At 46.6% G+C, this 142,782-nt stretch overlaps 5 protein-coding genes and 1 pseudogene across 10 annotated transcripts in view; 2 read left to right on the forward strand and 4 right to left on the reverse strand.

Moving 5' to 3' along the window:
- LOC309831245 (hypoxanthine-guanine phosphoribosyltransferase-like) overlaps positions 1-3,189 on the reverse strand; it is a 6,446-nt pseudogene extending 3,257 nt beyond the window's left edge. The window contains exon 1 of the transcript XR_014298548.1: positions 3,027-3,189. The product of XR_014298548.1 is annotated as a hypoxanthine-guanine phosphoribosyltransferase-like (transcript). The remainder of the gene's footprint in view (positions 1-3,026) is intronic.
- An 11-nt stretch (positions 3,190-3,200) lies between these two features.
- On the forward strand, positions 3,201-7,287 carry LOC309831252 (type III endosome membrane protein TEMP). 4 transcript variants are annotated; one of them, XM_082668293.1, is made up of 4 exons: positions 3,201-3,406; positions 4,884-4,961; positions 5,810-5,926; positions 6,073-7,287. In XM_082668293.1, exons 3-4 carry the CDS (start codon positions 5,908-5,910, stop codon positions 6,393-6,395), a joined length of 342 nt encoding a protein of 113 aa, XP_082524419.1. In that variant the 5' UTR covers positions 3,201-3,406; positions 4,884-4,961; positions 5,810-5,907; the 3' UTR covers positions 6,396-7,287. The 4 variants fall into 4 exon arrangements, with proteins under 4 accessions (XP_082524419.1, XP_082524416.1, XP_082524417.1 ...); XM_082668290.1 differs by having other exon boundaries at positions 3,393-3,499; XM_082668291.1 differs by lacking the exon at positions 3,201-3,406 and adding an exon at positions 3,497-3,601.
- A 6,987-nt stretch (positions 7,288-14,274) lies between these two features.
- On the reverse strand, positions 14,275-17,492 carry TMEM125 (transmembrane protein 125). The gene is made up of 3 exons (XM_082672519.1): positions 17,375-17,492; positions 15,941-16,090; positions 14,275-15,700 (listed from the first exon to the last, which is right to left on the reverse strand). Exon 3 carries the CDS (start codon positions 15,556-15,558, stop codon positions 14,899-14,901), a length of 660 nt encoding a protein of 219 aa, XP_082528645.1. The 5' UTR covers positions 15,559-15,700; positions 15,941-16,090; positions 17,375-17,492; the 3' UTR covers positions 14,275-14,898.
- Positions 17,493-22,727: 5,235 nt separating this feature from the next.
- CFAP57 (cilia and flagella associated protein 57) lies at positions 22,728-99,388 on the reverse strand (the record flags this gene model as incomplete). The annotated part of the gene is made up of 22 exons (XM_082677042.1): positions 22,728-23,020; positions 28,966-29,098; positions 36,589-36,732; positions 36,814-36,948; positions 38,278-38,394; positions 44,837-44,980; positions 48,037-48,195; positions 49,222-49,395; positions 52,971-53,161; positions 53,791-53,884; positions 55,370-55,525; positions 58,966-59,127; positions 61,845-62,018; positions 63,304-63,516; positions 72,386-72,499; positions 73,200-73,365; positions 74,154-74,293; positions 84,295-84,447; positions 87,505-87,712; positions 89,662-89,948; positions 91,337-91,653; positions 99,232-99,388. The coding sequence occupies 22 exons, from the start codon at positions 99,386-99,388 to the stop codon at positions 22,806-22,808; spliced, it is 3,753 nt and encodes a 1,250-aa protein (XP_082533168.1). The 3' UTR covers positions 22,728-22,805.
- Positions 99,389-99,826: 438 nt separating this feature from the next.
- Positions 99,827-106,557, forward strand: EBNA1BP2 (EBNA1 binding protein 2). Its single transcript, XM_082660898.1, has 9 exons — positions 99,827-100,037; positions 100,121-100,204; positions 100,408-100,577; positions 101,187-101,310; positions 102,384-102,473; positions 104,113-104,188; positions 104,422-104,515; positions 106,085-106,247; positions 106,386-106,557. The coding sequence occupies exons 1-9, from the start codon at positions 99,972-99,974 to the stop codon at positions 106,434-106,436; spliced, it is 918 nt and encodes a 305-aa protein (XP_082517024.1). The 5' UTR covers positions 99,827-99,971; the 3' UTR covers positions 106,437-106,557.
- Positions 106,558-110,119: 3,562 nt separating this feature from the next.
- CFAP144 (cilia and flagella associated protein 144) lies at positions 110,120-118,637 on the reverse strand (the record flags this gene model as incomplete). Of its 2 annotated transcripts, XM_082660912.1 has the most annotated exons (4): positions 110,120-110,230; positions 113,600-113,703; positions 115,698-115,757; positions 118,505-118,637. In XM_082660912.1, 4 exons carry the CDS (start codon positions 118,635-118,637, stop codon positions 110,120-110,122), a joined length of 408 nt encoding a protein of 135 aa, XP_082517038.1. The 2 variants fall into 2 exon arrangements, with proteins under 2 accessions (XP_082517038.1, XP_082517039.1); XM_082660913.1 differs by lacking the exon at positions 115,698-115,757.
- Between the last annotated feature and the right edge of the window lie 24,145 nt (positions 118,638-142,782).

Genomic DNA, 142,782 nt, shown 5'->3' on the forward strand with positions numbered 1-142,782 from the left:
GTTGCTCAGGTCAAAACTTTGGAGTTATTCTTACTCCCTTTCTTTTTCTCAAACCCCATATCCAGTCAGCAAATCGTGTTGACTTCACCTTCAAGTACATCCAGAATCTGAGCACTTCTCCCCGTTTCTGCCTGACCACCCGGATGCCATATTCCCCTTCTCCGGGATGATAGCAACGGCTCCCTGACTGGCCGCCCCGCTTCTGCTTTGGCCTCTTCTAGTCCATTCTTCACACAGAAGCCGAAGAAGGCCAGTCCTTTGGTCCCCCAATCATCAGTGGCTTCCCGTCATCTCACGGAGGGAAGGACCCAGTGCAGCACCACCTGAGCTGGCTCTGGACAGGCCTGTCATGGAGCTCCTCCCATCTCTCCCCACTTACTGAACCCCATCCAGCCGGCCTCCTTTCTGTTGCTTGAACAAGCCACGATCTTGCTTCTCCAACTTTGTTCTGGCTGTTCCCTCTTTCTAGAATGTTCTTTTCCCAGATATTGGCATGGTTGCTCACTCACTCTTGTTCAGATCTCAGCTCAAACATCCCCCCTTCAGCGAGTCCCCCCCTTTTCTGACCACCTAATATAAAATAGCAGCCCTGGGTCTTCCCTGGTGCTCCAGTGGATAAGACTCTGCACTCCCAATGCAGGAGTCCCGGGTTCGATCCCTGGTCGGGGAACTAGATCCCGCATGCATGCTGCAACTAAGAGCCCACATGCTGCAACTAAGAAGTCCGCATGCCGCAACTAAAGATCCTGCATGTCACAATGAAGATCCCGGGTGCTGCAGCTAAGACCCAGCACAGCCAAAATAAATAGTAAATAAATAAATATTTTTTTAAAAAGACTGTCACCCATAGAAGTCACAGCTATTAAAAAAGAAAAACGATAGCAGCCCCTTCCACAACTCCATCACTCGAAGCTATTTCACTTTCTTCATAGCACTAACCATTATCTGAAATGATCGTATTTATTTTCTTACTTGTATATTGTCACTCTTCACCACCAGAATGAAAGCTGTATGGTGGCAGGAACTCTCCCCAGCAGGTGGCACAGAGCCTACCACGTGGTTGCCAGGGCTGCCACGGAAGGTTGTTCACTGCACCAGAGCTCCTGGCTGATGGGCCGGTGGGTGCCAGTATCCAGCCTGCTCTCTGCTCTCCATGCTGTGGGGCATCTAGCAGGTGGCCTTTTGCTATTTTGCAATGCTTGCCATATGGACTGGCTGTGGCTCTGTGGTGGGCATTTAGTAAGTATTCATTGAATAAATGGTTGACTAATGAATGGGTAGACCTTTACTTGTTTTCTTCTGTGGGACTTAACGCAAATTACCATCTCATGGCCTCATTTTATTCATCTGTTAAGGAACTAATTAACATCTATCTCATAGTACAGTCAGGAGGATCAAATGAAATAATTCATTAAAAAGCTGGCCCAAATCTGATTACATTTGTAGGACATATCCAGCATAGGCAAATCCATAGAGACAGAGCAGATTAGACGCTGCTGGAGGCTGGGGAGGGGGAAATGAGGAGTGATTGCTGAATGAGTGGGGAGAATCCTTTTGGTGTGAAGAAAATGTTTTAGAACTACATAGAGTGATGGTTGCACAACATTCTGCATGTACTAAATGCTACTAAATTGTGCACTGAAATTGACTGATATGGTGAATTTTTTGTTATGTGAACTAGGTTATGCTATGTGAATACCTCAATTAAAACAACAACAACAACAAAACCACCTGGCACAGTGCCCAGGACATGGTAGGTGTTCAACGAATATCTTTTGAATCCTGTGATTTCCTTGCTTCAAAATCAAACCAAAACCCTAAAACTTCCTTGGCTCTTCACTGCCCCATCCAGGATAATCTCCGCTTTTGTCTCATTTATTTCAAGAGTATTTATTGTTGTCATTTTAGATATTAGGGATTTGAAGGGGAACAAGACAGACACAGACCCTACCTCCAGAGTTTACAGGCTCATAGGGCACTCTGACAAGTAAAGAGAAAATCACAATGCTGTGTGGTCAGGGCTATGGGGGAGAAGGACCAGGGTCTTCAGGGGGCACAGAGCGGGGAGGAGGGATCCAGGCTATGGTGCATCTAGATAAAGAGGACCTAAGCTGGGGCCCATGTGATGGGAGGAACAGTCAGCCAGGTGGGAGGTGGACATGTGGTGGGGAGAGGATGAAGGTTAAGGTTGGAGGAAAGCAGGGGTCCCAGGAAGAGCGCATGCAAAACCTGGGAGATGAGAGCATGGTGGGTTCTAGGAATAGGGAACAGTTTGGTTGTAACTGCAGCAGAGAGTGTGAGGTGTAGGTGGGAGAGTTAGGAAGGGGCCATTCGCGGTAGGAGCTCAGACTTGGAGCCAAGATCTTCAAGGTCCTGCATGAACTGGCCTCCACTTTCCAGCCACAGTTCTACCGTGCCCCAGTTGCAAGCTGGCAGCAGCCCTTGCTCCGCTGTGCCCTGCGGGTTCCTGTGAACTCCTGTGCCAGCATGGCCTTAGCTCATGGAACCCTTCCCCCCTTAGATATTTACTGAGAGCCTGCCCTGTGGCAGGTGCTGGGAACCCAGAGACTGTCAAACTTGGCTCCACCCTGGGAGAGCTCCCCTGCTAGTCCAGGTGGGGAGGCAGCACAGGAAGAAACAATTACAAGATCGTGAAAGCAATGCTGTGACAGACGGTGCTCTGAGCATGGAGGAGGCGGGGCTTGCCAAGTGGAGGCGGGGCTTGCCAGGGTGGAGGCGGGGCTTACTGGCCTAGACGGAGGGCTCTGGGAACGTGACTCCATGAGGGTCTGAAAGGACAAGGAGGCACTCGGCCTGGGGAAGAGGAGTAAGGCAAAAGGTAGAGGTTCAGAGCCTAGCTTTGTGGGGTCACAGGATCCTTGAGATCCAGATAGAGGCTTGTACCCTGTCCAGGTAAACACACATACACACAATAACCCCCCCAGGGGCACATACACACTCCTCAAAAGGCCTCTGAACTCACACTCCCCATTGACCTACACACACACACAGACTCGCTTACATACTCTTGCAGGCAGTTTTGCGTCTTCTTGGTCCCTCTGGCTTTGCCTGGAGAATGCCTACCCCCCTCCCGTCTGGTTCCGGCCGGCCGCCTACACAGGCGGTCCCTCTTCAACTCTGGACTTCGTACCTGTCACCGGAAATTCACTTGTTTATCAGGGCCGCCAGCTTGAGCGGCTGCCTGCTGAAGACTGCCCCCTCTCTGGATCCCAGCGGCACTAAACCCCCAACCGCCCCCGCCCCCGGCACTGGGGGTGGGGGTGAGGCCTGCGCCAGGAGGTTCTCCGCAGTTCTTGGGAAGGTGTAGCATAAGTCCTCCCTATTGGAGGCTCTGCTCTCCGCCCTCATCTGCGGCTTCGGCCCCGCCTGGCTGCTGCGTCCAGAGGTGAGTCAAGCTGCAGTTCTGGCCCGCCCACCTGGCCGGGTCCTGCCGGCTCTAACTGGAAGCTCCTCCGCGGACTGTGCACAGTTCCTACAGGTGGGCAGCAGAGGGAAAGACACTGGGGGGGGCCTGGGATGGGGAACCCACAGATCCCCGAGGGCTCCTGGGAGCAGGAAAGGAGCTACAAATCAGGGTGGGGTGAGTGTTTGTCGGTGGAAGAAATGTGACCAGAAGGGGTGGGGTGACAGCCTGAGGGTGTGTGTGTGTGTGTGTGTGTGTGTGTGTGTGTGTCCTTGGGAAGAATTCACCGGGACAGGGCAGGAAGGAAAGGAGTAGGAGTAAAATCTTAAAAACGTCAGGTTGAATTCAACTCATATCAATTTAACAAAATCCTTCTTTTTTTTTTTGAGGACCCAGTGCCTAGTGCCGGGCTCGTGGTAGGCACCCAATGAATGTTTGCTGATGAATGGATGAGTGAATGATTTACTCCTCCTTTCTAATGACCCCCCACCCTACCCCCATGTCCACTCATCTCACAAACATGTACAGAGCAGCTGACTACTAAGCTCTCTGCCAGCGCCAGGATGCACGTTATTCAGCCCAGTCCCTGACCAGGGAGCTGCCCATCTAGTAACTGGCCAGTTCTGACTGGTGGCTGACTGGGCAGGGCAGTGAAGGGGGTGATGAGAGGGGCCCTGGGACAACCTCACAGTCAGGTATGGTCTGATTTGACCTTGAGGGATGGGGGACTCAAAAAACAGGAGGGGGTGGCTGGGAAACAAGAGGGCAAGGCAGGGTGTGTGTGTGTGTGTGTGTGTGTGCGCGTGTAGGTGTGTGTGCGTGCCTGCGTGTAGGTGTGTGTGTGTGCGTGTAGGGGTGTGTGTGTGTGCGTGTAGGTGTGTGTGCGTGCCTGCGTGTAGGTGTGTGCGTGCGTGTAGGTGTGTGTGTGTGTGCATGTGTAGGTGTGTGTGTGTGTAGGTGTGTGTGCGTGCCTGCGTGTAGGTGTGTGCGTGCGTGTAGGGGTGTGTGTGCACGCGCGCGTGTAGGGGTGTGTGTGTAGCACGGGGAGGGAACGGGAGGCTGTGTGCTGGATTGCGTGCTGGATTGCGAGGACTTGAAGGATGTGCTGAGGAACCTGCGCTCAGCCTTGCGGGCCTGGGGAGCTTGTGCAGGATTTTTAAGCAGGGGAGTAATGGGGCCAGATTTGAGCCATAGGCCCATCACTCTGAGGAATGGATGAGAGGTGAGGAGAGACCAGTTCGGAGGTTATTGCAAGAATTGAGGTACAAGATGAAGGTGGCTTGGACTGGGGCAGCGGCGGTGGGGTGCAGAGGAGGGGCATGGGCATTCTAGGGATATTGAGAGCAAGAACTCATGGGACTTGGTGGCAATGTGGAGTTGAGGAGGGAGGGCATCCTTACAGTATTGATATTAAAGAGTACGGCCGGGTACTCCCCTGAACTAGGTGCTTCTCTCCTAGGTGCTTTCCTAGCCTGGACACGCCTCCCAGGTCCTCCTCTGATTCAGATACCTCCAGCCCCAGCTGTTCCTCCTCCAGGTACTTCTGTAACCCAGATGCGCTTCCTGTAGGTGCTCCCCAGAATCAGGTGCTGCTCCCCCAGACGCTCCTCTGGCCCAGATGCTCTTCCTCCTCTAGATCCTTCCCCGCCCCTAGTGATTCTCAGCCAGATATTCTCCTGGTCCAGTTGATGCACATTTGGCTACTCCTAGAATACAGCTCACCACCCCCTGGGGCAGAAGTGAAAGGACAAGGAATGTGCCTGAAGGGCTGAGGGTAGCAGTGGTGGGTGTGGACGCAGGGCTTCTGACTCAGGAGCAGAGGGGCCAGGCTGTGTCTGGAGCTTCCTGTCCTGGGTGGAGCCCAGCACCGTCCTCCATGCGTGGTCTCCACTTTGCCCATTAGCTCCCAGCAGTTGCTGTTGCCCAACCTCTGGAAGCCAGGACTGCCTCTGCCCCACCTGCCATCCTCAGCTTACCAAGCAGGGGAGCAGCCTGGGTCTGGGCCCTGGCATCAGAGACCTGGGTTCAAGTCCTGGGACTCTGGCTGAGTGAATTCACCTTTCTGGGCCTCAGAGTCCTCAGCTGGAGAGTGGGGTAACGTTTATGCCCTCATTACAAGGTTCTATAAGCACGTTGCCTGGTGACTGAATCATAAGTTGTGCTCAGTAAATTCCAGCATTGAGTTATTTTTCCAGCCGCTTCCGGGTGTTCCCTTACAAACAGCCAATTTCCGTGGCTCGGCTTGTTTTTCTCCTGCGGGCAGCTGGTTATGGTCAATCGTCCAGTCTCCGGAGTCTGTGCAGTGCCCTCTCACAGCTGTGAGTGTGGCCTGGAACATGCGCCCTGTGGCCATCCCTGACATCCACACGTGTGTGTATGTTCCAGGACTCTGTGCCCTGGGGCTGCCTGGCGTCTGGGAGTCTCCTTAGAGCCAGGGCCCTTCTGGCAGAGGCTGAGGCTCCCCAGTGTCTTCCGGCCCCTCAATGAGTGAGGCAAACCGAAGTGAGTGACAGTGGGAGGGAGGCTGGGGAGGGGATTGGGTACCCCTCAGATGCTGAGGTTGCGGGGAGGAACTTGCCCCACTCCTCTCAGTTTCCCCAGGGAGCCAATCGGGGGCCCCATCCCTAACACTTTCCCTTTCTCTGCAGCCACTGTGGAGCCCTCGGAGCTCCCCACAGCATCGGCCGTATCCCCTGGACTGGGCAGCGGGGCCCGGGCATGGCCTGTGCTGGTAGGGGTCGTGCTGGGGGCTGTGGTCCTTTCTCTCCTCATCGCACTTGCTGCTAAATGCCACCTCTGCCGCAAATACCGTGCCAGCTACCAGCACCGCCCACTGTCTGGGACAGTGAAAGGGGTCCGCCCCGAGGTGGGTGAAGATGAGGATGATGATGGTTTCATCGAGGACAATTACATTCACCCTGGGGTTGGTGGGCTGGGGACGGAGGGCAGTAGGGACCACTTCTCCCTCTGAGCCCTCATCTTCGGACCCCCCCACCCCTATGCCCGACAGCTTAAGGACAGCAGATACTTTGTGGGAACCACAGGCCTCAGGAACTTGGTGGCTAGGGCTTAAGGACGGAGCAGGGGTAGATCAGTCCCCCCTTCCTTGACACTAGCCACCAAAGTGAAACACCCTCTCTTGCTCAGTAACCCTCAATGGCTCCCTCCTGTTCTTGGGATAAAGCCTACCAAGGCCCTGGCTGTGAAATCAGGCCTCCGTCAGCCTTTGGCTTCCTTTCCTGCCTTTCCCGACTTTACTCCCTGCTTAACCAATTATTTGTTATTCCTCCCCCACCTACCATGCTGCTTCTCCAGGGACCTTTGCTCACACTCTTCCCTTGTCTCCCTGCCCTTCTCTTCTCCCAAGTCCTTTATGACAGTGATGAGAATCCCTGGCCAGTAGACCCCATGTGGGCTGCCTACCTGCCAGCATTTCACATGTGCCCAGGTGATAACGTCTTAGCAGGTGAAAATCATTGTGCCAAGTTTCTCAGGGAGATTTTTTTCCTATCAATCAAGTGGTAATCTAAATAGTTATAATATATTATGTTTTTCACAGATACTAATAAATCTATTTTCATTTTAAATAAAAATAGGAAGAAGTCACTCATTTTTTATTTTCCTGAACTGAAACTTGTGCACAAACATGTCCCTTGTCACTCAAAGCCATGACAGTGCTCGGACATCCCCTCCCTGGGACACCTTCCTGGAGCCCCTCCCTTCCATAACACCTGTGAGTTTCCCTACCAGTCTCTTACCACGTTTAAATTTAATCTTTATTACAATTTGCACTAACCCCTTACCGGGCTAGACTGTGAATTCTCTGAGGCCACAGTCTGTGCCTTGTTCTGTGTCCTCAGAGTCTCTCACACGGAAGATGCTAAATAAATATTTGTTGACTTTGTAGAATTCCCGTGGGCTGACAGGCGAGTGGATGAAAGGTGAGGGTGTGGAGTCTACTGTGGAAGACTTTATCAAGAACCTTGGCAGAGAGAAGGACAGAGTCATGGTTGCTGGGGGGGAGTTTTGGGCAAGGGAGGCGGTTTCAAGACGGCAGAGGCTTGAGTTAAGCTTCTTTGGTTGCAAGCAATGGAAAGGAGTTTTGGGGGTGAATGAAAGGGACAGCTGACTCAGGAGGGCAGGAAGCAGGTGGTCCCAGCCGCCTGAGGTCAGGCATGGGACCTCTAGTGCTTTGTCATTTATCGGCACTTATGAGGCTCCATGCCTGGGACTTCCAAACTCTTGATTCTGGGTCTCAAGTATTCAGGTGCTAGAATCTGATTGGTCCAGCTTGAGTCAAGTATCTACTACTGTGGGGCTTCCCTGGTGGCGCAGTGGTTGAGAATCCACCTGCCAATGCAGGGGACACGGGTTCGAGCCTTGGTCCAGGAAGATCCCACATGCCGCGGGGCAACTAAGCCCGTGCGCCACAACTACTGAGCCTGCGTGCCGCGGCTGCTGAAGCCCGCATGCCTGGAGCCCGTGCTCCACAAGAGAGGCCACCGCAATGAGAAGCCCACGCACCGCAACCAGAGACAAACCCACGCACAGCAACAAAGACCCAACAAAGCCAAAAAAAAAAAAAAAAGTATCTACTACTGGTGCAACCAGTTCTGACCGGTGGGGGCAGGCTCCTGTAGTCCACTTGTGATTTGGGGAGCCCACCTGTTTGTTCCAGGTCAGTCCCAGCCAGAAAAGGGGAAGTCATCGGGAACCAGGCAGCCACTCACATGTGTCCACCGGATGCAGTGTTAGCCTTTGAGGAAAGAGCCAGTGGAGAGAGAAAGTGATGGCTGACTAATATAGGGGGGTGCTTGAGGAAGAGGCAGAGGGTCCAGGAGGGTTGCAGTGTAGGGTCCAGGGTGCCCGCGCCAGGGATGAAGCTGAAGAGGGGGATGCCGTGCGTGGGGATGGATTGCAGTGGAGAGACCCAGACATGACTAAGGTGTGGTACAGGGAACAGAGAGATTCCAGAGGTGTGACAGAGGCAGGGTCACATCTGGAAGGGATGGGGGCGGATGGCAGGGGTGGTTGGCAGAACTTTCGGCTGCTGGACGTGGGGAGTAGGGAATCAACGAAGCCACCCTGGTTTCTGACTGGCTGGCTGGGCACTTGAGGAAGAGCAGGTTTTGGGGGAGTGAGGGTTCAATGCCGGACACGGGATTTCCAGGGGAGAGATGCCTGGGGCAGCTGGATTCACAGGGCGAAGGCTGGTCTGTAGATGTGGGCTTGGGAATCATTGACAGTAGGTTCCCTGAGTCCCCGGGAGTGAATCAGATCACCAGGGAGGGGTTGGGGTAGCGGAGGCGCTGAAGACTGAGCAGGGAAACACTGGCGGAGGAGGGTTCATCTGCAGAGGAGCACGTGGCAGGAGGGCTTGGCGAGAAGCCGCCAGGGAGGAGGGGAGCCCAACCCCAGCCATTGTTCCTCAGTCCCAAGACAGCTGACACCCTCGCAGGCCCGGGAAGGCCCTGTGTGGGCCCCAGCCCGAGACCCCGCAGGGGAGGCTGAGTAGCAGAGTGTGTCCTGGCCTCCGGGGGAGGAGCTGCTGGGAACCCAGGTGGGTCTGTCCCCTGCCCTCATGTGTTCCCAAGGTCCACCTGGAGGGGCTGCCCTGCCTGAAGTTCGGGGCTAGGAAAGAGCTCGGCCGTCCCCATTTTCACATCTTCTAGGGGACTTGAGTCAGAACCTCTGAGGGATGCAGGAGGAGGTAAGGGCCCAACCCCAGATTAGAAGTCACTTTTCTGAGCCCAGAACCAAGAAGGGTTGGCAGGGAAGGCTTCCTCTCAGAACCAGCTGTGGGTGGCAGGAAACTTGGACCCTGAGAGCGGCCCTGCTGGATTCCCCTGAGGAATGGTTCCCACTGAGCTCCGCATGGCCGGCCCCAGGCACGAAGAGGGAGCACCACCTGGGTCCACAGGTTCAAAGGCCCGGGGATGCTGGAACTGCTGGGAGGCCTGGCTCTCCTCTGGCTTCACACCCTGATCCCAGCCCATCTCTGCCCCCGGCCCTGCACCCTGTCCTTACCCCTCAGCGGATGGCATCACCTTCTCTTCCCAGGGAGCCCCAACCCAGACCTGACTGCAGAGGACAGCCTAGCTTCCTGGCTGCCTCATCCTGCTGCCCCCAGAGTAAGGCCACATCCATGGTCCTTGTGTGGAGGCCAAAGACAGGGGTCACACAAGCCACGGACATGAAATTGAAGAAGCCCAGCGGAGCAGTAAACTGAGTTCAGAGCACAGACTATCTGGATTCAAATCCCAGTTCTGCCATCTACCTGCTGTGTGACCTTGGGCAAGTTACTTACCTCCTCAGCGCTCCAATTTCTTCTCAGTAAAATGAGGATGATAATAGTCCTTGCCTCGCATCGTTTTAGAAGGATTGAATGAGTGCCGTGTGAAGTAGAGCCGAGCAAGCATCTGCAGGTATCAGCCGTGTCTGTATGGGCACCGCCGGCGCAACTGCTTCCCGGGACAGGTGACCAGTCTTAATCCTGAAGGAGGAGCTTGCCGTGCCTCCTCCTCCTCATCCTCTCCAGGCTGGGATTTGAACTTCTCTGTTTCCCAGGACTCAGGTCAGAAGATCCAGTTCAGAACAGCAAAGGACTTGAATTGGAAGTTCTGATGCCATAGAATACAAAAATCACGACAGCAATAACAATAATAATACTGATGTGTTAGCACTTCCTGACAACCTCCCTGCTGGGCAGGCATCCCATTTTATAGACTGAGAAGTTGAGGCTCAAACATGTTAACTGCAACTTGCCTGCTTCACTCAGCAATAATGCCCTCATCTCACCTCTAAGTCATGATCAAACAGACCCAGCGAAGGAATCTCCTGGTAGCTGGACTTGTTCCCACCCTGCCTGGGCTGGAGCCCCTCTGCCCCGTGTGAATGGGGGCCAGGCAGTTCCAGGTTTGGGAGAGCAGGCTGTGAGGGTAGAAGTGGTATGTCCCATCCCTGGCTGGGGAGGGGACCAGAGTGGGCCGGTCTCTGCCATGCCCAGGGCAGTCTCACATGTCCCGGGGAGCAGTCCAGAAGGCAACCCAGTCAGTGTGCAAGAGCTGAGCTTGTGTTGGTCCCCCGAGGCCCGGAGGAAGCTCCTCGAGGGGGGCCTGAGGTCTCAGGTGGGGTGTGACTGGATATGATGGAAGGACCGCCTGGACTGGAACACATTTGGAAATTTCAGGAACATGTTCTTCCAGGATCCAGCATCCAGGTGGCCCAGGAGGAACATGTGGCAGGTGTCTCTCCCTCCACCTCGCCTGCCGCCCAGTGGGAGCTTCTAGGAGATCCAGACCTCTCTGTGCCGTCTCCAACAGCTCCTCTTGTCTTTTCCCCCAACATCAGTTTAGATTACAGGGCCCTTTATGTCAGCCTCCCTCTTGCTAGTATCCTCAGCTTACCTGCCCTGTCATGTCACCATCACACACTCCAGGTGACACTCCAACCTGAGGCCTGCATCCCGCCCTCCGCGTGCTGTGGAGGAATGCCCCCCTCGCCGCCCCCCTTGCCCAGGCCGTGCTTGTGCTTCCGTTCCTGCCTGTTCTCCAGCCTCCTGCGGGCTCTCAAAGCCTTCAGCAACCTCGCTGTTTTCTTGGTCATTCTCCGCAGCAGCTCCTTAAAATGGCCTCTGCCTCACAGAGAGAGTAGTTGTCAGTTTCCTGCTACAAAACCCACAAACCTTCCTGTCCACATTCTTCCTTCTCTCCTATCAAAATAGCATTGTGAGCCCAACCCTCCACTGTGGGCTCGATCCACCCTCCCCGCCTCCCCGCTCAGGGACTTGAAGACTGGCCTCTTCTCTGCCTTGTGTCTTCCACTTCTCTTTCAGTCATCATGGACCCATCACATCGGTCCCATCCTAAAACTCCTGCAGGTAGTTAGTCACAAAGACCTGTCGGTCCCACCTTTTGAGCATCCGTCGAACCTGTCCTGTCTGACTCTGTCCCAGCAGCCACCCCCACCCTTGTCCGAGCCGCGTCATCTCGCATCTGGAGGTGGCATCAATCCACCAACTGATTTCCCTGCCTCCATTTTTACCCCTTCCAATTAATTCTAATTGTCTTAAAATACAATTCCGGCCAGGCCATCCCTCTCCTTACAATCCTTCACTGGATTCCTCTTGGCCTTAAGAAACTGTACTACCTGCTAGGGAGCCTCTGAAACCCGGGAGGGGCCCAGGGATCCCCCCAGCTTCACCCTTGCCTCTGGCCAGCTGATACTCCATGTTCCCACCACCCAAACCTTCTGTGGTTCCTCGAAGGAACCAATTCTTTTGTCTCTGGGCCCTTCTGCGATTCCTTCTTTCTGGGATTCTCTTCCCAACCTTCTTGACCAGCTGCTTCTCATCCCTCAGGGGCCAGCTGAGATGGCATTTCTGGGGCTGTTTGGTCATTTTTTTTTTTTTTCCTGCGAAGACCAATCCCAGCTTCACACTGCAGCCAGCGAGTCCCCAATCCTATTCTGCTCAGAGTACCCCCCTAATTAAAATCTTTCCATGTTTCTCAGTGTCCCGAGGACAAAGTCCAAATTCCTCAGCTGGGCTGACAAGACCGTTTGACAGACAGGAGTAAAGGAGGCGTGATTTCGCAGGAGCAAGGTGGAGGCTTCCCACCCCACGACCCTTATTTTCTCATGGCGAGCGAGGGAGGCCAAGTCGTCTGCAGAGAGCAGTGTTGGGGGCTGTGAGGGGGTGATGTGGTGGTGTGAAGGGAATGGAGAGAACGTGAGGGCGCTGTGGGAGCAGCAGCTGGCCAGGGAAACAGTGTAACTGGTAAGCTGAGTTTCAGACCTGGTTGAGGTTGGTGACGGGGAATCACGGTGACACCAGGCTGCCCGGCCGTGCAGATCTCTCTCGTAGCTGGTCGGTGTGAGGGTTTATCCACGGAGGGGATTTTGCTGGGAAGGTGGGACCAAAGGTCAGGGGGCTAAGTTGTTGAGGACTCTGTCAAGGAGTGGGTGACATGATGGGCACAGGATCTGAGCCAGATGGGAGATGAAAACAGAACGGGCTGCTTTAGAGGGACAGAGAGAGAGCAGAGGGGCCAGCGGATGACTGGTTGCCATGGGGACCAAGATGGGGTTTAGTGCACAGCTTTGAGCACACAGGCTGGAGGTGGGAGGTTGTGGGGGTCAGCTTTAGTGAATCAGGAAGTATTAGCATTTCCGCCCCACCTGGGCCTCCACCCAGCTCCTACCATCCTTCTCATGTTGTAGTTGGGTGTGTACATGCCGACTTCCACTGCCCTTTGGAATAGGTCCACAGTGTCCTCTGTGGGCACTAACCATGCTCTTCATCTGGCATCCTTCCCAGGAGAGCCTGACATGGGCCTGGCCTACAGTAGCTGCTCATCTAGACATTTTCCTGTGTAACTCTTCCCCCCCCCCAATTTTCTGTGTTTCTGTTTTCCTTTAGTTTCTTAAAAGAAATATCGTGAAAGAGTCTAACCCTGTCTTAGCTGAAAAGAAACAGGATTTATCCCTGTTTAACAGGAGGAAGAGGCATTCTGTGGTCCTCTAATGGCCCAGGAATTGGGTGATAGTGAGAGCTCCCTCTTGGGAGCCTGGGAAGAATGAGAATTTCTAGAGAAGACAGTGCGGGGCCTCAGGAGGGAAAGATTCAGGGCCAAGAGCGGACAATGGGCTAACTTCCCTACCCTTCCCAGTTATAGGTGGGTCTCACCAAGCCGAGTCCTTCATCCGCCCATCCACACCTTACTATGTGCCCAGGCCCGTGCCAGGACCCCCCGTGGTGGAGTCACGACAATGGTGCAGCGTGGCTGGCTCGTGGGTGTGTTGAGGAAAGAGGGAGACCTGTCGTGTTGGGGAGTCTGCACACTAGCCTCCAAAAGCAAGGCGGAACCTCGGCACCTGAGGTCTCTAACCTGGATGCTGGGTGGAGGGTGAGACGGGGACCTAGTTCAGGGTAGAGAGGAGAGGGGCTCACGTTTGGATATGTGGAGTCTGAGGTGCACGGAATTCCCGGCCTGGGAATTCTCCCTCCCAGGCCTGGCAACACTCTTTCCCTCATCCATTGGCTTAGTGTTTTCTCCAGGAAACTGCCTTGATCTTGGCAAGCCGAAAGCAATTTTCTCCTGTCAGAGCCTCTGTAGCTCCACATTGAACACCTGTTAGGCAACACGTTTGTCTGGCTTCCCGGCCTCTCTTGGTGTCCCCCGTGGGGCTTCCTATAATCTTCATTTTGTGAAGCAGCCAGTGATGAAACAGTAACTGGCGCTCTTGGGCGTTCCTCCAGTGGACCTCTGTCCTTGTCACACAGGAAGTGCCCCTGCATCCAGAAAGGGAGAGCGCTTCCAGGGCTGACCCCAAGCAGGCAGGTACTCTCATGCCGAAGCGGGCGTCCAACACCCCTCCCGTGCCTGGAAACCCAGAGGCAGGTCAGCCGGTGCTGCAACTACACAGAACAGGATGTTCTGGTTTCAGAGGTGGGGTTAGGAGCTGCAGCCTCCAGAGAAACCAGGCGATAAAACCCCAATACTTCAGGCTTCATCTGGAGCCAGCACATAAGCAAATGAGGACTCACCACCCTCCCTGCCCACAACACCCTCTCCCTGGGACCAGAGACGCACTACCTTCCTGAGGTTAAGCATCGCCTCATCCCGTCTCCCCTCCGGCTTCCTAGTACCTATGAGGAGAGACCACAGGTCTGGCTGAGGATACCTTCAAGGCACCTTAGGTCAGCCTGAGGTAGGCGCGATGTGTTCCCTTTGGGAGGGTGGCCGGGGGTGGGGAAGCAGGGGGAGGGGAGGGGAGGTCTCTTGGCGAGATGGTGAGATAAAGACAACACCACTAAGAGCAGTCACCACTTTTATTGCACATCTGCCGTGTGCCCGGTCCTTCTATACGTAAATAATATCATTTGATCCTAACAGTTGACGACCGTGACCATGACGCTCAAGAAACCAGGGCTCAGAGAGGTTAAGCCACTTGCCCAAGGCCCCCACCTGGTGAGTGGTAGAGGGGGGGACTGCAGCCCAGGCCTGTCATGCCGGAGCCTGTGTTCTGTCCACTCCATCACCATTCAGTCTCCCTGATAAAAGGGCTCACTGGCGCAGTCTCTGGGGCAGGCAGCCGCCTCTCCTGGGGAGATCCCTGACAGGTGTTACAGGGCAGAGTTGCCTTTGAGGGGTGTTAGGGATGGGGGCCAGGGATCTTCAGGGATCCCAGACCCTTCTCTGCCTAGAGGCCCCGGACACAGACAGGCAGACTGACGGTTCCACGAGCTCCAAGGAGAAGCAGTTCCCTCCTTGTGACGTGGGTGTGTGGGTGCAAATCGGCCCCTCATCACAGTCACACAGTCACTCAGAGGGCTGAGCAGTCCTGGGGACACCCATGCAGTCACTCTCCCCTTGGTGCGTGTGCACACACGTGTGTGCACACACCCTCACTCGCGCCCGGGCACGGCTCTGTGGAGGCTGAGGCAGGTCACGGGAAGGAGGGCCCGGGCTCCGTCAGATGAGGCTGGCGATGCTGGACGTGGTCTCACGATGCTGGCCAGCGGACAACCGTCCTGAGATGCTGAAGACGCTGCCATTCCCACTGTGGTCACTGCGGGCGGAGGGGGCGGCCGCACGGGTAGGGGGACAGTGTCCGCTCACGGCCACCTGATACAGCAGCAGGCCCAGCAGCAAGAGCGCACCTGAGGCAGCCAGGGTGACGCCCACGAACAGCATGGCGGCCAGCGGCCGGGCGGGGGCAGGGGCAGCGGCCAGCCCTGCCAGCGTCAAGCCAGTGACCAGCAGCGCCAGGCCGCTGAGCAGCACCACCAGGGCGTCGGCCCCGCCGCCGCTGCGGAGCAGAGCCACGTGGCGGGGCTGGCGGATGCAGTTCATGTCCTGCACGGCCGAGCTCATCAGCTGCTTAACCAGGACCAGCAGGGCCAGCAGGCAGAGCACTGTGCCCACCGCCAGACGCCACTCGCCCGAGCGGCTGCTGGTGGAGGACAGCAGGGCCACGCCACCCGCCCCACAGCCCGCCACGAGGCCCACAGCCACGGCGAAGCAGAGCGCTGAGCGCCGCGGCTGCTGGGACCACCACAGCTCCACCTGCTCCGCCAGCACATCCGGTGGCAGCCCCCGGCCCGGCGGGGCCCGAGCCTCTCCCTCAGACATGGCTGATCCGGCACGAGTAAGGGCAGAGGGCCGCGTCAGGGGGCAGAGGTACGGATCATGGCCTGGAGCCCCCACTACCTGCGCGGCGGCCGGAGGCCCAGAGTCCTGTTCCTCGCACGGTCCAGGGGATGGTCACCATCACCTGCAGGGGGGAGAATCACACTTGCCATCTCCCTGGCCCATCTGCCCCTTATGGTCTCTCCTGGGAGCCTTGGGGGTGGTCCCTGGGAATCTTCCCATGTCCCCTGCAACCAACACCCCCCCAGGGAAACCTCCTCCCTAGCACTGCCCCCTCGGGAATGCCTCTCCAGAGATCTCAGGAGAGCTCCCTCCACCCAAAGCATCCTCACCCACCCAGGGAACCCCCTGCCCAGCCCCTGACCTCTCTGGCTCGGGCTGTCTCAGTTGCCTGTCCCATCCCGGCTGGCCGAGGGAGCTGGTGCCACGGTGGACGATGGGACTGGATGGAGACCCAGAGATAAAGCCTCATTCAGGATCCGACTCACATGGCCTCAGCTGTCACCGCTGGCTCCTGCGGGGAGGGTTGTGGGGAGGGAGGGGGCTTATGACTTAACCCTTCTGCAACCAGCTGCCTGACCCTGAATCTTCTCTCTTTGGGCTGCGACTCCTCCGCGAGTCAGGATCTGACCCCCAATACCCCATCCCACCTCACAGGCATGGCTGCTGGTTCCCAAATCCCTCTCTCTCTCAAACCCAGATCTCCCTCCCAAGCTCCAAGACCCATAGGCAATTGTCACCTTGATGTCCCACAGGCACCTCTGATGCAACGGCTTCCAACCCAAACTCGTCATCTTACCGCAAACCCACTCCTCCTCTTGTGTCCCTCCCTTGTACGTGTCACCTCTAAACATGTCTCCGTCCCACTCCCTGCCCTCGTCCTCCTGCTTCTGCATTTCAACCTCCCTCCCCCCAACTTCCTCACCGGTCTTCCTGCTTCCCCCACTCTTCTCCCTCTCACCGCACTCCCATGCCATCCTCCTCCACGATTTCTCTAAAGTGGTACAAAGGGAAGGAGGGCTTTGTGGACCCCCAGCTGCAGTCCCTGCCACGGTGGGTATGTGGACGAGGGACCTCGCAGTGGTTCCTCATTGAATACATCCTCCAGAGGCCAGTCAGCATGACTCCCACTGGGCAAAGTATAGCAGCCCGGCCCCTGCCCTCAGGGAGCCCCAGTTTATAGCAGGTGTGTTCCTGTGATGAGTGCTGGCTGTGGGTTAGTCAGAAGAGGGGCTTGGGGGAGGTCAGAGAAGCCCCCAGCAAGTTCACCTCTTGGAGCTCAGGACCCTTATCTGAAAAGTGAGGATGATAACTTTTATCTTGAGAGGTGGGGGCATTAACATCTCCAGGTCAGAATTCCAATGGGAATAGATGCCCAGAGCATGCTTTCTGAATAAAAGAACACAACATTCTCTCCTCCCGTTTAGGACGGGACTCCTGCTTTATATATAGGACGCAGGTCCTGGATCATTCGGGACTATGACTTCATGGCTGTACGTGGGTTACACCTCTGATGAGGTATCCGTCCTCCACGATCCCTCAGCAGGGGTTGCCCCGCACACGAGGTAGGAGGGGCAGCTGCAGGTGCCCCCAAGGGAGGTGGGGGAGGGGCCGAGGGAGGGGCCCTGGAATCAGTCCCAGCATTCCCCAGGGCTGTGACTTCACGGATCTGAAAGTGCTTGCACAGGTGTGCCGGGACCATGGAGCCAGGCTGGGGGTGGGGTGGAGGCTTCTCTCAGGGGAAAAGCCAGTGGGAGACGGTGAATGGTGGGGGTAGGGGGGACCACGGGGCACTCACAAGAAGCCTGGAGGTGCTGGATCCGATCTGAGCAGGCAGGGCGGGCAGGTGGGGCGCTCCAGCTCTGTTTCCGGGGAGGCGCTTCACCTGCCTGACCTGCACCTGGGTAAGCTCAGGCAGGGATGGGGGGTGGGGGGGAGGATCAACAGGTGTTTCCAAGGCAGGGCCTGAGACGATTGGCTGACGTGGCGCTGCTCCTTCTGCTGGGCTGAGGCATTCCTGGGAAGGGAGGGGCTTCTGTCCCTTGCTGTTAGGGCACGAAGACAATTTCCAGACCCGGGCAGCAGTAGGAATGTTGTCCATCTGCCCCAGAGCCCGGACCCGAGTCCATCCCCCAGCTCCAACCCAATTTAGCTTTAGTTCCAGCCTTAAACCCAACCCCAGCCCCAGCTGCAGTTTCAAACCCTAACTAGAACTCCTAGCTCCAACCGAGGCCCCTATCCCACATCTCAGCCCCAACCCTGAATCTCAAATCCCAACCCTGACCCCCCAGCCCCATTTCTAAATCCAATTCCAGTCCCAGCCCGAGATCCCAACCCCACATCTGGCTTGAAACCTCAGCTCCAAATGCTGGAATTAGATCTTAGATGGCAGCCTCATCCTTGGCCCCAACCTTGACCCGTGTTCCTGAGTCCAGCCCCCAAATCCCGACTCCAAGCTCAAATCCTGCCTCAGCCCCACACTCAAACACCAGCTGGCCCCCAAACCCAGCCCCAGTACCTCCATCCCTTGGCGCTTTCCCCTGGGCCGGAGCCCCACAAGCCCCTTGCCCATTCTCCTTCAGAGCCTCAAGGGCCTGACCAAGGGAGGTTTGCCCCACGTTTTGGCCCCCCTGAGGAGGCAGGATTTGAGTGCACAGGGAGGAAGGGGTAAAGGCTTTTCAGGTGGGAAACAGGAGCTCCCTAGCTTAAAACACTTGCAGAATAAACACTTTGGGATAAATGCCATATTCCTTCACAAGGCTCACAGAACCCCTGCTATCCACCGCAGGCCAGTCATTTGCCCCTGGCCCCTGCCCTCCAGCCGGAATGCCTGTCTTTCAGTTATGTATGCTCAGCACTGCTCTGCCCTTCCGCTTGGTTTTTGAACTCAAGAGTTCTCTCTCCCTGGGATACTTACCATGCCCCACCCCCAGCCTTGGTCTGGCTAACTCAACTTCTTCAACTGAGATGTCACCTCCTCCAGGAAGCCCTCTTTAACCTCTAGGCTGGTTCAGGTTCCTCTTTGGGGCACCTATGGCCCCCATGCTTCCCCCACAACTGCTCTTACTGCATGTGCTGTGATTGCCCTATTTATTCACCTGTCATCCCCCACTAGATGTGTGGTTCCCAGTGGGTGCAGGTTTAGTGCCTGTTCTGCTAACCCTCGTGACCTCAGCAGCCAGCACTGTGCCTGGCACATGGGAGGTATGCAGTAAACATGTGTTGAATGAATGAACTGTGAACTGCCAGATGTGGGGCTACGCAGGGAGCTTGTGAGATGTAGCTGGAAAGGCAAGTTTGGCTCAGGTGGCTCAGGGCCTTGAATGCCTTGGTGAGGCATTCGGACTCATCTGAGGTACTCATGGAGGGTTCCAGAGTATAATGGGGACACGGCCAGGGCTCTGCTTCTAACAAGTGAATCTGGCACCACACACTACACGATGGGCGGCGGCGGGGCGGGGGGGGCTAGTTGGAGGTAATTGTCGGCTGGATTGAACCGCTTGTAATGCCTCCTGCTGTCTCTCCTTTTGGTGTGTATGAAATAGACAAGAAAAACAAAATCAAAGTTATCTTTCCATTATCAGCTCACAAAATAATTTTGCTGGACCTGTCCATGCTTCTCTTTGCTTTGCTCGGTGGAGATGATTGGGGGCCTGGTCATAACTCTAGAGCAGCACGGTCCAGTAGGAATATAATACGAGCCACATATGTAATTTAAAATGTAAAATCGTCTAATAATCATGTGAAAAAAGTAAAGAGAAACAGGTGAAATTAATACAGTGAAATTTTAATTTAAGCCCCAAATATTTTCATTTTAATACACAAGTGATTGAGCTCTTTCAGTCTTTTATTTCGTCTTGAAAATTCGCTGTGTATTTTATGCTTACGGTGTGACTCAGCTCAGACTAGCCACATGTCTAAATCTCGCCACGTGTGGCTTGCAGGTCCCTTGCTAGATGGTTCTTCCCCTCAAGGAAAGGTTAGGGCAGGCTGGATCTTGGGGACAAACATGTGGGTTTGCCACTTTGCAAAGCATTATAAAGGAGTTCCCTGCCCTGGGGTGAGCAGGGAAGAAGGGGCCTGGCAGGGCTCAGTGGCTTTGTATTCCTCTTGCCCCTCTGACATTTATTTTCCTCCTGGTCCCAAGGAGGGGCTGGTCCCAGCCAGACCCATCCATGTCCAGCTGTCCTGGATAGAGCTGGGCAGGGGAAGTCATGAGATCCACGCCCCCCTGCCCTCCACCGGCTTCCCTTGGGGGTTTGAAGGGAATTTTTTGGATGGAGGGAACAAAGCCTAAAAGCTTCCAGTTTAAACATTGATTGGGTGAGACTTTGTTCTCATTCTGTGTCTTATCGAATAACTTGGAGTTAAAGTGGACAGGCAGGCTCCTCGCAGGGCTGTTGAACTCTGTCCCCAAAGCAGAGGCTGTTGAGGCAGCTCAGATGGGCGGTACTGAAGGCGGGGGAGGAGGTGGCAGTGGGCAGAGAGCCTGAGGTGTGGATTCTAACTGATCCCTTAGACCAGCAGTCCCCAACCTTTTTGGCCCCAGGGACTGCTTTCGTGGAAGACAATTTTCCCACGGATTGAGGGGTGGGGGGGGGGGATGGTTCCGGCGGTAATGCAAGCGATGGGGAGCGATGGGGAGTGGTGGGGAGCGGTGAGGAGCAATGGAGAGCGGTGGGGAGCAGTGGGGAGCAGTGGGGGGCGGTGGGGAGAGGTGGGGGGCGGTGGGGAGCAATGGGGAGCAGTGGGGAGCGGTGGGGAGTGGTGGGGGTCGGTGGGGAGCGATGGGGAGCGGTGGGGGGCGGTGGGGGGCAGTGGGGGGTGGTGGGGAGCGATGGGGAGCGGTGGGGGGCGGTGGGGGGTGGTGGGGGGTGGTGGGGAGCGACGGGGAGCAGTGGGGAGCGGTGGGGAGCAGCAGATGAGGCTTCGCTCACTCTCCCACTGCTCACCTCCTGCTGTGCGGCCGGTTCCTAACAGGCCTTGGATGTGGCCTGGGGGTTGGGGACCCCTGTGTTAGACGGTGGGAGGACCCAGGAGAAGGGAGAGCTGTAGCCCAGCCTGTAGCCCAGCCTCCCTGCTTCGGCCAAGTTCCCACCTCAGGCTGTTCTCCACCCGGTAGCTAGAGTGATCCTGTTATAAGGTAGAGCAGGTAAAGTCCTCCAATGGCCTGTCTTACCCAGAGAAACAGCCAGAGTCCTCCCACCATCTCGAAGGCCTTCTCTGACTTCACCCCCGCCTCGCTGTCCCTCTTCTGCTTGTGCTTGCTCAGAGCCTTTGCGCTGGCTGTTCCCTCTGCCTGGAGCTCTTTCCTCCCACGTGGCTCCCTCCCTCACCTTTTTTCAGGAAGGTGCTCAAATGTCACCGCCTCAGTGAGGCTTCCTTCCTGTGTCTAAAATCACAGCCTGCCCCCTACATCCTACCTCTCTGCCCTTCATTCTTTGATTCCCTTTATTCTCTCATGTTTCTCCTTAGCACTTGTTGCTGTCAAATATGCTATATATTCTTATCTGTCTGGAATATTGTCTGTCTACCGCCCTGGAAGATAAGCTTCATGAACGGAGTGGTTTATGCATCCTAGCTCCTAGAACAGGCCTGGCGTGTAATAGGTATTCAAGGAAGGCTTGTGAATGAAAGCATGAACAGTGGAGAGAATATTGGTTATGGAACTAGATTGAACTTGAAGGTCCCAGTCCCAGCTCTAGCTCTGCAACCTTAGAAAAATGGCTTAAACTCCGTGTGTCCCAGTCTATTCATCTGTAAAATGGGTACAATAATACTTAGTCTAAATAGTTGGGGGGGGCGATAAATAATATAATTCATCCAGCAAACATTTACTGTTTCCCTTCTCTGGACCAGGGAGTGTGCAGGTGCTGGAGATGGTGGTGGGCGAAAGAGGTCCCATCCTTGCCACCCTGAAAGGCAGTTGGAGAATAAAGGGCTTAAAGCACAGGTGCAACATCAGGTCTTCAATGGCTCCAGGTCCCCTGCCCCCACCCCATGTTCCATGACTGACAGCTGCCCCAGACAGACATCTTTTGGAATATCTGCTCCACTCACAATGACCAACTTCACTACAGGGATGAATGAACCCCAGTAACCAGCATTCTATCCTGTGACCCACCCCTCTGGGTACAGTTGATTGGATAGTGGTGAGCTCCAGACTCAAGCTAGGCCCCAAATATTCTCCTTGGGCAATTTAAAGTTAGACTAGAGACTCCATGTCAGCCTTGGGGCATCTACTCATGGGATGCTAAGGGTCCCCTTCTGCCAACTTACTGGCAATGGGAGGCTGGTCTATAGAGAGGCAAGAATAAGAGAGGGAGAGGGGGTTCCAGCCATGTCCCAGGTCTTAGTTCAAGTCCTTCTCGAGCTCTGGTTGTATCTCAGCCCTGAGATTCCATGACGCACCAGGAGAGATCGGGGGCTTAATATTTGTTATTTGGGTATTAGAAGGGTGTCTGGCTTCTGCAAGTGGGAGAAGACAGGGACATCTGGGTTCTTAGTGCATAAAAAACCACCTCTCCTGGTATGTGTGGCTGGGCCACCCAGTGTGGGGTCTAGAGGAAGAGGTGGCCCCCAGAAATGGAGGAGCAGGGCAGGGCCCTGCAGACCGAGGATGACAAGTCTAGAGAGGCGTGGAGGTAAGAGAAAGAAGGGCAGAGTTCTGCTTATAGTGCTGACACCAGGGTCTGCAGCTAATGGAAGATGTGGGGGAACTCTACCAACTTTGCCATGTTCTTGATTTTACTCTCACCTTCACACAGCTGTGAAAATTCTCAGAAAACCTCATTATGTTTCATAAGTAAGAAGAAAACGTAGGAGGCTTTGTCTGGTCCTGACGTGGCTGGCAGAGGAGAAGGCAGGTCAGAAGCGACAGGCAGCCCTGCCCTTGAGGTCCAGAAAAGAGCGGGGAGGGGCGTGGGATCTCTGCAGTGACAGGCAGCCCTGTGCCTGGACAGGGACTAGCAGTGGTGGCTTTGGGTGAGCAGGAGCCCCCCGGGCCTCAGGGTCCCTCTTCCCTTCCTCCCTCCCCAGCTCCCTGGCTAAGCAGAGAGTTGGACGTGATTGTGGGAGAACACCTTTATTCTGCCCATGTCCCAGGTTCCCCAGGGCAGGAGGGAGAGGCTGGTGTGGTCAGGGCTGCAGGGGCTGCAGCCCAGAGTCAGGCTGGGGACGAGAGCACCGTGCTTCTTCCGGCGTGGCTGGAGATGGCTCACCAGAGTGGGTCACTTGGTCTGCAGCTTTAAGTCTGCTTCTGCCCCCAGGAGGGAAGGCAGCCGCATCCCAGTGAAGGGGTGGAAGCCTGGGACCTGCTCTTGCTCTTGGATCTGGTCTCTGAGGCGCTGGATCTCCAGGCGCTGCATCTCAATGATTCTCCCGGTTTCTTCTTGCTCATTCAGTCTCATGGTGGGAGGCAAGCCTGGTAAGTCTTTGCCGGACACTGTAGGGGACAGAGCAGGACTAGTGTGGGCCTGTTACTGGGCTGCTGCAAAGCTTATCCTCCCTTCCCCCTCTAACCTCCATCCCCGCACACATTTACGGAGCACCTGCTATGGGGTAGACACTCCAATCCAGATGCTAGGGAGATGGAGATGAGCCATTTCACTGTCTAGCAGAGAAGGAGAAACGAAGAGACATGCTTTGGAGCGATAAGGCAAATGCTAAACCTGACCTCAGCCCGGCCCCTCTCCTGAGCCCGGCAGTGTACCTGCCCCAAGCCCCCTCCATTGGGGGCTGCTCAGTCCCCACACCCCAAGCAGAGTGGCACTCTCCTATTGACCCGGGTTGGCCTCCAAGCTGCCAGTCCTCCTCCTCACGTAAACCTGCTCCCGGAGACCCCTCTCTAGCCCTCCTGCTGTGGCCACTCACTCATGTTCCCTGAGGACGTCCCTCGAGACTCTCAGCCATCCTCCTGTCTCAGTGCTGTCCTGGGTGATGCTGGTGTCCACGAGGGTCCACGGCTCACACCACTCCCCGGCCTCACGAGGCTAAACTCTCAGCATTAATTGTTTGGCCTGCACGTCAGCTTCACACCCACTCTGTGGCTTCCCCTCCCTTGCCACGCCCAGGATCTTTCACTCTAGTGTTCCATTCACCACTTCTTAGACTGAATTTAGACCTCATCTTCCTGGACAACTCCATTTTTTACCTACTAAATGGGTTCCTCTTAGATTCACTCCTTTTCTGACCAGGTAGACCCACAGTGAGTTTCTTCTCCCATCTAGATGCCTCATCCCTCTGCCCCAGGTACCCTGCCCAGCCTACATCCAAGATAATCTGAGCATCCAGGGTCGCCACTTTCACATCTGGCCTGCTGTGCGTTACCGATAAAGGTAACACACGAGATTCAAGTTCTTGGTTTCCAACCCCAGACGGACTTTATGTCCATAGTCAGCAAACTCTCATTCCCCACAGAAGCACTTAGGAACTTCAATCTTTACTCCAACTCCTCTGCCCTACTTAGAAAAAAAACTTGTGGTAAAATCTATATAGCATTTACTAACTTAACCATTAAAAAAAATTTATGTACTTATTTATTTATTTGGCCGCACGGGTCTTAGTTGCAGCACTCGGATCTTCGTTGCTGCGTGTGGGATCTTTTAGTTGTGGCATGCGAACTCTTAGTTGCGGCATGTGGGATCTTTAGTTGCGGCATGAGAACTCCTAGTTGCGGCATGTGGGATCTAGTTCCCTGACCAGGGATCGAACCTGGGCCCCCTGCATTGGGAGCACATAGTCTTAGCGACTGGACCACCAGGGAAGTCCCTTAACCATTTTTAAGTGTATGGTTTAGTAGTGTTAAGTACATTCACATTGTTGTGCAACTAATCTCCAGAACTCTTCTCATCTCAAAAAACTCAAACCGCATCCCCATTAAACAGCTCCCCAGTCCCCCCACCCCCAGCCCCTCGTAGCCACCATTCTGCGTTCTGTCTTTATGAATTTGATGACTCTAGGTATCTCATATAAGTGGAATCATACGGTATTTGTCCTTTTGTGTCTGGCTTAGCATAATGTCTTTAAGGCTCATCTATGTTGTATCGTATGTCAGAATTTCCTTCCTTTTTAAGGTTGAATAATATTTCATTGCATATATAGACCACATTTTGTTTATCCATTCATCTATTGTTGGAAATTTGGGTTGCTTCCACCTTTTGGCTACTGTGAATAATGTTGCTATGAACATGAGTGTACAAATATCCTCTTTGAGACCCTGCTTTCACTTCTTTTGGGTATAAACCCAGAAGTGCAATTTCTGGTTCATATGGTAACTCTGTTATTAATTTTTTGAGGAAACACCTTACTGTTTTCCTGTTTTACATTCCAATCAGCAGTGCACCAGGGTTCCAATTTCTCCAGACCCTTGTCAACACTCGTTATTTTCTGGGTTTTTTGTTTGTTTTTTCTTTTTGGTTTGGTTTATTTTGACAGTAGCCATCCTAATGAGTGTGACACAGTATCTCATTGTGGCTTTGATTTCATTTCCCTAATTGTTAGTAATACTGAGCATTTTTCATGTGCTTCTTGGCCATCTGTGTATCTTCTTGGAGAAGTGTCTATAGTCCTTTGCCCATTTTTAAATCAGGTTTGTTTGTTTGTTTTGGAGTTGTAGGAGTTCTTTATATATTCTGGACATTGACCCCTTATTAGCTGTATGATTTCTCTCATTCCCTAGGTTGACTTTTCACTCTGTTGATTGTGTTCTTTGATGCACAGAAGTTTTAAATTTTGACAGTCTAATTTATTATATATTTTCTTTTGTTGCCTGTGCTTTTGATATCATATCCAAGAAGTTATTGCCAAATCCATCCTCTCCTCTTCTCTTAATGGATGACATTGCCACCGTCTTCACTGAGGAACGGTGTCCCCAACTCCCTCACCACAGTCAATCTTCTCTCAGTGGAAGAGGGTTCTCTTTCCTATCTGCTGCCAACCCCTTCCCTGGAGGAAAAACTAGAAAAGAACAGACGATGGTGGCCAAGGAAGAGAGTATTTTAAAGAGGAAGTGGTCAGCAGTGGCCAGTGGCCAGCTTGCCTTGGCCTCTAATTGACCTGATGGGGCCAGCATTCAGAGTACTCAACTTATCCCATCCTTCCCAGGAGAAGTCTGGATCCTTCTCTGTCTGCCTTTGCTCCTTGCCTCTTCTCCTTTACTGCAATTTCTAGACTCTTGATCTTTCTAGGCTCTTGATTTCTTCTCTTTTCTAGGTCTTGACCCTTCATCCACCTTCTGCTACTGGTTGTCCCTGGTAACCATCTCCTCAGTCAAGCTGTGGCCTAGCCATGGAGCCCTGGGAAAAGTAGCACCCCTGGGAAGGTATAGCACACAAAAGCCTACCAGCCCATCCACCTACCAGCCCCTCCACCTTCTTGGGCCTGCGTCACTCGCCTCTGCCTAGTTTCTGTTTACGTCCCTGCCTGCTTTTTTCATATACTTATTATAGGCATCTGTATATTTTCTTTGGAGAAATGTCTATTCAAGTCCTTTGCTTATTAAAAAAATTTTTTTTGTCGTTGTTCTAGTTAAGTTGTAAGAGTTCCTTATATATTCTGGATGTCAACACTTTATCAGATATGTGATTTTCAAATATCTTCTCCCATACCATAGGTTGCCTTTTCACACTTTTCGATTGTGTTCTTTGATGCACAAAAGCTTTAAATTTGGATGTAGTCCAATTTATCTACTTTCTTTTTGTTGTCTGTACTTTTGATGTCCTATCTAAGAAATCATTGCAAAATCTAATATAATGAAGTTTCCCCCTATATTTTCTTCTATGAGTTTTATAGTTTTAGCTCTTATGTTGAAGTCTTTCGTCCACTTTGAGTTAAATTTTGTATATGATGTAAGGTAAGGGTCCAACTTCATTCCTTTGCATGTGGGTATCCAGTTTTCCCAGCACCATTTGTTGAAAAGATTGTCCTTTCCTCATTGAATAGTCTTGACACCCACATTGAAAATCATTTGACCATATATGTGAGTGTTTATTTCTGGGCTCTGTATTCTATTCCATTGGTCTATATGTCTATATTTATGCCAGTACCATACTGTTTTGATTACTATAGCTTTGCCGTAAATTTTGAAATAGGAAGTGTGAGGCCTTCAACTTTGTTCTTTTTCAAGAGTTTTGGCTATTTGGGGTACCTTGAAACTCCCAATGAATTTTAGAATGGATGTTCTATTTCTGCAAAAAAATGTCATTGGGATTTTGATAGGGATTACATTGAATGTGTAGATCACTTTAGATAGTATTGACATCTTAATAAATCTTCCAGTCCATGAACAAAAGATGTCTTTCCATTTGCTGGTCCTAAGCCAGACTTAGGTTCTTCATGATCAAGGCAGACAATTGGTAATACCTGTCTTCAGCCACTACTGATGAAACCTCCCTTGAGTAAAGCTCTATGACACAAGTGGCATGATATTTGGTTTGCTTCAGAATAATCTACTATGGGTGTGGGAGGGAATAATTGGGGGGGTGTGGCGATAGCGATGAAACAAGAGCGACCGTTGTTCAAGTCAGGGAATGAATTCATGGGGATTCATTAGAATTTCTCTCAATTTTTGTCTATGCCTGATAGTTTCCAACACAGCAATAAGAAGAACCTGGCTATATCATACAGCATCCTGAGGAGGTCTCAACTGGTTATTTGCTAGGCCGCTGGGGCATATTTGAAATAATTTTTTAAAAGAGAAGTTTTGTGATTGTTCACAGACACATCTATGCTTCACCTCCAACTGAAAATGGTTTCACCTCCAAGAAGTCAAGTTCTGTCTTTTTTTTTAACAGATTGATTAATTAAATTCAATTAATTTATTTATTTGGCTGTGCCACGCGTCTTGTGGGATCTTAGTTCCCCAACCAGGGATTGAACCCTGGCCCTCGGCAGTGAAAGCGCAGAGTCCTAACCACTGGGCCACCAGGGTAGCCCCCAAGTTCTCAGTCTTTTTAACACATGCTGTGCTCTTATGTCAGTTCTTCAGAGTTAATATTGTTCTTCAGGTACTACTCACAGAGTTTACCCTCTCAACTTCAACTCTAACGACAATGGCGTATGAGACAACAATTATATATATATATATATAAATAATTTGTAACAGTTCAAGACTCACAAACAGTTATGAAAATAGTGCAGAGAGTTCCTGTGTATCCTTCAGCTACCCTCCGCCAATGATAATACCTTGTGTAACCACAGTACCTGAGGTGGTGATATTTGAACGACCCAGTCCACAGCTGTGGAATGTTTCAGTTCATTAGGGTTTCTAAGCTTTATTCCTGAAGGTAAACCACCAGAAAACAATATACTTGAACTATGTTGGCTTAATTTTCCACAATAATACCTTATACTCTTGCTTTTTATTGACTGTCCAGATAAGAAATGGACACCTGAAGAATGTTTTTTTATTGTCTGAAAACCTACCGTTAAAGACTGTCAATTACGTTGCTCAATATCCCTTTTTTCTTTTTCTTTCTTTTTTTTTTTTTTTGCGGTATGCGGGCCTCTCACTGTTGTGGCCTCTCCCGTGGAGGAGCACAGGCTCTGGACGCGCAGGCCCAGCAGCCATGGCTCACGGGCCCAACCGCTCCGCGGCATGTGGGATCCTCCCGGACCGGGGCACGAACCCGCGTCCCCTGCGCCGGCAGGCGGACTCCCAACCACTGCGCCACCAGGGAAGCCCCCAATATCCCTTTTATAAGGCTCCATGTATTTAGTTTCTCACAGAACTTAGTACCAGGGAAAGGTTTGTTCCTCCAGAAAAAAAACTTCCTTTCCATATGAGAGCTATGTAAACCATCATATTTTTTCCCTTTTTGTCTTGGCTATCAGAAATTCAGAGGAATTTTATAACTGCAATAACTAACTCATTTAATATTTTTAATGTAATTCTTTCCCCTCTCCCTTTAAATTGTTTCTGGTCCTTATTTTTGCCTTTATTTTAATCGTACAGGCCCACAATCCTTGATCCACAATTGTAAAATGCAAAAACCTTTAAAAATGGAAAGCATTTTTAAATTCATGAAGTTTAGTGCGAATATTCATATATTTCACTACAGAAATACTAATGTGTTTGATTTCAGGGCACTGCCCCAGGCAGTACATATAGTATGTTCTTCCTAAGATCTGAAAGATTCTGAATTCTGAAACCTTTGCTAACCCCAAGAATTCTGGATTTGCGAGTGTTTGAATGTGGTAGGGTCCTCACAAATCCTTTGAAGAGCAGGCGCGTGGCATGCAGAGGTGCCCAGGAGGCCATGGGCTGGATGTGAGCTGATACAGGAGGAAACTCAGGAGAGGCAGCTTTGAAAGCCACAAGGAGACCTGCTCGCGGCTGCCATTGGTCCCTCGATCCCAGTGCCCATCTTTCTTGACCACTGGTGACATTACCTGTCTCTGGAACGTCTTGTGGTTGAATTTTCTTGGTCAGTTTCAGGGCTGCTTCAAGGTCATAGACTTGGGAGCGGGTGAACTTCAGCTCTCTGCGGAGCTCATTAATCTCCTTGATCAGGGAGACATTTTCCTATAGAGAAGGAGGAGGAGAGAGTGAGTGTAGATGGATAAGTGGTCAGTGGGCACAGGACCTGCTCTGGCCTCTGGGGCTAAGGGTGTGGGGAAGAGTCAGGGTTGGTCCTGGACCCAGATTGCGTCTCTGGTGCCTCTACTGTGGCATGAGTCTTTATCCTGGCTCATGGATCAACCTCTTGAGGTACCAGCTGACTTACCTTCAGGTGGACTCTGGCAAAGTTAGCTACAGGCAGTGTGCGCCATTCCTATCCATCCAGGCTCTTCCCATCCGTAGCAACAACAATGCTTTTCTAAGCACTTTTCATGAACTTAATGCATTGAAGTTTCATAATAACCCTATGCATAGATTCTATTACAACCACAGTTTTAAAGTAGAGAAAACTGAGGCACAGATAGGTGATGTAACTTACCCAAATTACATAGATAGCAAGTGGCAGAGCCAGGATTCTGACCCAGTCTGGCTCCAGAGCTCTGAGCTCTTAAGTACTGCGCTACACTTTGGTTTTTTTCCATTCATTTGTTGAACCTACATTTATGTGGTATCTGCTGCATCCCCCGGATGCAGACAGAAATAAGACATGGTTTCTGCTCTCAGCAGCATACAGTTTACTGAGGAATAAAGAAAAGTAAATGGATAATTAACATTCGCTACATCCACTGGAAGTTCACTTCTCTCGTTACTGTTTGATAAATATTCATCCATCCAATATTTATTGAGTACTTATTATGTGCCAGGCACTGTGCTGATCCTGAGGTGTATACATAGAGAAAGTAAGACTTGGCCTCTGTCCTTGAGGAGTTTAGGGTTTAGTGAGGGGTCTGGGCACACTTTAGTGAGGTGGCCACCTTGCTGGGATGGAGGAGTGGGACACAGAGGAAAGGCACTTAGCTCTGCCCGAATGACCAGGGTGGATTCCTAGGCACTGACCCCTGGGCTGAGGCTTGACAGAGTTAGCAAGGAGAGGGTAAAGGGGGTCCCAGATAACTGGAATGGCAGGAGAAAGGCACAGAATGACACGGCAGGTGTGTGGGGTGACCTGCAGCAGTTCTGTGTCACGGGAATATGAGGTGAGAGGAGTAGAGAGGCATGCAGGGCAGAGCCGGCTGCAGGCCAGGTGGAGGGGCTCTGCACTCTGGGACCAAGCAGTCTCTTCTCTCTTGCCTTGCCTTCCTTTGCACACTCAGCACAGGAGCCCCAGTGGAGCGTCCCTCTCACCATGGACCGCTCTGCTCTCGGAGCCCACGGCCTCAGTACTCAGCACGTCCGCCACAGCACCTCTCATAGGACTGTGCAGGAATCGCCTGAGGATCCTGTTTAAATGTGGCTTCTGACTCAGCGGGCCTGGAGCTGCTCCTGAGATTCTGCATTTCTAACCAGGTCCCAGGAGATGCTGCTGTGGGTAGTAGCAAGGCCCTCAAAGGTCTGAGTACCAACAAAGGCAAACACTGACCAAATCTACATAAGACGAACCTGTGCCGGAAACAAACTGTGCTTCCCCTTGGGACACTGGCTCTGGAGTGGTGAGTGTGGAGTCTGAGCCCAGAGCACAGGGTGATCCCAAGCACTGCTGTCAGCGAGCAGGACAAGCCTTCTCTGTCATGGGAATGTGAACTGCAGACACCCCGATAATCCTTCCCTCCAGAGCCTTTTTAATTAGGCAGATCAGATCTACCTTCAGATTTTCAGTATTTCACTTAATTTCACTCTTCCTCATTAAAAAAAAATGTTCTCCGGATGAAATGCCCAATTATTACCAGTCCCTCATCCGCAGGCTCGGCTTTGTGCCTGTTTTTCTATAAAGTCAGCAGGTTTTCTCCTTCTGATTTCTTACCCTTTTAACCAGCCCAGGCCTTGGTGAGGCATAGCCCACATTTTCTTTCCAGATGCTCTGTTTCCTCCCCCTGGAATTTCTCCATGCTGACTTTATATCATGACATAATCACTTAAGTGCGTATTTATTGGATTCTAAGACCTTGGACTCTGCCTGGCCTGTAAGAGGTGCTCAATAAATATTTGTGGAAGGGATAAGCAAATGAATAACTAGCACAGTGGATACCAAGTTGAATAAGATTGAATCCTGTAAACCAGCAAATCACAAACCAGGGGGTAAATGTTGAGCAGGGGAGACCAGACAGAAGGGAGTCTTAGGAGAGCCACAGGGAACTCCTGGGCACACCAGCCCACTCAGGGGCTCTCTCCACTCCTCCTCTTAGCTGGCATCACTTAGCTTCACTTCCCCTGCTTCATTCAATAAAATAATCGTAATCAGAATAAAGATTAGAGACTGAAAGTGCCATTTCCCCAGTTCTCTCCAGAAACTTCTTCCCGGTCAACCTCCATTCATTTTGTCACTCAATCCTGTCGACTTTGTGTCTGAACTGAATCTCATGTTCATTCATAACCAGCTCTCAGCATCTTTCACCTCTGCTACTGTAATGGCCCCACGTGGAGCCCCCGCCATTCTCTCCACCCTGACAGCCCTGTCGCCGTGACTGGGACTTCAGGCTCCTGGTACCTTTTGATATGCATGTTTCTGACGCCGCTGCCAGCCCTGGACACCTTCACGAGGCTGGTCACCTAAGACAGGTCTGCAGAACACGACTCAGGCCTCACTAGAGTGTGATTGAGGCCCAGGACTCAATGCAGCCCGATTCCTCTGCTCCGTTGGTTCATTCATAAAACAGAAAGCCTGTTAGGTGCTTATTGTGCCAGACGTGGGAGGCCAGCTTGGATCCAGTGCAGAGAGATGGCCCGCAGGGCGGTCACGGGTGTGAGGAAGCCTCCCTGTGGAGCCTGGGGGAGGGGCGGAGCAGGGAAGAGTGTTTCAGGCCCGAGCCAAGAGGGAGCCAGCAGGGTCTGAGCCGCCAAATGCTTGATGACGAGGATAAGAACAAGATAACAACTCCAAGGGTGGACTGGATTCCTGCACTGTGTCAGACACTCTGCATACACAGCCTCGTTTAATCCCTACAACCACCTCAGCAGGAAGGTATTATGGGATTCAGCTGCCTATGAGGAAGCCGAGGCTGTGCATGGGTGGCAGAGCTGGGATTCGAACCTGGTGGCGTCCGCCCCCAGGTGCCTTGATGCCTCTGACTGCTGCCTCCCAGACTCCACTCTCACCTCTGCTGTACGTCACCTCCGTCAACACCTCACATGGTATGGAGGCCGAGGGAGCCCCTGAAATGTACAAGTGGGGCTGCCTTAAGAGGGCTTTCCGGGGTGGTCCGTGCTCTGAGGAGTCCAGAGGCCACACTGAGGTCGACTGTAAGCGCCTTGGGTCGTTTTGTGAAGTCAAAACGTGAAGGCAGCAGGTTTGCTGAGCTTCTCTGTTCTTGATCCCCCCTTGGTCAGAACGGTCTACCAAGGCCCCTCTGATCCTCCAGACCCCCAGCCAGCTCCTCTGCAGGGAAGATCTGACCTGGGTCCATCGAGCGCCAGGACTTGGGGCATGTGAGAGAGGCTGGCTCGGGGATGCTAAGGTCTGTTTATATAGAAAGGCTTCTGAACAAAGAGGCTACGCCAAGCTGTCCAGCACTGCCTTTGGCTGAGGGGCAATGCCAGAGAGCCTCACACGGGAACCCGCTGACAGAACTTCGACTCCGAGGGAGAAGGGCGCAGAAAGGAAATGCCTAGAGCACCCCCTGCTGGCCTACCTTGAGTTGACACCTTTAAGAATACAGCAGGGTCTGGTTAGTGTGGAAAAAGCAGGCAATGGATTTAGTCCGAAAACTTGGGAGCCCCACTCAGTGGCGTCTTTCCGGAGCCCGCAGTTGGTGGGATCGCCATCTGCCTAACTGCACAAATGAACCATTTCTCCACTCCTCTTTCAGCCTTCCTCTCACATCTAACCACCCACTTCTATTCATCACCTCTACTCTGAAACATCTTCTGACATCACAGCTTTCCCCTCCCAAGGCCTGTCATCTCCCTTTAACATGGGAGTCATCTTCGAAGGGGTTTTCCTGCCACTTGCCTTTCCCCACTGGTCTTTCCCCCCTGCCCACTGAAGTAACCTTTCCGGAACAGGTAACACCCCTACCTACATAAGAAACCTGAGGGGGCACCAGCTTATAAAATAAACTTCATGCTTCTTGTGTGACACGGAAAGCCCTTTCAACGTGACCCTAAGCTACCTACCGTTCCAAAGGGCCCTTCCTCCTTGCCCCCATGCTCTGCAATAAAGTTACGTCGGGGGAATTTCTGGGTCCCCAAACACCCCACAGGCCTCTCTCTTCTCTGACTGTTCTCAGGTTGTGTCCTCGGCCTGGAAGGCTCTTCCCCCATTGCTCCCTGACCCCCTCTACTCACCCTTCAAGGCCCAGCTCAAGTGCCATGCCCCCTAGCTGAAGCCCCCCTCTCCGGTGAGCTTACCACCCTGGATGCGCTGCACGGAGCAGTGCTTATCTGTGTCTGGCTCAAGTTCCCTAGGTGAGCTCGCTGAGAGTAGGCAAGCCATCACATTAATCTGGGAATCCTCCACGGCCAGCTCGCAGCTTGGCATGTAAGAAGCCCGCAAAATACGCGTCCTGAATGAATAAAGTACGTGTCCTAGATGTTTGTATTCCATTGCAACTCTTATTTTAGTATCGGCAGTCATGCTGGAGAATGAATGAGGAGGCCCCGTGCTCCTATCTGAACATATAAATGAGACAGTGACCTCATTTTCTGTGTTTTCTAACAAGTTTCTCTCAGATGCCATGTCTGCCCCAGCCTTCCTCAGCCTTTTGAGACTTAAGTGTCAGGGCCTCGGTACCTGCAGATGCAGCTCCTTACAAACGCATACCAAAGCAATGGGCACCCCGGGCCACCAGCTGGGGGGCCTGGGATCATCTGTACTGTCCCGTCTTCTGTGCCTCAAGCCCATAGGCACTCCCAGTCTGTGCTGTGATGGCCTTTCAGGCTCTCCTACTAGATTTTGCCTTGGTTCTTTTTTTTTTTTTTTTAAATTTTATTTATTTATTTTTGGCTGCATTGGGTCTTCGTTTCTGTGCGAGGGCTTTCTCTAGTTGTGGCGAGCGGGGGCCACTCTTCATCGCGGTGCGCGGGCCTCTCACTGTCGCGGCCTCTCTTGTTGTGGAGCACAAGCTCCAGACGCACAGGCTCAGTAGTTGTGGCTCACGGGCCTAGTTGCTCCGCGGCACGTGGGATCTTCCCAGACCAGGGCTCAAACCCCTGTCCCCTGCATTGGCAGGCAGACTCTCAACCACTGCGCCACCAGGGAAGCCCTGCCTTGGTTCCTGAGTAAGTCTTTTGCTCGGAAGAAGGGAAGGAAAATAGCATTTTTGGAGCACCTTTTCTGTACAGGGCCAGTGGCCAATGCTTGACGTTAGTTAGCTCACTCAATCCTTGCAGTAACTGGCTGAGGTTGATGTTTTCTTCCTCTCTTACAGATAGGAAGGCAGCTCCTGGAGAAGTTCAGGACCCGCCCCCGCCCCTCCCCCAGCAAGACTGGCCAGCAGGAGGGGAAACTGGGTCTGTACAAAGACAGGGCTGTGTTCTTTTCTCCAGGCCTGCCACCTTGCCTGGCCCTTAAGACCAAAGAAGGAAACAACTTTTATCATCCAGAACAGTAGTTTTGAAAGTTTTTCTTTTTTTAAGTCTTCCAAACAAAATCTTACACAGAGCCCACCGCAGTAAGCAAGGACTCTCCCTGGTTGAGCAGGTGATGGGAACCCAGAGCCCTGCGTCCTGACCCCGTCTGGCCCCCTGCAGGTGCCTGTGGCGCTTCTGTGCATCCACAGGGCTCCGCAGCACACAGGTTTACAATGCTGCTTGAGCAAACACTCTCCGGGCTTCTCCCTGTTGATGGCTCCCTCTGCCAGCCACCAGGGAGTGGTAGCGTTGGGCAGAAGCCCTGCTTGGGTCTCCTCTGCTCCCGCTACCCCAACTCTCACCCTGGCCCAGCAGGAGTGGGCATGTGGCCCCTGGGGAAGGGGGGAGCAAACGAGGCCCTTCTGCCTGTCCTGAGCAGCCTCATGCTGACGCTTACACCCTCACCTAGGCTGTGGTCTTTACTCTCTTTCCTTTTCCTTCTTCTCCTAGGATTGACGTTTGCTTTGGGAGTCTGGTTGTCATGGAGAGAGGGACTCAGCCCTTGGAGGACCCCTCAGGCCTGTGCCCTGGTGGCAAGTCACAGATGAGAGCTCAGCAATGTCGCCAGTTGACAACCACTCCTACAGTCTCCCTGGTCCCCCTGCCCCGCGGGCTGCACTGCAGCGCCCCCGGGGACTCTCCATGCTCGGAGCACTCGTGACCCTTAGCAATGGCTCTGTGTATCAGCTGCTGGTGCCTAAGGGTCCCAGCAATGGAATCTACTCCTATCTCTGGGCCTCCGACTGCTTTCATGGCTCAGGAGCTGGGCAGTGGGCTGCTTAATGGTGTGGGCTGCTTTTAAGCAGGGGCTGGTTGTAAGGTGGCATGAGACCTGCCGTGCCTGGGGCTGGCCTGAATTGCAGTGTGCTCTGCCCAGCTGTGTTCGGAACTGATTTGTTTCAATCCAACTGCAGCCCATCCCCATTCCAGCATTTTAATTACAGCATTCAAGAAATAGGAACATAAAAAGGTACATGCCTTATAAATGCGATTCTGATGTTCTCTTTTGATATTAATTCACATTAACTGCCTTAGGTGAGACCGATACCCGAAGAGAAATTGGCGGCAGAATCCTGCATGGCAGTCCGATAGCGTGTGTAAGTGGAGGTGGCAGTAATGGGGTTAGGCTCTCTGAACGGCCCTAGGAAGAGTCCGGGGAGGTGGGCGTGGAGAGCTCATTAAAGCGAGGGGAGGCCAACACTTAGGGTGGGTGTGGTTGGCTCTGGACCCGAGAGATAAGAGTAGGGACCTGAGGCACCAGAAAAGCCGGAGGAGGTGGGAGGAGATGGGCATGTTCCCAGGAGAGAACTTGGCCAGCAGGGACCATGTGATAACAGGTAGCAGAATAAAAAGCAGCAAAACAAAGTAAGGTGAAACAAGAGCTGGAAACAGAAAAGAGGAGAAGGAAGAGAGTAACTGGGAGAGCTAAAGTCACGTGGCCAAAGTCCAGAGGGGTGGAAAAATTCCATCTGATTCTACCAACGTTATGAGGTGCTCTGTGCCAGGGGGTGAGGGTGTAGCCAAGTCCTGGCCCAAGGAGAGGAGTGAGGCAGGATGCAGGAGTGCTTTGGATAAAGATGGGAGTAGAAAAAAGAAACGGGTGGCTGGTGAAGTGAGATGGGGCAGAAATGAACGAATCTTGGAGGGGCAGGAGTGGGCATGGAAGTGCCTAGAAAACCTCCTTGGCGGGGCTCTGGGCCATGGTCACCGCCAGGATGAGCTCTGGGGGGGTCAGAGGAGACAGGTCAAAGAAGGAGCTTTGGAGAAAGCTAGTGGGTCCCTTGGACATTTGGGGAACTCTGAGGACAGTGGTCTTGGAGGGGCCCTTGACAGGCTCTCTTGTCTCTGACGGCCCAGCCTCGAGGGAGCTGAGGGGCGCGTGCAGGTACCTGCATGATGCGGACGTAATCCGCGCGGTGCAGCTCACTCTCCTTGACCACCTTCTTCTTGAGGGTGGCCAGGCTCCTCTCCAGGTGCTCCCGCTGACGGCTGTACTCCTGCTGCAGGTCCGAGTTCAGCCCTGTGATCTCCACCTGATGGGGCAGGAGGAGCTCACCGTGAGGGAGGGGAGAGCCTGGAGGGCAGGGGAGGGCGGAAAGGGAGGCAGAGCTCACCATGTCTGCCCGCTGCACGTACTTCTCAAAGAGAGCGCGGAACTTCTCCTTCAGCTGCCGGGGTTCTTGGATGTACGCCACACAGTTGTGAAGGTCCGTCTTAAACTGTTTGACCAGCGCCTCCAAGTTCCGCTCCTGCAAGCAGAGGCATTTACTTCTCGCCCTATAGGGACTCTCCAGGGTCAGGGGCTGCAGCCTTGTGACTGCTTAAAGGGACAAGAGACACCTCATCTAGGACTTCACCGTTGACCACCAGGGGCCACACAGGGCCCAGAGGCCTAGATGGGCACCTCGCCCAGAGGGAGAGGCCCTAAAACTCCTGTGTCCCTGGCCTGAACAGTTGCATTTTTAGGAGGCAGCACACACTGATTCCTTTATTGGCTCTAGATTCCTTCCAGGACCACAGGCCTTAAAAGGCTAAAAGAGGTGCAAGTGGTCACCTACTCCTTTCGGAGCCAAGATGCAGAGCATCGATTCTCTCTTGCAGACCCCTGCGCCAGGGCTTCCCTGCCCCTTTGTTAGCTCACCCAGTGTTTCTCCCTCCTGAGGGCTGCTGTGAGTGGGTAGGGAAGATAATGACAAAATTGAGCAGACTGGTTCATCTGCAAACTTGGGCTACGTCCTCCCTCTTCCATCATGCTTTCTCAGATACCCATCTTCCCCTACCCCTGACCTAGAGAGACTCTCCTTTTTCTTCACTCTCACAGCTCTTTATTCACGTTCCATAATGTTCAGCCTTGGCTGGCTGCTAATTACTATGCACATGCCACAGATCACCTGTCAACCTCTTCAGTTTGTGAAGGGCAGGATCTGTATCCGTTCACGTTGATAGCTCTGCAGCTTCTAGTATTACCCAGTACAGAGTCAATTCTTAATGTGAGGGGTGGAAAAATTCAATCTGATTCTACCGACATTACGAGGTGCTCTGTGCCAGGGGGTGAGGGTGCAGCCAAGTCCTGGCCCAGGACCAGAGACTGGGTTCCCAGCCCTGGCTCTGTATGTGCTCACTAGCTGTGGGTGCTGGGTGAGGTTTCTAACTTCCTAATCTCTCTGACCTTGCTTTCCTTGTTTATTACATAGAGAGACCAGAATAGGCGATTTCTGAGGTCCTCTTAGCTCAGTATTGTTTTGGCAGCCAAGCCTTTAACCACCGACTACAGATGATCTCTCTGAACAGGTTCCTTCCCAGGCCACACAAGCCAATGTTGTGAGCATTCCTATAACACTGGCTTCCCACCTCCTTGATCACTATACTCAAAGTCATTTTATAGTCTCAGATGGATTCAGTTACGTAAATTTACATGAGCCTGAAATAGGGCAGGGCTGTGAACAAGTAAAGAATGCGAGTTAAAATGGGTGTATCTTAGCTACGGGCTGGCTCTGTCTCTTGAAAGCCAGCTGCCCGTTGCAGACAGGCGCCAGCTCCTGAATCCAAGAGCTGCCGGACTCTGAAAATCCTCACACCTTTTGTCTCTCTCTGTGCATCTCCTGATCAGTAGCTCTTAATTTCTGCCACAATTCTGTGATGTTCAGCTCCAGCTGTGTGTTCTGCTTATGGAAACGCTCCAGTTCAGTTTCCATCTACAGACAACAGGGGAAAAAGAGTCAAGAATAAGAAAGTAAGCCAAGGAAGACATGCAGATGGCCAATGGGCACATGAAAAATGTTCAACATCACTAATTATTAGGGAAAGGGAAATCAAAACCACAATGAGATATCACCTCCTGCCTGTTAGAATGGCTATTATCAAAAAGGCAAGAAATAATAAGGGTTAGAGAAGATGTGGAGAAAAGGAAATTCTTGTGCACTGTTGGTTGGAATGTAAATTGGTGCAGCCACTATGGAGAACAGTACGGAGAGTCCTCAAAAAATTAAGAATAGCTGTATAACAGAGGATCCAGCTATCCCACTTCTGGGTATTTATCCAAAGAATGCAAAAACACTAATTTGAAAAGATATATGCACCCCTATGTTTATCGCAGCATTATTTACAATAGCCAAGATATGGAAGCAACCTAAGTGCCCATCAATGGAGGAATGGATAAAGAAACTTTGGTACACACACACACACACACACACACACACACACACACACAAATGGAATACTATTCAACCATAAAAAAGAATGAAATCTTGCCATTTGCAACAATATGGATGGGTTCCTTTAGGGTATTATGCTAAGTGAAATAAGCCCAACAGAGAAACACAAATACTGTATGATTTCATTCACCTTTGGGATATGAAAGACATGGAAGGAACTTAAATGTCCATCGACAGATGATGGATAAAGATGTGGTACATATATACAAAGGAATATTACTCAGCCATAAAAAAGAATGAAATAATGCCATTTGCAGCAACATGGATGGACCTAGAGATTATCATATTAAGTGAAGTAAGTCAGATAAAGACAAATATCATGATATTGCTTATATGTGGAATCTAAAAAAAATGATACAAATGAACTTATTTACAAAACAGAAATAAGACTCAGAGACATAGAAAACAAACTTATGGTTACCAAAGGGGATAGCGGGGGTGGAGTGGGGGGAGATAAATTAGGAGTTTGGGATTAACATCTACACACTACTATTTATAAAACAGGTAAATAAGGATAGCACAGGGAACTATATTCAATATCTTACAATAACCTATAATGGAAAATAACCTGAAAGTTATATGTATAACTGAATCACTTTGCTGTACACTTGAAACGAACACAACATTGTAAATTAACTGTACTTCAATTAGAAAAACAACAAAAAACAAACAAAATAAATGAACAAACCAAACAAACCAAGCACACAGATACAGAGAACAGAGTAGTGGCTACCAGAGGGAAAAGGGCAGGGCAAGGGCAACATGGGTAAAGGGGAGCAACTGTACGGCGACGGATGGAAACTGTACACGCTGTAGTACATATGGAAGTAGAAGTATAATGCTGTTGGGTGGGATGGAGGGAGACGCAAGAGGGAAGAGATATGGGAACATATGTATATGTATAACTGATTCACTTTGTTATGAAGCAGAAACTAACACACCATGGTAAAGCAATTATACCCCAATAAAGTAGTAAATAAATAAATAAATAAAAGAACAACAACAACAACAAAAGAAATATAATGCTGCACACATGAAACTTACATAACATCATAAACCAGTGGTACCTCAATGAAGAAAGTCAGAGAATGAAAATTATATTTGAGAACTGAAGTCTTTCAGTGGGAATGTTTCCCCTGCTACCAGGGCACTTCCCTTCTAGTTCCCACACTGGAAGGAACCTTTCTTCTTACGCCTCGCCGTCCCCAAAGCTCCCCACCCCTTGGCTGATAATGTTAACCCAGATCATGTGTTTCTATAGCCCGGCTATGAATTTTTTGCCCTTAGTTTCCCTGTTCCTTCCTTCTTTTCTTGAATTCCTTATAAATTGACTGGAACCTGTAACCTGAGGCAAGGTTCTGCAGAAAAGCAGCTTCCTTGTCCTACTTTGTGAAGTTGTATGAGTGAATCTTGACCCTCTGGGGCCACAAATCATCAGGGCCGACCCTCAAGCAGAAAGTTTTGAGGGACCAGCATGTAGGTGTCCCCAGTCTAAGGCATAAAACAGAAAAGAGGAGGCTGAGAAGGAATCTTTGCCTCATCATTCTGTTGAAAAGGTCTGAAAAATACAACTTCAGAGGGCCTCATCTTCAAAAGAAAAAAAAAAAGAAGCTACCCATGAGCTTCTGACTCTTTATTCATTGTTACATGGGTATCAACCAAGGACAGGTGAGTAACAATCAGAGCTTCTGATTAGAATGAGATCAGCTGTAGGTGAGCTCGTCTTTGATTTAACTCCTGCCAAAAGCAAAGGAGTGCAGTCTGACTGACACGCCAGATCTGGTGGATCTGGTGGATCGAGAGGTTTGCTGACTATTTTGAGGGGGATGGGGAGTTCACGGGGTTTTTTCCTGGCTGGATGGAGTAACCCCTCTAGCTTAACGCAGGCCCTTCGGCCAGATTTCAAGGCTCCCGGCCAGCTTCTCGGGTACCAGGAGGCCCTAGGGAGCCGCATCCTGGACAGGAAGGGGCAGCGTTTGGAAGAATGTTAGCCTAATTACAGGAAGCATTTTGCACGAACAGAGTAGCCCTTTGACCCAACGCCTGGCATAAAAGCGGCTCTCAATAAATATTCATATGAATAACATATGAATAAATGAATGCATCGCGGGTATAGAAGGCCATGGGAAGCAAGACTGAGGGAAGGGAGGAGAGCCTGAAACAACCTGCCTCTGGAAGAATGATAAGATAAACATGCAATGTTGGCAGAGCTATGTGGAGCCGCCTGGTAGAGGACACAGAGCAAGTGTGGATGTTTACATAGCTAACGAAAGAATGTATCCCTTAGAAAGGACTGGCAGGCTGTCACAGGCATAGGGATACAGACCTGACTGAGAGGCAGTTTCCTTCAAGAAGCCTCGGGTCTAGAGGGATTAGAGGGAAGTAAATGAGAAGTTCACGTGCAGTAGGATCAACACCATCAGCAGTCAGGGCGGAAAGGGCCCTGTGTGTGCACAGTGCAGCTGAGGGGTGGCACCCAGGGAAGGGACGCTCCGTCGGGTTTTGTAGGAGGCATAGGGTTTAAGGACAAGTTGGGAAGGAGAATCTCAGGCAGAGAGAACAGCCATGCACAGAAAGGACCAGAGGCATGGGCAGCCTGGCACATCTCTGCAGGCTGCAAGTGGTCCAGCCACCCCTGGACCTTGGAGGGGTGCGTGTGAGGAAGTGGGAGAGGAGCTAGAGAGGTCAGCTGAGCTGGGTCATGCAGGAGCCTGGGGCTGAGGCTCGAATGGTGTGAAGCTCGGACTTTACCCTGCCCAGAAGTTTAAATAGGTCAGAAGTTTGGCCCTTATCCTGAAAGTTCAGGGAGCCACTGACAGGTCTTACCCAAGGAGTGGCATGATCTGATCTGCACCTTAGGAGGCCTGATGCAGAGGCTGTACTGGAGAGAGTAAGACTGGAGCCAGGTAGCCTGGTCAGGAGGCTGACGCCGTGGCCCAGGTGAGATGCTGGTGCCCCAGACCAAGGAAACGGCCGCTGCAAGAGAGAAAGGGGCTTCTCCAAGGCCTGGGTGCCTGCAGCTGGCTGTGCCTCTTTCTCTACAATCTTAAAGTCAGCAATGACCGGATTAGGTTAGAAAGGAAGTGATATGAGCAAAGCGTCAAACCATGCCGAGAGTAAAAATAATCTATTTCATAGAAAGATTGACATAGAAATATGTCAACTTTGAGTAGTTGGCTGGTCAGCCAGGAGACTAGCCAGTGAATGGGAACAAGCATCCTTTTCCTGGAGTGGAAATTCCATCTACTCGTCCAGGTGGTACTCATCACATTCAGAGATTCTTAGTGGGGAGCGGGGGCTGGGGAGAGGCATCTTGACCCCCGCCCCACCAGGGGACATGTGGCCACATTTAGAGACATTTTTGGTTGCATATCTGGGGGAGGGGGAGGACAACCCCCTGGGGGAGGACTGTCTCTACCTCTAGTGGGTAGAGACCAGGGGTGCTGCTAAATATCTCACAATGTGCAGGACTGCCCCCTGACAACAAGGAATTATCCACCCCAAAGTGCCAATAGTGTCGAAGCGGAGAAAACCTGCATTAGATGAAGAAATAAAAGAGTGTGAAGTAAAATGATGAGGTTCTGGAAACTCCTGCCCTAGGAAGGAGATAGTCACGTTTCATCAAAGAGAAGCTGGAAGAGTGTCTGTGAGGGGAGGCACTCGAGTCAGGGAAGTTTTCTGTTTTCGGGCACGGATGTCTCAGTCCTACAAAGGAGCCAAGGGCTTGCAGCTTCCTTCTTGCAGGGAAAGGAACTTCACAGGAGGTCCACAGCAGGTGGGCCTAATGTGTCTGACCCACAGAGGGAAGCCACCAGGTCACAGGCCCCTGGGGAAGGAACTGGGCCCAGACATCAGCCCTGGCAGCAACTGGCACCTGGGGTGGGGCAGGAGGGGTCCTATTTGACTCTTTCCCAAGGGGGTGGCATATTCCCTGCTGAGGATCAAAGCCGTGGTTGGTCCAGTTACTGAAGGGAACGTGAATAATCTCTCAGGTGTGTTGCTGCAGTGGAAGGCAACCAACCCAACTTTAAGTGCAGTTGACAAATATGTCAGATGAGGTGGGAGAAGTGGGGCCGTGACTGCCAGGGGCCTGCGGTGCATCCGCTTTCCAGGCAGGTAGGGCCCCTGCTCTTTCTCATCTTCTCAGGCTGCCATTCTTGGGCCCTGAGGTCACTCAAGAATGGCAGGAGGGCCAGAGGAGGCAGCTCTGTGGTCAGCTGGGAACATCCTTCCTTATCCCAGAGGCCAGGGAGAAAGTCATCGTCACAGGACATATCCTCTCTGGATGTCCCAGCCCTGGACTGATCCCACCACGTGGCCTCTTTTCTGGGCCTCCTGGAGAAAAGGCTTTGCTTTTCTCCACGATAGCCCTTGTGGAGCCAATTCTAGTTGGGCCATCGGTACACCCTGCTACCCTTTTAGCTTTGCTTTTCTCCACGATAGCCCTTGTGGAGCCAATTCTAGTTGGGCCATCGGTACACTCTGCTACCCTTTTAGCTTTGCTCAGCACAGTTAGAGAAGATGGAGGGGGAGTAGGAGGCTGTTTTGGATAGGGTGGCAGGGAAGACCTCCTTGGAGAGGTGACACATGAGCTGAGACGTGAAAGACGCAAAGAAGCCAGTCGTGTGAAGATCTGAGAGCCTTCTGGGCGGGGGGAGCAGCGCAGCAAAGGTGCTTGTCCTTGGAACTGTCAGAAAGCCTGCAGGCTGGAGCCGGGGAAGGAGCCTGGAGATATGGCTAGAGAGGCTGGTTGAGGTGGGATCACGCAGGGCCTCTGTAAGGAGTCTGGGCTTCATTCTAGGTGGGAGGAGATACCACTGGGGGTTTGCTGTGGTCTCTATGTGGAGACCAGACTGGAGGCTGGAGTCAGGACCAGAAGAGAGATGATGTAGGCTTGGACTGGAGTGATGGCAGCAGAGGGCAAGGAGGGTTGGATCTGAGATATGTTTGGAAATGGATCAGATAGGCATCGGTGACTTGGATATAGGAGTTAAGAGAAGGGAAGAACCGAGATGGCTTCCACACTTCTACGTTAAGCACCTGGGTGGATCGTGGTGCCACTGACTGAGAAACGGGGAAACTGGACGAGGGGGAGGTCAGGACCACGCTCGTTTAGATGAACCGTGGACCCCACTGTCAGCTGCTCACTGCCCAGCGTGGGGAGGCTGACAGGTAAACACGTCATAAGGAAATGCCCTGCGTACTGGGCAGAGGGGCCGAAGGGGAACACTTGTACCCCACTGGGCTCTCAGAAGCCCTCGTCCCTTGCTTCTGATCTCTCTCCTCTCTGCGTCCATCCTGTTTGCTTCCCAGAACACACTCTTAATTTTGCCACTCTCCTGCTCAAGAGCCTTTGATGACTTTCTACACTCCTTATCAGATGAAGTCCAAACACCATGGCCTTGCATAGGGCCCCCACCAGCATGTTTAGTCTGAGAAAAAAGTGTTGAATCCGGAGGGGTGTACTTTCTGGTGGACAGGCTGGTGGCTGAGTACACATCGCCCCCTGGTGGCTGAAGGCCCAGCAACCGTGGTCCAAATAGGTCCAAAGCCCACCCCAAGGCCCCGGGGGAAGCCAAATCCCAAAGCACTTTGCTTTTGCACCACCGAAACCCTGTTGGGCCTTCCCGTGGCTTCTTCTGCGGAGTGGATGCTGTCCACACCTTGGGAGCAGGGAGGGGCTGTGAGGAGAGCTTCCTTTCTTTTTTCTTTTCTTTTAAAAAAAATTTTTTTTTGCTGTGCTGAACGGCATACGGGATCTCAGTTCCCTGACCAAGGATCAAACCCACAGCCCCTGCAGTGGAAGCATGGGAGTCTTAACCACTGGACCGCCAGGGAAGTCCCAGGAGAGCTTTCTTTCATTCCCTCCTGGCCAGCCAGGAATGGTTGGGAAGGAGGCCAGGGGGTCCAGATGGCTTCTCACCTTTTGAATCTGTTCCTTCATCACCTTGATCTCATTCTCTCGAGGTTCTATTTGCTTCTTCAGCTCCTTTATTTTGTAGTCAAGCACAAACTTGAATTTCTCTAGTTCTTGATTTTTCTTTTTCAGATCATAGATTCGCTTCTCCTGTGCGTGAGAGGAGAGAGAAGTTGAGAGAGCTACCAGGAGGTCCTGGTACGGAATCCCTTTAGACAAAGTGCACAAATCCTGTGACCTCCTGATTGAGGAGGCCACAGACTGCTCCCCTTGCTGGGGACACAAAGGCCGGATCCCCCACCAGAGGGAACCATTGACTTCTTGGCTTCGGTGCCAGGACTACATTCCTTCACTCACCCATTCAGACATAGGTTTTGGTCAACTGTGTTTTCCAAAGCTCACCTGGGCAGCATCTCCTGTCGTACATGCTCTTCTACAAGAGAAGAGCGTGCTTCTTCTGCTTCTCCATCAGGAGGTGGTGTCTAATTCCCTCCCCTTGCATCTGGCTGGACTTATGGTTTGCTTGTATCCAACGAATGAAACTCAAGTGATGCTGCATAGCTTCCCAGGCTAGCTTGGAAAAGGCGGAGCAGATTCCACCTGGTTCTCTTGGAACACGTGCTCTGGGAGGCCATCTGCTATGTGAAAAGTCCTCCTACACTGAGACCTCCAGGCTGCAGAGCATGTTTGGTGCTCTGTCAACAGTCCCAGCTAAGCTCAGCCTCCCAGCCATGCTGGTCAAGGGGCTGGACATGGGGATGAAGAAGCCACCTTGGAGGCTGGTCTTCCAGCCCCCTGCTGTGGGAGTCACCCAACTGAGGCCCCACTAGGACCCAGACATCGGGGACACAGACAAGCCATCCCGTTGTACCCTGTCCAAATTCCAGACCCACAAAATCTGCAAGCATAATAAAACAGTTGTTTTCCACCACTACGTTTTGGGGTAATTTGTTGCAAGGCAACTGTAGTTGGAATGTAGGTCTATCCATTACCACACATTTACTGCACAAAGATCTTTTGCCAAGGTCGGAGATTCCACATAGAAATACGCCACAGTCCCTAGCCTTACAGAGAAACACACTAGCTGGGAAAGCAGATGTGTCAACAAATGTAAACCTACACTGTGACAGGTATTGTGGAAGAGGGAGGCACATGGAAGGCGTGGTGTGTATTGAGGGTGCTGAGAACAACTTGTGTGAGTCAGGGTGGTGGTTCATGGGGACAGTGAGAGGTGAGCCTGGAGGGGAGGAGGGGAGAGAGGCAAGGGTCTTCCATGTTGGGTTAAAGAGTTGAGAATTTATCCCAGAGGCCAGAAGTTGGTAAGCTATAGCGCTCGGGCCAAATCTGACCTGCTGCCTGTTCTCATAAAGTTTTTTTTTTATACTTAAAAAAAATTATTTATTTTCGCTGCGTTGGGTCTTTGTTGCTGCGCGCAGGCTGTTCTCTAGTTGCAGCGAGCAGGGGCTACTCTTCGTTGTGGTGGGTGGGCTTCTCATTGCGGTGGCTTCTCTTGTTGCAGAGCACGGGCTCTAGGTGCGCGGGCTTCAGTAGTTGTGGCACGCGGGCTCAGTAGTTGTGGCTCATGGGCTCTAGAGTGCAGGCTCAGTAGTTGTGGCGCAGGGGCTTAGTTGCTCCACGGCATGTGGGATCTTCCTGGCCCAGGCCTTGAATCTGTGTCCCCTGCATTGGCAGGCAGATTCTTAACCACTGCGCCACTAGGGAAGCCCATGTTTTCATGAAGTTTGATTGGAATGTAGCCAAGCCCATTCGTCGATGTCTTGTCTATGGCTGATTTTATGCTACTGCGGCAGAACTGAGCAACTGTGGCAGAGACCACACTGCTTGAAAATATTTACTACCTTGCCCTTTAGAGAAAAAAAAATTTTGCTGCCCCTTGCCACAGGCAGTTGGGACGTGTGAAAGAATTTTAAGTGGAAGAGTGACAATAATTACAGAGTGTGGTGGCAGGGAGCCCGGATGGGAAGTGGGAAGGAAGGCCGTTAGACCCGTTAGGAGGCTGGTGCAATTTTCTAGAGGTCTTAACCTCTTTCTTGTCAAAAACCCACTTTGAGTTGGGGGGAGCAGTAAATTGGGAGATTGGGGTTGACATAAACACACTACTATATATAAAATAGATAACTAATAAGGACCTACTGTATAGCACAGGGAACTGCACTCAGTACTCTGTAGTGACCTATATGGGAAAAGAATCTAAAGAAGAGTGGATGTAGGTATATGTATAAGTGATTCACTTTGCGGTACACCTGAAACTAATACAACTTTGTAAACTAACTCTACTCCAATAAAATTTAAATTAAAAAAAAAAACCCTTTGAGAATCTGTGGAGAGCTTTGACTCCTCCCTAAAAAACGCCCAGATACAAATGTCAACGCTCACTTGCAGAAATGATATGTGCGCACTGTCTCATTTCATCCTTATCAGAGCCCCTGAGGGCCGCATCCACAAGTGGGGAAACAAGGCTTGGATTAGTTGCCTGAGGTCCTGTGGCCAATTGCAGAGGCTGCCCTGGAACCTAGCTCACTAGGCTGAAACCTGCGTTCTCAACCACCCAGCAGTTGTGTCCAACTAAGGCAGCAATGGCAGAGGGACTGGAGAGGAGGGTGCGGAGCCTGGATTTGCTCAGGAGGAGGATATGAGATTTTGGATACGGAGGTGGTGTGCCTCACAAAATGTGATGTGTTTCTTTTAGTGTTTTGTGAGAAAGCCATCCAGAAAAATGATACCACTTTCTGGGGTATCCAGTGGTTACAGGGCCAACCACGGGGGAGTTCCTCTCTGACCAGGGGGACCACATGGGCGATGGGGTGAGTGAGTCCATGGGATGGTCACCCTGGGATGCCTGGCGCAGTGGCGAGCAGGGGCCTGGCAGTCAGCACTCAGGTTGTTATCCCAAGTCCGTCACCTATGAACTGTACGAGCCTGGGCAAGATACTTACCCCTCGGAACCAGTTTCCTGAGCTATACAACTGGGTGGCTCATGGTCCCTGGGGTTGTTGGGGGAATTGAATGGTATGTGTTTACAGCGGTTAGCCCAGTGCCAAGCACACAGTAGGCACTTCACCCCACCCCCATCAAGTTCAATAAATGGGTTCCAGGAAGGCAGGGACCCTGTCTCTTGAGCTGTGTCCTCATTGCCTGGGTCCGTCTAGGCGGGAGTTGAGGCGGGACACAGGATGTACCTTTACCTTATCCTGAATCGTCTCGTCTCTTTCCTGGATCTCCTGCTTGAGACCCAGGATGTCCTTCTCCAGGGACTTGATGACTCCTTGCAGCTTCACCTGCTCTCCCTTCAGAATCTCAGTGTCATTGGTTCGCTCTTCAATCTCTTTCTGCAGGTTGCTGAACTAGAGGAACAAACAGCAACGACAGAGACCACCAGAGCCTGTGAACTCATCTCCATTCCTCCTGACTGCCTGTAGACTTTAAGAGCTCCCCATCAGAATTTGGGACAGTCAAGAACTTCCCAGGGGACAATTCTGTCCGACAAGATCCAGTCCCATCCCCTTATGTGAAGAAGGGCTGTCTGCCTTAAGAGGCTCCAGAGAGACCAGTTCCCCCAGCAGATCCAGAGTCTTCCATGACCACACTGACCCTGAAAGGCTGGGATCCATGCCCCATCGAGGTTGCAGAGGTTGGGCCCTAACTGATGAGCCATCTTAGTCATGTCCAAGAAGGGAAGATGTGATTGTCCCCTGGATTGACTAGTAGTGTGATTTCTAATAGGAAAGAACATGAGCTTGCTTTGAACTTGGCTTCTCTTAGGCTAAACGTTTCGGGGCAACTGGTAATTCTATAAGGATCTATGAATTGAATGCCTCCTCACCCAGCCATCAGTGACTACAAACATCTCCCCTGCCTTATAACCTAAGCATCCTATACTCCCAATCTTTCTCCCGCCCACAGAGTCTGAACAGGAGCACCCCTGAATCCCTGCACTGAGAGCCTGAGGACACCTCCAGGTGAAAACTTTATCTATCTCACCTCCAAAGACCGCATTTCCACTTTAAATATTTAGCTCTGAAAACTCTAAATCCCACTTGCCAATAAATGAAAGCCCAGGGCGTCCACCAGTGTCGTGGCGAACCTCACCGTCCCTGCAAACAGGAAAGAGGAGGGGGAGCCCCGATGGTTATCCCGTCAGACGATGTGGTAAGGATCTGTCTGCCTGTCTGGGCAGGGGGGACCCTCACATCAGCCAGTGCTGTTTTCCTAACCCGCTTGCTGGAGATGAGGACATTCAGATGGGATCTTGCCAGGTCATCCCGGGGCAGAGCCGCCATCAGCCGGCTCCGTGTCTGTCTACCCACCCCATGCTTTCTCTGTAGTGAGGCCCTGGTCTGCCCCCAGGCCTCTCGGGAACAGCCTGGTACCTTCTTCCTCATGATGCCCGTTTCTCCTTTGAGCCGCAGGTTTGACTCCTTTTCATCCCGAAGCTTCTTCTCATACTTGGTTTTGATATCTTGGATCTCACGGTCTTCATCTTCTTCAATCTGCTTCTTGGTCTCTTCAAACTCGCGCAGCTGCTGCCTGACATCTTCCTGTGCCTGGCTCGGAGAGAGGGAGAGTGTGTGCCCAGGGAAGAGGGGACACGCGGCACCCTTGTGCTCAGAGGGCCTGGGACGAGGTGAACATACAAGGCCTATCATGGGGATGGGAGACCGAGTGTTAGTACAGGAGTGGAAACCAAGGCCATGGGTCCCTTGACCCTTCCACTTTCTTTCTGTCCTTCTGTTTGTCCCCCTTTCCCTACCAGATCAGGCCTTGGGCTCTATCACTTCAACCACTGTCCCACCAACATCCCCCAACCCTGTTCCACCTCTGGTCTTCTTCACACTGACACCAGCCCCCTTCTATCTTTCCCTCATTAAACTTGTGACGCTTGTAACTTTATATTTATTTGTGGAATTACTTGATTGTCTCTCCCATTAGATGTAAGCTCCTCGAGGGCAAAAACCCAGTCTATCACGCCCACCAGGAGTTCCCAGTGTACAACGCACACTGACACACAGTAGGTACTCAATAAATATCTGAATGAATGAGTGAAGCTTTAATTCCACCCTCCCCCTCCTTAATCCAACCAATCCCGTCCTTTTCACCTCTTGAATCCATCCACTTTATGCCTCTGCCACTGCCCAGGCCCCTGTCATCTCTTGCCTGGACTGTTGTCAGCCTCCTAGCCAGCCTCCTGCCTCTGGTCATGCTTCCCTCCAGTCGGATCTCATTCTCTAGTCGAGGGGAGCTTTCTAAACCACACACCTGGTCATGCCAACCCCCACTTGCAAGCCTTCTCTGGCTCACCCTTGCCCTCATGGTAGAGTCCAGACTCTTGAAACGGGTCCACAGGCTCTCAGGAGGCAGTTCCAGTGCATCTCCCTGGCCTCAGCCATCACTCCCACCCCAGGCTCTCTCCAGTGTGAACTAACTTCAGTTCCCGCAGTGTGCATGGTCCTCAGCTGCTGAGCCTGGATACCCGCTGTCCCTCTGACTCCAGCGTCTTCCCGTGGCTCTCTCCTATTCTTCCTCCGGCTCTCGGTTCAGCTATCATTTCCCGTGTGAATACTGTACGTCCCCCATCACTTTACATTATATTGTAACTGCCTGTTTGACACAGAGGCTCCTTGACGGCAGGGCCACATCTCCACCCACTGCAGTGAACACCCAGCACATATCTGGTACATGTCGGTGCTGAATGAGGAAAAGCCTAGAGCCCAGATGCTGGGAAAACGAGCTCTGCCTGGTGGAGTTTGGGGAGTGACTGGGGCAGGGCTCCTCCTTGCTCACTGCTGCCCAGGGGTGGACATTTACATCACGGTAGAGTCAATGGCTTTCTTCTCACACTGACCCTGGTATTCTCCCAGGCTGCATGTACCATCCCTGGACTGAGTGTTTTGGAGGTTGAGTGAGACAAGGTGGTTTTAAAACTGGGCTCAGTGGCCTCCTGAGAAAGGCTTCTCTTTGCCCATCGCGTCACCAGACCCTTGCTGGACAGAAGCCTGGCCAGGGCGGCTCCGACTGCAGCCTAGAGGGGCCCGCAAGCCCCTGCTCTTGGTCTGGGAGATGTTGCTAAAAAGTAGAAGCAGCCTAGCCGGTAGTAAGATGGCACTCGGGACGAATCTCCCTAGGAAGGTTCTGAGTTGAAATCTTACTGACTCAAAAGAAGAAAAGCCTTGTCATCACTGTGGGAGGAAGGCTGGCCTCTCTCCCCTCTGGGAGGATCGATCCATTCACCCTAAAATCAGAGCCCAGCAAACCACGATGTTGCTGTGTAAGCCACATGGGCGAAAGGGGCCCGGCGGTCCTGAGAACGCAGAGGAGGGATGCTTAGCCCTGTGGGAGGGAAGGGTTAGGGAGGAATCGTCAAGGAGTTAGCTCTTGTCCTGAGTCCCTGAGGGGGCAAACAAGTGCCTAGATGAAGAGGCATCATCCTGAGCAGGGGCTCAGAGGTTGTGCAGGAAACTCCCAGAGGCTCCACATCACTGGACAGGGGCAGCTGGAAATGGGGCTGGGGAGGTGGGCAGGGCAGCGAAGGAACATTCCTCACGCCGTGGAACTGGAAGCAGGCCGGGCTCAGGTGCGGGTGGAATCTCTTAGCTCCCCCTCTGCTATCAGAGCTCAGCCTCTACCAGGTCTGCGGGACCTCCACCCTCTGCTTCTCATCACCTATATATCCCCCACTGCCTGGTCACCCACCCTGTTCACCGAAGACTTCTGGATGTCAACTCACCGTCTTCCCTGCCATCACCAGGCTGGTTACAGAGGATCCTAGAATGTCTCCTGGTGCTTTGCCCCTTATCTTCCCGCACCCACTCTCAGGTCCACCCCCTGGAATGGTGCCGCCTCTGAAGTCTTAAAATACAGGCCCTGCTCTCCGAGCACAGGTGACTTCTCTGTTGGGTCCCAGGTGCACCATCCCAGCTCTCAACCTCATCACGTCCCCTCGCCTGGTCGTGGTTCCTCCACTGACTCTTGGTGCCTTGCTGACCCTCTCTGGCCTGGACCCCGTGGCAGGTCACCAGCCAACCTTTATTTTCACCACCCAGAGAAGCCCCAGCTCTGGCTCAGGGCGGCTCCAGGCCTTCCTCTCTCACACACCTATTTGCTGAGCCCTGCTGTGGAATAGCGCAGGGCCTGCTGGGTGAACGCCGCCAGAATTCGCCTCTCAGACCTCAGCTGCGCCTTCAGCTACAGACCTGCCCGCCCCCTTCTTAGTCACTCCCTTCCTCATTCCCTTCAAAAATCACTCCATACTTTCGTGACTCTCCTGCCCTCTCACTGTCAGCGACAACGTCTGCCAGAATTTCGTGCCAAAAAGGACACCATCTGGCCTCTCTCATTTTTCCCTTCATCTTGGGAAACGAGATATTTTGGCAACCCAACTGCTTGAATATTCTATGACTTTGCCCTGCCTGTATGTTCTTAACCTCCTGCATTTCCCAGTCTCCTGGTTAATTCCAGCTTCCAAGCCTCCTGGATCTCGGTAGCTCCTGCCAGCCTTTCCAGACCTTGCAGGCCAGGGTGGGTGCTGTGTCTGCATTCCCCACTGTCCCGTCTACACCCTGATGAATATCAGCCTGTGTGACCGCCTTTCTCACCCACTGAGAACCTGGCCCCATGTTTCACTTCGCTTCACCACCCAGCACTCAGGCTGGTAAACCAATAAGACACAGTCTGTGTTTGTTGAGTCAGCGCAGGAATGATTTCACTGGCTTACAATGTCTTGCAAGACATAAGAAGTTACGAAGGGGTTTCAGACAACCACCTTTCCCATGGTTCAGGTCCCTGTTCCTCTCCAGTTCTAGAGGCTTCTTCTAGAAAGCTCTCCCCAGTGCTTAAGGCTCGAAGGTACAGTTAGGAGAGAACAATAGTTATGAACTTAGTCTATCCAAGGAACTTTACTTTCAAAAGCTGAGCACCTCCCAGCTCAGGGAGTCCCTTGGCCGCCAGGGAAACAAACATATAAACAGCACAAAACAAGGCCAAACGAAACACACTCGGAAAGGAAGGTGGGGAAGGAAATGGAGGTCAAGCGAGGCTTCCCACAGCTCTCTGGACTGTTCCCAGGCCAGGCCTGCAGGATGGCACCATGACAGGGAGGCACAGCTCTGCTTCCTGCGAGTACCTCTTCCAGGAGGGTGATTTTCTCCTGCAGTTTGGCCTCGTAAAACTCAGTCAGCTCCTCCAGGGCCTGGCTCTTGGTCTCATCGTTATCCCGAAGCTGTTTCTCATACTCTTCCTGCATCCTCTGGGACTTGAGCTGCAACTCCTGGTACTTCTCATATTCTAGAAGCAACTTTTGGTTGTTGCAACATTCTGGAGAGAAGCAAGGAAGGTTATTTCAGGAGGGACAGTAGCATCAGCCTCAGGGACACCCAGGGGAGCCTTGGGTGCTTTTCCAGCCTTGGGCCCCCTTCCAGCACCAGCTAGAGCTCCTGCCTCCACAGGCGAGATACAAATGCACACCTGTCTTCCTCACGGGCCCCCCACGCCATCGTTTTGTCGGCAGCCCGATTTCCTCCCTTCACCATCTAGGCGGAAAGGTTTCCAGGAAAGTGCAGAGGGGTATTTGTGGGTTCAGGGCCAAGAAGAATGCCCTGAGTGTGCAAAACGGGTACTAGTACCCCCATTTTATGGGACAGTAAACTGAGGCTTGGTGAGCTTAGGTGATTCCCTAGAGCACCCAGCAAGTCCAGGTGAATATGGGACCCAAGGCAGCCTATCAGGCTCCAAACCCACACTTTTCCTACCTCCTACTGGCATGCAGTAGGTGTTTAATTTGTGTTTAATCAATGAGTAAATACACAGGAGCAAAAACCATGGTGAGTTCCAGGGGATAAATGTACGCTGTTTATAGACTGGGGCTTCTGCTGAATCTGGAGGACTCTCAGACTTTGCTCCCAGTCAACTGCCCTCTGCCCAGTGGCCTCCACTGATGGCCTCACCCAAGTCCTGCAGTTCCCGGCTCTGTTTTTCCAGGAGGTCTTCCATGCGTTCACGATGGAGTGCATCCTGCTTTTCTTTTTCTGCTCTTAAAACCTAAGACACAGAGTAAAATGCTCTCATTTCTACACATCTGCTGAAAGCACCACCATGAGAAGCACCAATTGTACAAGTGAGAGCCTCCTTCACTCACACACATTTCCCAAGCCCTTACTTTGCACCAAGCACTGTTCTACAAGCAACATGCAAGTTATCCCTTTTATTTGCATTATATTCTGCTGTGAAAATTCTATACTATCTCTATTTAGATCCTTCTACGAAATGAATCTTGTCAATGATGAGTTCAGTTTTGGACATGCACCAAATGGATTTCTGGGTGGAAAAGGTAAGGACTGATTTGAATTCTCTGTTGTCAGCACATTGCTCTCAAGGAAATCCTTGGCTATGTTAATGTATCAGCTTCTAAGAAAGTGTTTTCTTTAATGGAGCAGGAAAGCTCTTTGCAGGAAGGGGAGGTATCTAACTTTGTGCTCAGATTACAGAAGGCACCAATGTTTGTCGATTAAATGAATGAAATAATAAAATTAACTGCCAGGGTGTTTTTAGACCCATGGAGATAACATAAAAGAACAAATATCACTTGAGCAAAAAACTGGCTGTTCTGGTGAAGGGCCAGGCAGATTTGTACAGAACAGAGAAATCATTCTGGGAGAGTCCTGGACCATCTTTAACTACAGGAAGGCCATTTAGACTATATATTTTTTAAATTAATAATTAATTATTTTATTTTTTGTCTGCGTTGGGTCTTCGTTGCTGCGCATGGGCTTTCTCTAGTTGCAACGAGCGGGGGTTACTCTTTGTGGTGCGCGGGCTTCTCATTGTGGTGGCTTCTCTTTGTTGCAGAGCACAGGCTCTAGGCACACAGACTTCAGTAGTTGTGGCATGCGGGCTCCGTAGCTGTGGCCTGCGGGCTCTAGAGCGCAGGCTCAGTAGTTGTGGTGCACAGGCTTAGTTGCTCCGAGGCATGTGGGATCTTCCCGGACCAGGGTTCAAACCCGTGTCCCCTGCATTGGCAGGCGGATTCTCAACCACTGCGCCACCAGGGAAGCCAATTTAGACTAATTTTATTTAACCTACTGATAATTCTGAGGTCAATATCCTGCTAGCTCTTCTCTTTCCATACTTTATTTTTCTTGTTACTTTTCATTTTGCTTTTAAATAAGTTTCTCTTGACCACAAAGGTAATATATTCTCATGGTGGAGAATTTGGAAATTATAGAACAGCATAAAGAACAAAATTTAAACGATCCACAATCCCAGCTTCCAGAGATAATCACACTGCTAGCTATTCTCTTAAAAATCGTTCTATGTGTATTTATTTTACATCATTAATAGCATTCACTATAGAGAGTTCTATATTCTGCTTTTTTTCCCACTTAGCACTTTGTTGTAAGCATTTCTGATGTTATCAACTATGCTTTAAAATCGCACATTATCATATGTCTTATTGTTTGAGTGTGTGCCAGTTGTCTTGAGTGAGCAGGAAATTTCTTGTTATTCGCCGTTGTTGGTTCAACAGACCTGGTTTTTCATTTCCAAGGACTCCATTTCCTGGAGGAACTTGTCTGTTAGTTCCTTAACCTTCTCAGAATAGTTCATATCCTTTAGTCGAAGTTGATACTCATTCTCCATTCTTAACTCTTCCACACGAGTCTTCAGCTCCAACATAACCTGAACCTTTGGGAGAAGGACACAGAATCAACAACAATCACAGTGCGGGTGAATCAGACTATTTAAACCCGTGGCCTTGAGCTCTCTGAGACCTACAGCTCTGCTCAGGCTCCAACGCATGTGTCATCTTTCTGCACAAGGCACACAGACCAGACACTAGGAGAAATAGGAGCTTCTTCCTCTACCCTCAAAACGTGTGATCAGTGAGCTCCACTGTGCAACAGGCAGCATGCTAATAACTCACATCTCCTTCGGCTATGCTTAGATGTCACCTCAGTGAGGTCTACACAGACCACATGACTTAATCCTGCTTCCTTCCCCTTCCCATTCCCGGCACCTCTGACTCCCCCCATCCCCTTACTCTGCTCTACTTTTTTATTATTCCCTTAAATCTTGGCACTTTTAAATGTTACTTATTATTTTAGGGTCTTTTGTTTTCATCCCCCACTAGAATTTAATCTCCAAGAAGGCTGAGATCTCTGTTGGTTTTGTATGCTGATGTACCCCAAGTACCTAGAACGGTGCCGGACACAGAGTAGGCACTCGAAAAATATTTGTTGAATCATGATTCCTGACCCCATGGAACTTACAGTCTACTGAGACAGCCAAGGAGACATAACATTACCATTTGTGGTAAGTGCCCAAAGCCAGGGAGTGTGCACGCAGGCTAGGGTAGAGAAGGATCGAAGGCGGATGCATTGGTTGGGGGGTCTGCATAGTTCAGGTGGGGGACGGTAAGGGCCTGACCAGAGGTGGGGAGCAGAGCAGAAGGGAAAGATTCCAGAGAAAGAGATTTTAGGGAACGTGGTGCCTGATGGGTTGTGGGGTGAAGTGAGAGGACTGTGGATGGAGACCGTCTCCCCGGCCCAGACAATTCCCTGAGGGTTGCATTGGCCTGTCTTGCTTCACTGCTTTATCCTGGGAGCCCAGCACAGGACCGGCACTAAACAAATATGTATCAGATGAATACATGGCCCTGGGGGCCCGCCGCGGACGAGTGGGACACATTTTGGTGGGAACGACCTGGTTCTGACATGTTGCATTGGAGGCACCTGCTCATTGCCCTTCTCCATCCTTCTCCACATTGCTGCTACACAGCAGTCTCTTCAGACACGAATCTACTGAGTCATCCCCTAACTTAGATCATCAGTGGGGCCTTAGGAAGCATTTCCAAAGTCTAAAACATGGTGTAAAAGGCCCCTCACTATCTCTCTGTTTCACCTCCAATGCTTCTCTCCGGCATCCCCTCTACTCTCCAACCCCACCAGCTAGGAGCATCCTCCCCAGAGCATCCCCCCTCGTCCGTTTGCACACACTCATTCCTCGGGGTGGAAGGCCCTTTGCAACTTGTTCTGGAGGCTCCGTTCAAGGCTCACTTCCCCTGGCACCAGCTGGCCTGGGTCAGGGTCCCTTCCCTGTGTTCCCACAGCACAGTTCCTTCATAACACTCATTACACACTTGGTTCCCTTTTAAAATTTTACCTATACTTCTTCCCATGATATAAGCTCCAGGACCATCTATGTCTTTCATTTCTGTAATCCCAGACCTAGTACAGTGTCTGGTACATAGCACATCTTTCTGCAAATACTAGTTAGGTGCATGAATAAATGAATGACTGAATGAGTGGGTAAATCACGATAGTTACATAGAATGTCATAGAATGTAAAGAAAAAGAGAGAGCTGGGAATTCTGGGCAATGTGGCTTTCAAGGCCAGTTGAAGGAAGAGCCAGGAAGGGAGCTGGGGAGGAACAGTCCGAGAGGCACACAGGTAATGATGTGGTGTGGTCTCTTGGAGCCCGAGAGAGAAGGGAATTTCAAGAAGTGAGCAGAACATACACTAGTCACTTCCAGCTTGGCAGCCGTGCTGTCAGGCCTAGCTGGGGGCTGGGGGCTGAGGTCAGGAGTCAGCCCAGACACCTCAGGCTTTTGGTGCAGCCTGGTGTCTCCTACTTGGTGTCTTCCCCTCCCCTCTGAGAAGAAGAGAGAAAATAGAGAAGAAGGAAGAGGAGGAGACACATTTGCCTGCAGGAGGTCAGACTCTTAACTCTCACAGCCTCTTCCTCAGCCTTCCTCCCACTTCCCTTTCCTGCAGAAAGTTCCAGGGAGCTCTAGGAGGGCTCTTCAGCAATCGCCAGGGGCCTATCATCCTGCTCTGGGGCCACTGTGGTCCTGCTGGTTTCGCTTGTCTCTGTCCCTCACTTGGAGTTTTTTTTTTGCGGTACGCAGGCCTCTCACTGTTGTGGCCTCTCCCGTTGCAGAGCACAGGCTCCAGACGCACAGGCTCAGCGGCCATGGCTCACGGGCCCAGCCGCTCCGCGGCATGTGAGATCTTCCCGGACCGGGGCACGAACCCGTGTCCCCTGCATCGGCAGGCGGACCCTCAACCACTGCGCCACCAGGGAAACCCCTCTGTCCCTCACTTGACTGTGAGTTTCCTGATCACAGGGCCCATCCTGTCTTCTCCCACATGCATCCACAGTGACCAGCAAACAGTAGGTACTCAATGAATGCACTTTAAACTCTGGATGAACAGCAGTGAGCTCGCAGCTGTGCACCCTCTGTGAGCCCCGTGAGGTTACCGCCCAGTCGGTTTCTCCCTCGGGGAGCGCAGCACTCAGAGCGCTCAAGACACATCTTAACGGACTGCTAGCTGCATCAACAGGAGGGCAGGTGCTCTGAGGTCACGATTAGGAGAGTGCACTCCAGATGAAGTCTGGATTGGAACTCTGGGCCTACTCCTAATTAGCTCAGTGACTTTGGACACGTCACCCAACCTCTCCAAAACCATTCTTTGAAACGTGGGGAAAACAACACTATCTTCTCCATAGAGATATTGGGAGATTTAAATGAGAAAATACTTATAAAGTAATTATCACAGTGTCTGCTTCACGGCTGACCTAAAAAAAAGTTGGTGATTGGTTACTATTACTGTTATTGTTTTATTATTGAGAGGAGTGGGTTTCAGGACTGTTTTATAAATATCTTTGTTTTCTTTTTAAAGAAGTTTCCAGATACCAGCAGTTATTAAGTTTCACAGATACAACTGGAATATACAAGTTTGTCACTTTAATTTTGTAAATATTTATTGGAAATATTTATGTAAATATTTATTTACGCCTTGCACGAGCTGGAAACTGCTGGTCATACAAGCAAATTATATGTCGTGGTTCCTGCCCTCAAAGAGTAGGAGAGGAAAGATAGGTCACAGGCTAGAAGTAGAGCTCAGCGTAAGTCAAGACAATCACGTGGCAGAAGGACAGGTGGGGTGGGGAGGACACAGAATGCAGCGGTGGTGGTGTGGGCGAGCATGTACAGGGAGCTGTGGGGGTCTGTACTGGGCACAGGGGAAGCCGGGCTAGAGAAGGGCTCTATGCCGGTCCCAGGACTTTGGACGCAGCCTGGTACGGAATTTCCATGTCCCTCTTCACTAGATCCAATTCTTACCTTCTCTTCCATGTCCGTCTTGGTAACCAGCACCTCTTCAGCAAAGCCCACCTCCCTCTGTCGCCTGATTCCCGGACCATCCTTATCAAAGACCTTCCAGGTGAACAGGCAGCCATCCTCGGCGACGCTCAGCAGGAACTGGTCATCAAAGGTGAGCGACATCTGAGGAGACAGAGCATGGACAGGAGGTTTTCGCAGGCCGTGGAGAGCAGGACTGAGCCAGCTGTTGTGCAAGCCCTCCCTCCGTGCCAGCCTGGGTACAGCCTCCTGGGGAGGAAGACTCTATCTTAGAAAAGACATGAGACAAGAACCGTCACGGGCTTCTGGGAATGAATAAAAGAATAAGACTATGTATATGTTCTCTGTGGATTTGGAATCGTTAGAGTCAATTATTATGTACACTATATAAGAACTCTCAAAACTTAGCAGTAAAAAACCCCGATAATCCAACTAGAAAGTGGGCAAAAGACACAGAGACATTTCACTGGAGAAGTTATACAAATGGCAAATAAGCACATGAAAAGATGTTCAACATTACTAGCCATTAGGGAAATGTGAATTAAGACTATGATGAGATGTCACTATACACCTATTAGAACAGCTAAAATAAAAAATAGTGATAATACCAAATGCTGGCAATGATGCAGAGAAACTGGATCTCTCAAGCATTGCTGGTAGGAATGGAAAACAGCTTGGTAGTTTCTTAAAAAACTAAATAAACACACTTGCAATATATGATCCAGCAACAGTATTCCTGGGCATTTACCCCAGAGAAATGAAAACATGTCAACATAAAAGCCAGTACATAATTGTTCATAGCAGTTTTATTTGTAATAGCCCAAAACTGGGGGAAAAAAAAATCAAATATCCCACAAGAGGTAGATGGTTAAACAAATCACGGTACATCCTTACCATGGAATTCTACTCAGCAAAAATGGAATAAAGTATTGATACATGAAATAACTTGCATGGAGCTCAGGGTATTATGCTGAGTGAAAAAAGCTCCTCTCGGGGCTTCCCTGGTGGCACAGTGGTTGAGAGTCCGCCTGCCGATGCAGGGGACACGGATTCGTGCCCCGGTCCGGGAAGATCCCACATGCCGCGGAGCAGCACGGCCCGTGAGCCATGGCCACTGAGCCTGCGCGTCCGGAGCCTGTGCTCCGCAACGGGAGAGGCCACAACAGTGAGAGGCCAGCGTACCGCCAAAAAAAAAAAAAAAAAAAAAGCTCCTCTCAAATGGTCACATACTGTAGGATTATTTATATAAAATTCTCAAGATGTCAAAATTATAGAAATGGAAAGCAAATTAGTGGTTGCTGAGGACTAGGTATGGTGTTGGGTGACTATGAAGGGTAGCACGAGGAAGCTGCTGTGGCGCAGGAATAGTTCTGTGTCTTGCGTGCAGTGGTGGTTACACACATTTATGCATCTATGTGAAAAAATGATACAGAACCCCACATATGATGTACCAGTGTCAGTTTTCTGGTCTGACACAGTACAGTAGTTACATTAGATGTAACTATTGGGGGAAATTGGGTGAAGGGCACACAGGACCTTGATGCTATCTTACAGATTTCCTACGAATCTATAATTACTTCAAAATAAAAAGTGAAAAGTAAAGAATCAACTATGGAAACTGTCCTCTCACAGTCACCAATATGTGTCAAGAACCTTAAAAATGGCAATGCTCTTTCCCTCAGGATTCGCTCTCTGCCTAGGCATTTAGCCTTAGAAAATAATCAGAGATGCTCAGAGAAATCTATAGGCTAGGATATTCATAAGTTCATGATAATTTAAATGCCCAGTTGTAAGAGAAGAGTTAAATAAGTTACGTTCCATCATTATGATAGGATATTTGAATAGCTACTAAAATCATGCTTTTGAGGAATATTTAATCATACAAAAAATGCTTACAAGAGCATAAATTTAAAAAAAGCAGCCTACAAGAGCATACGTACAGTATGGTCTTAATTTATTTAAAGCATATGCACAAAAAAGTAGAAGAAAATGCATCACTATATTAATGATAATGCTATTATGAGGATTTTTATTCCTAAAATAAACATGTATTGCTTTTATAATCAGAAAAGTAAACATCTTATCCACAAAACTTAGTAGCTCTGAAGCAAAAGGGGGGAATATGTGATAGTAATTTACTTTGGACCCAAGACTCATGCTCAGTATAGGAATGTTCCAGTTTATAATGAAAAAGCCTTTCCTAGTAAAGATGGTGTCTGCAGGCAAGCCGGTATAGAGTTTGGGACATAATTCAAAACCTCAGGTGTTGGTACTGTTCAGTTGGGGATAAGAGAGGCGAGCAGGGAGAGAAAACATATTTTCCCAGTGCCTGTTCTTCAGGAGCCCATGTGTACATAGACACTGCTTTTTTACAAGGGGGAATGGAAGGACAATTTACAAATGTGTGCTCATGCTATGACCCCCGGGGACCGGTGGGGGCTCATCTCCTGGGCCATGACTCCTTTTAGTCCAGAGTGACTCTGGAGGGCGAGGAGATCTGTGAGCCTTTAGTAGCCAACACTCGGCAGCTGGGACATGAGGGCACTGGCTGTGGTCAGGGCGCCTATAACATCTCTCAAATGGCCCATAATTATGCGAAATATTATGATGAACAATCTTGTACCTCAATCTTTAGGTGCATCTCTGATTACCTCCTAGAACAAATTCCTGGGAGTAGTTTAAACAAAGAGTATTAAGAGCCAATAAATGTTTATTGAACATTTGGCTGGAGGAATAAATAAAGGGAGAGAAAAGATGCTGGGAGATTGAAGGGATAAAGGTGGTATGTGGAGGGCAGGACCAGGTGGATCTATTGAGAGCTGGATCTGGGACTGGGCCCTAGGGGAGACGGTTGCCCTCACCTTGGTGATAGGACCGCAATGGGCCTGGTACTCGTTGAATTGTTTCTGCAGAGGCAGCGGGTACTTCATTGCACGAATGGTTCCCACCGAGGTGCCCACAAACAACATGTGCCCGGAATGGGAGGTGACGATGGCTGTGTAGGTTACACCAAATGCTGACATCTCTCGAAGGACCTGGAACACAGCCAGCTCTGTTCAGGGTGAGGGGCTGAGCCGTGTACCCACTGTCCCCACGTCATTCTCCTCCTTGCTTCTAATAGCAACATTAGGGCAAGTTCTGGATTTTAAAATGTGTTTTTTCCATTTGTTTTAGCATCTGGCATACCGTCCAGCACATAAGGGGCACAAACTAAATACTTCTTGGCTGCGTGACCGATGAGTAAGCAGCTCAAGGAGTTAGGAATCATACTAAAAAAGGGAAACCTTCATAAAGCATGTGCCAAGCAGTGTTCTATGGGTTTTACAGGTTGTAACTCATCCAATCCTCACAAAAACCCTTTAAAGACGGTGAAACAGTCACAGAGATACTAGGGAAGTTGCCTCAACTCAACCACCTCTTAGGTAGCAGTCAGGCTCCCAGGACTATGCTCTTGACTGCTATTCTAACCATGTATCTCAAACTAAGAATGGGATGTGGATCATCAATTTATTTAGCAAACATTTATTAATGTCCATTATATACACAAAAGACTATTCTATCAGGGAATTCATTCATTACTTTGCTCTTTAATTCACTCATCAACCCACCCACCCATCTAGCCACCAAATATTTACTGAATGTGTGCTGTGGGCCATGCACTGTGCTAGCTAGTAGGGATACCAAGAGGTGTGAACCATGGCCCTGACCTAAAGGAGCTTTGTCCTGGTGCAGCACTGTGGAAGCCACCACAGAGTCAGGACCAAGCTACTTGGGGGCACACTGGAGAGACACCCTACTCTCAGCTGGGCTTGTGGAGAAGGACACAGCCACAGTTGCAGGAAGTGTCTTTGCTGAGCTCTTCTCTCCTCCCTCAACTATTTGGAGCCAATGTGCTAATTCTAAAATTTCAGAGTAGTTTGGGGATTTCCAAACAAATATGGTAGCAAGCTTAGGTGATAGCAATAACTAGAGTTCTGTTTTTACCCCACGAAAGCATGTGCAGATCAAGGGTTAGAGCACAGTTTAGAGATGCTGCTGACCTCCATCCCTGGAGGGTAGGAGAGAAGTTACAGACAGCAAGCAAAGTAGAAATGGAAAAGGGCCTCACAATCTAACCCAGTCAGTTGGACGCTGGGCAGGAAATTCCAGGAGTAACAATTACTGAGCTAACCCTATAGGAATGAGGAGCCAGGTGTTATCCCATGAAGAAGGGACGCTGTTCTCACAGGCCCCCTTTCCATCCCTTTCTGCTGTAAACACAGGAGGCTGTCTTCTGCAAATCAGGGCAGCAGCCCAGAGGAGGGACAGGGGCAGACTTACTGAAGAATCTGCTATCTCCTTGAGAGTCTGGTCTGATCCAACAGCAAAGATGATTTTGCCATCAGGGGAGATGGCAACACAGTTGTAACTGCAGGACTTGAGCACACATTCTGTCTCTCTCTTTCCTGTGGACAGATTCCATTCATATACAGCACCATCTGTGCCACAAGAAATCAGTTTGCTATCATCTGTATTCCATGCAATTGAACGAATCTATGGGGGATGAAGACATACCCAATTAGGAGTGTACACACACACACACACACACACACACACACACACACACACACACGCCTTTCACGGAAAGGAGGATAACTTTGTAAAAAATTTTTTTGAATTATTATTTTTAACATCTTTATTGGAGTATAATTGCTTTACAATGGTATGTTAGTTTCTGCTGTATAACAAAGTGAATCAGTTATACATATACATATGTTCCCATATCTCTTCCCTCTTGCGTCTCCCTCCCTCCCACCCTCCCTATCCCACCTCTCCAGGCGGTCACAAAGCACCGAGCTGATCTCCTTGTGCTATGCAGCTGCTTCCCACTAGCTATCTACCTTACGTTTGGTAGTGTATATATGTCCATGCCTCTCTCTCGCTTTGTCACAGCTTACCCTTCCCCCTCCCCATATCCTTAAGTCCATTCTCTAGTAGGTCTGTATTCCTGTCTTACCCCTAGGTTCTTCATGACATTTTTTTTTCTTAAATTCCATGTATATGTGTTAGCATACGGTATTTATCTTTCTCTTTCTGACTTACTTCACTCTGTATGACAGACTCTAGGTCTATCCACCTCATTACAAATAGCTCAATTTCATTTCTTTTTATGGCTGAGTAATATTCCATTGTATATATGTGCCACATCTTCTTTATCCATTCATCCGATGATGAACACTTAGGTTGTTTCTATCTCCAGGCTATTGTAAATAGAGCTACAATGAACATTTTGGTACATGACTCTTTTAGAATTATGGTTTTCTCAGGGTATATGCCCAGTAGTGGGATTGCTGGGTCATATGGTAGTTCTATTTGTAGTTTTTTAAGGAACCTCCATACTGTTCTCCTCAGTGGCTGTATCAATTCACATTCCCACCAGCAGTGCAAGAGTGTTCCCTTTTCTCCATACCCTCTCCAGCATTTATTGTTTCTAGATTTTTTGATGATGGCCATTCTGACTGGTGTGAGATAATATCTCATTGTAGTTTTGATTTGCGTTTCTCTAATGATTAGTGATGTTGAGCATCCCTTCATGTGTTTGTTGGCAGTCTGCATATCTTCTTTGGAGAAATGTCTATTTAGGTCTTCTGCCCATTCTTGGATTGGGTTGTTTGCTTTGTTATTGAGCTGCATGAGCTGCTTATAAATTTTGGAGATTAATCCTTTGTCAGTTGCTTCATCTGTAAATATTTTCTCCCATTCTGAGGGTTGTCTTTTGGTCTTGTTTATGGTTTCCTTTGCTGTGCAAAAGCTTTGAAGTTTCATTAGGTCCCATTTGCTTATTTTTGTTTTTATTTCCATTTCCCTAGGAGGTGGGTCAAAAAGGATCTTGCTGTGATTTATGTCATAGAGTGTTCTGCCTATGTTTACCTCTAAGAGTTTGATAGTTTCTGGCCTTACATTTAGGTCTTTAATCCATTTTGAGCTTATTTTTGTGTATGGTGTTAGGGAGTGTTCTAATCTCATTCTTTTACATGTACCTGTCCAGTTTTCCCAGCACCACTTATTGAAGAGGCTGTCCTTTCTCCACTGTATATTCCTGCCTCCTTTATCAAAGATAAGGTGACCATATGTGTGTGGGTTTATCTCTGGGCTTTCTATCCTGTTCCACTGATCTATCTTTCTGTTTTTGTGCCAGTACCAGTACTGTCTTGATTACTATAGCTTTGTAGTATGTCTGAAGGAGGATAACTTCTTACGTGTTCCACTAGACTGAGGCAGAATGTCCTTTCCTGGTACATGCCCTTCAGTAAACACTAATCATAGCTTTGTGGGAAAGTTAACATTCTATTTTCTCATATGCTTGCAAAATACTGAAGATGAAACATTCCCATTTCCATTTCACTTTATGAGTGTAAAGACGGAATCATAATAGCTCCTCTAACGCTACAATCAATCATTGCTATGTTTTACAAAACCTTTTTATTTTGAAATAATTATCGATTCACAGGGAGCTGCACAAATCGCACAGAGAGAGGGTTCTTCCAGATGGCAGAGTAAGTACCTCAGCTGACCTACCCCCTACACAATAAGGTAACTGTTAAAAACGATAAAAACTGTTATTTAAAGTCTTTGGAAATTGTCCTAAGGGCATGCAGCAAATGTAGAAACATTCGTTCAGGAAGATCTCCTCAATCTCAGTAGGAACAGAGACTGTGGCGTATGAGCCATAATCGGCTCCTTTACCCTCTTCAGCTTCAAACACTTTATTCCTGTGTACTCTGGGCAGGTGTGGCTCCCTTTCCCCCTGGATCTCAGTCTTTGGGGCTCCCTTTCCCCCTGGATCTCAGTCTTTGGCTATGGTTTCACCCTGGGAAACCTGCTGGTGTTTCTTATCCCCACCTAGAAGCTCTATTCCAGGCAGGCATGGCCAAGAAGACCTCATCTTCCTTCCCCCAGCCAATTCCCACCTGTTGGTGGAAGCCCTACTCCAAGTGCAGAAGCACGAAAGTACCGGTGCCCCGGCTGCCCTGCCCCAGCTAACTCATAGGGTGAGGGTTCCGCACCATGAGGGGGGAGCTGAAAAGATGAGGGATTCCACCCCCTTTCCACCTGCAAGTGCCACTCACGGAGTAGGGATGTCACTCTTGGAAAAGAAGGTCCCTACCCCTGGCTCTGGTGCAGTGGAGCAGGGGTTCTTCCCAGAGGGAAGTCAGCCATAAGACAAAGAGCCCTACAGCTCTGCCTGAGGAGACTGACTTATTTGGAACAGAGCATGGAGAATTCCATCCACGGGCATCATCTAAATCAATGGAAATCTAGGTGGAGGGCGATTAAGAGAAAGCTGGTAACTCCTTGATATAAGCAAGATGGCAGAACAACAGAACTGTAATAGAGAGGACAAGGGAAAGAGACAGTCAGGAGAGCCCTTCTGGGATCATAGACAACTCTGGGGATCGGGAAGGCTGTATGTATGTGCAAGGCTGCACCCACTCAAGAGCAATCAGAGCAGGATATGGGGAACACTTGAAAGTATCTCCTAAGCTGCACAATGACTCATTATCACAGGGCGGAAGCATCACAGGCACAAGGGGTTTAAACACATCTGACCAAACACTAACTGAATACTAAGCTCCTGACCCAGGGGCATTTCCCAGGAAGTCAGGCTTAGAAATAAAACCACGCTTATGTCTGGCAGCCTGGAAGGCTGTGTGCATGGCTAAGGCTGCACCCTCTCAGGTACAATCAGAGAGGGAATCTCCAAACTGCTAGTCTCTGGCTAAACATGGAGCAAAAGCATAAACTCAATGAACTGGACAGCAGCCTCTAAGCCAAACACAAATCCAACAGTAAAGGGTGAAAATCTAACTGGCTAAGGGGCCTTAAGCACTATCTTAGGTCAACCCAGGGGCAAGCCCTAGGTAGCCAGGCTAAAAGATCAAAGTAGAAAAACATCCGAGCAGAGACATCTGAGGCTGCCCACTGTAGGAGAAAAAAAAGATTTCTCAGAATTAGTTCAGCCAAGTTGCTAAACAAAACAACCAAATAAAAACTTTCTAGCCTTTTCCCCTTTTCGTATTTGTAACTCCGTTCTCCAATAGAGAGAGACTGGCTCCCATGAACTCCAATGCGTTAATGGATTTTCTCAATCTCCTTATAAATAACAAACCTGCTGACCCACTGGTTACCTCTTTGGGTGTTCCCATGACTACAGTCCTGTCAGCCACATCTCAGTCCTAGCTCTATCATGTCTCAGTCCTAGCTCTACCTCTTAAATTGCATTTTCTAATTGTTTTCTACTATCATGTAAAAATGCACTTAAATATAGTTATTTCTAACAATATTCTTAGATTCACTAATTTTAATAGTTTATCTGCAAATTCTCTGAATTTTCAACATACCCGATTATGTCTGTGGTGATAGTTTTATTTCATCCTGTCCAACCTTCATGCCTTTTATTTTGCTATGGCCTGAATGTCTGTGTCTCTCGCTACCTCCTCACCCCAAAATTCATATTTTGAAATCCTGACCCTCAAAGATGATGGTATTAGGAGCTGGGGCCTTGGGGGGGTGATTAGGTCCTCAGTGCTTCCCTCATGAGCCCTTATAAAAGAGGCTCCAGAGAGCTAGCTCGCCCCTTCCACCATGTGAGGATACAAGAAGTCTGCAGCCAGGAAAGAGGGCCCTCTCCTGACCATGCTGGCACCTTGATCTTGGACTTCCCACACTCCAAATTGTGAGGAAAATTTTCTGTTGTTCATAAGCTATCCAGTCTATGCTATTTTGTTATGGCAGCCCCGTGGACTAATGCATAGTTCAGTTCCTTGCCTTATTGCACTGGATAGGACTCAGTAGAAGGCTAACAGAAGGCATCAGGTTTTGTCCTCTATCTCAAAGGGAATGCTTTCATAATTTCATAATCAAGTGTGCTGTTTGTTGTAGGTTTTCTGTGTCTTTATTTTTCTCCAGGCTGCACTTTTTTTTTTTTTTTACTATTTATTTATTTATTTGGTTGCACTGGGTCTTAGTTGTGGCAGGTGGGCTCCTTAGTTGCAGCACGTGGGCTCTTTGGTTGCAGAAGGCAGGCTCCTTAGTTGTGGCTTGCCGGCTACTTAGTTGTGGCCTGCAGGCTCCTTAGTTGTGGCATGTGAACTCTTAGTTGTGGCATGCATGTGGGATCTAGTTCCCTGACCGGGGATCAAACCCAGGCCCCCTGCATTGGGAGCGCAGAGTATTACCCACTGCGCCACAAGGGAAGTCCCTGTAAATGTCTTATATAAGATTTTTAGGGACTTCCCTGGTGGTCCAGTGGTTGAGAATCTGCCTTTCAATGCAGGGGACATGGCTCGAACCCTGGTCAGGGAACTAATATCCCACATGCCTCAGGGCAAAAAGCCTGCGCTCTCTAGAGCCCACGTGCCACAACTAGAGAGCCCGTGTGCCGCTACTGAGCCTGTGAACTCTGGAGCCCACACGCCACAACTAGAGAGAAGCCTGCACGCCACAACAAAGAGCCCGCATGCTGCAACGAAGATCCGCGTGCCACAGCTAAAGACCTGGTGCAGCCAAATAAAATATTTTTTAAAAGTACCTAAATTTTTTTTATAATATAATAAGTTCCCCATTATTTTTAGTTTCTTTTTTAAAATCATGAATGCATGTTAATGGTATAGATTTTTATTATATCTGGATTTATAGAGATAAGCATATGCTTTTTTATCCTTACTATGTTAATGTGGTATTCACTAATTGATTTCAAAATCTAAAATAACTTTGCATTCCTGGAATAAATCAACATGGTCATGCTGTATTTTCCTTTTAATATATTGCTTGATTGGTTTGATAATAATTTAGGTAGGACTTTTTATGTTCATACAAAAGACTGGCTTATTGTTTTCCTTTCTTGTGATGTCTTTGACAGGTATCACAATTATGCTGACCTCCTAGAACAATGTTGGAAGTATTTGCTTTTTTTTTTTTTAATTCTCTAGAAGAGTTTTTTCAAGATTAGTGTCATGTTTTCCTTAAAACTTGATATACTTCTCCAGTGATAGTTTTCTTTGTCAGAAGGTTTTAAATTACAGATTCAATTTTTCTAGGAATTTGTCAGTTTGTCTATGTATTCACATTTACTTGCATGAAGTTGTTCATAATATCTTCTTATGATCTTTTTTAATGTCTATAGGACCTGTACTGATATCCCCTTTTCATTCCTCACATTGGTTACTTATATCTTCTCTCTATCTTCTTTTCCCCTTAATCAGCTATGCTAAAGGTTTGTTCATTTTGAGTTTTCAAAAAATCAAGTTTTGTCATGTACCACAATGTTCATTGCAGCTCTATTTACAATAGTCAGGACATGGACGCAACCTAAGTGTCCAATGACAGATGAATGGATAAAGAAGATGTGGCACATATATACAATGGAATATTACTCAGCCATAAAAAGAAACAAAATTGAGTTAGTTGTAGTGAGGTAGATGGACCTAGAGTCTGTCATACAGAGTGAAGTAAGTCAGAAAGAGAAAAACAAATACTGTATGCTAACACATATATATGGAATCTAAAAAAAAAAAAAGGTTCTGAAGAACGTAGGGGCAGGACAGGCATAAAAACTCAGACATAGAGAATGGACTTGAGGACATGGGGAGGGGGAAGGGTAAGCTGGGAAGAAGTGAGAGTGGCATGGACATATATATACTACCAAATGTAAAATAGATAGCTAGTGGGAAGCAGCCGTATAGCACAGGGAGATCAGCTCAGTGCTCTCTGACCACCTAGAGGGGTGGAATAGGGAGGGTGGGAGGGGAGACGCAAAAGGGAGGGGATATGGGGATGTATGTATATGTATAGGTGATTCACTTTGTTATACAGCAGAAACTAACACACCATTGTAAAGCAATTATACTCCAATAAAGATGTTAAAAAGATAAAAATTTTTCAAAAAATCAAGTTTTGGCTTTGATGATCTTCTATTGTGTGAACGTTCTCTGTTTCATTAACTCCTGCTCTTATCCTGATGATGTCCTTTCTTTTGTTTTCTTTGAATTAATTTGCTGTTCTATTTCTAATTTATTGAGCTGGATGGTTATATCACTGATTTTCATCTTTTTCACTTTTCCCATACATGTATTTAATGTCATAAATTTCCCTGTATGCATGGCTTTAGCTGCATGCTCCATCTATATTTTCTTTTGTTTTTGCTTTTTCTTGCAGTATCACACATGTAAGCGTAACATATATCCCTGGTTGGAGACAAGTGTTATAAATTCTTGTAAAGTGATGAAACATGGCTGCTCTCCTGGGTTGGTGAGGCAGGGCCTCCTATGGGGGTGTGCATGGTCCTGGAAAGAGCATCACATTCACCTGGTGTGCTTTCCTCCGCATCTCCACAGTCACACTGTTGGAGCTGAGGAAACGCAGCAACTCTCAGTACTGCTTGTGCTTAACAGCACTTTTGCTTGTGACCTGTTAATTGCTAAACTCAGTGGTCAGTTTTTAGTATTCACAGCCCACTCTCTGACATTTAATACCACTGACTACTTTATCCTTTTGGAAACCAGTTCCCTGGCTTCTTTGATACAATTCCTCGATTCCAGGTTCTCTTTGTACTTCATTTGCAGTCTCTCTCTTCTTTACCAGTCCCTTGGTCACTCATCTCCTGCCCAAGATCTCAGATTCCGCATGAGCCCTTGGTGATCTAATCTATGCCTCTGACTTCTACTGACTACCACCTAATCCCCTGAATTGGAATTTTTAGCCTTGACTTCTTTCTGACCTCTGCACTCATATATCACACTCCTGGACACATCAAACATAACGTGTCCAAAATGGAGCTTAATATCTTTTTTCTCTCTGTCCCTACTACTAAAGCCATGGTTTAGTTCCTAGCTCCTTTTTCACCCTCATTTCCTAGCTGATCTCCTTCACTCCAACTTCCCTCCCCTCTAATCCATCCTCAGTACTGTTTGGAGAATTATCTTTCTGATACCATTACTTCCTTTCTTAAAACCTTCCGATTGTTTCTCATCACCTACAGACTAATGTTCAATTCCTTGGCATGGCGTACACACTCCATGGTGCAGCAGACTTCTCCAGCTCCTCCTTCTATCACTCCTTAAATGTGTCCTATAAACCACAAACCACCATCCTATTCTATACTCCCATTCCTTCATCTGCAACACATCCTGCTGCTTAGAATGCTTTTCTTTTCCCATTGCTTGTTCTCTCCAAATTCATCTGCTGACTTCTTACCCTTTCAATCTTTAGTCTCTCCCTTTTCTGCATGCTCCATATCTACTTTATCTTTAGGAACTACTGGTTTTCCTTCCTAAATATCTTTTGAATCCATCCACTTCTTCCTATTGGTACCACCTCCATCCTGGTCTAAAATACTGATCATTTATCATGTAGATAACAATCTCCTTACCATTTCCACTCTCGTCCTTTTCAATACAATCTTCATTCTGCAGCCAAAGTAATGTTTTAAAATGCAAATATGGTCATATCATTTCTTGTCCTAAAACTCTTCAATGATTTCATGGAACAGGAAGGATAAAGTATAAAATCCTTAAAAGGCCTACAAGGTTCCATGAACAAGGTTCCATGAACTTGGGTCGCTGCTAACCTCACCAATCTCAGTTTCATTCCTGATACCTATGCTTCAGTCTCACAGATGGTTCCTCCTATACCCTTAGAAATCTCCCATCTCAGGGTCTTTGTTTATTTATTTATTTTTGGCTGCTTTGAGCCTTTGTTGCTGAACATTGGCTTTTCTCTGGCTGCAGTGAGAGGAGGCTACTCTTGGTTGCGGTGCGTGGGCTTCTCATTGTGGTGGCTTCTCTTGTTGCGGAGCATGGGCTCTAGGCACACAGGCTCAGTAGTTGTGGTGTGCGGGCTTCAGTAGTTGTGGCACATGGGCTCAGTAGTTGTGGCTCACGGCCTCTAGAGCACAGGCTCAGTAGCTGTGGCACATGGGCTTAGTTGCACTGTGGCATTTGGGATCTTCCTGGACCAGGGCTTGAACCTGTGTCCCCTGCATTGGCAGGCGGATTCTTAACACTGTGCCACCAGGGAAGCCCAGGGTCTTTGGATCTCTATCTGCAATGATTTTCCCCACCAGCTCTGTCTGATTAATTCCGAGCCACTCCTTAGGACCAAGCCTTCGTGAACATCCCAATTTCCCTCATGATGCCCACTCCTCACCACTTCCTCTCATAACAACCCATATTTTTCTTTCACTGAGTTTACTACAGTTAGTACTTAAATCTGTCTGTGCATTTGTTTTATTGTCATTTCCCCCAACTAGACAGGGACCTTCGAGGGAAAGGAATCACTTCTCTTTTGTTCACTTATACCCCATTGGCTAGCATGATGCTTGGCTCTGAGTCCTTGTTTCCTTGGACACTGTCCACTCACTTACCTTCCCTGTGTGTCCTTTCAGATTCGAGATGTTCTCCAGGCTGGTGGCGGAAAAAATGTGAATCACATTCCCATTGACTGCAGCAAACAGGTGACCTCCATTGCTAAAGCAACACTACCAGGAAATACAGGAAGAGAGCAAGAATGAAAGACAGTAGTCTATCTGAAGGTTACAGTTGAGTTCAGGGTGAAACCATACGTAGGATTGGGAATCAGGGGAAGGTGCAAATAGGACTGAGAAGTGCTGACATCTTCACTTTCACTATTCCTGTAGCTCATATTGGCCAAGATGCTGACCCTACCATGTGCACGAATCATGAAGGTGCTTGGGTCAGAGAATAGAACACTCATTTTGTCTGCAGAAGAAGTTTCAGAACAGGGGAGCAATTCCTCAAATCACTGTCTTGATTCCACAAGTCATCTCAGGGGGAAATCTGATGGGCTATTGTCTCTCCCTGTTGCTCATTTTCCCTGGCGCCTCCCAATCGCCAAACTCGCCTTCCCAGCTGTGACTCCGATTCTGTGATAACTTTCTTTTTAATGCTTTTAAAACACATATGACTCCACAGCCACAGAGTGGACTGATCACAGGTGAGATCTCACATGGTTTGGTTCAGTGATATATTTTGGTGGGCATAAAAGAAAGAGGATAGAACCAACATACTCAATAAGTGTGGTGGGAGAAATGGATTTCTTTTTAAGCCACCAGAATTCTCTAAGACAGTCTTCGGTCCTTCCTCCCCAGTTGTGCTAGTTCTTGATATTTCAACTCTGGCTTTCTAAGAAACTGGACCTTTACCTCCGGTAGTTCTTACCTCTTTGCACCCTCTGACAGAGTATTCTTTGAAAGAACGCACATCATCAATGAGTAGATTCATAAGGCGTAGTTTGTCAGCAAACCCTACTCCAACGTAGTGTCCAGACGGGTGAAGGCTGATTGCATAAGCTTCTTCTTGGTATTCCTTAAATAGTTCCTGGGTGCTGTGAAAAAGATAAGTTATTGAATATAAGTCTAGCCCACTGAGTCCCTCAAGTCCTCCATTGTATCTGGTACATATTTTTATCCTAGCGTTTGAGATACTTTATTACCTGCAATTATTGGTGCCTCTTTTTCTAGATTTTGGTTACTTGAGGGTAGTGTCCAGCAATGAGTATGGCAAGTAAAGGGACTGAATATGGCATTGTCTAGACATGTTGAAGGCACAGCTCCATTTAGATTTCTAAATCAGAAGTATTGCACAATTTTTTTTCCAGCAGCCCCAGCAGCTATATACAAGAGCAAAGAAGTTACGTCATGGGGCCAATCTAGGCTGGAGATTCTCAAGGAAGCTGTGCCAGGAGGATAAAATCACTGGGAGCTGAAGGTGGTTGGGGCAGTGATCTGGATTCAAAGGGCGAATCAATGGTCTGGAGAGCTCCGTGGGGCAAAAAGCAGGTCTAGTGGGGGTGAGGGGATAGGAAAGCTAGAAGGACACAGGAGGGTATGTAAGGACGGGAGATATTGGGATGTTTCTTTATGTCCCACGTGCCAAGCATGGTGTCTGGCACGTAGCAAGCACTGAATAAAGTATAAAGTGATTTTCTAGCTCATGCAAGAGTGAAAAGTAAAGAGAATAAGGTAGTTTGACTGACTTGATTAAAAAAAAAACTTTTCCAACTGAAAGCTTCTAAGTAATTAAAATTTCAAACCTCTAATTAAAATAATTCGCATGGAAAATTTAACAACTGAAATCGTGCATATCACAGTAGCAAAGCCTTTCACTCCTTACTTTGATTCGTAATTCCAGATGCGAACAGACCGGTCCACAGAGCAGGTGGCAATGAGGGGTTTGCGGATGCAGGTAGCTAGACCAGTGATGGATGCTGAGTGCAACGGGTACATCAGATACTCAAAGTGGGCAGGCTCCCCCTGGAGAAATCACACAGAATGAGATGGGGCAGAGGAAGCAAAAGGCTGGTAATGCACTCCAGCTCTCATTACTACTTATGGACGTTAATTAGCCCAGATGCACAGAAATCAGGCTGTGGGCAAACTGCTTTAACATTATGCATGTTTTCCTATACCATTATTATTTTAAAACATCATTTTAATGGCAATAAAGTATTTTATTCTATGAATATACCAGAATTTAATTTATCTATCCTTCTACTATAGGAATATTTAAGTGGTCTCTGATTTTTGTGAGTTAGGGGTAACACTAGACTAAATATTCTTTTTTTTTTTTTTTTTTGTGGTACGCGGGCCTCTCACTGTTTGTGGCCTCTCCCATTGCGGAGCACAGGCTCCGGATGCGCAGGCTCAGCGTCCATGGCTCACGGGCCCAGCCGCTCCGTGGCATGTGGGATCTTCCCGGACCGGGGCACGAACCCATGTCCCCTGCAGCGGCAGGCGGACTCTCAACCACTGCGCCACCAGGGAAGCCCCTAGACTAAATATTCTTACATGTAAGTCTGTGTTCCTCTCTGATTACTTCCTTAGATACTGCAGGGTAAGTGCCTGACATTAAGCTTTTGAGTCTCAAGGCATCTATTTCAAAGGACATCCATCTTGAATAAACATATTGCCAGTTGTATGACACAGCTACCAGCCAAATAATCTGCCAAAGAATTAAGCCGTCCCCACCCTTGAAGACCCCTTTTGCAGAAAGTCCTGGATAACTTAAATAACTGACTTCTTGAGTGACCCCACTTTTCTCTTCCTGTGGCCTAATTCTCACTCTCGTGGCTAAATGACCATTAAATCAATAGTGAACTCGCAAAACCCTAGACACCCCACCTTCAAACCTTAATAAATGCAGAGCCCCAGGTCCACCTCTCTCTTTAACCATGTCCTCACTGTGTGGCCCTTGGGCTTGCTCTGTACCCTCCAGGACCTGTGAGTAAGAAATCTTGTTCCTCAAAGTTCCCTGATGGTTTTTGATGAAGTACATCCTACAATCACAATAAGAACCAAAGGGCCAGTCAGGCCACAGCATTGGCCCTGGTTGGGGGAGTGTATGTGGGGCCTTTGCTAGGAGTAATACAGCCCCCGGGTAGTGCCTCCGGCATTCCTAGCTGATGGCATCACCACCAATAGGTTGGGACCCACACAACAGATGTATTTCTAGAAGTGGAATACAGGGCAAAATGGTGTGAATGATTTTCAAGATCTTAATGAGAACTCCCAAATTTCTCTGCAGAGACTATGTTACTCCACAAGCAGCAGCAAGGAGAGCTGGGTGAATGATTTTAAGTTAAAATTTATCCTATTGCACTGCTTGTGTAGATTCCAGGTGTCTGTCATCAGAGACATTACACCTGGGACACCTGAATGAAGCGTGATGACTGGGGAGTTTAATGAGGTGTACATACTTTGTTCACAAGCCAAGGCAAAGGCTGAGCTGGCAACCCCCTCAAATTCAGACGCTTCCCTTCTCTACTGTGGCAGAAAGAGGTGCTAGGCTGGGGTGGGGGTAGGCACAGATTATTCCCATTCTTCTCCATCTGCTTCCCCTTCTTTCTCCAATATCTTCAATCTTGCTGTCTCTACTAGCACATTTCTACTAGCTTTTTTTTTTCCCCCCCTGAAGGATGAGCAAGAACTAATGTGGGGAAGGGGACAATATAAGAGTGCCCCAGGCAGAGGTAGGAGCATACTGAAGCCTTTTGGCAGAGGGAACATGCAGACCCATGGTGATCAGAAAGGCCTGTCCTATCAGGTGGAATGATGGGATGGGGCTGCGGAGGGCAGCCTGGGCCAGACGTTGCCCAGCCCTGTGCACCCAGTTCAGTTCTCCTCAGAGCCCAGGAAGCCAATGAAGGATCGCAGCTGTGATGACGGTGGAGGTGGTGGAGGATGTGTATTTTGTGACAACCACGTTTGGGATTTGAAAAGATCACTCTGGCAGCCAAACAGAATATAATTCAGGGGCCGGAGGGCAGAGTGTACATGAAGAGACAAGCAGGAAACTGTTCTAGCCTGGGAGAGAGAGTGGAAACACTCCCCTCCACAGAAGGTCCCACTCTCTGGTCTAGTTCTCTCCTCCCCACACAGCCTTCCTTCTGAGAGGCCCTGCCCACCAGCAGGGAGAGAAGCTCTATGCAATGAGCTCACCCCTCTACACAGAGAAAGTGGACAGACTGGAGATCCAGCCATCAAATTAGTCCTTTCTGAGTCCTTGTGAATGAAGTGTCCCCAGGTGGAATGATAAAAATGTCTTAGTTTGGGGTATACAACGTAATGACTTATATATTAGCTGACAAGCTTTTAAGTACACTTAAATTCCTGTTATGTTAAAACAAAAGCAATTCTCTCTTTTCCACCATGTCTCTGCACCTCATTCTATGAGGTCAGTATTACCTGGATACCAGAAGCAGATAAAGGCATCACAAGAAAACTACAGAGCAACATCCATTATGAATGTAATTTGGTTTTGAATTTTATTTTATTTATTTTTTTATACAGCAGGTTCTTATTAGTTATCCATTTTATACATATTAGTGTATACATGTAAATCCCAATCTCCCAATTCATCCCACCAGCACCCCCTGCTCCCCGCCACTTTCCCTCTTTGGTGTCCATATGTTTGTTCTCTACATCTGTGTCTCAATTTCTGCCCTGCAAACAGGTTCATCTGTACCATTTTTCTAGGTTCCACATATATGTGTTAATATACGATATTTGTTTTTCTGATTTACTTCACTCTGTATGACAGTCTCTAGATCCACCCACATCTGTACAAATGACCCAATTTCGTTCCTTTTTATGGCTGAGTAATATTCCATTGTATATATGTACCACATCTTTATCCATTCGTCTGTTGATGGGCATTTAGGTTGCTTCCATGTCCTGGCTATTGTAAATACTGCTGCAATGAACATTGGGGTGCATGTGTCTTTTTGAATTATGGTTTTCTCTGGGTATATGCCCAGTAGTGGGATTGCTGGGTCATATGGTAATTCTATTTTTAGTTTTTTAAGGAACCTCCATACTGTTCTCCGTAGTGGCTGTATCAATTTACATTCCCACCAACAATGCAAGACGGTTCCCTGTTCTCCACATCCTCTCCAGCATTTGTTGTTTGTAGATTTTCTGATGATGCCCAATCCAACTGGTGTGAGGTGATACCTCACTGTAGTTTTGATTTGCATTTCTCTAATAATTAGTGATGTTGAGCATCTTTTCATGAGCTTCTCGGTCATCTGTATGTCTTCTTTGGAGAAATGTCTATTTAGGTCTTCTGCCCATTTTTGGATTGGGTTGTTTGTTTTTTCAATATTGAGCTTCATGAGCTATTTATATATTTTGGAGGTTAATCTTTTGTCCATTGATTTGTTGGCAAATATTTTCTCCCATTCTGAGGGTTGTCTTTTCGTCTTGTTTGTAGTTTCCTTTGCTGTGCAAAAACTTTTAAGTTTCATTAGGTCCCATTTGTTTATTTTTGTTTTTACTTGCATTACTCGAGGAGGTAGATCAAAAAAATCTTGCTGTGATTTATGTCAAAACGTGTTCTTCCTATGTTTTCCTCGAAAAGTTTTATATGTCTGGCCTTACATTTAGGTCTCTAATCCAATTTGAGTTCATTTTTGTGTATGGTGTTAGGGAGTGTTCTAATTTCATTCTTTTACATGTAGCTGTCCAGTTTTCCCAGCACCATTTATTGAAGACACCGTCTTTTCTCCATTGTATATCCTCGCCTCCTTTGTCATAGATTAGTTGACCATGGGTGTGTGGGTTTATCTCTGGGCTTTCTATACTGTTCCATTGATCTATATTTCTATTTTTGTGCCAGTACCATACTGTCTTGATTACTGTAGCTTTGTAGTATAGCCTAAAGTCAGGGAGTCTGATTCCTCCAGCACTGCTTTTTTCCCTCAAGAGTGCTTTGGCTATACGGGGTCTTTTTTGTCTCCATACAAATTTTAAGATTTTTTGTTCTAGGTCTGTAAAAAATGCCATTGGTAATTTGATAGGGATTGCATTGAATCTGTAGATTGCTTTGGTTAGTATAGTCATTTTCACAATATTGATTCTTCCAATCAAAGAACATGGTATATCTCTCCATCTGTTGGTATCATCTTTAATTTCTTTCATCAGTGTCTTATAGTTTTCTGCATACAGTTCTTTTGTCTCCCTAGGTAAGTTTATTCCTAGGTATTTTATTCTTTTTGTTGCAATGGTAAGTGGGAGTGTTTCCTTAATTTCTCTTTCAGATTTTTCATCATTAGTGTATAGGAATGCAAGAGATTTCTGTGCATTAATTTTGCATCTGGTAACTTTACCAAATTCATTGGTCAGCTCTAGTAGTTTTCTGGTGGCATCCTTAGGATTCTCTACATATAGTATCATGTCACCTGCAAACAGTGACAGTATTACTTCTTCTTTTCCAATTTGGATTCTTTTTATTTCTTTTCTTCTCTGATTGCCGTGGCTAGGACTTCCAAAACTATGTTGAATAATAACAGTGAGAGTGGACATCCTTGTCTTGTTCCTGATCTTAGAGGAAATGCTTTCAGTTTTTCACCACTGAGAATGATGTTTGCTGTGGGTTTGTCATATGTGGCCAGTATTATGTTGAGGTAGGTTCCCTCTATGCCCACTTTCTTGAGAGTTTTTATCATAACTGGGTGTTGAATTTTGTCTAAAGCTTTTTCTGCATCTATTGAGATGATCATATGGTTTTTATTCTTCAATTTGTTAATATGGTGTATCACATTGATTGATTTGCATATATTGAAGAATCCTTGCATCCCTGGGATAAACCCCACTTGATCATGGTGTATGATCCTTTTAATGTGTTGTTGGATTCTGTTTGCTAGTATTTTGTTGAGGATTTTTGCATCTATGTTTATCAGTGATATTGGTCTGTAATTTTCTTTTTTTGTAGTATATTTGTCTGGTTTTGTTATCAGCCTGATTGTGGCCTCATAGAATGAGTTTGGGAGTATTCCTTCCTCTGCAATTTTTTGGAAGAGTTTGAGAAGGATGGGTGTTAGCTCTTCTCTAAATGTTTGATAGAATTCACCTGTGAAGTCATCTGGTCCTGAACTTTTGTTTGTTGGAAGATTTTTAATCACAGTTTCAATTTCATTACTTGTGATTGGTCTGTTCACATTTTCTATTTCTTCCTGGTTCAGTCTCAGAAGGTTATACCTTTCTAAGAATTTGTCCATGTCTTCCAGGTTGTCCATTTTATTGGCATAGAGTTGCTTGTAGTAGTTTCTTAGGATGCTTTGTATTTCTGCAGTGTCTGTTGTAACTTCTCCTTTTTCATTTCGAATTTTATTGATTTGAGTCCTCTTCCTCTTTTTTGGATGAGTCTGGCTAATGGTTTTTCAATTTTGTTTATCTTCTCAAAGAGCCAGCTTTTAGTTTTATTGATCTTTGCTATTGTTTTCTTTGTTTCTATTTCATTTATTTGTGCTCTGATCTTTATGATTTCTTTCCTTCTACTAATTTTGGGTTTTGTTTGTTCTTCTTTCTCTAGCTCCTTTAGGTGTAAGGTTAGATTGTTTATTTGAGATGTTTGTTGTATCCTGAGGTAGGATTGTATTACTATAAACCTCCCTCTTAGAACTGCTTTTGCTGCATCCCATAGGTTTTGGATCGTCGTGTTTTCATTGTCATTTGTCTCTAGGTATTTTTTGATTTCCTCTGATTTCTTCAGTGATCTCTTGGTTATTTACTAACGTACTGTTTAGCCTCCATGTGTTTGTGTTTTTTATGTTTTTTTCCCCTGTAATTGATTTCTAATCTCATAGCATTGTGGTCAGAAAAGATGTTTGATATGATTTCAATTTTCTTAAATTTACTGAGGCTTGATTTGTGTCCCAAGATATGATCTACCCTGGAGAATGTTCCATTCGCACTTGAGAAGAAAGTATAATCTGCTGTTTTTGGAAGGAATGTCCTATAAATATCAATTAAATCTCTCTGGTCTGTTGTGTCATTTAAAGCTTGAGATTCCCTTATTAATTTTCTGTTTGGATGATCTATCCATTGGGGTAAGTGAGGTGTTAAAAGTCCCCCACTATTATTGTATTACTGTTGATTTCTTCTTTTATAGCTGTTAGCAGTTGCCTTATGTATTGAGGTGCTCCTATGTTGGGTGCATATATATTTATAATTGTTATATCTTCTTCTTGGATTGATCCCTTGATCATTATGTAGTGTCCTTCCTTGTCTCTTGTAACATTCTTTATTTGAAAGTCTATTTTGTCTTATATGAGTATTGCTACTCCAGCTTTCTTTTGATTTCCATTTGCATGGAATATCTTTTTCCATCCCCTCACTTTCAGTCTGTATGTGTCCCTAGGTCTGAAGTGCATCTCTTGTAGACAGCATATAGATGGGTCTTGTTTTTATATCCATTCAGCGAGCCTGTCTCTTTTGGTTGGAGCATTTAATCCATACACGTTTAAGGTAATTATCGATATGTATGTTCCTATGACCATTTTCTTAATTGTTTTGGGTTTGTTTTTGTAGGTCCTTTTCTTCTCTTGTGTTTCCCACTTAGAGAAGTTCCTTTAGCATTTGTTGTAGAACTGGTTTGGTGGTGCTGAATTCTCTTAGCTTTTGCTTGTCTGTAAAGCTTTTGATTTCTCCATAGAATCTGAATGAGATCCTTGCCGGGTAGAGTAGTCTTGGTTGTAGGTTCTTCCCTTTCATCAGTTTAAATATGTCATGCCACTACCTTCTGGCTTGTAGAGTTTCTGCTGAGAAATCAGCTGTTAACCTTATGGGAGTTCCCTTTTATGTTATTTGTCATTTTTCCCTTGCTGCTTTCAACAATTTTTCTCTCTTTACTTTTTGCCAGTTTGATTACTATGTGTCTCGGTGTGTTTCTCCTTGGGTTTATCCTGTATGGGGCTCTCTGCACTTCCTGGACTTGGATGGCTATTTCCCATGTTAGGGAATTTTTTAACTATAATCTCTTCAAATATTTTCTCGGGTCCTTTCTCTCTCTCTTCTCTTTCTGGAACCTCTAATAATGTGAATGTTGTTGCCTTTAATGTCCCAGAGGTCTCTTAGGCTGTCTTCATTTCTTTTCATTCTTTTTTCTTTAGTCTGTACCACAGCAGTGAATTCCACCATTCTGTCTTCTAGGTCACTTATCCGTTCTTCTGCCTCAGTTAGTCTGCTATTGATTCCTTCTAGTGTAGTTTTCATTTCAGTTATTGTATTGTTCATCTCTGTTTGTTTGTTCTTTAATTCTTCTAGGTCTTTGTTAAACATTTCTTGCATCTTCTCGATCTTTGCCTCCATTCTTTTTCTGAGGTCCTGGATCGTCTTCACTATCATTATTCTGAATTCTTTTTCCGGAAAGTTGACTATCTCCACTTCATTTAGTTGTTTTTCTGGGGTTTTATCTTGTTCCTTCATCTGGTACATAGCTCTCTGCCTTTTCATTTTGTCTATCTTTCTGTGAATGTGGTTTTTGTTCCACAGGCTGCAGGATTGTAGCTCTTCTTGTTTCTGCTGTCTGCCTTCTGGTGGGTGAGGCTATCTAAGAGGATTGTGCAAGTTTCCTCATGGAAGGGACTGGTGGTGGGTAGAGCTGGCTGTTGCTCTGGTGGGTAGAGCACAGTAAAACTTTAATCCACTTGTCTGCTGTTGGGTGGGGCTGGGTTCCCTCCCTGTTGGTTGTTTGGCCTGAGGCGACCCAACACTGGAGCCTACCCAGGCTCTTTGGTGGGGCTGATGGCAGACTCTGGGAGGGCTCACAACAAGGCGTACTTCCCAGAACTTCTGCTGCCAGTGTCCTTGTCCCCTTGGTGAGCCACAGCCACCCCCTGCCTCTGCAGGAGACCCTCCAACACTAGCAGGTAGGTCTGATTCAGTCTCCTGTGGGGTCACGGCTCCTTCCCGTGGGTTCCGATGCACACACTCCTTTGTGTGTGCCCTCCAAGAGTGGAGTCTCTGTTTCCCCCAGTCCTGTTGAAATCCTGCAATCAAATCCTGCTAGCCTTCGAACTCTGATTCTCTAGGAATTCCTCCTCCAGCTGCCAGACCCTCAGGTTGGGAAGCCTGACGTGTGGCTCAGAACCTTCACTCCAGAGGGTGGAGTTCTGTGGTATAAGTGTTCTCCAGTTTGTGAGTCACCCACCCAGCAGTTATGGGATTTGATTTTATTGTGATTGCACCCCTCCTACCATCTCATTGCAGCTTCTCCTTTGTCTTTGGATGTGGGGTATCTTTTTTGGTGTGTTCCAGTGTCTTCCTGTTGATGATTGTTCAGCAGTCAGTTGTGATTCCGGTGCTCTTGCAGAAGGGAGTGAGCGTAATTTGAAAATCAGATAAGAACAAATGTTGGTAAAAACAGAGAGAAATGAGAACACTCGTACACAGCTGATAGGAATATAAATGGTGCAGCACCTTGGAAAACTATCTGGCAGTTCCTTAAATGTTTAAATATTGAGTTACTACGTGACCCAGGAATTCCACTCCTAGGTATATACCCAGAAGGATAAAAACATATGTCTACAGAAAAACTTGTACACAGATGTTTATAGCAGCAGTATTTATAATATCTAAAAGTTAGAAACAGCCCAAATGTTCATCAACTGATGACTAGACCAACAAAAGTGGTACAGCCATGCAATGGAATATTATTTGGACATGAAAAGGAATGGAGTACAAGGGACTTCCCTGGTGGTCCAGTGGTAAAGAATCTGCCTTCCAATACAGGGGACGCAGGTACAATCCCTGATCGGGGACCTAAGATTCCACATGCTGTGAAGCAACTAAGTCCATGCGTTGCAACTACTGAGCTCATGCACCTCAAGGAGAGAGCCCACGTGCCACAGACTGCAGTGCCCACGCGCCCTGGAGCCTGCACGACACAATTAGAGAGGGAAAACCCAAATGCCACAACTAGAGAAAAGCCCGAGCGCCGCAACAAAAGATCCTGCATACCAAGCACCACAACGAAAGATACTGCATGCCTCAACGACCCGACGCAGACAAAAATAAAAAAGGAGTGGAGTACTGATACATGCTACCACATGGATGAAACTTAAAAACATTGTGCTAAGTGAAAGAAGCCAGTCCCAAGAGTCCACATATTGGTATGCAATGTTCAGAAAAGGCAAATCTATACAGACACAAGACAGTAGTGGTTGGCTACAGGTGGGAGGGAGGCAGATGGGATGGTGGGAGCATAATATCTAAAGGGCATATTTTTTTTTAAGTGATGAAAGTGTTCTAAAATTGATGGAGGTAATGGCTGCACAACTCTGTGAATATACTAAAAACCATTGTATTGTACACTTTACATAGGTGAACTGTATAACGAATTATAACTCAATACAGCTGTTATTTAGAAAACCACCATTACTGAGAAAGATATATTAAAATCTCCTACGATTGTAAGTGGTTTATTTTCCTTGTTGTTCTGCCAAAGTTTGCTGAATATATTTTGAGTCCATGCTATTAGGTGCATACAAATTTAAAACTAATGTCTGCTTGATGAAGTGAACCTTTTATAAGTACAAAGTGATTCTTTTTATCTTTAATACCGCTTTTTTGTTGCAATGTCTGCAGTGTATTCATACTGGCTTTCTTTGTTATTTAAAAACAAAAAGCAATGATAAACCTTTACATATATATACATCTCTGTGCACAGAAGCAGGTATAGCCGTACATTAAATACCTGAAGTACACTTGCTTGCTGGGTTAAAGACAGGTACAATTTAAATCTGACAGATGTCTCCAGGGTGTTCTCCAAAGAGGCGGCAGCGATCACATTCCCGGGCACCCCTCTGCCCGCCGCCCAGGGTATCGGAGCGCTCCTTACACGGACAACTTGAAATTTGAGTTTCTTTTGCTCTGTTATGAAGTGGTGAGTGAGCCTGCACTTAGGAATTGGATTAAAATTTTCCCACATGGTGACCAGTCCCCGGGCTGGAAGGAAGCGCTGCTGGGAGACTCACCTTGCTGATCTCCATCAGGGACATGGTGATGCTGTAGAGCTGGTTCTTGCTGGTGCTGGCGATCAGCGTTTCCTCAGAGGGGCTGAAGCACAGGCAGAGCACGTCCTGTTTGTCTGACTGACTCGGGTCATTGCTCTGTGGGTCCACAGGAATCTGCCCAAGACACAGAACAGCGGTCAGCAATGCCCTCACATTGTCAGGGTGTCCTCGGGCTTTCAGATTCTCTCAGATACTGTAGCTTATAGACTCCTGACCATGCTTCCTGGATCCTCCTCAGATGTGGAGAAGGGAGGGCTTGAGGGGCCTCCGTTTCTGTGGGTTTCCTACTCACCTTTAAGTGATTAGTGGCTGAATAATAAGGCAGCAGCACAGGTGAAACGGATCCATCTGTACCTCTCAGTTTGAGATCCCCCCTCACAACCAGCGTTAGTCTAACCCCGACTCTCGCCCAGCTGTTGGGAGCCCAGTGTGGGCGCCCACCTGCATCAGGTACACAGTGTGTGCTCCAGGGCAGTAGAGGGGAAGGTGGCAGCCCTTCTACCACGTGGAGTGCGTGACAGGGCAGAGAGAAGAGAAGGGGTCACACAGCTCCTGCAGCGGTCTCAGAGGGCCGGGAGTTCCTAGTGGATGAAACTAGATTTCCTTTTCCCTGCTATTTCTCTCCTTCCACTAACAACCAAACTTATTGAAAGGCTGGTCTGCACATACCATCTCCACTTCCCTACCACCCACTCAGTTCTTAATTCCTTATAATGTGGCTTCCACCGCATCATTTACTGAAACTGTTCTCATAAACATCACCAAAGCCTGATGTTCCTGCTCGGCCCTCATCTTCTAGGCTTTTCTAGAGCCTGCAGCAGTGACCTTGGCACCTTCCTCCCTAGAAGGCCCTGGCCTCCTGTGCTGCCCTGCCCCTGCCTGGAGTCCTGTCTTCCTATGTACCCCCTAACCCGTCCTCATGAAGTCTACTCTCACTGCCTCACCAGAACAGCAAGGGCTCTGGGAAGCCCTCCCTGACCACCCCGGGCTGAGTGGGCCCTGATGTTCCCTCAATGTGCTCACAGCACCCGGGGCTCCCTCTGCTGTTACATGCATCACACTGTATAAAGTAGAACGGGAGCCCGCAGACCGAGGACCGTGTCTGTCCCCACGTCTGTCTCCTGGTGCTTGGAGCAGTGCCTGACACATAGCAGGTGCCTGACTGCGCGGTGTGGCCTCACGGTCCTCCCCCAGACAGCGAGGTCCACGAGGGAAGCGCCCATGTCTGATTCACCCACCGCAGGCCACACCACAGAGCCTGGCCCATGATAGCTGCACGACGGACGTTTGTTGACTGAATGAGTGAAGGACGACACCTTCTCAGTGCCCTGCTGGATTCTCATCCCGTCTCAGTCTTGAAATTAGGAAATGCTAGGTTTTGTCCTCAGTTCTCTTTTTGGCTCTATATTTTCTCTCTCAGTGATTTTACCTAATATAAGGGTTCAGTGAAAACAATAGTAGTAAAGTAATTACAATAATAAATACTTAAAATAGTATTGACTATGTGCCAGATACAAGCCAAGTGCTATGGGGGTGTGTGTGTGTGTGTGTGTGTGTGTGTGTGTGTGTGTGTGTGTGTGTGTGTGTGTGTGTGTGTGTGTGTGTGTGTGTGTGTGTGGTGGATACATCGATCTCACTCCCAAGGTCTAAACCACATATCCAACTGCTTCATTTTATCCTTGTCTCTGGTCAAATGTCAACATTCCTCAGCGAGGCCTGCCCAGGTCACTCTCTCTAGAACAGAAGCCCCTCTCGCACCCTGTCCTTTCCTGGCTTTATTTTCTTCACAGAATGGATCTCATCCAACAATCTGTTCATATTTGTTTGTTTACTTGTTGACTGAGCTCTAAGGGCAAGTCTTAGTGTGGTTACTTCTCATCTGTATCCCAGCCCCGAGCATAGAGCCTGGCACATAGTAAACACTCAATAAATATTTGTTAAATGAATAAACACACAAAAGAATGACCTGCTTTATAGGCAAAGTAAACTCACAGTGGTCCCCCCGAGTCCCCACCCATCTTGCTCTCACCTCCAGTTCTCGTGCCGTGGCATCCTTTCCCAGCACCCAGCACAGAGCCTGGGCATCTTCCCTGAGAGCTCCTTATCTCTGGCCTCCCACATCTGCTCAGGGAACATCCTACAGACTTAACCTTCACAAAGGCTCTGTCTGCTTCCCACTGCTGTGATCCTAGACCTCGCTGCCTTTTCGCTTCAGTAACAAAAAAGCCTCAGAACTGATTCCTAACAGTGGCAATAATAACTTGTATCATTTATTAAGCACAGGCACTGCATCAGTGATTACAGAGATGTCGTTTAATCCTTTCGATAACCACAAGGGATAGGCTAGTTCCTTAACAAAGAGACACAGGTTTGCTAGATTCAGCAACTCATGTGAAGTCACTCAGTCAGAAAACCTCAGAGTCAAGTCTAACTCATTCATTGTGTCTTTAACCACTTCATATCCAATGCCCCCAAATGGCCCGCACCACGCATCACAGGCAGATTACTTTTCTGAAGCATAATGCTTCTTCACTGAACACAGGATGCCTGCCGATGTACATACACACTCCTCAGGCTGGCTTTGCCATCTTTCACCAGCCTTAGCTCCTCTCTTCCCCTTCAAGTGACTTCAGGCTCCTCCACGGGGAAACAGATGTCTCACAAACACACCACCTGCTCCCTGTCAGTGGTGACTTTGCTTAATTTTGTTCCTTTCACCTGGAATTCCTGATCTGTTTCTTCCTGTCAAATGTTATCCATCCTCTATGACCCTTCCTCAAAGATTATCCTCAAACACCTTGAAGCCTTCCTGGTTCTTCCGCAACCAGATAAGCTCTCTCTCCACAACAGTTTGTATCACTTATTCCCCGAATATTTATTGAATGCTTGCTGTGTACCAGGTAGTTTTCTTGACATTAAATATCAATATACATTATGGGAACACTGAACTTCAAAGAGAAAATAGAATTTGCCAAAGCCCTCTCCCAGGAGTCAGATCCGGATCTCCCTAATTCTATACCCCATTTCTGCCCAGCCCATCCTAAAACTCCCCTCAGGACAAATGGCTCAGCCCTCAGCCCCTCTCCCCGCACCAGACGCCCTGTCAGTGCTCTGCTGTCAGAGAACAAATGCCAATTGGACCCCAGTGTTGCTTCTTCCTCCCCTCCTTACCCGGATTTCCCTGCTCTCACGGTAAAACTCCTTCTCTTCTATCTTCTCAAACAGTAGAACTCTCCCTGGCCCAGCAGAGCAGGCAAATCCCTTGGAATAGGCTGCGATGGCAGACACCTGGGGTGGGGACAGCTGGTGGTGGCTGCTGGCCATCACGACCTGCTTGTAGGAAGGGACTGGGGAGGTGATTGTTGGAAATTCGATCAGGCTGGAAAAGAAGACAGCATGTAAAGATAACAGAGACGATTCCAAGATGAATCCTGCTAGGGATGAGAAAGAAGGGCTGTCCTTGGGTGTGGGAGAAACCAGCGTGAGCCCCTTTCCCACGGCCCAAATGCTCCCCTCTGGCTGGGAATGCTACCCGAGCTCCATGGAAGATGGAAGGTTGTGCATTTATGTGGAAGTCTCGCAAACCTGTGTGGTCATTGTTTCCATTGTTATTATCATACTCATTTTGTTGTTTGGAAAAAAGTGGCTCAGAGGGGTTGTTTCCAAGATCACAAAATTAGTAAGGGGAAGAGCTGAGACTTGGGTTTTTTTTGTTTGTTTTTTGTTTTGGCCTTGTTGCAAGGCATGTGGGATCTTAGTTCCCTGACCAGGGATCAAACCTGTGCCCCCTGCAGTTGAAGCGTGGAGTCCTAACCACTAGACCACCAGGGAAGTCCCAAGAGCTGAGATTTGAATCCAGGTTTCCATTTCCTCCCTGCCTCCCTTCTCCTTCCTCCCTTCCTTCCATTGTTTCTCTTTCATTCACTCACTCATTCATTCATTCATTCATTCATATAACATTTACTGCAGTTATGCTGTGTTAACAGCTCTGTGGAACAATGGTAAATAAGTTGACACAGTTCCTGCCCTGAGAAGCTGATGGTCTAGCGGGTATGTGATAAGGACTGTTAAGGGCAGCTGAGTAGGATGGGAGCAACCAGTCAGCTGCTAACAAGGGTTTTCTGAGGACAGTTACAGAGGAGGACCACCTATCTGAGATGAGCAGAGGCTGAGAGCTCCCAGCTGAGATGACAAAGAGGACTGTGTCAGGCATGTGTCTATGTCCGGGGGAGTGGGGTCGGGGTGGGGGCAGACCAAGCCCAGAAGCAGGAGAGTACACGAGGCATGTGCGGTAGACAGAGGTAAGAGCTGATGCTGCAGATGTAAAGAAGGGTCCGAGCCGCAGGGACATGTGGGCCAGGCTCAGGAGTCTGAGCTTTATTCTTGGAGCCCTGGACCCACTGAAGGATGGTGAACCCAGAAAACTGGAGGGCATATGGTCTTATTAGGAAGTTCTCAACATAATCACGATAAAAAAGGAGACGTCATTGGCATGGAGGGTGGTGAAAATGGGTGAAACCAAAGTCACTGAGGAAGAGGCATCTACAGTGTGCCATTGTGGTTGAGGGCTCAGGCTCTGGGGTCAGACAGGTCTGGGTTTGAATCCTGACCTGTCATTTAACAGTGCTGTGATACTGGGTGAGGCACTTAACCTCTTTGAGCCTCAGTTTCCTCATCTATAAAATGGGCATGATAATAATATATACTTTTTAGGGTAAGACTCAAATGAGGATATATATAAAGTGCTTAAGGCAGTGTCTAGAACACACAATGGTACTTTCCAATATGGGTGAGATACGACTGTTATTGGTTGCAGTAGAGGTGAAATAGACAGCTCTATCCTGACCCCCGACTTTAGCCCATATGCTTTGTCAGACTGACCGACAACATTTCCTTGCACTTCCTTGTTGGTCTGGTGCCTCCCACTGAATTGTAAGGTCCCATGGACCTGTGTCCCCAGCACCTAGCAAGATGCCTTGCACACTGCAAGGGCTTGGTGGACATTTATTTAATTGATTCAGTAAGTTAGGCAGCCATTAGAAAACATATTTTTGAAAATCTGTTGTTTTGAAGACTAGTCATACTAAAACGTTTATAAAATGAGGTTAGGTATAAAAATAAAAAGGATTGTATCTAGGTTACGGTCATAACTTTCAAATTTGTGCTTGAATATGGAAGAACACTAGAAAGGCAGAGGGAGAATGAAAATCATTGATTTTTAAGGTAGAGGGGATAGGAGTGATTTTTAAAGAATGCTGTTTTTGGTGTAATGCTATTACCATGATGAGTGTATTTTTCCAAGAGCTCCTGCCCAGAGAGCGCCGTTACCTCTCGGATTCCTGGATCACCCCCAGGTTCTTCGTCTCGCTGGTGGGCTCCCTGACCATGATACTTGTCTCCCAGCGTTGATCTCCAGACTCAAAGAGGAAGAGCCTGCCTGTATCAGTGCCAGCAACAATCTTGTCGTCAGACACCCAAGTGTGGGCGAGATAGTTTTGGGGTTCTCCCCTCTGAAAATTAGTTTGCTTCAAGGTTCCCTCAGCAAAACGGAGCAGCTTAAACATCCCATTTCCAGTGACACAAATCTGAGTGCTATCCTGGGGATTGAAGCTCACCTGTAAAATGGGAAGGAATTAAAGAAAAGGATATATAAAACTAAACTAGATTGCATTATTTCCCATTTTACTAATTACGAGTTATCCCAGGTAGCTCATAGGATCTTTTAAATACCACTAAATCATATAATTTTAAGACCATATTTGACAAGAGGACAGATCTATAGCCATTATATTTGTACAGTCCATGAGTCTTTAACCTAGGAAACCTTCAAAAGTCATCTGACAAAGGCCAAAAAGCAAGATGAGCAGGTCTTAACAATCACCAAACTCTGTGCCAACAAAATGGAATGAAGGCTCAGCTGGAAGCATAAAATGAGGGTTTGGCAGGTTTATGTGCCCTGTTCAGGGCGAAGGAACCACATGTCAGGGACTAAACTTCCTTTATCTCTACCCTCATCCCAATGCGCAGTCATGGGCAGTCAACCTGTCGCCTCCACTGGATGGTGAGCACCTGGTGGGGCTGTGGCTTTTTCATCTCTCTATCCCCAGTGCCGGGTTCAGCGCGGGCATCCAATGAATGTTTCCTGGATCTGTTTGAGAGGAGGTGCTCCCCGCTCTGAATAGGATGCCATATCATGCCTTACTGTGACCTGGGTGAAATCATCTTCGGGCTCTACCTGCCTTTGCTCTGATTCCGTGATCAGCAAGCAACCTTCTGACTACTAATTTCATCTCCCAAGGACTCTGTTACCAGGGAGTAAATACACTGGATAAATGCTGTGTGTTCTGGTTGTGACATGCTGGTTCACAAGCCAGACTCTTGTGAGAATAACGGAGTCTGTGCCCGAGATGCTGACTAGCCAATATCTCTGAACGTGAACAGAACTGAGTGCCTGGACTTGGAAACTGAGCACTAGATCCTAGACCAGGTTGACTGCTCCAAGAAAAGCCTCCTTGGGCCCCAACCAGCCCCCCAACACATCCTCTTCATTTTGCCCTCAAACCACGATAGAAATGTCTGCTCCCCACGTAAGTGCGATTTCATGGACAGCTTCCTAAAGACCTTCCACTCCACACCACCTTCCTGAAGTCTTCCCACTGCCCCGCAATGCTGCCCGGAAGAGGCCAGGATCAGGGAGAGACAGCAAGTTTGATCAACCTGCCTCTGGGCTTGACCTGGGACCAGAAAACAGTTCTGGGCCAAAGTGAAGAACACAGCCCCTGGAGTCAGGGAGTCCTGGCCCTGCTAAGTTCTTGGAGCCCCAGTTCCTTCATCTTTAAAACAGAGACAATAATTATGCATACCTTATATGGTGTTGTGAGGCAAATTTTAAAATGCATTTTAAGAAATTAGCATTAATCCTGACACACAGAAAGCATTCAATGAGGGACAGCTTGTACTACTTTTTAATAATTTGCACCATACTTCTCGCGCTGGGTGGTACCTGGTAGACAGCATTGTTCTGAGTATCAGTTCTAACGATGGCCATTACTTTCTGTTTTTCCCACAGCCAATAGACAAGGTTTGACTCTGGAGGTGAGGTCTGGGTCAAGAGGTATTTGGAGTCTGGAGAAAAAGCCATGCAAATAAACTTCTGAACTGGGAAGTCAAAATTATTAAGGACTTTGCGCTTTCGGCAAGGAACGGTTGACAGTTCATAAATGGTGATGACGGGTTTTTCTTGCACAGTCTCGGAGATAGCGAGGTATCGCCGATTGGGACTGATGGACAAGGCCAACATGCCCTGACTCTTGTCTGAGCCTGCAAACAAAGGAGAGGAGCTGGTGAGGGGAGATCATGCATTCACCAAGATTCAGCATGAACCAGGCACTGTGGTGGGCACTGCCGAGGCAACAGGAGAAAAGTGCGGAAACAGGTCATTGTCAATCCCTGTGTCCCTCGGGGCAACTGTGTCTGGGCTATTATGAAAATAACTAGGATGGGCACCTCACTGAGGCCGTGGTGGGAGGAGAAGTCAGGGAAGGATTCCTGAAGGAAGATGAAGTGTGGCGGGGGGGTGGGGGTGGGGCACGTCAGGAAGGGCAAAAGTGTGGATGTGAGAAAGGGTATAGATGGAGGGGAAACTGCACATGGTGGGAGATGGCTGAGCATGCCCTGTGAGCCAGGGGTGACCAAAGATGGGTCTGGAGCATGCAGTAGGGTCAGATCAGAGGCCTTTATGCCCTGAGCATTCAGCACTCAATACTCTTCCTCCACTTTCCAGGCTGGGACGCTAACCACTAGATCCCTCAGCCTCCCTTGCAGTTAAGTGATCTATGTGACATTCTGGCTGAGAGATGCAGAGGTCTGCTGAATGGGCTTTATGGTAAAGCCCGTGCTTCCTTCGAAACCAGGAGGGATGCATTCTATCCATTTTTCAGGAATAAAGAGGCGATATCTGGTGGTCGAGTAAAGATTAAACTGCAAATGCTTTATTTGGGTAATGTAATCAGGTCTGCATTATAATTTTCATGGGCCCTAGGCACTTCTGCTTTCATGGGCCCCTTCCTCCATTAAAATATGGTAAAAATTATACTTTATGACTCACTGGTTTAAAGAAGAATATAATCCATGCTAGATTCACTAGTATTATATTCATTTTTTCCTGATTTTAAAATAAATTAAAATTAAAATATTTTCTTGGGTCCCTAAAAGCATCATGGGCCCCAGGCTGTGCCTCACAGTAATTCGGCCTGATACAAGCCCCAGGCGGGGTGGGTGAGAGAGGCAGGGGAAGCTGTGCTAGAAAGTGACATGATGGACTCCATGCTGCTGCGTCACACAAGCCGCAGCAAGTTGGACCAGCCCGCGGGCTTCTCTGGAAGGGCTGCAGAGAATACCTGCACCTCTGAGAAGAACCCCGGGTTTGGGTCACTGAGAGCCTTGCATGAGAGTTTGGACTTTACCAGGGAGACCAATGGGAAGGCCCTGGGAAATTTTAGGAAGGTCTGATGTGTGTTGTAGAAAGATCCCTCTGGCAACTGTATGGAAGACAATCCTGGAGGGAAGGAAACTTCAGCAGGTTATTTCAAAAACCGGGACACATGGCAGCAATGAGCAACAGGAAGGCAGTAGGGGCGATGGGAACAGGAGGTTAGAGAAATGCTAAGGGGTAAAACCAGGAGGACTCAGTGAAGGTGGGGTGAGGGGCTGATGGAGAGAGAGGAGCAATGAATGACATTTAGGTTTCTGGTTTGGTGATGGGAGTGGTGGTGACAACTGGGATGGAACACAGGCTAAGGGAGCTAGGGGCCATGGTGAAGGTCACGTCCACTGTTTTTCACTGAAAATAGCCCATGCGAATATTTCTGATTTAATCATGCTTATTTGCTTTCAGTTTTTTATGATTTCTTATTTATTTATTTATTTGCACTGAAGTCTTTAATCCATCTCAGGTTCACGATGATTCCCCTTTCCCAAACATCAATACCTAACTGGTTATCCCAGCACTAATTACTAATGTCACCTTTATGTTGTATTAAATTCATTTAAATTAAATTCATTTATCCATTTATTCATTTATGTGTGTATTACTGGGTTCTGGGATATTTATACTAGGACTAGCTTATTTTGTAATCATATCCTTATCATGTGTTTGGATAGTTGGCAAAGTAGGCTCTTAAGGAAAGAGGGAGAAAAAGGAAATGATAAATTCCATTCTGGATATGTTGTGTGTGAGGTACATACTGCAGAACTTTCAGGTAAAGAGGTCTAGCAGGCAGCTGGATATGATGAAAGCTGGGGGAGCTGTTTGGACTGAAATATAGATTTGAGATAAAAGTCATGGGGCTATAAGATATTGATGAGAGAAATAAAAGATGACACAAACAGATGGAGAGACATATTATGTTCTTGGATTGGAAGAATCAATATTGTGAAAATGACTATACTACCCAAAGGAATCTACAGATTCAATGCAATCCCTATCAAATTACCAATGGCATTTTTTCACAGAATTAGAACCGAAAATGTTTACAATTTGTATGGAAACACAAAAGACCACAAATAGTCAAAGCAATCTTGAGGAAGAAAAACGGAGCTGGAGGAATCAGGCTCCCTGACTTCAGACTATATTACAAAGCTACAGTCATCAAAACAGTATGGTACTGGCACAAAAACAGAAATATAGATCAATGGAACAGGATAGAAAGTCCAGAGATAAACCCATGCACTTATGGTCACCTAATCTATGGCAAAGGAGGCAAGAATATACAATGGAGAAAAGACAGGCTCTTCAATAATTCGTGCTGGGAAAACTGGAGAGTTACATGTAAAGGAATGAAATTAGAACACACCCTAACACTATACACAAATATAAACTCAAAATGGATTAAAGACCTAAATGTAAGGCTGGATACTAAAAAACTTTTAGAGGAAAACATAGGGAGAACACTTCTGACATAAATTGCAACAAAATCTTTTTCAATCCACCTCCTAGAGTAATGAAAATAAAAACAAAAATAAACAAATGGGACCTAATTAAACTTAAAAGCTTTTGCACAGCAAAGGAAACCATACACAAAAAGAAAAGAAAACCCTCAGAATGGGAGAAAATATTTGCAAATGAAACAGCCAACAAGGGATTAATCTCCAAAATATATAAACAGCAGCTCAACATAAAAAAAAAAACAACCCAATCAAAAAATGGGCGGAAGATCTAAATAGACATTTCTTCAAAGACATACAGATGGCCAACAGGCACATGAAAAGCTGCTCAACGTCACTAATTATTAGAGAAATGCAAATCAAAACTACAGTGAGGTATCACCTCACACCAGTCAGAATGGCCATCATCAAAAAATCTGCAAACAATAAATGCTGGAGAGGGTGTGGAGAAAAAGGAACCCTCTTGCACTGTTGGTGGAAATGTAAATTGATACAGTCACTATGGAGAACAGTATGGAGGTTCCTTAAAAAACTAAAAATAGAACTACCATATGACCCAGCAATCCCACTGCTGGGCACATACCCTGAGAAAACCATAATTCTAAAAGAGTCAAGTACCACAATGTTCATTGCAGCTTTATTTACAGTAGCCAGGACATGGAAGCAACCTAAGTGTCCATCGACAGATGAATGGATAAAGAAGATGTGGTGCATATATACAATGGAATATTACTCAGCCATAAAAAGAAACGAAATTGAGTTATTGGTAGTGAGGTGGATGGACCTAGAGTCTGTCATACAGAGTGAAGTAAGTCAGAAAGAGAAAAACCAATACCGTATGCTAACACATATATATGGAATCTAGAAAAAGAAAAAATGGCTCTGAAGAACTGAAGAAGGGCAGGACAAGAATAAAGACGCAGATGTAGATAATGGACTTGAGGACACAGGGAGGTGGAAGGGTAAGCTGGGACGAAGTGAGAGAGTGGCATGAACATATATACACTACCAAATGTAAAACAGATAGCTAGTGGGAAGCAGCCGCATAGCACAGGGAGATCAGCTTGGTGCTTTGTGACCACCTAGAGGGGTGGGATAGGGAGGGTGGGTGGGAGACGCAAGAGGCAGGATATATGGGGATGTATGTATACATATAGCTGATTCACTTTGTTATACAGCAGAAACTAACACATCATTGTAAAGCAATTATACCCCAATAAAGATGTTAAAAAATAATCTGCAAACAATAAACGCTGGAGAGGGTGTGGAGAGAAGGAACCCTCCTACACTGTTGGTGGGAATGCAAACTGTTACAGCCAGTATGGAGAACAGTATGGAGGTTCCTTAAAAAACTGAAAATAGAGTTACCATATGATCCAGGAATCCCACCCTGGGCATATAACTGGAGAAAACCATAACTGGAAAAGATATATGCACCTCAATGTTCACTGTAGCACTATCACAATAGCCAAGACATGGAAGTAACCTAAATGTCCATAGATAGAGGAATGGATAAAGAAGATGTGGTGCATATATACAATGGAATATTACTCATCCATAAAAAAGAACAAAATAATGCCATTTGCTGCAACATGGATGGACCTATAGATTCTCATACTGAATGAAATAAGTCAGATAGAGAAAGATAAATACCATATGATATCGCTTATATGTGGAATCTAAAAAAAGGCTACAAATGAACTTATCTATAAAACTGAAATAGAGTTACAGATATAGAAAATAAACTTATGGTTACTGAGGGGTAAGGCAGAGGGAGGGATCATTTGGAAGACTGGGATTGATATATACACACCACTATATATAAAATAGATAACTAATAAGGACCTACTGTATAGCACAGGGAACTCCACTCAGTACTCTGTATTGGCCTACATGGGAAAAGAATCTAAACAAGAGTGGATATATGTATTTGTATAACAGATTCACTTTGCTGTACACCTGAAACTAACACAACATTGTAAATCAATTATACCCCAGTAAAAATTTAAAAAAAGAAAGGAAAGTGGAGAAACAAGAAGGAACAGTTAACAAAAAGTTGGTATACAAACAAACACTGTATAAAACAATAAAAGAAATATTTACTTTTGGCCTTTAGAAAAAAATTTTTTAAAAAGTCACGGTGTGGAGTTTAAAGTGTGCACATAGATGAGATTGCCTGGAGGACAGAAAGGGCAACAGTTCACTCCCTCCTCTGCGCTTTTGTACCAGGGCTGTACCTGGCCTAGCAGGTGTGCTGCTCATTTACATAGTCCCGCTCATTTGAATACATACCTGTCCCCACTACAATACTGAGAGCTCCTGGTCTGGCTTTCTTGCTTATTCATTCTTTCAATCACCAGCGCCTGCCACCAATATACGCTGACTGCAGAGTCTGTAAATGCTTTCTCATTGTTTTAACCCAGTCAGTGACTGATTCCTCCTTGAAATACGTTCACCTCTTGCATGGATTTCCTCTTATCTTTCTGGCTACTCCTCCAAAGACTCTTTTGCAGGTTGTTCCTCATTTCCCTGGTACTATATGTAGGAGGGCCCCAGAGCCCAATCCTTCACCTTCTCTTTCATAAACATATTCACTCCCTGGGGGATCCAATCCATTCTAAGGACCTAATATTTCACCTCCATGCTGATGACCCTCAAATTTCTATCACCAGCCTGGACCTCTCTCTCTCTTGAACCCAAACCTGACATCAAAGTTCTTGCTTAGGATCCCATCTGCATATTTAGCAGGCATCTCAGTCTTCCCACGTCAAAAACTAACCTCCTGATACGCTCCAGAAAGCCTGCTCATTCTGAAGTCTTTCCTGCTTCAGTTAGCAGCAACTCCATCCTTCTGGTTGCTCAGGCCAAAACCCTTGCTTTTTCCTTTTCTCTTCCACCTACATCAGGTCTATGAGGAAACCTGTCACCTTCACCTTCAAAATACAGACAGGCTTTGATCTCTTTTCACCACCCTATTGCCTGCCACCTGCTGCGAACCACCATGTTCTCTCAGCTGGATTATATTAATAGCAATAGTCTCTCAGCTGGTCTCCTGCTTCCTCCCTTGCCCCTCCTTAAATCTATTCTCTGTACAGTAGCCAGAAGGAACCTGTTGAAACATAAGTCAGATCATGTCACTCTGCTCAGAATCCTCCCTCCCCGCCCGCCCCCACCCCCCCCCACCCCCGCTGGCTTCTCACTTCACTCAGAGTAGAAGCCCTTGACCTCAAAGCCCATGTGACGTTGCTCCCATTGCTCTGCCTCACCTCTCACTCCAACTCCATTTACTCCACTCCAGCCACACTGGCCTCCTTGCTATTCCCCTAACACACTCAGCACCCTCCTAACCCAGAGCCTAAAAGGTGAGAGGCAAATGTGTAGGGCACCAAAGAGACAATACAGGGGAATAAGCTTGGGGTAAGGGATGACTCCTTAACAAGACACAAAAAGGAAAGGTTGACACGTTTGACTTCATTAAAACTAAGAATTTCTGCCCATCATACCATAAGGAGGAAGAAAACACAAGCCTCAAACTGGGAGAAATTATTTGTGATATATATATATATATATGACAAAGGATTAGCATAAACTATAAAGTGTGCCTATAAATCAGTAAGAAAATTACCCCCAAAAAACACAGAATATGGATAAAAGACTTAAGACATTTCACAGAATGAGTAGCCCCTTAACTGTGAAAAGTTATTCGTCCTCATTTGTACTAGATAAATGCACATTAAAACCACAATAAGATACCCTTTCTCAAGCATCAGATGAGCAAAAATTAGGAAGTAGAAACTAGAAAGATAGCAAAGGGGGGTGAGGTTGTGGAGGAATGGCAGTGTGAATTGGTACTGCCACATTACCCAGTAATTTTAGTCCTGGTGTGTGCCCTGGAGAATCTCTGCACAAGTGGATGAGTACACATGTGCAAGAATGTTTATAGTGGCATCATTTGAAATAGCAAAAAAAGTTCATTCCCAAATGTCCATCAACACTAGAATGGATAAATATACTTGAGAATTAGAGTCCTATGAGTAATAAAATGAACTCAGTATGTATCAAGATGCATGAATGTCAAAAGTATGTCGTTGAAAAAAAGAAGCAAGTCACAGAATACATACACTATGGTTACATTTATATAAAGTTGGTGAAGAGCACAAACAAAAAGGATACCTTACATAAGGCCACACATACCTTTACATAAGGTAAAATTACGTAGAGAAATAAGGGAATAATTACAAAGTCCAGGATGGAGTGAGAGTCTGCATGTGTGAGAAGAATGAAGTCAGGGAGAAACACTGGAACTGGTAATGTTCTATTTACTCTCCTGTTGGTGGGTTCACAGATCTTCATTTTATTATAGTTCTTTAAATATTACATATATGTAGTGCACAGTCTTTTGTATGCAAGTCACAATAAAACATGTTGAGTGCAAAAAAGAGTGGAAAAAGAGAGTAGGTGGTTAAGCTGTGGAAATCATGTATATTATTAGCAGCACCAATGCGAACGAAACCAAATGTTACAGTATACAGACGGTTATGTGTGACTTGGGCTGAAATCTCCAGTGTCTTCACCATACATGGGTTCAAAAGGTGCTGTCATGAAAGTGGTGTACTCTGGAAAACTGTTAGAAAACTCAAAAAGTGGCCCTGGTGACGACAAAGACAATGATATTGAAGATGCATGAAACTCTTTAAAAGAATTTTTTTCATTAAATCACAGTGAAAAAAAGTACTTTTAAATTAACATGATTTTACATGTGATTTTAACTATGTATGTGTGATTCATTAATCTATACATTAAATAAGGCAAGTAGACATGTATTTCTTCTACACTTATAGAACTATATATATATTCAAGTTGGCCAAAAAAGTTTCCTTTCAATCGTCGTGTCGGTATTATGGGGTTATATTTGGCATACACGGTTATGTGTCAGATTGGAAAGGGTTTTACCTGGAATGAATTTTTGCCACTTCTGATCCACATTGTACTTCACACAGTGATTTCCTGAAGGAAATATAATGATCTGTTCATCGAAGAAGAACACATTGTTGAACACGTGGGATCGAAGACCAAAAACATGCAGCGACTGAGCTACCACAGTGGACATGGTCCCAGTAAGGAGTTTCGCTAAAGATGCAGCGCAGCTGTTGAGCGTGGAGAAACGCGTCACCCCGCCCACATTACCGTCCCCGCCCCCGAGACACGCCCCTAGATCCTCCCCCGGACTCCTCTTCCGCCCCCTCCCCCCAGCAACCTTCTCCCGGGCGCCCGACCCCGCTCCTTCCTCTCCTCTTTCCTTTGGCCTTCGTGGCTTCCTGCTCCTCCGGACGACCCCGAGGGACCCTTCCCACCTGTCGCTTCTGCTCTCTGGATCACCAGAGCACGCGTGTATACAGGGTACTACGCCTACGAATCCCAAGCAACGCGGCACTCACAGACGCCGGAGCGGTTCCTATAGCAACAGGAAACCGGAAGTGTGTCAGCAGCCGGAAGCGGAACTCCGATCAGAAAGTTCAGCTGCCTCTGGGGGCTGTCGGGAGCTGGTGTTGTTCGAGTCCACGTGGAGCAGCGGGCGGGAGGGCAGGGGGCTGAAAGCGGGCGGCGGCGGCGACGAGGGGAGCCCTTTTCCAGGCGCGGGGGCCTCGGGCTCCTTCGCTTCCTCCGGCAGGTGTGGACGTGCGTGCTGCGAGATGGACACTCCCCCGCTCTCAGATTCGGACTCGGATTCTGATGACCCCCTTGTCACAGACAGAGAGGTAGGTGTCATCCGAGCTCGTGGGGCTGCGCGCAGGAGAGGGGTCCTCATTCCCCGGTACTGACCGCCGATCGTGCCCTGTAGTTGCAGGAGGCGTTTTCCCGAGGGCTTCTGAAGCCAGGCCTCAACGTGGTGCTAGAGGGGCCGAAGAAGGCCGTAAACGACGTGGTGAGCTCGGGCGCCTGGTTGGAGGTTGCTGGACTTGGGATGCGCGCGAGGCACCGTTGTGCTCGAGAGGCTGCGTTCTAGTCCCAGGAAAGACACAACCTGCGTATTGCCAAGAGGGTCAACTACCTGTCGGGGTCTTGGGGGTTAGCTCTTCTTCCACTGGCCTGTTACTGTCTTGCGAGCTTAGTGTCTGAATTTCCTAGAATGGCCTGAAGCAGTGTTTGGCTGAATTCAAGCGGGATCTGGAATGGGTTGAAAGGCTTGATGTGACCCTGGGTCCGGTACCTGCAATCCGTGGACCGCAGGCAACATCTCAGAACAAGGATCAGAAAGCTGTTGATCCAGAAGATGACTTTCAGCGTGAGATGAGCTTGTATGTGTGTTTTCAAATGTGGGTTCTTGTGCTGGAGAGGGGGAAGCTGTGGGCCCGTACTCCTCAGAGGTGTCGTAGGCCGGGGTGTAGGGAGGAAGTCTTCTTTGGACTGAAGAGCTAGGAGATTCTCCCTGGTTGAGAGAAGAGCCCCTTTGTCCAGCAATCACAATTTAAAGTACAGTTTATTTTCAAATACCCAGTTTTAAAGTTTGTGTGTGTGTGTGTGTGTGTCTGTGTGTGTGTGTGCAGTTAATTATTAGAACAAAAATTTGCTTATGGAAGGTCCTTATATGGGCTTTTCTTAGTGACCACATAAGAATGTGTAATTGGCATTTGTTTGTAAGTTAATGGGCACTTCTAAAGTGGTCATTCTCTTAAACTACTAATTTATTTTTAGCAATACTCCCCACTCCTTTTAAAAAGAGTGTACATCTCAATTTCTCCCATTAAGTTAATGAGGTTTTATTACTGTTTTTGTTTGTGTGTGTGTTCTTGCTGGTGGAGGTCAGATGTTGAGAGTCCTGACCTTGGCTGCCTCATGAGAGCAGTGAAAAGGATGTAAGGCCTCTCTCCCTTAGCTTATTTTACACTTTTGTCCTACATCCTCAGCTACAGTCAGGCCCAGGCAGCAGTGCTTGCAGTATTGCCCCGCCTCCATCAGCTCAAAGTCCCTACCAAGCGGCCCACGGATTATTTTGCAGAGATGGCCAAGTCTGATCAGCAGATGCAGAAGGTGAGAAACAGAAATGGTTTTCTCTGGATAGCTGAGGCGTTGTACTTAAGTGTATTCAACTGGCTTATCTCCTTTAACATTTACACATAGGCATAAGCCCACTGATAGGGAATGGGTTGTCAGTGGACAATTATTATCTCAGTTATCTACATCAGATTCGTGCCAATCACCACCAGTTGGATAAATGTAAGGGTGACATTTTCCTAATTTAAACAGTTAAGGGGAGGAAAGTACTGTAAGAAGTGTGGTCCCTGAAGTAAAGATGGCCTTTATGCATTTCCTAACTGGCTTGGTCATGGCATGATGCGTGGAAAAGACAATAGTTCTTTCCTGCCAATGCCTGGGGGGCAGTACTATAACTGGTAGACAGTTACCTTTCTCTGGGCCTCAGTTTTCCTCTTCTGTAAAATGAAGGATTAATATATGGCTCAGATTTGATATAATTTAGAGTTAGGTAGAATTTGCCCTCATTCAACTTTGGGAGGCAGAGAATTACCAACATCTAATCCAAGATATACCTAAATAATTCCCTTGGGTCTCAAGCTGGATTTTCTTTTCTCAGTGTACTCAGGGAAGCTAATTTAGAGACAAGCCCAGACCCATCTCTGCACATTCAAACTGACAACTGCTCATCCTTTAACTGAAATGTGTATGTTTAATGCATGCTGCTAGGTACCTGATATCTGTTTGAGCTTTTATTGTGTATGTGGTGTATTGGAGAAGGGGGCCGAAGCTGCACATTCTGCCGACAGTAGGGACGGAGAGAAGTTAGTCTTCTCTCCTGGTACCATGCCATTTTGCGTAATGGATCAAACAGCACACCGGGAGGAGGGAGGTCGCTTTGATATTCTGGTTGCAAGGCTGAGACTTTTGGTGTCTTGGACAAAGTGGTCAGCCTTTGGGACTTATTGTCCTTGTGTGTAGAACGCAGGGCTTGGAGTAGCTGATTCACAAGGTCCCTTTGAGCCCCATAGTTTGCAGAGCTGGAAATAACTGCTCCCTGCTGCAGTGCATCCTAAGCAGCAGTCATCCCAATTTCAAATAACATAAGCTGATAATATTTTGTGTTTTAGATTCGACAGAAGCTGCAGGCTAAACAGGTCGCCATGGAGAGGTCGGAAAAGGCTAAGCAGCTGCGAGCACTTAGGAAATACGGAAAGAAGGTGGGAAGGAAAAGGAGCGGGGTTGGGATGGGGCCGAGTGTGTTTGTCAGTAGATTGCTTGGTCTGCGTTGGTTCCGTGCCGCATGTGTGTTCCATCGTGTGTTTACTGTTTCACAGTGGCATGGGTGCTACTGTCCGTGAGCACAATCCCTCCTGGACACCTGTGTGTAGCCAGAGGTAGTGTGGTCACTACTGGCAAGTCATGCGCCTCTCTGGGCTGCAGTTTGCACACCTGTACACCAGAGAACTGGGTCCAGATCAATGGTTTCCCAACCTGACCTCACAGCACAGTCAACTGGGGAAACTTAAAAACAGATTTCTAGGCTTCGGGAACTCTGGGAATCTGTATGTTTTCATCCCTTGCCCCTAAAGCTTCTGAGATGTCTCCAGTACACATCCTGGTTTGAGAATCACTGGCCTAGATGATTATAAAGTCCTTGAAGGAATCAATCATATTATTGATTGTTATCCAATCAGAAAAAATGGCACCAGTATGTTTGAACTGTGACTGAGTTCCGCTGTAAAGCCAGAAGGCATATACCATGAAACTTGCCTTGATTTCCTTATTTATTTCATGATTACCTAAGAAGGAAGATGACAGGAACTAAACTTAGGGTTGTGGGAAGAAATGACCGTGAAGAGGATCAGCATGGGTGTTAAGACCTTGTTAACGTTTTCGACGTAAACACTTGTGATCTGGGTGCTGAGCTGCCGTCCACAGTTGCAGTTATTTCCCTGATGGATCCTTAGCAGGGTATGAGCAGATTAGCATCCTGGGCTCTGCACAAGGGCAGCTGTGGATCTATTGGATGGATGTGGTTGGTGGTTGAGATCAACTCAAAGACTTGGGCAGTTGGTTTAACATAACTTGAATTATCAAAGGAAAGAATAACTTAGTCGGGTCCATTAGCCCCTTGTTTCTAATGTGAGGAAACCTCAGGGCTCTGTTTCTCAGTGGGGGACAGTTCTGCTTACCAGGGAACATTTGGCAATGCTGGAGACAGTTTTGGTCGTCGCGTCCTGGTGGGGAGCGTCCTGTTGGCAGCTAGAGGGCAGGGAGGCTGCTGAACACCCTACGGTGCCCAGGGCAGGCCGTGCTCCCCACACACAGTGATCCTGCCGCAGCTGTCATGGTGTTGAGATGGAGGAGTGCTGCCTTAGAGTTTAATCATCTCTTTTTGTCCTTAAAGCTTTTTTTCTTTGTTTTTCAGGGAGATTGTTTTCTCTGTTGGTACTTTCATGCCTAGCAACAGTAGGTTAGATATTTAATCTGCCCAAATATAATTAGTGGGAGAATTGGATGTAGACATAAACATGATTTGTGCAGTTTTGTAGGCAGGTTGTGTCATGGGGTAAGGGTGCAGACTGCCTGGGTGTGAATCTCAGCTCCGCACTTTCTCGTGTGTGACTCAGTCAAGTTGTGTAACCTCTCTGTGCTTCAGTTTCGGGGTCATAAGAATTTCTACTTCACTGGGTGGTTGAGACGAGAAATGGAGACTAGACTTAGAGCTTTGGTGTAGTTGTGGCACACAGTCAGTGTTCAGCGGTGGTGGTAATGTCACAGCGTGGTTACTGAGAGAATGTAGACACTTGTAGTGCCGGCTTGGAGTGGGTTTAACAGTCCTGTGTCCACGTCCAGGTGCAAACAGAGGTTCTTCAGAAGCGGCAGCGGGAGAAAGCACACATGATGAGTGCCATTAAGAAGTATCAGAAAGGTGAGTATATTCTCTCCTAAGGCTGCAGAGGAGCAGGGGTCCCTGCTAATTCTAACAAACACATAGTGCTCTAGAGGCTTGATTGATTTGGAACTATTGGACCTAAGGTTTGGGAATGGTGTGGGGAGCAAGATGGGCCTCGTAATACCAATTCCATAAGTAACACCCTTCTTCCGAAGCTTAATCTTTTCTTAAAATGGATGGCGCTGACCAAAGTACTTCTTCACTCCCAGGCTTCTCTGATAAACTGGACTTCCTCGAGGGAGATCAGAAGCCTGTCGCACGGAGCACGAAAGAAGGAGCCAAAGGCCAGCAGATGAAGAAGGGGTACGGGTGCCGGGCTCTGTTTTGGGGGTGGTGCATGCAGGGCCACAGTTCACGGTGTGACCTCAGTGCAGAGAGTGTGGCCACAGCTGCAGGCCGTGTGATGGGCCCGTTCAGCCACGTCGGTCTTTGAAGTTTAAAATGAGGCGATTTCAGGACTTGGCACATTTTGAGTGAGCACTCAGTAGAAGTTGATTCCTCACGTGTGATGGTTAAGTGTACAGACCTAAGGTTCCCATCCGGACTCCCACTCATTAGGAGGGTGGCTTTGAGCAGGTTACCTCACCTTTCTAAATGTTAATTTCCTTATCTATGAAAATGAGAAAATTGTAAGTGCCTCTTAATATTAGGAAGATTGAAAGGGATAATGTTGGATATTATTATTGGTTCTTTTCGTTTACCTTTGTGCATTTCTGGACACCCGTCCTGGGGGAAATGGTCATTTCTGTATAATACAGTACATGCTGTGATAGAGGCATTAGATATAGTAGTCTGGAAGCACATTTTAGAAACATGTGACGTGGTCCAGGGGTCAGGGTCAGGTGATGACTTCCTGCAGGAGGGTCCACCTGAGCTTAGTCTGAGGCATGAGTAGGAAGGAATTAACCAGGAGAACGGGAGAGACATGGGGTTTCGGGAAGAAAGAAGAACACTAATGAGCAGAAGCACAGAGATGAGAGCAGCCAGCATTTGGTATCATAGGGACACAGTATGGGCAAGGAGTGGCGCGGTGTAGCTGGGGGGACCTGGGCCGAGTACAGGGCAGTGTCTCTTGGCCTTGTGAGGAGCCTGGGCTGTATCCAGCAGTCAGTGGGGAGCCGCTGATGGGCTTTATTCAAAATAGCGAGCAGGTCATGTTCATATTTTAAATATTTCAGTGTTGCTCGTGTAAGTGAGGGAGGCGGAGACTGTTACAGAAGTCCAGAGAACAAGATAATGACATAGAAGTGTTAACGGGGGTAGAGAAGAGAAAATGGGTTGAAGAAACATTCAAGAGGTTAAATTAGCAGGTCTCAGTAACTGAGCTGGGTGTAGAAAATGAAAGAAGGAAGAATCAAGGCCCACTCCAGGTTCATAGTGTGGGTGGCTGAGTAGATGGTAGGACCACCAGCCTCAAGTTAGGACATAGATACAGGAGCTGAAACCAGTCTAGAAGGGAGGTGACGTGTGACTTTGGATATGGTGAACTGAGATTCCTGTGGGACGACCAGTTTTAAAATGTATGACACCTGAATGTTAACTGCATTTAATATACTTGAGAGGAATTGAAACAACTGAGGATGATTTAGCAAGATTTACTGTAAGTAGAAAGGTTTCTGAAGATAAGTGGTAAAAGCCACACGATATATCTGGGTCTTTTCCTGATTCTTCCTTTGTTTTCCTGCTTTGGTGGTTAAGATTGTAAAGAGATGAGCTTGCCTGGGGAGTTTGTAGAGTAGAAATGTAGGGCCAAGGATGAGATTCTAGGTACAGTAGTACCTGTACAGATAGGAAACTGAGGGTATTGTTGGGTCATCACATTCATCAGGATTTGCAGTGCTGAGGGTAACGTGTAAGACCGCTTTTTTCCAGGCCCAGTGCCAAGCGACGCTATAAAAACCAGAGGTTCGGTTATGGTGGGAAGAAGAAAGGCTCCAAGTGGAACACTCGTGAGAGCTATGATGATGTATCCGGCTTCCGGGCCAAGATAGCTCATGGCAAGGGCCTCAAGAGGCCTGGAAAGAAAGGATCAAATGTAAGTGAGCCGGGGGCGCAGGTGAGGGGCCAGAGCAGCTTCCTCTCCCACCCCGCCCCTCCCCTTCCCTTTCTTTCCTGACCCTGGGGCAGAAGGCCAACTGCTGTGTGAATACACGTGGTGTTTCCTTTTCTGCAGAAGAGACCCGGAAAACGGACAAGAGAGAAAATGAAGAGCAGAACACGCTAGAGAAGCAGCATCTTTGTATACAAAGACCAAGAAAAGGGGGTGGAGACTTGGGATTTCACAATGCAATTGGGTCCCTTCTGTTGCTTTCCTTTTGTAAAAATTCCTTCAATAAACTAAAGAAAAATTTTCAGAGAAATATATATTCTTGGTTAAAAACTCAGGACTAAAAGATTTAGAAGTTACTTTTTACATATTAAATAATGCTGCCATTTATTGATAATAAATAAATGAGCCCTGTTGAAGTTAAAAGCATGGACTCTGGGGCCAGACTGCTCGGTTTGACACCTGGCCCTGCTGCATACTTGCTGCTTGACCTTGGGCAAGTTAATTTTTCTGTGCTTTGTCATCTCCATGTAGACATGATAATAGTATCTACCAAAGAGGGTTCCTTTCAGCATTGAGTTAATATGTGTAAAATGCTTAGGACACTGCCTGCCGTATGAGAGTGTATACCTGCATAGGCTTATTTTGCTGGGTGGGGTGGCTCTCCCTAATGTCTGCTGAGCCATGGTGGTGCATGTTTGAAGCTTCTCCACTGCTGGCTGGGAGCTGTGCACAGGTTGGATGTGGTGGGTGGGCCATGTTTGGGCTTTCCTGTATCTTGAAAGGTGGGAAAGGAAGACAGCTTCCCTGCCCTCCTCTCTCTATTCCAGTTCAGAAGCCATACTTTAAGGAGGCTACAGATATCTGAGAACTCTATATGCTTAGGCAGAAAAAACAACTGATTTTCACATTGCTTCCTTGTAGCATCATTGGGACTTAAAAAAGGATCTCTCTGGTTTCCTATGATATTGAGTTTCTAGAACAAAAAGAAGGAATTTAGTTTTTGTAAACTAATTTCAATGAGCAAAATTCCAAGCAAACAAGTCATGTTCTCAGAAGACCACCATGTTTAACCCTGACCTATTTTGACAGTCTGTACAATGGCAGTGAATGGGGTAACGTATAGTAATTTCAATAAGGAGCCTCAGCTCAGAGACTTTGAATTATATGTGGAACATATTGAGAGCTTTAAGAAAGGTGAACACAGATTGCCAGAGTTCACACTAGTAGGGACAAAAGTAAATTACTGATTTGAGTACTTCTAAAGGTTTTGAAAACAATGTACCTTCTTTCCTTTTTTTTTTTCTTTATAGCAAATGGAATCACTTTCCTTAATTTCAGAGGTATACTTTATAGAACTCAGCATTAGCCCTCATACTGCTTTAAAATGCAATTCCATGCATTGAAAGGTAAGTAGGAGCTAGCAGTTCCCACTACCGAGTCCAGGCTGTTCTTGCTTTGCTTTGTTCCAATATACGTGGACTTCAGCTATCATGGTGCAGTTATAGCAGCTGTGTTCCTCGACAAGACTGTTCATGTTTCAGTTACCAAAGTATTATTAACCAAGTAATTGCAGAAAGTAGAAACTTTGCTGCTGGCTCTTCAGTTCATAAACCACTGCATAGAAGAAACATAATGAATAGTGGCCAAATACCACTGCTTTTGAAGTATGTGGGTGATTGGCCACTGCACACCTGTTATTTAGTTCATGCACAGGTGGCAAGGAGTGCAGTTGTGTTGTCTCATCTCCAGCGATAAACCCACGTGGCGTTTTACAAAAGTAAGTCATTGAAAGAGGGAATTGACCAACAGATGAAAGTGCAGCAAAGAAATGAAAAGTGGTAAGGTTGGAAGTAAAATGGAATAGAATGCAAATGGAGTTATAGGAGAGACAGGTGATGAGGGAATGGAGACAAGGCTGCTGTTGTAGAGACTAGATAGAGATGCAGCGAGAGAAATAGTGAATGTGAACTTAACAGAATGAGGAAAATGATGGAAAGGATGATGATGTCCCAGAGGAAGTGACACTGGCAGAAAACTTCCCATTAAAGGGACTCTTGGAGATATTTTGTGGCATTGAAAGTACAAATGATAAAATGTTGGAGGTGAATCTGATAGGGATAGAGTAGGATAATTCGTTTAGAAATCCCACTAGGGGATTAAAGACAGGGAATTTTAAAGGCATTCAGGAGACTGTTGTAAGCTAATGACCACTCAAGAAAATCCAGTAATCTAGCAATAATCAACACTACCTTAAAGGAAGACCAGGTGCATCCGAATGCCAGGCACACTCAAGCCACAAATCCTGATAGTTAAAACACTGCCCCCCCCCCAGCACCATGATGTGTTCACCCACCCGGAAGCTCTCCAAACCCTGCAGTCTAGGGGTCTTTGGAGGTTTCACTATGTGGGCGTGATTGATGAAATCATGGGCCATTGGTGATTAATTCAATCTTGAGCTCCTCCTCCCTCCCCAGAGGTTGGGTGGTGGGGCTGAAAGTTGCAAGTTTCTAACCAAGGCTTGGTCTTCCTGGGGAGCAGCCCCCATGCTGAAGCTGTCTAGAGGCTGCTAAGAGTCACCTCATTAGAACAAAAGACCTTCCTACCACCCCTATCCTTTAGGAAATTACAAAGGATTTAGGAGCTCTGCGTCAGGAACCAGGAAAAGACCAAATCTCTTTCTGTGATATCACAGGTCACCCTTTGGTCATTGACCATGGATTCCTTAGAGCAAAAAGTTTGTAACAGTTACGAGATACTGGCCCCCTTCTAGATTCCCATGTAGTCACTAATAATTGGTCTAGTCCAGCCTTGTATGAAAATGGCTGTCAGGGTGAGGCCACTCAGCATTGGAGCTTCCATTCAGTCTTGGCACGATACAAAAGCAGGAGTGACCACAGCAATATATGGCTTCACCCTTCAAGGCATAAGTCAGGAAGAGCCAGATGGAAGAGATACAGAGAGCAAGGGATTTGTGGGCAGGGTGGGGGGCAGTGCACAGAGCGTCCGTGCCCTCCCTGGGCGAGTGACTCTCCCAGCACCTTCGTGTGTTCACCTGCTTGGACGTTCCCCGGTTCTTGTTTCCCAGGACCTTCAAATGGTATCATGTGTGTGTGTGGGGGGGGGGTCTTTTCTTTAGAGCTGTTTCATTTTTTCAGAAAGGAGCCCTCTAGCTTCAAAGCCGGGGTAAAAATGCAGCATGTGCGAGTGAGAGGTTCAACCTCCTTTTCACAGATGGTGATTGTCTTCAGCCTTACACCTCACTCTGACCCCACGTCTTACTTAGTGTCCCTGAGCCCTGGGCTTTGCCCATTTCTCCAAGAGTAAACCTCCAACGTGGGAGCCGTTACATGCCTGGTGCTGGGGTGTGCGGAGGAGACTCCCTGCAGACCCCCTCCCAGTGGCCATTTCAGTTCCCTCCCACACACCCCACTCTGTCCAGAGTCCTGACCTCCCTCCAGAGTTCTGGGGGGCGGAGCTCTGTGCTCAGAGGTGTCCCGCTCGCATTTTGTGGTCTCCTCCACCCTCTTCCATCAGCTTTCCGTCTTTTAAACATGGCTTCAGTCTTCTTGGCTGCTAAGGTTTCTCTCTCATTTTCTCTGTTGTGGGTTCATACCTTTTAAAAACTCCATTTATTACTGGGGTCTGGAAGGCAGAGGAGATATTGTAGGCCTTTAGTTTGCCATCTTTAACTGGAATTCTCCCCCTAGTTTATTAAATTAAGGATATGAACCAGAAGGGAGAAATGTGAGACTCAGGACAGTAAAAGTCAGACCTGGGCTTTAAAGTGCCTTTTTTTTTTACCTGGGAAGCACACACTCTGGGCATTAACGACAGTGATTGACAGCACTGTGGGAACACTACTTGTGGTGACCATCTTCTCCCAAGCTCCACATTTTAGCCTTGTATAGAGTGATGTCTTTGTAGACCCTGAAGTGGTTCAGCCTGCGGTCATCGCGTTGTGGGTTGACCTAGAGAAGGGAATGCAGACATCAGAAAGAAGCCAGTGGGGAAGGAGGAAGACCTGGACTTGAATCAGGCCTTAGTCTCCTGATGTGCAGCCTCTGGTGCTTTTCCTTGCTAAACCCTGTTTGTGAAATAAAGACAACATTTCCACCAAAAGACTTGCAGGGTTGCATGAGAATCTCAACTGTGCAGAGTTGCTGCACTGCCCTTTACCGCTGCCTACGGTGGAGGCCTGTGGACTCTTCCCCCCACTGGCATGGACGCTCCATGAGGGGAGGTGCTGCATCTGTATCCCAGCACCTGGAACAGTATCCAGCACACACAGGGGACTCAAGACATATTTGCTGAATGAAAGATTGGATGTTGTTGAAGTAGTTACACAGAGAACTGAGTAAGAGTGAGCCCTGGGACACACAAATCTCACGGAAGCTACACTGTGCCCTTAACTAAAAGGTTATACTTTCATCAAATGTTACCAGGAGACCAGAGGCTGAGCGATACTCACTGAGTGTGGCTTCCCCAGAGTCCCAGTACTGGGGTTGGAGTTCTCTGCCTGTGCGGGGCGAGGTGCCGCTGGGGGCAGGAGCCCTGTGTTAAGTTGGGGCTGATCAAACCTCTTCCGCCCCCAAACACATCATTCTGAAAGCTTAATTACCTTTTATGGTTGCATGACCCCTGGATCTAACTTTTCTGGGTACGCTTTCTTACCTTGCCACCAGTGCCATCTGATGGCATTGTCCCCAGGTTTAAAATGAACAGGTGTGGTGTATTTCCAGACCCTCTGAAACCCCACAGTGACTAGTGATCTGGGGGCCCTCGCAGGGCAGGGCTGGCCAAGCCAGTCTCATTTCTCCTTCCTATCATGGCTGGTTGGGCCTGCCCTGAGATGTGCTGGGCAGAGATGCAACACTTCTACCCATACACTTTGTACCCACGGGAGCCAGGCCTTTTCTCTTTAAGAAAATGAAGAGTAGTGAGTTAAACGACTTGTGCTTTGTGATAGTTTTCTACATTGCTTAGTTATCTAACTTGGAGGATTTTTTCTTCACTCCGCCTTCCTTCGTTCACAGGCCCCCTCTCCATTCCCTTATTCACTGTAAATTATGTGGCCCCACCTCCCATCCTCCTCCTTTACCCTTTGAGCGTTTATCTCTTCCCCAGCTGCCCGACAGCGCCTCTCCCTCTGGACTCAGTTCTTGGGTAAGAGATGAGGGCTCCTGCTGGAAGCCTCCCCCTGTCTTGCACAGTCTCCTCCCTCCAACACGATGCCCCATATCTGAAGAGGGGCTGTTACAAATGAGCAGCTATTTGCACTCTTCACTGGTAAAACCCGGCTCACTGAGCTGTTTATTCCCATCTCCATGGAGTAGCCCTGCGCAGGACCAGGGGTTGCAGAGCCATGCCCAGACTGGAGTTGTATAAATGGGTGAGAAAGGACTTCCCTGGTGGCGCAGTGGTTGAGTCCGCCTGCCGACGCAGGGGACATGGGTTCATGCCCCGGTCTGGGAGGATCCCACATGCCGTGGAGCGGCTGGGCCCGTGAACCATAGCCGCTGAGCCTGCGCGTCCGGAGCCTGTGCTCCGCAACGGGAAAGGCCACAACAGTGAGAGGCCCGCAAACCACAAAAAATAAAAAATAAATGGGTGAGAAAGACAGGTGCCTGTAGAAATATGAGGACTACAGGGTGTGGGGAGTTCTTGGGAAGGAAGCACACTAGAAAATTATTCACCAGATAAAGACAACAGGGATTAAGCCACCAGGCCAGGAGAAGCACCGAGTTGGTCCTCAGTTGGGCCCCATGCCGTCTTGTCTATTCTTCCCCCTCAACATCACAGTAGCCCGCATTTACTGAGCACATGCCGTGTGCTAGGTACCATTTTAAGCAGTTTATATATGTCTCAGTTCATCCACACAACAAACCTTCAAGTGTTGACACTATTATCCCCATGTTAAGGCAGATGAATGGAAGTTAAGAGAGGTGAGGTTCACAGAGCTAGAGAACATTGGAGCTGGGATTTGAACGCAGGCTGTCTGGCTCCAGGGTCATTAGGTTACATTGATGCACTGATACTGAGCTGCAGCTCTCCAGGTGCTCAAGAAGCCCAGGAGGAGTGGGGGACAGAAGTGTCTTAATGGGCTTTAGGGAAGAGGTGACTCCTGGATTTCATGTAGGGTGAGTGGGACTTCTCAAGGAGTGAGGGCTGGGGGCCAGGAGGCATCGGCAGGGCAGCAAATATAAAGACAGGGTGTGGAGGTCTTGGTGCCTTTGAGGTAATGAAGGAAATTCTGACACAGCCGAGGAACAGTGTCTCCAGCCTCACATCTTCCACAAAAGAAACAGATGGGCTCATAGCCAAATCTTAACAACAACAACAGTAATAACAACTTGGGGGAAATACAGAGCAAAGTTAGGTGTTTCGTAACTCTGATTTTTGAAGTTTTCCTACGTAAGGTACAAAACCCAGAAGTCAAAATGGAAACAATTGGCACATTTGACTACTTAAAAATTAAAACCTTCTGTATGAGGAAAGACATAATCAGAGCTGAACGACAAGTGTAGCAGGAAGCTCTTCAAGTTGTCTATTCAAAACCCTGCATTTGGGCTTCCCTGGTGGCGCAGTGGTTGAGAGTCCGCCTGCCGATGCAGGGGACACGGGTTTGTGCCCCGGTCCGGGAAGATCCCACATGCCGGTCCGGGAAGATCCCACATGCCGAGGAGCGGCTGCGCCCGTGAGCCATGGCCACTGAGCCTGCGCGTCCAGAGCCTGTGCTCCGCAACGGGAGAGGCCACAGCAGTGAGAGGCCCGCGTACCGCAAAAAAACAAAAACAAAAAAACGAAAACAAAACCCTGCATTTCTTCCTCAGGAACAGAAGCCCTATATCATTTAGGGAGATCACGTGCTAAAGACTGCGTTGGCCAGGCTCCTTGCACCTAGGGTTGAGTGCTCCAATCAACGAGGCAAATATGTTACGGGCATTTGCATTTTCCAGAGAAGGGGACAGAATTTAGAGATGTAGGTGATATGCCCGAGACCACTCTACTAACACCTGGGAGAGCAAACTCAGGCCTTCTGTCATCAGCAAAAGCTTTGCTTAATCCACACTTACCAGCATTCACTACATGCCACGCACTGTTCTAAGCACCTTACAAACACCACCCCATTTAAGCCTCGGAGCAATCTTATGAGATAAGTGCTGTAATATCTCCACTGTACTAGGAGGAAACTTAGTCACAAAAGAGCTTAGTCCCTTACAGGGTCACACAGCTAGTACGTGGGAGTCAGAGAAAGCCCAGGCAGTCAGCTCCATACTCTGTTCTCTGAGCCACCCCTGGATTACCTCTGACCTTCCAAGTGAAGGAGACACACTTACCAATGGCTCTGAGTCCCATCCAATCTCTTGACTTTCAGTCTGTGCCTCGGGGTATTTCCTCCTTGGTCCCTGGGCAGCATGGTGGATAAGATTCAGGAACCTGGCTGGGAGACGAGGCATGAGTTATGAAGGCGTCAGGCTTTGGGACCAAACGAGAGATCCTGTGCCCTTGACTCTGACGCATCCTTTCTTAGAGGCAGAGCATCGGCCTCAGAAGCTTGCCTAGGCCTCACGACACAGGTATCTGGTTCCTCCACTCATCTCTCAACAAACATCTGTTGAGCACAAACTCTGTGCCAGGCACTGTTTGGGCCCTGGAGGTAGAGCAGAGTGAGATAGACATGGTCCCTGGTCTCCTGGAGAGGTAGTCTAGGTGAGGGGACAGGGGACACAATAGACACCTATAAAAACAAACCCAGTGGTGGCAGACAGTGATGCAAACTCTGAAGAAGGGAGTTGGCAAAGGGGCATGTCGGGGCAGGGCTGGCTACTCAGTAGGAAGGCTCGCAGGAGCCAGCCCTGAGAGAGGCAGAGGAAAAGCACGCCACAGGCAGCAAGAACAAATGTCCTGGGGCATGAGCGAGTTTGGGCGATGTAGCTGCAGCAGAGAGAGTGAGGAGCTGGGCTGTACCAGGTGAGGTCAGATCCTTCTGGATTGAAATCAGCATGGCTGTCAACACCAGGTATATCTGTAACTCCACGGCTTAAGGACTTAGACACATTTCATTTGCAATCTACCCTATCCAGTCTCAATTTGAGAGAGGCAGTCTGACAAGGGGAAGAAGCTGGCTTGGTAGTTGGGCATTCGTGGCCCTTCCACTACTAGCTTGACAGGTGGTTTAATTCTCTGGGCCTCACTTTGTTCATCCGCAAAATGGGAGGAAAATATCTACCTCAGCAAGATGTCTGAGAAGTAAATGAAGGACTGTGAATACAGGACCTGGCCTCGGGCCGAGCTTATCCTGAATACAAGGCAGCTAGTAATGAACTCCTGCCCGGTGTTTGAGCCCCTCACCACCTGTTATTTCCCTTATTGCTGCAAGTCCCCAGCTCCTATCCTTCATTCTAGCCAGGCTGATGTCTCCGCTGCAGATAACAACCTTCCTTTCTCGGATTGTTCTCTATTAGTCTATTTACTTGTCTGTCTCTGTGATGCTATGAGATCCTCACTCCTCCTTCCCACCCCTCACTTCCCACCCTGTCCTTCTACAAAAATCATACATCTTTCCTCTATCAAACTCCACTCTAAGAAGGTAGAGGGGAAGGAGGAGAGCTTGCCAGAAGGATTAGGCTTCCCATCAAGTATCTCTCTTCCCGCATTCCCAAACGTGGCCCCTGCTCACCCGTACATCCCAGCCATGCCAAACTCCTCACAGTCCGTGGGCCATGCCGTTATCTCATTTCTGTGCTTTTCCATATACCTGGAATGTCCTTCCACATTCTTCTCACCCTGACATACTCCACCTCACCCTCGTATCCTCCTCCAAGAAGACTTCCCAGAACTCCACTGCCTGAGGTGGGCACCTGTTTTCTATGCTGCTGCCATCCCAATCTTGTTCTCTGTTTACCTGTGTATTTACTAGTCTGTCTCCTTGACTATGGGATGAGATCCCCAGCCCCATCCTAGTGACTATCACATGGTAATAATGAAAATAATAACATGTCCTGATCACCAGTGTACCAGATACTGTTCTAAGCACTTGGGTTATTTTGTTTAATCTTCACAATGCCCCTAACAGATAGCCTCAGAGGGGTTAAAAAAAACTTGCTCGAAGTCACACAGTTAACGAGTGGCAGAACCAGGATTTAAACTCAGTTAGTAGGACTCCAGAACCTGTGCCTGTAACAGCTAAGTATTGGATGGATGAATGACCGTAACGTCAGGGCCATTAGGAACATGTTTTTGGCTTGACAGTTAATAAACTGGCTGTTTATTTGAATGTGTCAGTCTCTTGTGAGCTTTGTCAGTATGAGCCCCGTTTTCAGATGATCAAACAGAGGACTGAGGCCTGCCCCCAAAAACCACTGCCCTGAGAGACTCCCAGCCGGCTGCCTCTCCATGCTCTATCTCAACGGTATTCTCAGACCCCAGACTCACCATCTGCAGGTTCCTCCAGGTTATCATGCCAAGACATGGGCTTTCTGGCGATTGTGTGAACTAGAGAAAAACAGCATCGCAGATTCAAGTTAAGAAACGATCTTCCTGGCCTCTCTGAGACCCACCCTAGGCCAGACACCCAGTCAGCACTTTCTGAGTGTCTGTCATGTGTCAGGTATTGTGCTGGGCACTAGGGCATTAAGACCTTCGGGGACCTCACAATCTGAGAGGCACTGTGCTGTATGGTGGCCACCAGCCACATGCAGTGACTTGAATTTGAATAATTTAAATTTAATACAATTGAAAATTCATTCCTCAGTCCCATCAGCTGTATTTCAAATGATCAACAGCCACATGTGGCTACTGGCTACCATTTAGGGCAGCACAGATAGAGAACATTCTCATCATCACAGAATGTTCTCTGGGACAGACTGGTCTATGGGGATGCAGACATATGAGGCAGCCAGAGATAGTGATATATACCCAGCAGCCCATGCGATAACAGAGGTGTAGGATCCACGGACATCTATTCAGCCTGTAATTACTGGTGCACTGGAGATAGGGCTGCAAACAAGAAAGAGGAGGTCCCCATACTCCCTGGGCTTCCACTCTATTTGTGGTGATACTCAATAAACAGATATATAATCAAGCAAATATAAACGGGGTGCACAATATAAAGCAGGTTACATGGGTAAACCCATGTTGATGGTAGGGTGTAGTGTGGGTGATAGGTCTCTAAGGACATACCTTAGAGCAGAGTCCTGAATAAATTTGCTGTATGAAGATAGGTGGGAGGGATCCAAGAGTGAGGTTGGTGAGTTAGAGAATTAACTCTAACTCGAGAGAAACATCGAGAGGCAGAGTAACTCTAGTGGAAGGAGCTAGGAGGAGAGTAGTAGTAGATGAGAGAGGCCAGAAGGAACCAGTGATCTCCAAGTGTTTTATCTCAAACTCCTACCAGTAAAAAAAACTGCCGCATATGAATATTTATATAGTCTCTATGCACTATTGTCATATATTGACAAAGCATCATTTCTTTCTTTATACATAAGTGTAAACATAGATACAAATTCTAATATTTCCTCACTTAATCCCAATGGATCATATTAATCCTGTGCCCAAGGACCATGAGCTGGGAGCCCAAGCGCTTTTCTTAGGAAGCCTGGATGCCGCTTGAAGGGATTATTTAAATTGTTGAAATAGACCAAGTTTAAACAGAATTGGACGTTAAGTGGTTTTCTTGGAATTAGTAGCTGGCGGCTCCAGAGGAAAACCAGGTTAGTTATAAGCTACATGAAGACGTACATTTTCTGTACTCTCACCCCGCCCCCCGCAAAGGTAAGTGTGTGAGAAGGTGGGTATAGCTGTCGTCATCACTTCACTGTGTATACGTATATGTATATCTAAACAGCACGTGGTACACCTTAACTCTATGCAAATTCTATTTTTAGAAATGACATTACATTTTCTTTACAAAGCTGGGCTGCAGTGGACTACAATTAATCAGGCCCAGGACTGGGGGAGAAGTTTGGAAAGAAGGAACAATATTTATGAAACTGAAGATGATTTAGGAAATCCATGCATCTAAATATGGTGGGATAGAAAGGCTGTGGCTGGTGCAGACCAGGCACTAACATTTTTATTAAAGGAACAGTGTGCGGGTTGGGAGGGGAGTCAGGATGAAGCTGGGTGGGCAGCAGAGCTAGATCCACGGGGGCCTTAGGTACGGATCAGGTTAAACCTTAGCTCAGAATCTGTGGGACCACTGAGGATTTTACAGAGGGACTGGATGATCAAATCCCCTTTAGCACAGCTTTCGCCAGCAGTGGTGTAGGGGAGGGTTGGAGAGCTGGGCCTGGAGGGAAAGAGAGAGTTAAGAGCCCATCAGACCAATGCAGGCAGGACTGACAAGGGCCTGGGAGTGAGGATGGAGAGAGAGCGGAGACAAATGAGGTGAGGCAGAGAGACCGCGCCATGCATGATGGTGTTCCCCACTGAGGCGGGAACATGGGAACCATCATGTGAGAGAAAGGATAAGGAACAAACAGGACAGTGCCTACTCAGCTGTGTGGAGGGAGGGAGAGAGAGACCGGGGATGACTCCCAAGCTTCTAACTTGGGAGAGAGAAGGGCTGTGGTGCCTTTGGCTAAAACCAAACATTCTGGAGTAGCTGCAGGTGGGGGAGGGGTGCGGGACGAGCCCGGTTTTCTGAACCAGTGCGTCTGAGGTGCCTAAGGGATGTCCCGGGGAAAGGAGCCGGGAGGTGGATGGGGACGTGGGTCTGGGGCTCCATTTGAGACTCGGTAGCATTTAGGGGGAGCTGATGTTACAGGACCAGATGAAACCGGCCCAGGAATGTGCAAAGTGAGGAGTGGGGGTGCCGCCATTTTATCAGGGGGCACGTTGGACCCTGAGTCTGCTCCCCTTGAACTTTCTGAAGGTCTTAAGACAATGTTAGAAGACGGAAAGAAATCCTTTAATAGCAGCAAACCAAAACACATGCAAAAGAAAACATAAAACCTGCAAAATATTTCAAAAGCAATTTATAAAAAGCCTTTCAAATTTTTTACAATAAAATGTTATTTAATCAGGACCTGGATGCATTTTAATGTATCTAATATGTTCGATGTGATGGGGGGTGAGACCCCTCTCCAACCCCAAAGTCATAGTTCCTGAAGGCTATGAAGGGATGAGAGGTCACAGGAGGCGTCTCCTACTGTGCTCCACCCAGCACCCCGCCCGCATCTCTGCCGGCTCCTTCCTGGGGGCGCCCCCTTTTCCTTCCTCCATCCCGCAGCTCCCCTCACCCTTGCGGAGTGGATTCACATGATACTGCGTGTGGAGTTTCTGGGTTCGTAACTCTTTGAGGTACAATTCCCGCAGGATCTGGTTCTGGTGGACCTCATCTGCGATGGCCTTCTCCTTCTGGTGTCCAGCCATGGCCTTGGCTCTGCTGTGTCTGGTCAGTACCTAACCCCCTCTCACCGCCCTTTGGACGCTCACCGGCTGCCAGGTCTCCAGGCAACAGAGTCCCAAGCCGTCTCCAGGCAACAGAGTCCCAAGCCGTCTCCAGGCAACACATGCTAGCTCACCCTCCTCCCTTGGACCTCATTCCTGCCCGTCCACCCCCCTCCTCCCCAAATCTTATAACGCGCGGCCCGCCCCTTTGGCTGCTCAACTCACCTTCCCAGCTTCTCAGGACCTAGTCTGGTTACAGAATCGCGGCTGGACACCGCCAGAAAACGACTGGCCGTGAAGTGATAGACCCGAGAGGTAAACGAGCTTAGGACTGGACCTCACCTTGGCCAGTCATTTCCTAAAAAAGATTTTGGAAGTAGTCAGAAACCTCTCCCACTTGTGTTTTGTTTGTTTGTTTTCTGTTTTTGTTTTGGAGGCGCTGTGGCATGTGGAATCTTAGTTGCACAACCAGGGATTGAACCTGTACCCCCTGCATTGGAAGCTGGAGTCTTAACCACTGGACCACCAGGGAAGTCCCATCCTCTCCCACTTTAAAGCAGATGCCCAGAACTGAGACCCTCTACGTTTGTCTCACAAACAGTGGAGGTTTCCTATCTGAGAAGACATTCTGGCCCATATCAGCCATGTGATAATATAGACAGAATAACCCTAAAAGTACCTTAGGGACTTTACAATTTATTTATTTAAATTTTTAAAATTGTGGTAAACACACATAAAATTTACCTTCTGAACTTTTTTTTTTTTTTTTCGGTACGCGGGCCTCTCACTGTTGTGGCCTCTCCCGTTGCGGAGCACAGGCTCCGGACGTGCAGGCTCAGTGGCCATGGCTCACAGGCCCAGCTGCTCCACGGCATGTGGGATCTTCCTGGACCGGGGCACGAACCCATGTCCCCTGCATCGGCAGGCGGACTCTCAACCACTGTGCCACCAGGGAAGCCCTGAACCATTTTTAAGTATTGTAGTTCAGCAGTGTATAGTCACATTGTGTGAAACCGATCTCCAGAAAGTTTTTATATGCATTAAACAGCTCCCCGTTGCCTCCTATCCCTAGCCCTTGGCAGCCACCACTACTGAGCCTGCGCTCTAGAGCCTGCAAGCCACAACTACTGAGCCCACGTGCCACAACTACTGAAGCCCACACGCCTAGAGCCCATGCTCCACAACAAGAGAAGCCACCGCAATGAGAAGTCTGTGCACCGTAATGAAGAATAGCCCCTGCTCGCCTCAACTAGAGAAAGCCTGCATGTGGCAACGAAGACCCAAGGCAGCAAAAAAAAAAAAAAAAAAAAAAATTAAAAAACAAAACAAAACACATAAAGCAAAAATTGTAGAACTGCCAACGTTTCTATCTTAGTAATTGATAAAGCAAGTAAACAGAAAATCTGTGAGTATATAGAAGACTTGAAAACACTACCAATCATTTGAACTAATTGACAATTAGAGCACATTGACCCATTGATATCAAGGCTATGCATTCTTTTAAATTGCATGTAGACTACTAACCAATATAGACCATATGTTATGCCAGAAAACAAGTTTCAGTAAATTTAAAAGGAATGAATCATACAAATATGTACTCTGACCACAACAAATTTAATTTAGAGGTCAATTACCAAAAGATAGTTAGAAAATTCAAATTACTTGTAAATTACACAACACATTCCTAAATGTCTTGAATCAAAGAAAATCATGATAAATTAGAAAATATTTTGAACTGATAAAAAATAAACACACAACTATTAAGACTTTTAGAATATATATAGACCAGTGCTTACAGGGGAATTTATAGCTTTAATTGCTGGTACCAGGAAAGAACCAAAGTACAATATTGATGGATTAGGCTTATACCTTGGAAGGTGGTAAAAGAAGAGCAAATTTTAATAAAAAGTAAGTAGAATTAAAGAAATAATAAAGAGTGGAAATGAATAATATGGAAAACAAGTACTCAATAGATAAAACCAATAAAATCAAAAGCTAGTTTGTAGAAAATTCAACAATACAGATAAACTAATCAAGAGAAAGAAAGAAGACACAAATGATCTACATAATGAATAAAAGTGGGACATCACTACACCTCCTACAGACATTAATTGGAGAGAAAGGAAATATCATAAAGAATTTTGTCAATAAATTTGACAACTTAGATGAAATGCATAACTTTTGTGAAGATATAAATTTCCAGAACAGAAAAGAGAGAGAGAAAGAGAGAGAGAGAATATGCATAACTTTATATGTATTTTAAAAATTGAATTTGTAGTTGAAAAACTTCCTGCAATATACCTTCCAGGGCCAGATGGTTTTTCTGATTAATCTGTCAAACACAAATTGAAGAAAATACCAATACTACACACACCCTCTCAGAAAACAGAGGTTGAGGGAACAATTCCCAACTCATTTTACAAGGTGAGCATTACATTGATACTAAAACCAGACAAGTTACTACAAAGAGGACAGCTAAGGATAAATATATCTTATGAATATACATGCAAAAATTCTTAACCAAGTATTAGGAAATAATATCCAGTAACATATAAAAAGAATAATACATCATGCAAATGAGATTTTTCAGAGATGCAAAGTTGGTTCAATATTTGGAAATACTCACCATATTTTGAATATCACCATATTAACACATAAAAGAGAAAAGCCATATGATCCCCTCTATACAGCTGGCAGATGGGGAGGAAAGTAAAAGTGGAGCGCTTCTAGGTTATGAGATCCTTGTATTTCCCTCCTGGCACCATAAATTGTCAGAACTCAGATTTCCAAGTTAGGAATTGTTGATAAGCACTCACATTTAAAAAACAATATAAAACAAAACCTTTTTCTTGTGAAATATCACACATAGACGTAGAAAAGTGTTCTTCTCCAAAACTCACACTGATTTATCACAAAGTGATCAATCATTTGTCACCATCACACAAGCCAAGAAATCGATATTGACAGCACCCCAGAAGCCTCTCTCATGCGCCTTCCCAAACACTGTCTTCTTTTCTCCTCAAAGGTAACCACTGTCCTGACTTCTAACACTATAGATTACTTTGGCTGTTTTTTCACTTTCTATAAATGGAATCATATGGTATGCATGCTTTGTGTCTGGCTTCTTTTGGTCAACATTATGTTTGTGAAATTCATCATTGCTGTTGCATGTAGATAGCTATGGTTTCATTACTTTTTATTTCTGTGTGGTTCTCCCTGTTGTGATTATACCGCAATTTATTTATTCATTTTAATACTGATGAACATTGGATTTTTCAATACAAACTATAACAAATAATGCTGTATGAACATTTTAGTAGATGTCTCTTTGTGCACACATACAAACATTTTGTTGGATATATACTTAGAAGTGGAATTACTGGATTGTAGGGACTGCCTATGGTTCAGTTTTAGTAGGTGGTATCAAGTTGTTTTACAAAATAGTGGAACTGATTTACTCCACCAGGGCTCTTATTGTTCCCATCTTTGCCAACACTTGACATTGTCAGTCTTTTTAATTATGGCCATTCTGGTGGGTATGTAGTGGCATCTCACTATGGTTTAATTTGCATTTTCCTATTGAGTGGTGAGATTGACCAACTTTTATTTATTTATTATTTTGCGGTACGTGGTCCTCTCACTGTCGTGGCCTCTCCTGCTGCGGAGCACAAGCTCCAGACCCGCAGGCCCAGCGGCCATGGCCCACGGGCCCAGCCGCTCCGCGGCACGTGGGATCCTCCTGGACTGGGGCACGAACCCGTGTCCCCTACATCAGCAGGCGGACTCCCAACCACTGCGCCACCAGGGAAGCCCCAACTTTTATTTTTTGTATATTTATTGTTCATTTGAAAGGCCTCTTTTGTGAAATGAAAGTTCCAAATCTTTTCCTATTTTCTTTTGGATTCTTTGTCTTTTTTTTTACCAACTTGTTGGAGTTCTTTATATATTATTGATATAAGCCCTTTGAGAGTTGCATGTGCTACAAATTTATTTTTCCCACTGCATGGCTTGCCTTTTTAATCTCTTAACATTGTCTTTTTGATAACTTAGAAGACACCTAAGACTGTCTTTTAAAAATTTACATGTGATCAAATGTATCAGTCTTTCCCTTTGTGATTAGTGCTTTTTAATGTCACTTAAGCAATTTTTTCCTAATTTGATATTGTGAAGATATTTTCTTATATTACCTTCTAGATCAGTGCAGTCCAATAACATGAAGCAAGTCACAATTTAAAATGTTCTAGTATCTAAAAGAGCAAAAACAGGGCTTCCCTGGTGGCACAGTGGTTGAGAGTCCGCCTGCCGATGCAGGGGACACGGGTTCGTGCCCTGGTCCAGGAAGATCCCATATGACGCGGAGCGGCTAGGCCCGTGAGACACGGCCGCTGAGCCTGCGTGTCCGGAGTCTGTGCTCTGCAACGGGAGAGGCCGCAACAGTGAGAGGCCCGCGTAACGCTAAAAAAATAAAAAATAAAATAAAATAAACACACACACAAAAAAGAGCAAAAACAGATAAAATTTAAAAATGTTTTACTTGACCCAATATATTCAAATTATTATCAGTTCAACATTTCAATATAAACATTAAGGTATTTTATTTTTTCATACTAAGTGTTTAAAATCCAGTACAAGTGTTTAAAATCCACTTAATAGCACATCTCAAGTGCTCAATAGCCAAGTATCACTCCAGCAATTCTAAAAGATTTATGTTTTTACCTTTTCACTTTAGATCTACATTCTACTTGAAACTGATTTTTGAGTGTAGTGTGAATTAGGAAACTAGCTTAGTTTTTTTTTCCATAAGAGTATCCAGTTGACCCAGAATCAATTTATTGAATAGATAGTCCTAGCCCCACTTTTCTTCTGTGATACTTTTGTCTTAAATCAAGTGTTCATGTAGGTATGAATCTGTTTCTGGACTCTATTCTATGCCATTTGTCTATTTTTGGACCAGTATGACACTATATTAATTACTATAATTTTTATAATAGGTTACGATATCTCATACAGAAATTTTTCCTACCAGTTCTTGGCTATTCTTGGCCTTTTGCCTTCCCATATAAATTGCTTTTTGAGTTCCCTGAAAATATCTATTAGGATTTCGATTGGCATCTGAAGAGGATTGATAAGATTAGGATGAAGGCAAAATACAGATAGTAAGATAACTAGGATCTGCTCATGGCTGAAAACACCATCATGGAAAAGGACTCCTACAAGGAACTGAGCTTACCTTCTAGCTGAATGTTGCTTGGCCATCATCTTGAATTCTCTAGGTTTACCAGGGAAGGCTTCTGGGAATCCGCAGTCCTGGCAATTCTGAATTGTACCAGAGCTGTCCCAGTACTAGAGTAACTATCTCTCCAGAATGAGACTTGTGAATCAACAGGTCTGGTTGGGAGTGGCTGGAATGTAGGTGAAGAGTTCAAGGGACTAGAAAGAAGGGATAAGAGGGGGAATAGGGGCACAGATAAAGGAGTAATAGGAAAGGGAGCAGGATGAACAGGGTGACAAGTAGATGGTATGGAAGGGACAGGGAAAGAGCTGGGCATGGATGTCATTAAGGTAGGATGGCAGGAAGGGATGACACTTCCTGTGGCAGGAGGGAAATGGGTAGGGCTGAAGTCTGAAAGAAGTGGATGGGGCTGGGAAGTAGGCTGAGGGCTAAAAGATTGAGGAGACAAGGGAGGAAGCGGCATTGGATAATGAGAACAAAAGGAACAGAAAGAGGAGGTGGAAGCTGGGATTGAGATGGGGAAATTAGAGGTAACTTCCTTGTCATTTTTTCAAATGGCATATGTCTCATTAGTCATCTTGTGAAAATGAGAAACTGGCAGAAGCTCACACACTACCACTCACATCTCCCCATGTGGGAATGCCCATTATGAAGCATACATACTCCTCCCTTTGGAGCCAATAAGAAGGCCCCACAAACCAGAGCAATGGTCCCAGTTGCTAGGTTGAAGAGTGGTTATGGGAAATGGCAAAGAGAAGAAATGGAGCTATAAGAGTAGTCCCTATTCCTTGGGATAACATGTAGTTTTTCCCCTAAGTAGGCAGAGATTGATCCAAGGGCTAGGATAGAGTTGGGGGTTGGGACCAAAGAGAATGGATCTGAAGTAGAAATGACCAAAGTGGGGAAAAGTCAGTGCCCCCATGTACTTAACTTACTACATTTTCCAAAGCCCTTTCACATCATTTATATCACTCCATGAAGATGAGGTAATCAGAGTGGGTGACAAAGTCAGGAAGTAGGGGGCATGCAGGAGGGAGCACAAAATGACACAGAGCACTGATAGTCAGCATGACCCCCTCCCATGTTTCTGGACAGAATCTTGTAGGGGTGCTTCAGAGCAGAACTTTACAATATAGCTTTCCTCTTGGTCCTTGTGATCCCTTGGTATTTTGCCTGACCGTTATATGGAAGCAGAAACACAAGGCCAATGCTGATAGGATGACTAGCCATTCCTGAGTGCCTAATGAATAGGTTTGACTTTCCTGTTCACTACCTGAGGCTCCTAACTCCACGTCAGATGATTTAGGAGGCTACTGCAACTCCCCTTTCCCTCTGTCTGATTTAGCAATTCTCTCTGCTTAGCATTCCTTGTTTCTTTGATTACCATCCAAATCATAATTCCCATTTGGTCTCCTATTCTCTCTTATTATATTCTGATTATTCTCCCTTGACCCAATACCTTTGCCTCCCAGGTTTCACAAAACTTTTCCTTGTACTCTCTGGAAGTCTAGCTACATGACTGGAAAAACTTCCCTATTCCTTAGATTGTTTCTTCATTGACTGTTCTTTGCATCTCCTGGCTTTAACAGTAACCTGGATCTCCCTTGAGGACATTGTTTCCCTGTATATCTCTCAAGTAGAGACTGTTCATTCTTTCAAACTCTAAGGTATTTCAGGGTGGGAATGGGATGTATTCTCCTTGTTCCTTCTGACTCCTTCTAAACCATTGTTCCTCTCTTCCAATTAGGAGATCCCTTGTTCCTTAGAAGCTGGTGCTACCCACCACCATTTTCCTGGTATTGTCACCTTTAGATCTCCTGGATACACTCTTTTTCTATGAAAACTTTGTACTTGTCTCAACGTCTTAGTCTTGAGTCCATCATCCTGAGTGACTTCAGTGTCCATGTAGATGACTCCATTCAATGCTCTGGCCTCTCTTTTCTTTGATTTCTTTATCACTAAAGAGTCCACCGCTGATATTCTACTTCAGCCACCTATGGTCACACCTGGTCTTTTCCATTACTGAAAAATTATCCCATTTGTTCAGACATTCTATTCTCTGACTACTACTTCCTGTACTTATGGTGTAATCATTCCATTTCTCCCATTTCCCTGGGGACTCCAACTCACTGATTCTTACTTTCTTCTAATCTACCAACTCTGATTCCTCTGTTTTTATTTCCCTCCTTACCCACTTCAGAATCTATGATTCAAAATGTCAGTGACTTTCTTACCCTAGTTCTAAACTCTCTTGCCAGAATATCTTTTAATTGCATTTTCCTGAGTGGGGAACCCCTACCTGGATGATTCCAACGATTTGACTTCCCTGTGTTGCTGAATGCTGCTGGGAAAAAAATCTCATACAACCTGAAATATTGGTACTAAATTAATAGTCTAATTTCAACTCTATGCTAAACAATATCCACAAAAACCAATACCCATCAGAATATTTATGTCAATACTGCTTAATAGAGTAAAGAAAAAGGAAAACAACCTGAATACTTATAAATAAGGATTTAAGTAAATTATGGTGCACCCACACCATGGGATATGAAAAGGAAATATCCAGATGCAAAAAATAAAAAGATGTAAGTACTTGAGGTGATATTATGGCAGCCTAGAATGGGGTAGGTGGTGGATTAGTGAATTTGAGTTTATCAGGGGCTTGGCTTTTGGTGCCTATCTAGATGGAACTAAAAATCTATTCACATCACAGGGAAATGATAAAGTCTCTGACTGGGATCCTAGTTTTAAAAAGTTTCTCTTGAGATATTGAAATTCTGTGCCTACCTCTTGCCCCGGTTTTGAGCCCAAAATTTAAACTACATTATGTAGAAACTTATAGCCAGTGATTACATTAGTTGCAGGTCAATATTACCTCTGAGATGTTAGAAAGATGCAAAGTTTATCACTCTGTAGGAACACTACCATAACTCAGGCCACAAAACTTCTCATAGGAAAATCCCTCTTAAGATGAATTCACAATCCAAAATTACAAGACACATGAGTAAGCAATTCATATGAATGATAGTCAGCAGATACAACAAAGAATATTTATACATACTTCACAAAAATTTTATATAATTAAAGTCATAAAATAAGGACTTGAAATTCTTTAAAAAAAAAAAAGGAATAAGATACTAAAGAGCAGATGGCAGAAAAAAATTAAGAATGAGTGATATGGTCATTGAAATAAAAAACTCAGTGGACAGGATAAACTTTAGTTTGGACAACAATTTCTAATATCAGAATGAAAAATATGGTCATTGAAACAATAATAAGAAAACCTCAGTGAACAGGATAAACTTGAGATTAGATGCCATTGAAGAGAGAAAGAGGGGATAAATAACAAGAGATAGAACAAAGAGATGAAAAGAAGTAAAACATATGTAATATTGTGATTTATAAGGAATACATATTTGGTCATTCAGTTGACCAAAATATATTTCTTAGATATATTTGATCTTCGTCCACAGTTCCTGGATCACAGCTCTCAAAACCCTTGGATTTTCCTGAGCAATAAGAGCAGTGGGATTATCTTTTGTTATATTTAGCCTCTCGTCCTCAGGTCCTGAAATCACTTTAGAGCCATGAAGTGAAATGGGTGTCTTGTCATTCAAGATCCCCCTTTCCACCACAGCTGGGCTTATGTTAATGAGGTGACTTTTGGAAAGCACCAAAGGATAGGTGCTGGTTGCCAGGGGAACCAATTATGTGACTAGAGGAATGAAACATTTAGTCCCACCCCCTTGACCTCTGGGGTCAGGAGAGGGGTTGGAGGTTGAATCAATCACCAGTGGTCAATAATTTAATCAATTATGCCTATATATTGAAGCCTCAATAAAAACTTAAAAGAACTGGGCTTGGAGAGCTTCCTTGTTGGTGAACACATGGAAGAGCTGGGAGAATGGTGTGCCTGGAGAGGGCATGAAAGTTCTCTGCCCCTTCCCACATACCTTGCCCTTATACATCTCTTCCATCTGGCTATTCCTGAGTTATAACCTTTTATAATAAATTGGTAATCTAGCAAGTAAAATGTTTCTCTGAGTTCTGAGAGTCACTCTAGCAAATTAATCAAACCCAAAGAGGGGGTTATAGGAATCTCTGATTTCTAGCCATTTGGTCAGAAGCATAGGTGATAAGCTAGACTTGCCATTGCCATCTGAAGTGGAGGTGGGTGGTCTTGTGGGATTGAACCCTCACCCTGTGGATTTGGATGCTATGTATGGGTGGACAGTGTCAGAATTGAGTTGAATCGTAGGACATCCAGCTGGTGTTGGAGCATTGATTGGTGGTGTGGGGAACCCCCAGCCTACATTGGAATTTGGTGATCAGAACTATTTAATATGAAATGTCGAGAGTTATGTAGAATAGAATTTTAAAATCCAACATATGTCTAATAACAGTACAAGAAAGATAAATGAGAGAGAATGAGAATGAGGTAATATTTGAAGTGATAACTGAGTTTGTTCTAGAAATGATAAACTCATTAATCTTCAGATTCAGGAAACACAATGAATTCTTAACAGAAAACATAAGAAATCCACATCTAGACATAACAGACTGGAACTGTAAACATTAAAGACAAAGAGATCTTAAAAGTAGTAAAAGAGAGTAAACAGGTTATCCATAAAATAATTTAACTAAAAGCAGAATTCTTAAAAAAAAATGAAAGAAGATAGTGGAATGTTATCTTCCAAGTGCTGAGAAGAAAAGATTATTAATCTAGCATTTCATACCCAGCCAAATATCATTCAAAAGTGAGTGCTAAATAAAGATATGTTCATCATTTAAGACCAAGTGCTGAACAAAGACAGAGAGTTAACCACTCAAGCTCTTAAAAAAAGAAAAACCAAAGGATAATGTGAAAAAACAAAGAAATTTGACCCCAGGAGGAAGGAAATGCAAGAAGTAAGGCCAGAGAACAGGGAATCATGAGCTAGGATTGGTAAGTAGGGACCTTCCACTAGAGTGTCAGGAAATTTGCTGGAGGGGGCGTACAAACTGGTGGCTATCCCCTTGCTTTTAGAATAAGGAGAAAAAAAATGGAAACTCATTGGAACCAGAAAGACAATCCCCTCCTGCCATGGTGAGCCTCTGGTGTCTGCTACTGACAAAGTTTAACATTACATTTTGTCAGCAGGAAAAGGATAAATGTTTACAGTATACAGCTCCATTATCATTAAATGGGGCAATGAAGAGTAGGATTGGAGCCTAGAGGCAATAAACGGATAACTGGCATGACAATGAATGAACAAAGAAACTGGTAAACGCAGGTAAATCTAAACAAGCCCCATGTGACTATAAAAACAACAGCAACATAATAATAATAATAATTTAGGGAACAGAAAATCGGAGGTGAAACAAAATGCTGGACAATACTAACAAGGAAGAAAAGAGAGTGGAGTTAAGTCACACCTTATAAGGCCCTTATAATATGTACCTTTAGAATGAAAATTTCTAACAATTTGCTGCTAGTAGATCCACTTTCAAGATTGTTCACTATATCTCTTTGATGAGAGGTCTCATTTTGTTTGCAGAAGGCCTCAATTTCTTGTCATGTAGTTCTCTTCCCAACTAATTTTATAAGGTCATAATAACCTTGATACCAAAATCTAAAAAGAGCATTACAAAGATGGTAAACTATAGGCTAATATTAATCATGAACAGAGATGCAAAAATCCTAAACATGATATTAGCTAACCTAAGCCAGCCATACATACAAAGACTAAAATATCAGGACCATGATGGGTGAATCCAAGACTGAAGATTGACTTAACCTTTGAGAATCAATTAATGTAATTTGCAGTATTAACAGGCAAAAAGTCATGTTGCCATCTCTAGATGCAGAAAAAGCATTTGATAGTTTAACTATTCATACATTCGTGATAAACTTTTTCAAAAATTGGAATAGAAGAGAATTTCCCTAACCTGATAAAAATTTTCTGCAAAAATTTGCTATGGCAAGCCATAGTAAAATATTGATAACTTTCCTTTTGAGATTGGGAATGAGACAAAAAAGTTTATCAGCACTTCTTTTCATCATAGTTCCAAATATTCCAGTAGTAGAATGAGGCAAAAAAAAAGAAAAAAGAAAAAAAAAAAGAAAAAAAGGAAAAAGATTGGAAAAGAAAAAAATAACATTGACATGACTGCATATGCACAAAATCCAAAAGAATTCACAGAGTAACTAATAGAAATAAGTGAATTTATTATTGTCACTAGATCAAGGTCAAAATACAAAAATCAGTTGTATTCCTTCTTACCAAAAATAAAAATTGGAAAGTAAATCTTAGAGAGATCATGCCATTCCCAGTAATATCAAACTTATCAAGTATCTAGGAATAAATCAAATAAAAAATGTGCATGAATTTGTTAATTTTATTAAAATTAAATAAGACCTAAATAAATGGAAGGATATAAAATGTTCATGGATTGGAAGACTCAATAGTGTAAATATGATAATTCTCAATTCTCTCTGATCCAATAAATAGATTTAGTGCAATAGCAAGTAAAATACTAGCAAGTTTAGTTTTTAAAAACAAAATTGGTAAGTGGATGAAATTGACATCCTGACTCTAGAATTTACATAGAAGCACAAAGAATGAAGAAAGACCAAGACAATTTTGAAGAATAATACAGTTGGAACACTTTTTAAAGTAGATATGTAGCTTTATTATAAAGCTACCATAATTAAGAGAGCATGGTGCAGTACTTAAGACAGCAAGGTTAGATAAAAATAGACCAATGAAAAAGAATAGTGTCCAGAAACAGATCTATGCATATATGGACATTTGATTTATGATGGGGATGCCACTCTGCAGAGCAGTGGGGAAATTATATTCTGTTCAATAAATGGTGATCAGGCAATTGGATATACATATGGGAGAAAATGAAATGGGATCCCTACCTCACACCAGACATAAAAACTAATTCCAGGTAAATTGTTGATCCAAATGTGAAAGGGAAAATGAAACAGAAGAAAAAATCCAAGAAATAATAGAAAAAAAATATTTTTAAGATGTGGGAATAGGGAAAGATTCTTAAAAGAACCCATATTCATTAAGCATAGAGGAAAAGATTGAAAAATTGGACAATCTTAAAATCAAGAACTTCTGGTTATTAAAAGACATCTGAGTGAATAAAAACAAAATACAGAGTGGAAGAAGATATTTTAGGCATTATAATAGACAAATGGCTCCTATCCATAATATATAAAGAACTACAAATTAGTGAAACAGATAGACAATTCAATGGAAAAATGGTAAAAGACTTGAGGAGGCACTTCACCAAGGAGAAGGTCAAAATGCCCAATAAAAATAAAAATATAAAAAGATGCACAATTTTATTGACATTCAGGGAACTATACATTAAAATAACAATGAATTAACACTACAGACTCATTACAATGGCTAAGACTAAAGATTGTCAATACCAAATGCTAGTGAGGATGTGAAGCAATTGGAACTCTCGTATACTGGTGCCAAATATGTAAATTCATATAACCACTTTGGACAATGTTTAACATTATCTACTGAAGTTGAATATACACATATTTTATGATCCAGCAATTTCAAGTCTATCTATAATTTATAAGAGAAATGGTTGCACATGTATACCAGAAAAGCATGAACAGATGTTCATAGCAGCCTTATTTGTAATGGACCCAGACTGAAAACAAACTCAATATCCATTAACAGTGTAATAGATAAATAAATGTATATTCATACACTGTAATATTCTACAATAATGAAAAGCACATGAATAATACAGCTACACAGAATAATATTGATAAATATGTCATACAAAATGTACAGTGGATGAAGACAGACACAAGAATGCATGCTGTGATTCCATTTATAAAATGTTCAAAAAAAGATGAAACCAATCTATGGTATTTTAGATCAGGATAAGGTTTTCCTTTGGGGATGATGGAGAGATTAGAGATTTGGAGGAGGTATTGGGTAGGGGAGTTTGCTAGTATTGGGTAAGGGGGGTTTGCTAGTAATGTTAAAGATGCCCAAATTATTTTTTGTTTGTTTGTTTTATTGAGGCATAGTTGATTTACAATATCATGTAAGTTTCAGGTGCACAACATAGTGATCCACAATTATTAAAAGTTATAATCTGTTTATAGTTATTGTAAAATATTGAATATATTCCCTGTGCTGTACAATATATCCTGTAACTTATTTGTTTATTTATTTAATATTTATGTATTTTATTTATTTATTTGGTTGCACCAGGTCTTAGTTGTGGCAGGGGGCGGGGCCTCCCTAGCTGCGGCTCCAGGGCTCCTTTAGTTGCAGCTCACTAACTCCTTAGTTGTGGCATGTGGGCTTCTTAGTTGTGGCATGCGAACTCTTAGTTGCAGCATATGTGGGATCTGGTTGCCTGACCAGGGATTGAACCCAGACCCCCTGCATTGGGAGTGCGGAGTCTTATCCACTGCCCCACTGTTGGATTTCCCTCCTTCCCTCTCCCCACTGTTTGATCTCTATACATGTGAATCTGTTTCATTTTGTTGGATTCACTACTTTGTTTTATTTTTTAGATTCCACACATAAGTGATATCATACAGTATTTGTCTTTCTCTGTCTCACTTATTTTGTTAAGCACAATATCCTCCAAATTCATCCATGTTGTTGCAAATGGCAAAATTTCATTTTTTATGGCTGTGTAGTATTTCATTGTCTATATACACCGCATCTTCTTTATCCACTCATCTGTTGATGGATTGCTTCCATATCTTAGGTTGCTTCCATATCTTGGCTATTGTAAATAATGCTGGTATGAACATTAGGGTGCATATATCTTTTCAAATTAGTGTTTTCACTCTCTTTGCATATATACCCAGGAGTGGAATTGCTGGGTCACATGGTAGTTCCATTTTTAGTTTTTCAAGAAACCTTTATACTGGTTTCCACAATGGTTGCACCAATTTATATTCCCACCAACAGTGTGCAAGCATTCCCTTTTCTTTTCTCCATATCCTCACCAACATTTTTTATTTGTGGTCTTTTTGAGGACAGCCATTTTGTCAGGTGTGAGATGATATCTCACTGTGGTTTTGATTTGCATTTCTCTGATGATTAATGATGTTGAGCTTCTATTCTTGTGCCTGTCTGCCACCTATATGTCTTTTTTGAAAAATGTCATTCATGTCTTCTGCACATTTTTTTTCACGTCTTTATTGGCGTATAATTGCTTTACAATATTGTATTAGTTTCTGCTGTACAACAAAGTGAATCAGCTATATGTATACATATATCCCCATATCCCCTCCCTCCCACCCTCCCTATACCACCCCTCTAGGTCGTCACAAAGCATCAAGTTGATCTCCCTGTGCTATGCAGCAGCTTCCCACTAGCCATCCATTTTACATTTGGTAGTGCATATATGTCAATGCTACTCTCTCACTTTGTCCCAGGTTCCCCTTTCCCCCTGTGTCTTCAAGTCTGTTCTCTATGTCAGCGTCTTCATTCCTGCCCTGCCACTAGGTTCATCAGTGTGATTTTTTTAGATTCCATATATATGCGTTAGCATACAGTAGTTGTTTTTCTCTTTCTGATTTACTTCACTCTGTATGAGACTCTAAGTCCATCCACCTCACTACAAATAACTCAATTTTGTTCCTTTTTATGGCTGAGTAATATTCCATTGTATATATGTTCTACACATTTTTTAATTGAGCTGTTTGGTTTTTTTGATGTTGAGTTGTTTATATATTTTGGAGATTAACCCATTATTAGTCATATCATTTGCAAATTTTTCCTGTTCAGTATGATGCCTTTTCATTTTGTCCATGGTTTCCTTTGCTGTGCAAAAGATTTTAAGTTTCATTAAGACTCATTTGTTTATTTTTGCTTTTGTTTCCTTTGCCTTAGGAGGCAGATCCAAAAAAAAAAATTGCTACAATTTATGTCAAAGAGTCTTCTGCCTATGTTTTCTTCTAAGAGTTTAATGGTTTCTGGTCTTACATTTAGGTCTTTAATCCAATTTGAATTTATTTTTGTATATGGTGTAAGAAAATGTTCTAATTTCATTCTTTTACATGTAGCTGTCCATTTTTCCCAGCACCACTTAGTGAAGAGACTGTCTTTTCTCCATTGTATATTGTTGCATCTTTCGTCATCATGGGTTAATTGACCATAGGTGCATGGGTTTACTTCTGAGCTTTCTGTTCTGTTCCATTAATCTATGTGTCTGTTTCTGTGCAAGTACTACACTGTTTTGATGACTATAGCTTTGTAATGTAGTCTGAAGTCAAAGAGCATGGTATCTCCAGCTCTGCTTTACTTTTTCAAGATTGTTTTGGCTAGTCAGGGTCTTTTGTGTTTACATACAAAATTTAAATTATTTTTTCTAGTTCTGTGAAGAATGCCATTGGTATTTTCATAGGGATTGCATTAAATTTGTAGATTCATTTGGATAGATATGGTAATTTTAACAATATTAATCCTTCCAATCTATGAATACGATATATCTTTCCATCTGTGTCATCTTCCATTTCTTTCATCTGTGTCTTATAGTTTTTCAAGTACAGGCCTTTTACCTCCTTAGGTAGGTTTATTTCTAGGTATTTTATTCTTTTTGATGCAATTGTAAGTGGGATTTTTGTCTTAATTTCTCGTTCTGATAGTTCTTTGTTAGTGTATAGAAATGCAATAGATCTCTGTATATTAATTTTGTATCCTGAGGCCCAAATTATTTTGAAGACAAATTAATCATTCCTGATTAAACACCTAGAAACTTATGAATAAAATTATATTTTCTTAACATAATGATTAATATCTATCTCTAATGGCCCATGGCATTACCATTAAAGTTTTAGCAAAAGAAGTCCAAAGACATACCAGATTGTCTATACCAGCAGAGCAGAGGTCAAATTGTTTTTACTTATTAAACTGGTACAGACATTGATTAAACCATTTAGAATGTCTCCATATTATCTCAAATGAATTAATGTAATTTTAAATTGGTCCAAGCTGTCTGTTTACATAATTAATATCTGATTTTTAAAGTGGAGACTATTATCCTACATTATATAGATGAAGAGGCAGGCTGATACAGACCATATAGAAAAGAAAAAAAAAGAGAATAGTGAAGGCTTTGGAGTCAGCCTAGTTCTATTACTTACTGTGAACCTAGGCATAGGTTACTTAACTTCTCTAAACCTCATTTCTAAAGGGAATAAAATAATAATACCTATCCAGCAGAATTATTGAGGAGTAAGGAAATAGACAGGTCATTATGCCTCCCCAACTGGGGTGTAGTTTGCTCCTGCTCTGTCCCCAAGGTCCTCTTCCTTGTGGGGTTCTTGTTGACAAAATTCAGAGAATTCCATCTTGGCAGCCCCACCAGGGACAGGGAGATTGCTGGCAGGAGGAAGGGGGCTGCCCCCCCTCCTCTCTCCCAGGAAAGCCTGGTAAGGAGGCAGGACCATCAAGCCTCAGCAGCTTGACCCACTGGGAAGAGCTTGGGTTGGCTGAGGCTCCCTCCATCTGCACCTGAGGACCTGACAGGCAAGGCCTTCAGGAGCCAGGGCTGGGCTGGCCAAGTGCAAAGAGCTGCACAATGGAGAGAAGGCAGGGGGTTCAGCCTTCCACCTCTCAGAAACCTAGCACTTTTCTGGAGACTGGGTGGCCTAGAATCCTGGCTCACTGGACTCAGTTGCCCTGGGCACTTCCTGTTCAGTCTTTTTCCCTTAAGAACAAGTGACAGTCTCTCCGTGACTTGTTTCTGTGGATACCAGAGGGGTGAGATGGTCACTTGGCTTGGGGCTCTGGGCGGCATCCAGGCATCTGTGGGGGCTGGAGGTCAGAGGTAGCCAGGTCACCCAGTCACTGGGTCCTCTCTGTGCTTACGTCCCAGCATCCCTCGTTTCCCACTCTTCTTTCCTCACCACCTCACATATCAATCCTCTCCCATTCTTTCATCCTAGACCTCCTTCCTTCTTCCATTTATTCATTTAGTAAATATATATGGATAGTTCCTCTCTGCCAAGCCATGTTCCAGGAGCTAGAAATAGGATATGAATAATATAATTTCCTGAGCTTGAGATCTCCAAGTCCAGCTAAGAGACAACATGAAAGGACAATGATGGTTATGCTGGGAGAAACCTTCATCAATGACATCAGTTACTACAATGATTAGGACTCACCCCCCTGCTCTCTTGCAAATTAAGACAGATTGCTGAGCTAATGGAATCTTAGGAGACATTTTTTTCCCCCACCAAATCCCATATCCAAGTGATGGGAGAAAATGGAGGAAATTTTATCATGAGAGATAGTCTGTAGCTGCAACTCTAGCCCTTTGTCCTAGGAGGGGTCTGATCCTGTCTTATCTGGTGTCTGTACCTCATAGGCCACGATTCTATAGCAATTCGTGCCAAACCTCAAGAAGTTCAACTTGAGGAGCAGATGAGGGAAGTTTGCATTCTTTACCCCTCAGGGTAACTTACAGCCTGTTCACCTGAAGCAGGAGATGATAATGGTTAAGAGTTGTCTGTGAAGCCAAAGTGCCTTGGTTCAAGTCCCAGGTCCATCACACAAATCGTATAATTTGGTGTGAATCACTTACTTTCTCTGTGACTTAGTTTTCTTTTCTATCTGTAAAAATGGAGGTAATACTTACTTCAACGAGTTGTTGTGAGGTTGAGATAAAGTTTGTGTAGCAATGCCTGGCACACAGAAATTGTTCATTAAACATTAGCTATTATTAGTATATCTGAAAGGGAGGTTATAAGTGCTCTTGGATTTGGTTTGCTAGTATTTTGTTCAGGATTTTTGCATCTGTGATTATCAGTGATATTGGCCTGTAGTTTTCTTTTTTGGTGACATCTTTGTCTGGTTTTGGTATCAGGGTGATGGTGGCCTCATATAATGAGTTTGGGAGTGTTCCTCCCTCTGCTATATTTTGGAAGAGATTGAGAATGATAGGTGTTAGCTCTTCTGTAAATGTTTGATAGAATTCACCTGTGAAGTCCTCTGGTCCTGGGCTTATTTGTTGGAAATTTTTTAATCACAGCTTCAATTTCTGTGCTTGTGATTGGTCTGTTATATTTTCGATTTCTTCCTGGTTTAGCCTCGGAAGTTGTGCTTTCTAAGAATTTGTCCATTTCTTCCAGGTTGTCCATTTTATTGGCATATAGTTGCTTATAGTCATTCCTCATTATCCTTGGTATTTCTGGAGGGTCAGTTGTTACTTCTCATTTTTCATTTCTAATTCTGTTGACTTGAGTCCACTCCTTTTTCTTGATGACTCTGGCTAATGATTTATCAATTTTTTTTATCTTCTCAAAGAACGAGCTTTTAGTTTTATTGATCTTTGCTATTGTTTCCTTCATTTCTTTTTCATTTATTTCTGATCTGATCTTTATGATTTATTTCCTTCTGCTAACTTTGGGTTTTTTTTTTATTGTTCTTCTTTCTCTAATTCCTTTAGGTGTAAGGTTAGGTTGTTTGAGATTTTTCTTGCATTTTAAGGTAGGATTGCATTGCTATAAACTTCCCTATTAGAACTGCTTTTGTTGCATCCCATAAATTTTGGATCATCGTGTTTTCATTGTCATTTTTTTCTGGGTATTTTTTGATTTCCTCTTTGATTTCTTGGTTATTTAGCAGTGTATTGTTTAGCTTCCATGTGTTGCATTTTCTACAGTTTTTTTTGGTAATTGATATCTAGCCTCATAGTGTTCTGGTTGGAAAAGACACTTGATACCATTTCAATATTCTTAAATTTACCAAGGCTTGATTTGTGACTCAAGAAGTTATCTATCCTGGAGAATGTTCCATGAGCACTTGAGAAGTAAGTGTATTCTGTTGTTTTTGGATGGAATGTCCTACAAATATCAATTAAGTCCACCTTGTCTAATGTGTCATTTAAAGCTTGTGTTTGCTATTTATTTTCATTTTGAGTGATCTGTCCATTGGTGAAAGTGGGGTGTTAAAGTCCCCTACTATGATTGTGTTACTGTCAATTTCCCATTTTATGGCTGTTAGCATTTGCCTTAGGTATTGAGGTGCTCCTATATTGGGGGCATAAATTTTTATAATGGTTATGTCTTCTTTTTGGATTGATCCCTTGATCATTATGTGGTGACCTTCTTTGTCTCTTGGAATAGTCTTTATTTTAAAGTCTATTTTGTGTGATATGAGAATTGTCGCTCCAGCTTTCTTTTGATTTCCATTTGCATGGAATATCTTTTTCCATCCCTTCACTTTCAGTCTGTATGTGTCCCTAGGTCTGAAGTGGGTCTCTTGTAGACAGCATATATATGGGTCTTGTTTTTGTATCCATTCAGCCAGTCTATGTGTTGTGGTTGGAGCATTTAATCCATTTACTTAAGGTACTTATCAATATGTATGTTCCTGTTACCATTTTCTTAATTGTTTTCAGTTTGTTTTTGTAGGTTTTTTCCTTCTCTTGTGTTTCCTGCCTAGAGAATTTCCTTTAGCATTTGTTGTAAAGCTGGTTTGGTGGTGCTGAATTCTCTTAACTTTTGCTTGTCTGTAAAGATTTTAATCTCTCCATCGAATCTGAATGAGATCCTTGCTGGGTAGAGTAATCTTGGTTGTAGGTTTTTCCCTTTCATCACTTTAATAAGTTCTGGCCACTGCCTTGTGGCTTGCAGAGTTTTTGTTGAAAGGTCAGCTGTTAACCTTATGGGGATTCCCTTGTATGTTAGTTGTTGCTTTTCCCTTGCTGTTTTTAATATTTTTTCTTTGTATTTAATTTTTGATAGTTTGATTAATATATACCTTGGCATGTTTCTCCTTGCATTTACCCTGTATGGGACTCTCTGCACTTCCTGAACTTGATTGACTATTTCCTTTCCCATGTTAGGTATGTTTTCAACTATGATCTCTTCAAATATTTTCTCAGACCCTTTCTTTTTCTCTTCTTCCTCTGGGACCCCTATCATTTGAATGTTGGTGCGTTTAATGTTGTCTCAGGTCTCTGAGACTGTCCTCAATTCTTTTCATTCTTTTTTCTTTATTCTGGTCTATGGCAGTTACTTCCACTATTTTATCTTCCAGGACACTTATCCGTTCTTCTGCCTCAGTTATTCTGCTATTGATTCCTTCTAGAGAATTTTTAATTTCATTTATTGTGCTGTTCATCATGGTTCTTCTAGGTCCTTGTTAAACGTTTCTTGTATTTTGTCCATTCTATTTCAAAGATTTTGGATCATTTTTAGTATCATTACTCTGAAGTCTTTTTCAGGTAGACTGCCTATTTCCTCCTCATTTGTTTGGTCTGGTGGGTTTTTACCTTGTTACTTCATCTGCTATATATTTCTCTGTCGTCTCATTTTGCTTAACTTACTGTTTTTGGGGTGTCCTTTTTTCAGGCTGCATATTCGTAGTTCCTGTTGTTTTTCGTGCCTACCCAAAGTGGGTGAGGGTGGTTCAATGGCTTGTGCAGGCTTCCTCGTGTAGGGGACTGGTGCCTGTGTTCTGGTGGGTGGGGCTGGATCTTGTGTTTCTGTTGCGCAGGGCCGCGTCTTGTGGTGTTTTTTGGGGTGTCCATGAATTTAGTATGATTTTATGCAGCCTCTCTGCTAATGGATGGGTTTGTGTTCCTGTCTTCCTAGTTTTTTGGCATGGGGCATCCAGCACTGGAGATTGCTGGCCGTTGGGTGGAGCTGGCTCTTAGCGTTGAGACAGAGATCTCTGAGAGAGCTCTCACAGATTGATATTATGTGGTGCCGGGAGGTCTCTGGTGGTCCAGTGTCCTGAACTCAGCCTTCCCACCTCAGAAGCTCAGGCCTGACACCCAGCCAGAGCACCAAGACCATGTCAGCCACACGGCTCAGAAACAAAGGGATGAACAAAAGAAAGGGAAAAAAATAATAATGTTTTTAAATTATTAAAATAAAAGTAATAATTTAAAAAAGAAGAGAGCAATGAAACCAGTAAACAAATCCACCAATGATAACAAGCACTAAAAACTAAACTAAGGTAAACATAAAAATCAGAAACTAATCAGTCACAGACAGCAAGTCCCAAGTCTACAGTTGCTCCCAAGGTCCACCGCCTGAATTTTGGGACGATTCATTGTCTATTCAGGTATTCCACAGATGCAGGATACATCAAGTTGATTGTGGAGATTTAATCAGCTGCTCCTGAGGCTGCATGGATAAATTTCCCTTTCTATCCTTTGTTTGCACAGTTCCTTGGGTTCAGCTTTGGTTTTGACCCCAACTCTGCATGTAGATCGTCCTCAGGCATCTGTTCCACTCCAGACAGGAGGGAGTTAAAGCAGCAGCTGATTAGGGGGCTCTGGCTCACTCAGACCTGGGGGAGGGAGGGGTACAGTAGTCATAATTGGAATGCGGGGCAAGCCTGCAGCGGCAGAGGCCAGCATGACGTTGTTACAGCCTGAGGTGTGCCGTGCGTTCTCCCAGGGAAATTGTCTCTGGATCACGGGACCCTGGCGGTGGCGGGCTGCACAGGCTCCCCAGGGCGGACGGTGTGGATAGTGACCTGTGCTCGCACACAGGCTTCTTGGTGGCACCGGCAGCAGCCTTAACATTTCATGCCCATCTCTGGGGTCTGAGCTGACAGCCGTGGCTCATGCCCATCTCTGGAGCTCACTTAGGTGGAGCTCTGCCTACTGTGGGCACATGGGGAAGGAATCCCTTCTCCTCCCATACCCTGAGAAAATGGTCTCTTGCCTCATCGGCAGGTCCAGACATTTCCCCAGACACCCTCCTGGTTAGCTGTGCAGCACTAGACCCCTCAGGCTGTCTTCATGCAGCCAACCCCAGTCCTCTCCCTGGAATCTCACCTCCGAAGCCTGAGTCTCAGCTTCCAGGCCCCACCCGCCCCAGCAGGTGAGCAGACAAGCTTCTCAGGCTGGTGACTGCTGGTCGGCACCAATCCTCTGTGCGGGAATCTCTCCACTTTGCCCCCTGTACTCCTGCTACTGCACTCTCCTTCATGGCTTTGATGCTTCCCACCCGCCCACCCACCCCCCATCGCTGCCAGTCAAGGGGTTCCCTAGTGCATGGAAACTTTTCCTCCTTCACGGCTCCCTCCTTGAGGTGCAGGTCCCATCCCTATTCCTTTGTCTCTGTTTATCCTTTTTCTTTTGCCCTACCCAGGTACGTGGGGAGTTTCTTGCCTTTTGGGAAGTCTGAGGTCTTCTGCCAGCGTTCAGTAGATGTTCTGTAGGAGTTGTTCCACGTGTAGATGTATTTCTGTTGTATCTGTGGGGAGGAAGGTGACCTCCACGTCTTACTGCTCCGTCATCTTGAAGGTATCCCCACAAAAATTACTTTTAAAACAACCATTTAAAACCTCTGAAATGGTCCTAAAGGCATACAGCAAATGAAGAAGCACCTATTCAAGAAAATCTACAAAACTTCAATAAGAAAAGCAAGTCTGTGGTATTTGAACCAAGACTATTCCCACCCATCCCTCTAACAGTGCAGCAAGACAGAAACTTCACTCTAGTCTGGTGTAGCCAAGAACACAGGCTTCCCCTTCCCCCAGCTCCTAGTCAGAGGGCTTTTGTCCTGAGAGGGGTAGGATGTCAGCACGTCTCATCCTGAGGCAGGATGTTACCAACTATCTGCTGCTGAGGCTATGCTCTGGGTGAATGCAGTCAAGACGTGGGGACTCCCTTTTTCCATCCAACCCTGATTCATGCAAATGAGAATCTACCATGGGTGCAGTACCACTGAGAAAACCAGGACCCAAATCACCCTTGTCCTGGCTCATAACGTGGTGGCTTCATACCAAGGAGGCAAGCTGAGAGAACCTCAAGCTATTGCACCCTCCCTTCACTGAATACGCAGCTCCTAAATTGGAGCTGTCATTCAGAGACACTCCAAGTTCCAGAGCACTGACTGAGAGATTTTGCCTGGGAGCAGAGGGAAGCAGGCAAATAGCTACTAATGTCTTCCCAAAGGAATTGACTTCATTTGCAACAGAGTATGGAGAAGTTAAAGGCTTCTTTCAAAGGAGCCCTGATTTGATTGAATTAGACCATAGAGCCATTTATGCACAGGGTATTGTTTAAAACAATAGATTAGCTGGCAAGAAGTGGAGTTTAGGGTTTCCCTGGTGGTACAGTGGTTAAGAATCCACCTGCCAATGCAGAGGACACAGGTTCAAGCCCTGGTCCAGGAATATCCCACATGCCACAAAGAAATTAAGCCCATGTGCCACAACCACTGAGCCTGAGCTCTAGAGCCCGCGAGCCACAACTGCTGAGCCTGCATGCCAAAACTACTGAAGCCCACATGCCTAGAGCCTGTGCTCTGCAACAAGAGAAGCCACTGCAGTGAGAAGCCCATGCACTGCAACAAAGAGTAGCCCCTGCTTGACACAACTAGAGAAAGTCCACAGGCAGCAATGAAGATCCCATGCAGCCAAAAATAAATAATAAAATTAATTAATTTTTTTAAAAAAAGAAGTGAGTTTAACAGCTGAATGTGGTCAGAGAAAGGGATGAAAAGAGCCCTGCCAAAACCACTGTCATTTCAGACTGACTGTGGGCAGACCCAAAGCTGTGCCTCTCTGTGGACTAACATCACAGGTTTAAATTGCTGGGGGGTGGGGTGGGGCAGAGAGACTTCTTTAAAATAATCACTAAAATAATCCAGCTAGTTACTAAACCAATAAGTAAATGACAATAACAAGCCATGGAGTGTGGAGATGAGAACCCAGAGTTGCAACAATGTATTATCTAAAATGTCCAGTTTTCAAGAAAAAATTATGAAACATGCAGAGAAACAGGAAAGTATGAGCCATACACTAAAATAATAGACAATAACTGCCTGTGAGGGTGATCAGGTGTCAGATTTAACAGAAAATTTCTTGAATGTGGCCATTATAAACATATTTATAGACAATATCAATATCTTTTTGTAGAGATAGAAAT

The sequence above is a fragment of the Grampus griseus genome (genome assembly GCF_964374135.1).
Source record: "Grampus griseus genome assembly, chromosome: 1".
In the NCBI taxonomy this organism is placed as follows: Eukaryota; Metazoa; Chordata; class Mammalia; order Artiodactyla; family Delphinidae; genus Grampus; species Grampus griseus.

Excerpts from the sequence above, each read along its gene's own strand:
- TMEM125 (XM_082672519.1), bottom strand. The coding sequence starts at position 15,558 with ATGTCTGAGGGAGAGGCTCGGGCCCCGCCGGGCCGGGGGCTGCCACCG.
- EBNA1BP2 (XM_082660898.1), top strand. The coding sequence starts at position 99,972 with ATGGACACTCCCCCGCTCTCAGATTCGGACTCGGATTCTGATGACCCC. Across the intron at positions 100,578-101,186 it reads TTTCAGCGTGAGATGAGCTT|CTACAGTCAGGCCCAGGCAG; the intron begins GTATGTGTGTTT and ends CTACATCCTCAG. Across the intron at positions 101,311-102,383 it reads CTGATCAGCAGATGCAGAAG|ATTCGACAGAAGCTGCAGGC; the intron begins GTGAGAAACAGA and ends TTTGTGTTTTAG.